The sequence below is a fragment of the Rhipicephalus microplus genome, chromosome 1 (assembly GCF_043290135.1).
Source record: "Rhipicephalus microplus isolate Deutch F79 chromosome 1, USDA_Rmic, whole genome shotgun sequence".
Classification (NCBI taxonomy): domain Eukaryota; kingdom Metazoa; phylum Arthropoda; class Arachnida; order Ixodida; family Ixodidae; genus Rhipicephalus; species Rhipicephalus microplus.
This window is the reverse complement of record NC_134700.1, coordinates 277,601,542-277,726,541: the sequence shown is the minus strand read 5'-3', so window position 1 is coordinate 277,726,541 and position 125,000 is coordinate 277,601,542. Positions and strand designations below refer to the sequence as shown.

Genomic DNA, 125,000 nt, shown 5'->3' with positions numbered 1-125,000 from the left:
AAAACACACGAGAGCAAAGACAAAAAAAAAGTTAGCAACCTTTTTGCTGTCTGCAAGCATATCGACTGCTATTTACAAGTTATACCGAAGCTTCGCAAGGACGTATTGCGAAGTCCAAGTATCAGTCTGAACGTGAGCAGCTTTATCTGAAGACTGCACCAGAGAAGACAAGAGTCATTCCCAAATTTGAACTTGAAATCCAATATTTGACAACTGCGCCTCGTACTATTCCCTACAGTTTTGTCACAAGCCATTGACATCGCTTAATGAAATTGCTGAGATTGAGAGTTGGATTTAAAAAAAAATTGTGGTTGTGGTGATGACGTATATATGCAGGCTACCTCGATGGTTTATGTTGCCACCACACGTCTGTGTGACTTGCAATGAGGGAGTAGATGCGCCGGCTAGTTCCGCCTTGTGCAGGCAAGCAACACTGGTATCGCCTCCATATGTCTTCCTTAAAGGCACAGCTCGTTGCCTTTATCAGTCTTGGTAAAAACAGTCGCAGCAACTTCGTGTTGCGAATGGACGTAGCCGCACCACAGCCATTCTTCCAACAGGAGTAGGGACACGATCAGTACGCACTGCAGAAGAGACTCTGAAAGCCCGGAGTGTTACTTCTCAATCTTGCACCGAATTACAATGAACTAGTCAGCAGGGCGTTGGTCCAGTCCTTCAAGCGTTTTTTGTACCGAAAATAACACCTATAGACTGCATGAAAAAAAAAGTGGTTAGCGCGCAACGTGCCGATCGGATAGTCTTCCAAGGTGGACAGCTAACAGTGCGCAAGCGATGGCCCCCCATTTTTGACTCACCTATAGAAAAATCTTTCTAGAAGTTTGACCAATAAAGTCTTCTCAACTTTGTAGTTGAAACTACATTGTTTAATACGTAGAGAGATGAGCTATGTGGAAAAAGTAGCTCAGGTGAAGCAATTGCCGATCTTGTCTGCCGAGGCGGAGCCTGTCTGTAGAGCAAGATTATCACCACCACCTCACATTATCACAACATCAATGACGCATGCCTGAGCTACAAATTTACGTTCCCGAAGCAGTTCACGCCCAAGTCTCCGAGCCTTAGTGCACGCTTGTTAGAAAGCCAAACAGTTATTGTGTTCAACACATCAGCGAGCACCATGCGCGCATTTTGCATATTTAGTCACCACTTCAATGGTTGCTGCGCTTCTGGTGACCTAACGTCGGTGTGCCTTAATTCACATGACAAGTAATTCCTTCTTAGCCCTCAATAAAGGTTACTTTCGTACAAAAACTGTAATGTCCGTTTAGGCCAAAGAAGAAGCGAATAATTGAGGAGACAACGGATTGGGCGATAAAATTACACTCGCCAAGATAAAATGAGAGTAAACAGGCATTGACGTTTCCGGCCCCGTATGGGTCCCCTGATCACAACGAAGATGTCAGCATTGGCATGCGGCTCTTTATAGGTCTGGTGGCACAGCGTGCGGGTGTATATCTCTGGTAGATTACCATTTGTCCTGTTTATCGGGCGGTTAGCCGACCGAGTGTAAAGTGATTCCAAAAAAAGACAGGCAAATAAATGTATTCCCGTTGCGATAATGTCTGCTGGGTCCCAGTCAATGCTGTGGCCAGTTTCTTTGTGGTGTTCGTCACATCTGGTGATGTGATGTGTCGTACATCGGCACGAGTGGAAATTTCAAACGACGTTTGAAACAACACCAAAATCAACACCAAAATCAACACCAAAAACAACACCAAAAACAACACCAAACAACACCAACGCCACACAACTGCGAATGCCTTAGCGGAACACCACTAAGAATCTGGCCACGGTATTGACTGGGACGCAGAAGATGTTATCGCTACGGAAGGACATTTATCTGCCTGTCTTCTTTTAGAATAATCTTACACTCAGTCGGCTAACCACACGATAAACAGGACAAACGGCAATCTACCAGAGATATACACCCGCACGCTGCGCCACCAGACCTATAAATAGCCGCATGCCCACGCTGACATCTTCATTGTGATCAAGGGACCCGTATGGAGCCCGAAACCTCAATGCCTGTTTACTCTCAATTTACCTTGGCGAGTGTAAGTTTATTGCACAATTATGTTCCCTCGCCAGAAGATGGTTCGTCAAAGGCTTGACTATAGACAACGAATTTCATTGTATGGGCATTGGTAGTTCTAATAATTCGTAATTAATCATTGGATGTCGTGAAGACTAGCTTTTAATATAAGAAAAAAAATGTTTCGCGGAGACGCAAGAAGAGGTTCAGGAAAACAACAAGAAGAAAAAATGTGTCATAAAAAAACCAATCGTTGCATCAGCCGCCACGGTGGAAGAGCCGCTACGGCGCCCGGATGCTGACCCGCACGTCCCGGTTTCAATCCCACGGCCGTGTCGGTCACATTTCGATGGAGATGAAAATACTTTAGGCTCACGTATTTTATGTTTAGTTACGTATTAAAGAACTCTAGGTCGTTGATATTTCCGGTACTTTTAACTACTGCGGGCCTCACAATCATATCATGATTTGGCACGTAAAACCCCCGGCCTTATTAAAAACCGCTGCATCGGTTCCGAGAGCAACGCACAAGGACAAGTCACTTTTTTTTTGACACCATAAAGCCCTCGCTCTAAGCTTAGTTAAGGGTGTCTATAAGGTAGATCTTGCGTCGCAGTTACGACACCATCGTGCCGCCTACATGAAAGAGGTACGATCACGCCAAAGTCCGTTGTTAACTCTTCCCAGGGGTCTGTCTGTAGTGCACCGACAACCTGTCCTAAGCCGTATAAGCGGGCAGCCGAGTTGGCAAAGAAGTCCGGTCAAGTGCTGCCCGGAATAGTCGGAGCACAATGCCTGCTTCGAATCGTCGTCCACCCCGCCGCCGTCGCTCTATCGCCGTAAACGCAAATACCCCTTGCTCATAGGCGACGACCGGCGTGATCGGTGAGCTCTTCCACGGCGAGCAGGAAACGGTTCGACCTTTCTGCCTCGCTCTCAATCCATGCCGTCCTTTTTTTTCACTCTGGGATACGTCTCGGGAGCACGTGCGTATATAAATATATAACTCTCCCTGTCTCCTCTCTCTCTTTCTCTCTATTTATGTATGAGGCATATTTGCATACTGTCGCTGAAAATGCAGGATGCGAATTCCACTGCAAATAAAAAAGTCTTTTTTTTTTATCGTTCTGTCTTGTTGTTCGGTAGGGTTGTAGTGGCAAGAAAAGGCGTAGGCTCATTCATTTTCGCTTACCATTTTTTTTTCGCTACTTGCTTGATTCTAGAAGAAAGTCGCGATTCTGTGAAAGGTCGTTGAAAGCTACCTCCATCGTGATTCCGACGAAGGCACGCGTCTGATGCGCGTGATTTGCTTTCTGGTAACCACCAAAGAAAGAAAGAAAGAAAGAAAGAAAGAAAGAAAGAAAGAAAGAAAGAAAGAAAGAAAGAAAGAAAGAAAGAAAGAAAGAAAGAAAGAAAGAAAGAAAGAAAGAAAGAAAGAAAGAAAGAAAGAAAGAAAGAAAGAAAGAAAGAAAGAAAGAAAGAAAGAAAGAAAGAAAGAAAGAAAGAAAGAAAGAAAGAAACTGTTCTGAAATCATTCTCTAAAAAGATTTCCGTATAGTTATGTGAAAGATTCTCATCCGATCCAACGCAGTCTGTATTCGCCGCCATTTCTATAGTATCAGTGCGGTCCACATATTTCATTTGTGTTGTTTCTTCAGTATGATAGAACTGCTATCTTTGCAGTACGTGAAGCGGGCAGGCACAGAACAGTATTTTATTTAAGAACTGATTATAAAGAACGAATGGCTATCAATTAGTTGGTATCAGCGTATTGCACGCTCGCAAGCGGCAACAATATCTGTGTATACTTATTTTTGTAGCATTAATACCATTGTGTGAAACACGTGTGTGTGTGTGTGTGTGTGTGTGTGTGTGTGTGTGTGTGTGTGTGTGTGTGTGTGTGTGTCACTACAAACGCCTCTACTACTACTACTACTACTACTACTACTACTACTACTACTACTACTACTACTACTACTACTACTACTGCTGCTGCTGCTGCTGCTGCTGCTGCTGCTTCATACCATCACAAGAATCTCCTTTAACCGTCCTTTCCAGCGCAATCACCAGTAAAGAAGTCAAAGACCTTTGGAACTGTGGAATACATACGACAATTAACGCAAATAGAGAGCGACAGAAAGTGATAATCTTCGTTTTACGTGCGAGAAGATATTTTAGAGCGACGCCAACCCTTCCTCTCCGTTTTCACTCTCTCGCCTTCTTATTAGGCTTCTCTATCGCGTTCACTCTCTCCTTTTTCCTCTCGCTTTCCGCCGCGTGATTATCCTCCTTCAAGACGGACGGAAACGGCCCACATTTCTCACCGCGCTGTCCACCCCAAAAGTGCGTTGCGCGTCGCTGCCCCGAACAATGACCCGCTTAAATTTGATTTCAGCGCACTTTACTGTGCACGTTTAAGATACGTACGCTCGGCGAACCAGCGCGTGGCTTGTTGAACGACAGGTCCGGGGCGAGGAGCAGCAGCCGAGTGTGTATGTATAGGTGAGAAGCACCAGCTGTTCCCTTATGGCCGTGGGCCGAGACGAGGCAGGGGCAATTTTGGCAACGCGTTTTAAGGGCAATGACTGGGGGCCCTCATTTTCGAAAATAAGTATTTTGGCTCTACGCGAAAAAAAGAGGAAGAGGAAGGGGGGGGGGGGGGGGCTTAAAGTTAGCGCCTCTGGCCATAGTAAAGCGCAGGCTAGGTGGGTGCCGCAAAAAGAGACGCTCCGACCTGGAGGTGAAATATTATGTACGAAAAACGTTGTTCGGACAGTTGCCGCTGCAGTCTTTTCGTATAAAACCATTTTCCCCCGTTTATGTGAGTGCGTACCTGGAGTTATAAACAGGCTAACCATACGTTTCTAAACATTCAGATGTGAACACTTGGAGCAATACGAAGGAAGCTTTGTCGATGTTTTCGTGGTTGAAAAGAAGAAACGTACGAATTCATGCGAACACAGACGGAGAAGACGCTTATTATAGTTACCGATTAACGCTCCGTATGTAGATCCATAACTTCAGCTTATTATTTCGAGTCTTTGCTTTCGCATCTTTAATCCTTAAACACTCGGATACAGAGCGGTTGGGACGGGTGCCCGGACACCGAGGCATACGAGATGCTCTCGCGCGGTGGCTCCTGGATGGCCCTTTAGTGTCCATTGTATCTGACACCGTTTTTGTAACTGAATCCCGATTTCGTGGATATTCTTTACTTCCAGAGTCCATAAAAATTACGTTACCTGTTCAATAATACGGTCACCTAACTTCTCCTTGGGATATTTAATGGTGCCTCACTCGCAAATTGGAAGTCAGCTTCACAACATTTCACTGCCGAATTCCACCTCTTAATATTTATTTATTTATACAGGTCTGGTCATGTGCCATCTCGACTCTGCTTTTACTGTCAAAAGCCTTAAACATCGATCATATTTTCAAGCCTTAAACATCGATCAAACAAGCCTTAGAAAAAAAACATCTAGAAATATTCTTTAAAAAATTAGGCATTACTCCTAATTCTGAAATCGTTCTTTATCTCGGGGCTTCTTCTCTGGGCCGCAGAAACAGGACCGTCTGAATAGCAGTCTGCGAATCCCTTAGATACACGAGAAGATTTTCTAGTTTGTTTATCCCTAATGGAAGTCTTGTTCTTTGAAATTCAGCTAATAATTTCTAATACAGCTCTGCATCTACTTTCATCGTACGTGACTTTAAGATTGCTAAATTTTATATTCCCTAGATATCTCTTTTATTCATTTTCTTTATTCAAATTTGAAATTCCTTAATATAACAACGGCCAGTTTAATGCCCAATCCCCGGTACTGGGTACGAACCAAACATGGACACAAGCAAGCAAGCAAGCAAGCAAGCAAGCAAGCAAGCAAGCAAGCAAGCAAGCAAGCAAGCAAGCAAGCAAGACACTCGCCATCACCGATATTGAGCGCGCGGAGAGCATATAGTTTTATGCATGTGCGTTCCATCAGCAGCCGCGACAGCACTTTTTCTCCTTAAAAGGATGTTTTAAGATGTCTGATATGTACGTCGTCATCAACAAAACATACGAGTGCGCTTGTTTTGAATTTCGTGAGTGCTTTGGACGTCAACATTAGACCAATATATGACCAATTGAGGATCAATATAAAAGGGGCCGCGCACTTTGGCATGCTGGAAAAAACTGTGTGTAATGTCATTCTCTAGCACTGATTACGTTGCAGTTTTGATACAAAGCTCTCGTGATGAGTGAGTTTTGCCTGTATGATCTTCATTACACAGCTGTATAATCTTCATTATACAGCTTCCAAATATAATGCATCTTGATACATAAATTTGTCGCTGAGCGAATTAGCTCAGTAGTTGTTGATGGTCAATACATTCTTCATGAATCGTATGCCACATCAGTTTTGGATTGGCTTCACATGCGATTGATTAAATTTTCGGTGTAGTAAGCGTTCGGGGGCGGGGCCGTAAGCAGAATTTTTTTCTCGTGAGGGAAGGGGGAGCACCTTTTTTTATTTCGAGAGGGAACCTCCTTGAAATGTTCATTTTTTACTCTTTCATTGCGAAAAAAATTCGACGGGGGGGGGGAGGTGGGAGGGGAGGGGACGGTCTCGCTGTGCCACTCCCTGGCAACGCTATCATTCGGGGACACGATACTGGGCCCTATAGTAAATGTTTCAAGTTAGGCTTGGTGAAAAACTGAGCGAATGTACAACTAGCACGAAGATCTGGACACACGAAACAGGAGTGATAAACTACAGCGCCGCAGTTTGAACCATCTTTTCTTGTGCTTTGTTTTTTCGCGCTGTTTCGGCAGTATTACGAATCAAACTGTCCCAATGCGCAAGTTGTGTTTTAGCGCGATTGTATACAGCCTCATCCTGGTGCTTCTTTAACTCAACAAGCACCATTCCATCCACTCCACTATGACCAGGTTTTATCCTATCATGCAATGAAAACTACTGAAACAGAGGCGTAGTGAATGGTTTCGTGTGATCAATCAAATGATCATCACTATAAAGATAGAGAATCACGCCCTCTATAATTTTTCCTCTCTCTTGCTTCTTCTATTTTTTTTTTGTAAAAGAGGATTCATGTTTATCACGTTTCGCATGATTTTTTTTTCTTTTTGCTTATCCCCGTCTTAGCTTGGTTTCTATATCTGTCGCAGCAATTTGCAAGCCAAGATCCAATTCATGTCCAGAGAGACAGAGAAAGAGGATTTATTTCCAGACTGTTGTTTATTGCTACTGCTCACTCCTTGATTCTCCTATTCTCTTTCGATGCCTATATGCTTCCGAAACACAATCACTGTCAATGGGTCTTGCTGCGCAGGCACATTGGCATCCGTTAAGACGTGCTGAGTCAACAGCTTATATTTTCCTCCAGCAGACACGTGCTTCAACCCCCGTTCCAAATATTTGATCCAATATGTCTTTGTTTACAAGCTGTCAGTCCTGGCCTAATATAGTTACGCGCATCACAACACTTTTTTTATATAAGTCTGACATGACCCTTATATAAACGTAAGCCCATCCCGACGCCCTCAGGGCACTACAGAAATTGCTCGTAAAAATTGCCCCATGCCTTTTTATTCGCACCCACTCATTTCACTCCTATCTACCAGCCAAATTGTCCATTAAGAAATATGCTTGAAGCTGGTATCGTCGCATACTTTTTGATGCTACTCTTATTGGATTTCATTCCTGTTCTCTCGAACGTCAATCCCATTATTAAGCGAGCAAACAAGTGAACGAGGCACGAGACCCGCTGGCACCATGCACAACAGAGAACAAGCTCATGGCTAGCTCTATGGATTTCTTACGCAAGTTTGTTCATAAAAGCATGGAATGAACAGCAGCAAGGCGTGTCCTTTATCTCACATCCAAAGAGCCAAATCTCGAGAGACGCATTTGCCTAGCGTTACTCGTTAGTCAGGCTAACGATTAACAAGATTCGCGCATGTCCCAGCTTGCGCCCACTGACAGTAAAGCTTCCGATGATGATCGGGTTTCCGAGTCATTTGTCAAACGGCAATTTACGATCACTCAAGAAGCTTCATAATATACGAGCTGTTTAAGCCCGCCGTGGTCTGTACAGTGCAAACAAAAATAAAAAAGCAGCTACGTGCTGCGATGAGTTCACTGCGCGTTGCCTGGCAACCAGTTGCGCAGCTTGTGCGCCTGCGAAGCTCGGACTTCGGAAGATAGCAAAAGCGTGCAGATCTCGCTCCTGCGCTAATTGAAACAGTTTCATACAAGGAACTGTGGCTAAGCTCATTGTCACCATGTCACGTGGTGACAGCAGTGCTAAACCACACCGCCTGTACAGACAAAAATTTTATTCACTTATAAATTGCCATTATATACATTTCGTTGGTCGTGGTTCACGGGCAGTGAGCGACTATATGGTGACACTCAGACTGTCCTCACCACAAGCTCGGTGCCATCTTTCCCTCGCCATCATGCATTTTCCGCGACTCGGGCTCTTATCACGCTAAAGGGAATCTGTCACACAGAAGGTGCAGAAAACAGTTTCAGTGGCTCACATAGGGGTCGCCAGGGAGGACTCAAAAACGGCTCTCACACCTCCCAAGCCACAATAACACTTGCCCTCCCTCCACCCATGCCTCACCAGCACTCCCCCACATATTCCACCACGATGCAGTACCGGTACCTGCCGACTCTCATGGTAGCACGTGCGCCATCCCGATCACGGCTCTTATCTCTGCGCAAAAATCTTATTTCCGTGGTTCGCCGCGAGCTAGAACATGTAGGGGCGCATACGCAGGGCCAGGGGCAACGGACGTTACCACACAAATCGAACACCTGCCATCGCTCCAAGATGCCGTTGTAGTTTTCGCGGCTTGTCTATTGGAGTACCAAACCACTCTAGTGGGACACGTAAAAGCGCCTTTTGACGTAGCGCGCACGGCAAGTAAATAATCTTAAATTAGCGACGCAGTACACGACTGTATACCTTAATCGTAAGAGTTCTTAATTTGGCTGTTCCATAGGTATGTTCCTTCTGAGTTTAGTTACTAAACATTAATCGACGCCAGTTTTCTAAATTTGTCATTACATTAATGTCTGTTGTGGGTACTTTAACACGTATAACTCTATTTCGATCAGTTCTTAGTAAGCATGTTCTAGAGAAGTTCTGTCTTCTAGTTCTCCAAAGATATACGGTGAGCTTATCCCACTGTGGGATGAAAGCGTTCTTCGCGCCAAGACTGCGAGCGGCATTGAAGCGTCGCTCGGTCGCAACTCTGCAATGGGACGCGTTCCCGGACAGCCGCCAAAGCCCAGGACGGAAGGAAGGAAGCCGCCGGCACCGAGGCGCGGCGACGACGTCGGAACCACAAAACGTGGTCCGAAGAGACGCAGCCCGCGCACGGTACAGCACGCGTTGTTCGACGGCGCGGCCGTCGCATGCAGCGAAGAGCCACTTCCGGCCACCGCCGGTGTCGAGGAAGCGAGAGGGGCTCACCGAGGCCGTTGGCCAGGGCCCAGAAGACGGAGACGAGACCGGCGCTCCACATGGCCGCACACGGCGCGGGCTTCTGACACGCACGGGTGCGCCTGGCCGCCGCCGCACCGGCCGCGCCACTGCTGCCACGACGTGTGCTGGGTCCTCTCTGGCCGACACCGCGGCTTGTTTGCCCGACGCCCGCAGCAGCACTCTCCACCCTCCTCTTCGGCGGTGCCTGCACCGTCGCGCACTCCGACGGGAAGCGAAGCCAAGTTTGGGACTCGAAGAAAAACACCCCCAAACTCCGGAGTCTGGCGATGGATTCGATATCCCCGGCCTTCTGTTCAAGCTCCCTCTGCACAGAGAGACGTCCACGGGTATACGCTGCGAGTGGAGATGAAGAAACGCGCTAACGAGGCTACCGGAGTCGAGTTGGAGGCGGGGCGAGTCAGACGGAAAGGAGGAAAGGGTAGAGTGCCGAATTTCGCAAGTAGCGTGTAGGGCGTCGCATTTTCTATAGTTTTGCTTCAGCTAGATGGAAGGCGTGAATATCAACGGATGCATGACGATGTGTCTCGGCCAAGAACTTGCGGGTATACGTTACGAGTTTTAGGAAATAGTCTCGTCGGAGCACAATGTTGTTTTTATTTTATTTATTTATTTTATTTTTTGCATAGAAGACCATGAGTGGACCATTGGCTCGACGCGTCTGACGCTTAGGCGGAAAGGGTATATATGTATCGAGTGAAGAGAAGATGACAAGGCTGGAATCGTGCGCAGTCGAGCGTCTGTCGATTATGATGTCCACGTTCGTTCGTCTTTCTTCATTTAGCACGATGCGCATGACAAACCAGCTTCTGGCTTGTCCTGCGCAGATTCGTCTTCTTTCTGGACGCAGCTGCGTCTCCTATCTATACTTTATCATAAGAATGGTGTATTTTTCTTTTCTTTTTTTTCATTTTTCCCCTTCCGTCAAGTTGACTTACGCAACACGCCAGAGGGTTTGTACACAGAATTCTTGGTTTCATAACCAAGAATTCTTCGTCCAATAATGAGAACCAAATTGTGATATAGAATGCCCGCATTCTTGGTATGATAATAGAATGCGTTGCTGGGTAAAATGGTGCATTGTCTGAAAATAGAAGTATATAGAGCGCGACAAGACGGGACAGAAGAGACAAGTAGTCGAAACAGGCCCTCACTTCCAACTGGTATTATTATGAGAAAAATGTGGGAAATATAGAGATCGTACGTCGCAAACGCAGCTGCGCACGCATCGCAATGCTACTAATCCCAAAATCTAATGCATATTGCGACAAAGCAAATAAAATTCACGCTCCCGCAAACACACTGACGTCTGGCTGACGCTATCTGTGCCCTTCTTTTTCATGTATAACGCCTCCAACAGTTCTTGCTATCACGAACAAGAATTCGGGTATTGAATATGACGGAACGCGTCAGTCCGTTCCGTGTTGAATAAAACTATGTCGAATGATAGCAGTACACGAGTATTCAAAACGGGTGGCGGCGAGTGAACCAAAAAATATTTTCGCCTTTCTCATTACGCAGTAAAGCAGCTGCGCCAATTAACCAACCATTAGCCACGCATAGCCAACCAATCTTGACAATGTACGAAAGAATTAAAGGATATCAGTTACAATAATAAAGGGTGCCAAAACATCAAAACCAACCTAGCGGTTAGTCGCGCGAAAAGTTTGCACTAATACGAATGTGCCTCGCGCCGGATAGATGCATGCGTCTTGTTATCTCAGACGGGCTGCTGCTGAGTCGACACGGGCGCGTATATACGGTGTATCATCGGAGCGGGACGCGCCTTATCTCCTTTGGGGAAGAGGGAGGGCGTTCTTCGATGTCGCGCCCGTTGTCAGTGACTGTGGCGGGAGTCGCGCTGCTCGACGTCTCGCATTTCATCTCGCCCGCGACTGCCGACATTCTGCGCAGCCCTGCAGAACGTTGGAGGCGCCGTGCCACTGTCGAATCGCTGCTGAGAGGCCTATGTCACGAGCGTTCGCGCACTAGTTGCTCTATCATGAGTGTGAGATGATAGTTCGGGCAAGAAGGACCATTATTATCATTCCATACGCTTATGCGAGGCCCTCGAAAACCAAGTGTGGGCCGTCCAGCGGGCCAGGCCGTCGCCGAGGACCTCGGAAGATGTTCCTCGAACGATGTGTCCCTGGCAGCCTAGCCCCGGACACAGCAACAACCGTTGGACAAATAAAGTTTATTCAACTCAACGCTTATGCTATATGACTCCAGGTTCTACTGTATTTAGAACTCCCCCCGAGCTTTAAGTGTTGACTAGTCCATGGATGCTGTCAACTACCTCGCCCTTGTACACTGTGCTGTGCGTTTCATGACACGGACGGCACGCAGCATAAATATAAATAACAAGCCTACAGTGGCCTCAATAACTAAAGGGCACTATTGTTCACGTGCAAGGGTGCATGGTCAGAAGTTTCCAGACCAACCTGACTTTAGATTACATGGAATAGCAGGCTCGGGACATTTGGCCATACCTATGCTGCACAGATCTATAGTGATTATATCATACAGAAGGTAATTGGTTGTATAAACTGGTCATCACGTAAAGAAAAACAATTTGGCGAAGATAATGTAGTTTCGGAATTTGTTCGCCAGGCAATTGCGAGCTACCGACTCAAAAGGAAAAAAAGAAAAACAACACAGCATCTATATGGTCATCAGATGAGTAAGGCTTGCACTGGATTTGCCCAATAGAATGGCGCTTCTAAGCAATCAAAGCACACCGAAGAGAAAGATAGAGAATAAGAATAGGAAGGCAGGGAGGTTAACCAGGAATGAGCTTTTTAGGCTACCCTTCATCGGGGAAGGGGAACCCTTTCGGCCCTGGAATTTTTTCATCACACCTACAATTTTTTCAACGTAATATTCCGCTTCTTTACACAGTAAGTAAGTGTTATTCATTGGAAAATTATGCGTGGTTAGCCTAATGTAAAGTTTGGAACCATGTCCTCAAATGAGGACATCAGGGCCCAATGGGTGCAGTGGAGGCAGAAGCGATTCTTAGTGTAACGGTTTATGTTCATCGGAAACACCACTGAAATCAGTCGACGGCTTCTCAAAAGCTTTCCTGCACCATGAAGTTTCTTTAGACGCCTGTTCCTCATCCGACTCATCTGACGCTTCCCGCGTTTCTAGGACGCAGTCATTGCTCCCAGCCTCTTGTTTGTTTGCTTGTTTCCCTGGACTCGTGGCTCACACTCACTCAGGGGGATTGGCCAAGAAAGCGTAGTGCATTTTTTCTGTGAGCATTATAACTATGTGTAAAAAAGAATTTGTATTATAATATGACTGATGTATGGAAAACCACATAAAAAGAGAGCAAACGAAAAAAAAAGTGGAAAAGTCAATTTGAGAAATTTTGAGATTTCAGGTGTTGTGATTAACACTCAGCTGCGTTTACTTCACCTCATCATTGAGATTTTTTTAATATTTTTAGATACTAAATAATAATTATTCAAAAATGAAGTCATCGTCTTCCTCATCTTTACTATCCCCGACGTTTGATAGGTTGCCAGTGTCCAACTGAGCGAACATTTGATCCGCGTATTCAAGCGACACTAATCGGAGCCTACGGGCTCTCGTCGCCGAGTAGAAGAACTGAGGTGTCATTCCAGCACCTGAAAAATAGACAAAAACAGCTGTACGGCCACGAGACGCCACGCCATCACCAGCGAAACGTGGCAACCACCGAGCCCTCATGTACTCAAATGAGGACAGATGCTCTTATGCTCGCGATCACTAAAATACACATTTCCTGAGAATGTCTGCAATGATTATATCTTCTATATAGAGTTAAAAGCATTGTGTTAAATTCTTTATTGTGACATCAATAGCGGCTTACGAGTAAAAAATGTCATAATGCGCACTTAATTAGCCCAGCGTCTCCTTCGTCGTCTTCAATCTTTTTTGTTCATCGCTGCTGCTCTGATGAACGCGACAGTGCGGGAACTGATGTCAATGCCATTGAGGACGCTTTGCGGGTTATACAACTTAGATTTCAGCTTCTCTTTTTTTAATGGCGTCAGAAACACCTTTTTTGGCCCTGTCCTCGCTTGAAGACGCCAGGGCCCAAAGGGCTAAGGAATCAAAGCACACCGAAGAGAAATATAGAGAATAAGAATAGGAAGGCAGGGAGGTTTACCAGGAATGAGCTTTTTAGGCTACCCTTCATAGGGGAAGGAGGGAGGGGAAGGAAAGTTACATTGGAGGAGAGAAATGTCCTCCCCCCCCCCCAAGTATTCCTTAATTCGACGCCTTACAGAAGGAGCTCCGGGATTCATTCAACTGTTCCGACGGTCAATGAACTGGCCCATAACCTTGCGCGAGAAATCACGAGCTGCGTCGGTAAAGGCGGGTCCAGAGGCGGGTTGCCAGTAAGCTACAGGGATTGATCCACTTAGAACTTCTAGCGAAGTTACCTCTCACTACCAACTGTGAAGGCCTCTCCCGCATTCTAAGCTCACTAGACCACAGTCGTCGGCTTTTCGGATGCTGCAGGTGTCGCGTTGTCGAGGGGCTGGAGGAAGACTGAGAGGCGTCACGACATGGTGGGAGTGGTGGAATTTTTTCTGACGGCTTCAGTTTTATCCAGGTCAGCAGCGATGCCCACTTCATTCAATATGTGACTGAGAAACTTCACGCTTTTTTGCTGGATTCACACTGACGTGGATTTACAGTCATTCCTGCGTCCTTGAGGTTCTGAAGCACTGCTGTGAGGGTTGCGTTGTGCGCCACCTGGTTCTTCCCGAAAACGACGACGTCGTCCTGGTATTGGCTGGAAAGGAGAATTATGCTACTTAACCGTGAGCTCTACAGCGGCGCTGCACACACTAACTCCGAGTGGAGGGTCATGAAATCTTCCAGTGGAGGCGAATTACCCATGCAGCACCGCTCCACCAAAGTACAAAGCGGCAGTCTATACAGATGTTGCGGAATATAAGGACAAAGACGCTTTTGTGATTGTGGTGGTGGACAGGCGGGGACGCTTGGTCGCCTCTGGATCGGTCAAAACCCGCTCCTCGGAAACTGCAGAGGAAGCGGCAATAGCGCTAGCTATAACTAATTCGCAGTCGGATTTGATTTTCAGTGATTCAAAGACAGCCATCCGAAATCTGGCGAGGGGTAGAATATCGGCGACCGCCGCACGATTTCTGCATGGGGCCACGGGACGAGAAATTAGAGAAATAGAAATTGTCTGGGTACCAGCACACTCTGGGACTGACCCTGGGAACGAGGCGGCTCACCTGAATGCTCGAGGTTTCGTCAGCCGGGTAGGTGAGCCGCCAGTTCCGGGGAGGTCCGCGAGAGATGGGCTGGTGTCATTTCATGACATAACGAATCATTATGAACTAGAGCGGAGGTTTTATCCGCCCCCGCACAACCGGTTGACTAAGGCGCAGGAATGCGTCTGCATGGAGAAAACTGCAGACGCGATCTTTTCCCAACCCTTACGGGTTGAACAAAATGTACCCGGAGGAGATTAAGCCGCAATGCAAATGGTGTCAGGCTGTGGCAACATATGATCACATACTTTGGGAATGCAGAATAGTGCCGCCGCCTGTGGATATTATGCGTGATCCCTCTCTTGAGCACTGGGAGGCCGTGTTGACCAGCTCAGACCCAGTCGTCCAGTTAAGGGTCGTAAAGTGGGCCACACAGATCGCCGCCAACCTTGGGTTGATGGCCATCTAACACGGAATCATCCTCAGTTGCTTTCTGACGAAATAAAGTTTTACCATCCATCCATCCATCCATCCAGTGGAGGGTTACCGCCCTCGTTTTCGGTGTGCACTGCCGAACTAAAGTGGAATAACTCGTATGGCGCGTTCAAACTTGAGAGTTGAAAAAAGAAAAACGAAAACGCCAGAGCGGCGGAAAACCGCGACCACGCGCGTCAATGTTTTTCACATTCGTTCTGCCCCCTCCCGCCACCGCTGCCGTCGCTACACCTTGACAATTAATTCGATTTTGCCTTCTTTCTGAGAACTAAAGTTCGTATTCTAGTTATTTAGACAAAGTAGTGGAAAGAAGCAGCTTGCATCTTTTCAAAGGTTGTTTCGGGAGATACGCCAGTACAAGCGACACGAGCGAAAGCACCGGCAGCGGCGGCACAATTTGTACACAAAAGCGAGACATGTTCGGGCATGCCAACTCACTGCCGCTGCACCGTCTACTTCCAGAGTTCTCGACTATTAAATCCAAATCAGGCTCTCGATGAACGTGTTTTCGTTGAGGCCATCAAGCTTCGTCGTGCTGCACGGTATAGTTTGCGGTTTGAGCCGATGCGAGCCACCACCGACGTCAGTGCCACCATGCTGAATCTGCGGCCGGCTGGTTAGGTCACGTGGTTTGATCTAGCGCAGCCAAGGCTGTGAAGCGGAAAGCAGATTTGGTTTCGCGTGGCGGGAAAATTGCGCTCGGACCGATTTTTGCGCGCCAGCCGCGCGGCGTGGTTTTCCGGCCGCTTGGGCGGCGAAACGAGTCAGTTTCCGGAGAGTTTCGCCGGTTTCACTCTCTTCGAGGACAAATGTGACCGCGCCTGTAGGATCCTACTGCATTCGCCTAAGAATATTGGAAGGCGAAACTCATATTATTTTTTTTTCTAGGTCGATGCACTGGTCCTCCTCCGGCCCCTCCATAAGCTTTAGGCTCCTAACGTGATTTTGCATTGCATCCGAGATCTAAGGCTATGCCAGCCTTCTGCACGTCACCTGGTTTCGCCTTCCCTCCGTGATCGGCCCACTTTGACCAGGTGGCGACGTCATGTGATGACGTCGTGGTTTGCTATTGGTACGTCATGGTGACGTCACAAACTTTAGTGATCTGTGACGTCTCGATGGCGTCGCATGGTCACGTCATGACAGTGATGGTTTTTCATCACTCGTACTGACGCCGACGCCTCGGGACGCAAAATTTTAAATTTTGCGTCTGATGAGGCGTCTAAGGAATTCACGAGCTGTTCTGTGCTTACGCTCTGTTGATGTCCCGTGGTTCTACAGAGTAGCGAGCGAACAAGGACCATCATAGTAACCAGGGCACTATATGCAAGCTGAATACCTTTTATTCTCAGGCTTTTTTTTCCCTCGATCGTGATACTTATAGATCAAGGTAAACACAGGCTGAAGATCTGTGTGTGTGTACCGAAAATACGACCTCGGGACCAGTCGTTGCTCACCCGCAACCATCTTTCCTCCTTGATGAGCTCCTCCGGGACAGATTCGCCGGCGGAGATGGACTATCGGTGCTATTTGCACGGCACGGCCGCGACAATGACAAATGACCGTCACACCTGCTCCCGTGTACTGGGAACGTCAGCCTTCGCTGCTGTATGAAGGAAGCCGCTGTCGTGTATACTTCGAGAGCGAATTTCTAAGAAAGTGCGTTTCTGCAATGCTTAAATTCCTTGCTCGCGAGATCGCGTGTGCAACCTTTCGCACATGAAGACGATTTTCATCCAGGCCACCGGTGAAAGGCTGTGTATACAAGAATAGACCGAATAATTTTCTTTCGTGGTTTTGCGTTGTACGAAAAGTTCAGAATAACAATCCTACATTGGAAAAATAGGATAAACGGAGGCTATCCCACGCTGGATGACTGTACACTATAGCGCGGACGCGCAACTGATCACCCGACAACGAATTCGCGAAATAGCGACTTGACAGTGATCGGCAGCGTTTTACCCGATTACTGTTTCACTGTGCATGTTGGCGGGACACAACGATGTTCAACCACGAGTGAACAAAAATACAGCCTCATTTTTTACTAAAGCAATCGCGCGAGCGCGTGGTAAATAGCATCGTGCCGCACATGTGGCACGGCGCAGCGGCGAAATGGGGAAATAAAGCGAGATAGTTTGTCTTCTACTGCCTACACTCCCATCACGAATGTGTTCATCTCTGTTTCGCGCTTCCTTTTAGAGGCGAAGCTCCTTAGGGCGTGGGCTGTGCGTCCCCTGTAGCCTGTATGTAGCCACCTCTAGTTTAGTTCTTGCAGTGTTCACTAGATGGCGGTACCGTCCCCTGTATGTAGCCACCTCTAGTTTAGTTCTTGCAGTGTTCACTAGATGGTGGTACCGTCTCCTGTATGTAGCCACCTCTCGTTTAGTTCTTGTAGTGTTTACTAGATGGTGGTACTTGTAGCTGATGATGAAAAGATGCAAGATGTTATAAACTAGAAAGCGGTACTTGTAGTTGATGAAAGACGCGAGATCTTATAAAATAGGAATGATGTCACATATGGCGCGTGTCATTGGTTGAAGGCAATCGTTCGATTTAGTGCGGCGACGTACGCTAGGAGGAGCGTTGTAATAAAATCCGTTCGCTGTTGGCGCGCGCTCGCAGACAGAATCCCGATGTGCGAGCGCGCGAGGCAAGGGACATCGCAAGCCATCCATCGTCTAAGAACAAATAAAAGTTGATTTGTGTATATACACACACAGCGTTTCTCACGTCTTTACATGATGATCGACTGGGCGAATTACACGGAAGATTCACAGTTTACCGATGAATCCCTCCGGAGCTTCGCCCATTCATCATCATTCACCCCGTGAATATGCCGTAATTTTTTTTTTGATATCCATACTTCGCTGGGACGTTTCAGCGAACAACGTTTTCGATAAGAACTGTTACAGCTTCAGACTGCTGCTCTCGCAGCAACTTAACGTGCTAAAAAATAGCGGAAAAAAAAACTGAAACAAAGGGTGCAGGAAATAGAAATAATGGCACCGCTCTCCCCCTTTTAGCGTCACATTTCGCAACTCCTGCACGACAGCGGCTTCCTTTCTACAGCAGCGAAGGCTGGCGTTCTCAGTAAGTCAAATGCGCAGTTCGAGGTGATTCGCCGCGCACTCGCGAGTTCCCTTTCGTAAAAATGACGGCTGTACTCCCGATCATCTGACCTAGTTACTAGGGATCCGGTCGAAGGTTCAACTCACCATTACTTGTTCAATTGCACCTTTTCTTCACTTATCTTACGTCTACTACATAGTCTGTACCTCTGCGATACAAACAGCAATAATGAGCATCTCATGACATCCATTGTTCATACATCGATGCGCTCTAAAGATCATGCATGCTCTGCTGACAGGCGAGGCGCCCATTCATGTGCTAAAATTTGTTTGCTTAGCTATCTTTTTTGTTTATTTTCTTCTAATGCTCCGCAAGATATAATGAGTCCAGATATACCGCAAAGACGGTTTCATAACCTGCATATATGACATTCATGTTATCTTTTGTATGCGTATGTATTTGCTCTATGACCAATGAACTTAGTCATTAGTCAGCGCTCATGTTCGTGACATATTCGTATTCTCAGTGCTCCTTTAACTGTATTTACGTAATTCAGTGCTTAGCGCAGCTCACCTCCGCTACGCTAGTACGTGGAATCTGCCACGCGTGGACTGATTCATCTCTGGTGTACCTCATAATTGCGGTAACTGCACCGTGAATATTGTCAATAAATCTATAGCGTGAGAAATAATCACTTGTCATTGTTGCCTCCATTTAGCGCTACAACAACCCATGAAGTGGCTGGCAAAGCTTTATAGTTTTTTTTTTCACCTTTTCCTTCCCTCTCTCTTTCTTTATTATACTACAAGTATGATCAGCGAAAAAAAAAATTGTCACTGGAACTGCTAACCGAGGCGTGTGTGATGCAAATGACAGTTGCGTCACGCACGCAACGAATGTTCGTCACATAAAATTTTGAAAGTCATTCTATAGGTACGTCAGATTCACAGTAATTACTTCGCTGAAACAGCCTATCAAAAAAGTTCACCACCTTTGATTGATATGTGGGGTTTAACGTCCCAAAACCACTATATGATTATGAGAGACGCCGTAGTGGAGGGCTCCGGAAATTTAGACCACCTGGGGTTCTTTAACGTGTACCCAAATCTGAGCACACGGGCCTACAACATTTCCGCCTCCATCGGAAATGCAGCCGCCGCAGCCGGGATTCGAACCCGCGCCCTGCGGGTCAGCAGCCGAGTACCTTAGCCACTAGACCACCACGGCGGGGCAAGTTCACCACCTTTCAAGAGTGGCTCCGAAAAAGCGCTGCAAGGGCTGCGCGATGCCATGGTCGTAAGAGAACCGGCTTAAATATAGCAGTTCGATATGGCGCGATTGTCTCACAATCTTGCATGCACTACCAGAAGGCCTTTAGGATCACGGTGCACGACGAAACATTCCTTCGCGGCACGTGGACATTGCTCGGGAACGATCTGGTGTCAAACGAAATTTTAGGATCTAGAGAGCCACACTTACTTTCAGGGTCTTTTATGAGCACTGATTCAACTTATCGACGCACACTAACTGCTAAGTGTTTTTTTTTTCCTTCACTGCTTTGGAAGCTGACTGTTGTAGCATTGCCTTACAGTCATCTCGAGTGAAATGTTACTCGGTCTAATGTATCGAAGACTACACGTCCTAAAAACTCTCAAGAGAATAAAAAAATAGTGTTTTTTGCTATATTCGGTAAGTCCTGATCTACGACGTATAAGTCTCTCTTTAAGAATATACCACAACTCTCTTTTGGGTTTCACAGCCCTTCAACAACAGTATAATGATCTTAAAAAGCCCCGCCGCGGTGGTCTAGTGCCTAAGGTACTCGGCTGCTGACCCGCAGGTCGCGGGATCGAATCTCGGCTGCGGAGGCTGCATTTCCGATGGAGGCTGAAATGTTGTAGGCCCGTGTGCTCAGATTTGGGTACACGTTTTAGACCCCCAGGTGATCGAAATTTCCGGAGTCCTCCACTACGGCGTCTCTCATAATCAAATGGTGGTTTTGTGACGTTAAACCTCACAACTCAATCAAGTATAATGATCTTAAAAGGTGAGCAACTTGTCCAGGTTTACGTCGGGACAGGGAAGACCCAGAATATAATCTTATAATGTGGTCCTAAAATGCAGTCTTAGAATACGCAAACACCTTTGATTTCTGCCTTTGCGCATGCGTCATACGCTAACCACCATTTGAATTAGCATACCGGGCGCCTTTGTTGTTGTTGTTTTTTTTTCGAATATAGTCTGCGTACCCAAAGGTGCATTGCGTTGGTTTCGTGAAGACTCGGGTGTGTTTCTCGTGCACTACAGCTTACGGAGTAATAAACCTATTCCAAAATGAGCAGTTTTTGAATAGGATACGCAGGGCTTCGTGTTTGAGTTTGCAGCCACTGCGCGCGCGTCATACGCTAACTTATAGTGTACGCATCTTATATTGCGGAAAAGGTGTGGGTACTCAAGTAACACAAATCCTTCGTAACACATTCCAGCACTCTCTAACGTCTTCGTCGTGCTTACGCCAACCCCACGAAAAAAACACAACCACCGACGGCCTGAGTACTTCACTCTAAAACTCTCTAGTATATCTGTACATGGGTTGCACGTGACGTCATTTCCAGCTAACAAAGTGAGCGGCCGCCATGTTTGTCAACATTGAATCAGGCCAGTCAGGCTGCGCGTGCAGCTGACCGCCGCGTCGGAGCTTGTCGGCGTCATTCGAGCGATATAAGGCGAAAGAAAACGTCGCACGCGCTCTGCCCTTCGTACTTCGAAGAGCTTATCGGACCCACTCGTGTACGTTACGGAGTGAAAATCGAAATGTGCGATGATGGCATCGACCCGTACGAACTGCGCATCGGGATGCTACGCCGAACGTCGACCTGTTGCCTTCCGTGGTGCTTCCATCACAGCGTGTCCTCGTTCTAAGCGAGGTTATTTACGACGCTCTTTTTTCACGTTACGGTCGAAGTAACACTTTCCTTTTCTTAAGACACATGGGCTTCGACAGGATTTACTGCTGATGGTTCAGCACGCTCTGGTTCTGCGTCTGTGGCAGCCTGGCAGGCAGTTCAAGCGATGTTCCATACTCCGTGGACGGCGTGCCCGCTGCGGGTACATCCAGAGTTTTCGTCTGTCGCTATTTAGAGTGGTGAAAACGCGCACATGCTGCGGTATATAGTAGTCCGGTCGAAACGGCCGTCGCCCAGCTGCATTCTCGGTGGCCTGTCAGGGTGCACATCTTCCATTAAGTTCGCGGGTTGTCCTATGAAAGAAGACACGTTCACAATTCGCTCACGTTCACATATGTTGCGTCGTTAGACCTCATATAACACGAGTCGCGGTTATACGAGGGGAAAAGGTCCTCTTTACGTCTCTGAGAGGTTCGGTAGCATTCTGGAGAAGACGCGATCACGTCAGTAAGCGTGGTAAACCTAGACATAACTCGAAAATACCCTTACCTGTGATGAAGTGATGACAGCAGACACAAATGTATTTCTCTTTCTTCAGGTTTTCTCAGTTAATGCGCGCCAGTTAAGCAATACGGACAGCATCCTTGTTCGCGCGCTCTGATTTCTAATAATAGCGGGAAAACTAAACATCATAGCACGTGGCTGTACCTTGCCTTTAGAAGCAGAAGTTCCTTTTCTTGTTCTGCATTCATAAATGACACAAATAGTAATCGTGAAGACGGTAGGGAGACCGAAGACCAGATCTCGCCGCTGCAAAGCTCTCGACTACGCTTCCAGCCAGCTGGATCTGTCGACAAACATGGCGGTTCTCGGTCCTCTCGGTCCCGGATGTGACGTGTACTCGCATATAACCCATGTGCACTCGCATATAAAGCATGATCGACTATGATGCGCGTCTGCCTTACAAATACAAATCGGACAGCTCAGTCGCTAAAACGACCTTCTATGTCATTTACGATAAAGGTCAGACTCATGGAAGTGGTCCCAAACCGATGATGATGTCCGCGAGTGAATACACTCAAAGGGCGTTTCGTACGAGCATAATGTGAAAACTTCAGACATGCACGAAGTCAGTGGGGGGTATACATGCTTGTTTTATGATATGATCCCCTCGATTCAAACGTTCCCGTACACATCTCGCTGGTTTCGTTTTACTGGCATCGTGATTGTACACATACACGTGTTCATTTTTCCATCTTATAGTCATTGTTCTCGACAACTTTTTTTTTCGTGGATATCCGGATGTAACAAAGGGGACGTTCCAACACAACGGAGCACTGTACACGAAGTACAACATGCAGTAATCGACGTGACGTCATCGTCTCTACGCGCGTTGAATGAGTTGCAGCACCGGAGTGCTCCGAGATAATACTTCGCCGACGGTAATACCGGGACTGTCCTTTGTTTGGAGCAGTCTGTAGCCGGTGTGAACCCGGTAGAACTCCTTGAACAGGACTAGACTCCCGGCGATTCGGTCTGTACGACGTAGGCAAAGCAAGCTTTCTCGCTGCACGTTCCACCAACGCGGCAAATGGTAGGTGCCGATACCCGTCTCACCAATTTCGGAGATCACTCTTCTACAGCCATCGTTACTCTTGTTGATGAGTGTAGCCAGCCGAGTTCACAGACCATCTACTCTCCGCTTCATGATTGGAAAGGTTAGCCAGCTTTTCTGGAAAAACCCCACGATGGAACTTGTCGCTAGAATTTTTCTGCCCAACTCGATTCACTTCTTGAACTTGGTTGCACCTGCATTGCCGAATCGAATGTTTGGTAGAACTTGCGTGGTCCATCTTGATACGCATCCACCCGCTGGATTTCAGTCGGAAGAGTTGATGGCGCTCACTTGGTTTTTACGTCAGCTCATCACCGTTTCAATTTAAATTGCTGGCAGAAGTTGTGCGCTTCAGCAAGGTGAACCAGCCAACCAACGAAACTCATGATCTTTGCACTGCCGAGCACACTGAACCTTGTAGCCACACTCGTTTGACGTTTTATTCAACCAGATTTCACACTCAGGAATTGACAGTGAAGCTTCGGCCAACTTGAAAAATAATTCTTGGTCCAAATAGCTGGCGAATAGAGCCAAAATTATGTTTAGATACGACGGCGGTAAATGCCATTTGTACGCGGACGTTTTCAATTTCAGTGAAATGCGGTTTTGAAGAACATATCACTGGCCGAGTTGGTCCTGCATTGTGGATCTCAACCCCAATCTAAATTCGGTATTGCAGAATTTCTCGCTGCAGTCTCATTCACCTTACACTGTAGATTGATTTCTTTTGCTCCGGCTTGTTCACAAATCGAGCCCCCAGCCTTGCCGGTTGAACTCACTAATCAAGTCTGGTTAGACTTCGCTTCCCCATCGATCCTGCTCAGGTTGGTGCTTTCCGAGGAGAACAACTACTTGAATCGTCAGCGGCGCGTGCCTCGAATAAACCGTCTGGCGGGTTCGTAGAGCGTCCTCGCGTCGTACTACAAACAAACGCGACGGCTGGTATACAAAATCAGTCGACGAATAACCTTTGACACTTCGGCTGAGCACACAACACACGGTGAAAACTGTCCAGGACGAATCTCTCTGGCAGTGTTGTCTCACTCTAAACATGGCAGAGCGTAAAATTATGACACACGTTAATGCAAGACAAAACAAGTTGATTTTTTGGCCTCGTGGTGTATAGGCTTGCACGCGAGTAGCCAGCTATCGCGCTTGCTCAAATGAGATATGTGCGCAAAGGCGTCGCTGGTGTAAACACGAGACGTTCTCGCAGAGCGTCGTCGGTGGACCCAACAATGAATAGCATGGTCGCCGGGACAAAGCACGACGCATGATTTAACAGCCGCCTTTGTTCACGGGGATGTCCCACCTCAAGTATGACACTTCCGCGCGAGGAAGGCTACCCGCTGACAGCCACATCTTCTCAACCACTCCATAAAAACCAGTGTTGCGTTGATAAGAAGTTGCGCGGAAACACGTCTACAACCCGAGTCACTGTGGGGCGAAAGTTTTCCCCACTTCACTTTTCGTTTGATCTTCGTGGCGATTATTGTCATTGCGTCCAAGCACAGAACGATTCCACAAAGTCCCTTAGACACAGCCAGCAACCACAGCCCGCTTTTGTGAGTTCAACGAGTCCGTGTCTGCGTAACTGCGCTCGGCGGGATGACACGCGGGATCCCACCACGCCGAAGGAGCGTTCCCACTGCACACACTATAACCTCCAGCACTCTCCGCACTCCCACACACCGGTCCTGTGCCAGCACAGAAGTGTTCAGCCCGATTCACGCGAGATGACCGTGCGGGAGACGACACTGCACGTTCCAGTCGAAGGCCATGCGGTACCTGCGAAGGTAATAATGGTGCTGTTATATGGTGACCTCACTGGGAAAGACTCTCTATGTCTAAACGAACTCTACAGCCTTCTTTTTTATGGCAAAACGTTACAGCTTATACGTTTATTGAGACAAAAGCCTCAGATGCACAATCGAACACGAAAAGTGACCCTCGACATCAGTGTCAACACGAGCTAAGCAAAAAAAAAAAGTCATCTTGCGATGAGGTCCATGTCTTACGTCATCACGACGCCGAATATCAGCAGAATTTGTGACGTCACACTGTCGTCATTATGACGTCTCTACATGACGTCATCACACAACAACGTCATTTGGTCATAGCGGAGCCACACCCTTATCACCTAAGTAAGAAGTGAGGGTTGTGCGAAATCGCCTCATACTTCAACCAAGTTTGCACTGTCCTATTAATACTTTAGGAAAAGGTGTACGGCCACGCACATTTTTTTTTTTTACGATAATGGAAGCGGAAAGCACGTGACACAGTACGCGATACAACTGTTAGGTTTCCTTCTTACTACCAGAAACCTAGAATACAACGGCAAGCCATTATTAAAAAGATATGTCACGGCATCATTTTTATTTTAACACAACAGTGTTTGTTTTATAACGGAGTCAACGAAAACTTCACCGACGCATTTCCCTCACGAGTATGACGTTGTAGGAGGCCTAACTCTCGTCGTATGCCGAATCCTATGACGAAGGGATCTACCATGTCCTTTTTTTTTTCTTCACCCATTGTGAAGCGTCTCGCATGTCTTTTGGAATCGAGCATGAGGAGGAGGAGATCAGCGATGAAACTGTGCCCCTCTCCCCCATCCTCCCAAATAAGAAACCCTGCGCCCACTTATGATGACTACGGTATTGGCGCAGCACCTAGACATAATCACCACAGGCAGAATTATTAATGAACGAAACTTACCGACGAGAAGTTGAGTCAGCCTTCAGCAGCCGGTGTAGTCATGGTCCGCGTCTCGTCGGGCTGTTCGGAGAGTACCGGAGGTTGGCGTCTGCTATCCGGAGCCTGCGTATATTTCGTAACAAGCGGAAGTTGGTCGATGCGGTGTTTCAATGAGTGCTTTTAGGGGTGAAGCTCCTTATAGCGGCACCCGTTCGTCCCCCGTAGTATGTAACAAGTATAACATTTTGACCTCCAAGGTGGTGCCGGTGAGAGACTTCTTCTGTGCGTTGTTGAACAATAAAAAATAGTGCTCAATGTACATGTCAATGGCTGCTAATGGAGAATGAGAGACAGGAGCATTCGGCTTTTAGTTAACGCGCAGGCTGCAATCACCATTAGCAGCCATTGGCATGTACATTGAGCACTATCTGACAAGAAAGGGTTGCTACGTTATACTCGCTGGGTGTAACCTCCTTAGTTTTAGAAAGGTTTAGCGAGCGTTGAGCCGCAGTGCCATGAATACAATGAACTTGTATATACCATGAATGAACTCGAGGTGGTTAAAAATGGGAAGTAGATACGAAGCGCAAGCCGTAAGAAAGTGTGCGTGTGCCACCTCTTGCTTAGTCCTTGGAATGTCCGCTGAATGGCGGTGCTTCTATATGGGGAATATATGATGAAAAGATGCGAGATGGTGGTACTTGGAGTGTTGAATATATGGACGAACGGACACATAGACAGATGCATGGATGGACGCATGAACGGACGCAGGGGCGGCTGCATGGACGAACGCAGGGGCGGACGCACGAACAGACGCACGCACGGACGGGCTGATGGACGCATGGACGGTCACACTGACGGACGCATGGACGGACGGAAGCAAGAAAGAATGGACGGACGAATTCTTCGCCCCACTCTCCATCATTCACTCCGTGGATATGCTGCCATTTTTTTAAACATTGCTGAAGTAGTTAGGCCACGCGATTCAAGGACACTCTAGGAAATAAGTCGCCATATATAAAAGACGTAACCTGACATGAGGGGCATTAGTTGCATAATCATACGAGATATGAGAGATATGCTCGCTCCGAGCTTCAGCGGCAGCTTTTACGTCACATAAATGTTATCTTTACTGTATTTGTCATATATGCTGCGTTATGCTGTTATACGAGCAAATTCGCTGAGAATTTTTCGTTTTCATGCGCTGAAAAGAAACTACCTGATGATACTCAGCCACGCACACCGCTATTTGATCACGGACTTTGCCATTCATCTCCACAAACTTAAATATTGTAAAAAAAGCAATAAACGAGTGTGCGATAAAGCTGGAACAGCGAGTATAGATTTAGCATTGCATTGCATTATACCTGAAACTATCTTCGGTCCTTCTCGGTTACTTCCGAGGGCAGACACATCTATCTATTCGTCTCATTCAAATAACTCACAAGAACTTGCTCTCAACTGAACATCCTACACTTTAAGAACCGAGTTGCAAAAGCCTCAGTTGCCATCTGTGATATTAGCACAGGTGTGACAAGCTGAATTTTCTTATGGTGGTCAAGACCGATTGGCGTCGTGTTTCTTGATTGCGATTGGTATATTTATGCAAGTGTCGATAGCGACCTTAAGTGCCGGTGGAATAGCGGTATAGATGTTTCTTTTTTGTGTGTGAAACCTGAGGGGGATGAGGAGGAATGATAGAATGCTGCAGGCACATCTGGGCTTTGAAAGGATGTCACTAGCAGCTCCGCCCGAGCGCCACCTGTCAAATGCGGTACAGCCTCAAGCTTATCAGTCAACGCTAGTAGCAAGACGCTGAACATTAGCCTAATTATTGATACTCCTTGTACCGGAATGCTAATTATATCTACCGACATACATCACTATTTTAATTCGTTCTATCCATATATCTCTCACTATTCTAATTACATTTACTCACACATTTCTCCGTTCACGCCAACTAAAGTCATCAAAGAACTGCGCATTTCTCATTTACATGCATTCGTTAATCTGTGTCCTTAACGATTCATTTCCACCACCTCTTTTCCTCTCTTCAATGAAAAATGAAAAAAGAAGTGTCTTTAGCAAATATCATGCAGCCCGACAATGAGTTTTCCAAAAGCCACCGAGATTGCAACGACGCACCTGAAGAGGGGCACCATTACTAATACAGAGGCCGCGACTAAGACTCGTTACTTACCGGGGGCTCCAGACGGGGGCAGGCAGCCAGGCTTCCTCCACTGCATCACACACACGTTCTCTTGAGGCTCTCTGAGAGGTTAAGAGAAAGGAGGGGAAAAAAGTAGGAGTGAGCGAGAGAACGCCACAGGTACTCACAGGCTGGAAGAAGCACCGAGACATTGCACTGCTCCTGTGTTCCTTCCTAACTTGTCTCGCTCCATACAGGGCTGGTCTTACGTGATCGTGAATCAGCCCGACGAAAGCCAATTGTTGCCTTCAGTTCAAAAGCATACGCCACATTTTTTTTTCAACTGTTGCATGTTGCTGCTTGTTTTGCCTTGTACGAGTTCCTTAATCACCTGCTAATCTTCTGCCAATTGTTTTCAATTCACTTTTGCTGTAGCTTTTAACTGAGGGTCCCGTTTTCAGCATTTATACACTGGGGCCTTCATCTGTATACAAGTGGTATGTAATCGATGCTTTGTAACTAATCAAAACTGAAATTGAAACAAGATTTCACGCTGACATAGTTTACCACCTAAACTTAATTTCTTACTTGCCACATAAAACAATGTTGGCGCTGACGCATGCTGTGCTGTCAGCCACCTGGCGTTTAGGTGCACACCGCAAAGGACAGCCGATGCGTATCTGCATATATCGTTCATTAGAAGCTTTGTTAATCTATGAGACCAACTTACATGCTTTCTTCAATGCTATCTTTGTTTTCCTCGTCGTTTTGGTGCCATATTTCAGTTATTTTACTCTCATCCTTAGCCGTGGTACAGACTAGGTGTCCACGGAATAGTGAGCCCATCGATGAACACCCACACCGAGCCCAAGGCTTACATTCCTATATCTATTTTCGTAAACAACGATAACGACGCAATTTGTACATGCCTATACTCGCAGTTGTAGTTTGAGCCACATCCCGCAGGATCTACTAACCAACTAACTCATAGATATTTTACGCAAACTCAAATTTAGATAGTAGGTGTCCGGGCTCTAGGCGAAACCAAAGCTCACGACAACTACGCGGCTTGGAAATTTATTTCATCAAACTTAAGATTAGGTGATTAGCGGATATGTAACTATATTTCAGGAGGTCGCAGGTTCTTCGGTGAACACAATGTTTTCGAAGTTCACGCGTGCAAAGCCTCTTCTTTCACAGACTATAAAACGTCGTCGTGGCACTGTCTTGCTAAGCTTTACTTCCGTGGATCATTCCAAGATGTTAGGGTGACCATCCTATAATTTTTATATCTTGGTGTTTTTCCCACTTGTTTTGTGTCTGTCTCAAAACTTGGGGACATGGACATCGTCAAGCCTTGTTGCCTTTCTGCCCGCGGTCCTCAACATTGTTTGTACTAATGTTGAAATAAATTTGATTCGAAATGGGATGCGAGCTTGTATGCGAGCTTGCGTTGCGCGTTCGATTCCTGTCCCGCGTTCCTATACAGGCGAAGCACGACGCTAATTCCGTGGCATGCCGTGAACGCTAAGAGCTCTGCAAGTGGCGAAGACTGAAACGGAGTCTACCGGTACCGGCATTGTGACGCAGCGCACGTCCAGATGTGCACAAACGTAATAGACGCGACATGTCCACCATAATCTCCTGAGCACCTGAGCAACATACAACCCTATCGGTCAAGATCACCCTCAGATAAGCTGCACACCGTTGTGTCGTCTAAATGCAGCAGGCGCTGCCGCTAGCTTTATTGAAAGCGGAATAGATTTACCACAGGCTCTAATTAGATAGTCTCTTGCTCGGAGTAGAAAATTAGCACCTCACCAACGCTTTCAGAAACTCGTTAGGGAACACTACCACTTAACGAGACGATTAGCGACAAAACGTAGTGTCTTTGTACTCGGATAGTCTTTTTTTTGTTTTCTTTTATCTTACTTTTGTTTCTTAGCGCACTACAAGTGCCCCCCCTGCTTTCGGCGCTTGGGAACAATAGAAACAGCGTGCTCTTCAGTTCTTCAAGGTTGATGTACTGCAAGGATCGGATAAATATTGTGAAATGACGATGTGAACGTAATTTACTTGTTTGTTTTCACGAAGGTAACTAATATTATAATATTTGCTGAAATTTTACGTCCCAAAATCACGATATGATTATGAGAGACAACGTAGTGGTGGGCTCCGAAAATTGAAAGCAAATGGGGTGCTTAAACCTGCACCTAAATCTAAACACCTGGACCTACGCTGGTAATTAAATTAAAACATTGACACCACACATCGACGTTTTCGCTCTTCTATACGTTTGCATATTGATCATACCACGTAGCAGACACCTTTATTACGTCGTTGACCTTTCACTCTTCCTAACTCTCTACATGTATAATATCACAGCTGCTCGATTTCCAGAGCGGCTCATGTGCGTCAGCAACGCATTCGCTGGGAACACGTGACCCGACACGGTAAAAAACTGCCGTCAGCCATGATGTCTTGAATATGGCAGTTGTCGTCACGAGCACTGAAACTAAGCGAAATTCATATTGGTTAATACTTGGGAAAAAATACCTCTAGAGATGACCTAGTAATGATCATACGCGTGCGCATCGTTCCCCTTCAGGGAGCAAAGGGCTATGGTTCGTCGCAGCAGCCCTCCTTTCTAATATGTCAATGTGTGGGGCTGACTTTGCGACCCCCCCCCCCCCCCCGTGGGTACGCCTATAGTATTGGTGACTTTCTAACGGGAATCAGTTGTCTTGCATACCAAGACAGCTACTGCGCACACCGCTAAAGGACGCCTTCATCTTCCTCCTCACTGGCCGCTGCTACCGAAAGTTTTCATTGTTCCGAATTTTGGGGAAATGGAGATTCCCTGTTGGAGAGCCCAAGCGATGCGGTAGTCTAACCCACCGCGTTCTTATTCTCGCCGGCCGTTCTCGTTAGGCGTCTCCTCAGCGTTCGCTAGCTGTAATGTCCCTGGAACCTCCTGGAGGCCCCTATACTAAGACTCCGTAATAGAAAGTTTTAGTGCGGGAGGCACCAATTCATTTGCGTACGCACGATATTTGAGTTACTTTGTACTCTGAGCGGCACCCTACAAAGGAACGCAAGGGCTTACGCAGGTAACTGCCTGAGCTCTCCGACCCTAAACGTTTCTCTTTATTAGAGCTTTAGTGCAGGTGCCCCAAGATGCCTGCTTACGCAAGACCTTGAGTTCCTTAGAGCCATTTCTTGTTGCAACTGTCGAACCAAAGAAAGCGAAGAGATGCAGGGACGCAACGGCCGGGGGTCACCGACACCAGAACGCCCTAATGAAATGCACAGCAGGAGGCGTCCTGCTGTGCAGGAGGCGTCCACGTCGGAATCAGGGTGCAATTCATATTTTCCAGTTATCGACTGCGGATAACGCTATCTTGTTCTCCTTTCAAGTTGGGCAGGCATATGCGCTATACTCACGGCGGTCGGCTGCGCAGAACGAGCCTCGCGAGGCTGGCGCCCTGCGCGAGCAGCGGCTGTGCCTCGGGCATCGGCGGCGGCGCCTTGGGCGGCAGCGTGGCAGCGTTGCCGCCGCCAGCGCCACCGGCGGGCCCCACGGGCGACGGGGGAGGCGCGCGCAGCGCAAGTGGCTTTCCGCCCGCGGTGGTCAGGTGGGGTGGCTCACCGGGCTTGGCCAGCTTGTAGCTGCGCTTGTGTAGCTTCGCCTCGAGTCGCGTCTTGTCCCGCTGGTAGTAGACGCCCGCGAAGATGAGCACGTTGAGCACGAGCAGCGAGCAGCCGACGGCGATGGTGACGCTGAGCGCGGTCGAGTACCCGCCGCCGGACAGCGGCTCCCACAGGGGCCTCGCCGTGGACGCCGCCTCGGCGGGCCACGCGCCGCTCTCGTTGCCCTGCGAGCACCGCCCATGACGCCGTCAGGCGTACAGTCACGAACGACAACAGACGGAACGCTGGCATTATCAAATGTTGGGGTTTACGCCCCAAGACCACCATATGAATATGAGGGACGCCGCAGTGAAGAGCTCCGCATATTTCGAGCATCTAGCGTGCACGAGCACTGCAATTTACATAAACGGGCCTCTACCATATATGCCCTCACCGAAATATAGCCGCAGCAGCCTGGATTCGATCCCGTAACCTCCGCGTATGCAGTCGACCGCCATAACCACCAGACCACCGTGGCGAGTAACAGAGAAATCATCTTTTCGAGGTCACTGCAACTAAAAGCAGCTGAAAAGCGCAAAAATGTTCACAACACTACACGCTCAAGCGGAAAGGTTTCTTTCGCAATTCAACACATCACATTCGAGTCGCGCTTCTCCTAACCTCGGGGTGAGTGGTTGCACGACAGTCGAGGCACGACAGTCGTCGCATGCGAGCGAGCCTTGCGCACGCGAAGCAATACGAAGCAATACCTGTCGCGCATTTGTCAACAGCCTTCGCAAACCGTCATGACAACGCGAGCGAATGCCTAAGCTGCGCGTACGTGTTTCTGCTATCCTCGGAAGGATGGAGGACTCCGGGGCGGAGTGGATGCCGGCGCCACGCATGACTTGATCTCTTTTCACTCTCCATTGCGTAGACATGTGCAAATAGCCTTTGAAGCGCATCCTCTTACACCGTTCACTAAAGCAACCATCTCGCATACGCTTTTTTCGCCTTTGCTGGTTTTTCTATGATCTCATTGACTCAAACACACGGATTGAATGAGAGACACCACGCGACACTTCATGCATCGGCAAGCTTCGGTCATTCATATGCAGGAACACGACGGCTTTTCAGCTTCTTCTTCTCGTTTTTTTTAGAGGCGAAGCTCCTTAAGGCGTGGGTCTGTCCATCCTTTGTATGTATGTATGCAAAAGTACGTACCCACCGGTGGCACATACCTGCTCTAGAAGGAAGGAAGGAAAATAGAGGGAAAAGAAAGGCAAGGAGGTTAACCAGCCTATAGGCAGCCGGTTTGCTACCCTGCGCCTGGGAGAGGGATGGTGGAGATGAAAGAGAGCAGAGAGGGTATGTGCCACAAGGGATGCGAGATGGCGGTACTTAGAGTGTTCACCAGATGGACACATGGACGGACAGACAGACTAGCAGACGGACGGACGGATGGACGCACGAACAGACAGACAGGCAGATGGATGTACGAACTCACGGATGGACGCACGGAGAGACGGACGGACGCATGGATGGCCGCGCGGACGGACGGAAACAAGAACGAACGGACGGAAGCACGGACAGGCTGACGGACGCTTCGCCCCACTCATCATCATTCACTCCGTGAATATGCCATGATTTTTTTTTTATGATGTGTTAGCGAATCTGCGCTGCTAGAGTTCTGTCGGGAAATGATTCCAATGACAATAAAATCATAAATAACTTTCAATCCCACTTTCACTTGCTGGTCCAGTTTTAATACATCGCCCTTTGCGTAAAAATTACACCACAGAAAAACAGACCCAGAATACCATAATAGTAAACGTCAGCAACTCTCCTCTAAACACAAGTTCGTGGCCAAGAAGGCTCGTTCGTGAATAGTCGGGATTCTGTCATCTACAGGTCTTCATGTTGGACTCCATGTCACAATTCACGTGGGGAAAGGGTTTCGTGAAGTACGCGACAGCAATACACTCATGTCCTTTTTAATGGCGATTTTAAAGCCTCGGATATCTACGTATCAAGGTCGTGTTTTGAGACACAAAACCGGGCGCACGTTCTTAGAAAGCATTCTAAGAAGGCATGGGGTGCAGCGATAGAAACAGAGCAGTTTAAAAACAGGACAACGGTAGCGCCGCAGCAGTACAAAGAGAAAGGGAGAAAGCTATTGAGACAACAGATGAGTTTTTATGCTGCCGTCTTAATCCATGCTTTTTCGTATATTTAACCACCAAAACGAACAGTGCTATGGTAGAAGCACACGCATAGAAACGGTTGGGTCAGTGCATTCGACGCTTCATCAGACTAAAAAGCCGGACCATGTGTACGCGCTGCAACGCGTCAGCACGTGGTTTGTTGACTCGGCACCAATCCCTCTCCCTATGGGATGAAGGGGCGCACGGCTTCGTGTAGCCTGTCACCCACTTTCTTCATAGAAAGAGGACGTGGCGCCAAGTTTACACGCCACGCGTTGGAAGGCGTACGTGTGGCCAAGCCTTTATAATTCCCGTAACGAGATACAAAATTAAAGGAAACGTTCGTCTTTCAACTCAAGGTGGTATGGTAGAACTACGATGATTTCTTACGTAAAATCATCTATGTCGCTGCGTGGGCTCAGCGCTTCAATCACATCGCTACTGGTACAAGTAGGCTTTCACCTTCACATTCTCAGGAAGTTCTATAGCACCGTCTCCCGTGAATAGTTAGTCGTCCCATAAAACACCACCTCCAAGACACTTGCCTGCGATGCCTGCGGCACGCCGGGCGCTGGTGACAGCGGGGCGGCGCTGCTGCTACTGCTGCTGGTGCTGCTGCTGGGCGCCGTGGAAGAAGACGACGAGGAGGACGCGGGCGCCGTGCCATCCAGGGAGCGCACGTGGCCGTCGTAGCTGAGTGGGTTGTCGTGGTCCTCGAGCAAGTGGTGCGCCTCGGGGGCGCCCGGCCGGTGCAGCTGCGGTATCAGGTGCAGCCACAGCGACAGTCGGTGCGCGTGGTAGTGGTCCTTCACCTTGGGCTTCAACCCTGGGCCAGGCGCGGACAAACAAAAAGGGAGGGGGGTTGTCTATTCAGTACAGATTTCAGCCTTACCGACGCATCTCCAACTACGCAAGTACTAAGACATGGCGTGTATATGTAAGCACACCACCACAAGCGCTTTGTTACGGTGACGAACTGGAACGGCCAGAAGAGGACATTGTCGCCGTGGCTGAAGACGTGTTGCGAACAAACAGGATGACGAAACTATACGATAGCCAGAGACAGGCGTTTGTTAGTTTCCATGGCCTCTTGTGTTCGTCGTGCTCATTTTGCGCAACACGTTTACAGAGTCGCTAAAGCCTAAACCATGCTATCACCAATATGGCACTATAGGATGAATCCCGCATGAGAAGAATAAGCAATTTTTCGTAAGTAAATTATCTCATAGCAATAAGTGAACAGTGAGAAGCATGGCACCACTTGTAAGGGCTATCTTGTGGCAGCGATTGGGGGAGAAACCTTTCTTCAGCCAGCCTTCGCGTTGTACGTGTACCAGTAAGGCTTCCGGAAATACACATTCACCTTCAGTCCTCACTTTCAGATGTACGTGTCTCATAAGCAAAAAAAAAAATTATTTTTTTGCTTGCAGAAGCCTAGACGTCAGACTCTGGCGTTTTGCAGACACGCAGCGCCACCTGTCGAAACAGTTTTGATCAGTGCAAAGCCCGACTGCCTTGCACAGTTTGCTGCGCTACCAGGTGTAACTACAGCGTTCGAAACAACGATTGAGCTAAATATTAGGTGTATTTGCGCATTGAACACTTAGAAAAAGAGCTACGAATTTCTCTCCGCTAGTCAGACGCGTCGCCGGACCGCCTTGACTGCTGGTTAACTCGCCTGAACGACGGCGAAAACAAGAGCAGACGCAATAACTCCGCCCTCTACGAGAAAAGACGCCATTCTGCGCTACTGTTGCGTTGTGATTTGCCAGGGACGTAAATGACTCGATTTACTGATTTCCACAGTGTTTGCAAAGCACAATGGCGAGAGTGCTAAATACAGGCCGTTGCGAACGTGTTTGGTAAGAGAATTACTCGCGTTCTCCACAGCCGTTCGCATAAGTAAGTGTGACAATGTATAAGTCTCCTGCTATTGTTTTGAGTAGCCTTGACGGATAACCATGGTAACCTTTATTATGAAGCTTGACAGACTCTTTGACCGCGGAGCGCGACGTACAACCGTAGACAGGTGACGCCTGGCGGTTCGTGTGTCGCACACGTCGCGACCACCAGTAATCTGAAGTTATCGCCACCATAAAGCACTACGCACGTAGGACTTTGAAGGCTCTAAGTCACAGCTTTTGCTGGGAAATGCGAACACGTGCGTCCTACAGGTATATCGTAAAATGATCGCAACCACAATCAGTTTTTTTTTTTTTTCCATTAGGCTCTGCCATTACCGGAGCTATCTCGGAGCCACCGGTTTTGCCTTTCGTTGAACACTGAGAAAGTGGACACGCATGTATCCCCATTTGCACTATATACAAACGGAATACAACCGTCAACAGAGCATTCCAACATGCGTAATAGACACGCTTGCTGGATTCCGGGCCGACCGGTTGTGCGCTCGCGCGCTCCGCGCGCTTGCGATCTCCGGCGTCAGCGTGGCTCTGGCCGACTGGGCTCGCCCTACGTCACCTCCTGCCGCCGACGACCTTCCACCTCCGACGACAGTGTAGCTCTGACTTACTGGACTTGCTCTACGCCATCTACCGACACCGAAAGGAGCTCTCGCAGGTGTGCCCTGTCCTCGGACTCCAGTGACCGTGCTCCCATCTTTCCTATCTCTTCTATCCCCTCATTTTGTCGTCTCTCGCTCTGGCTTACCACCTCACGTCTCTTCCTCTCTTCTCCTTCTTCGGCTTTCCTACATCTCTACTCCTATCCTTTTTATCCCTCCTCGCCCCCATTCCTCGTGAGCTACTGTGGCGGTGTCGCTCACTGAAGCAGACAATAACGGGGCTCACTTTTCTCTTCCTTTCTCTTTTTAAGAATTTTCAAGAATCAACATGCGTAATAAAACCGTTCAATGCACAGCAAGCGAGAAATCGATAGTGAACGCAACTGCAAAGCGAAAATCACCAGGGCAATTCATGCAGTATAAAGCGAGCTTCGTACCACTGATCGCATAGATGGTTCGTGTATGCACTTCCTCGCTTTCGCATCATGTGTATGCTCAAGTTTAACGCGTTTAGGCATTACAAAACGCACGTCGGAGTGCTTGCCTCAAACACGATGTCATCCGATGCTCGCTTGTATTTAAAATATCCGTTGCAACACGCCGAAATAAATGAAACATCTTTTGCACAGCACCCTCATTTCGTTTCGATGAGCTTCCTGTTTTTATGAAGCGAGGTTGGATTGAAAGAAGAAGCTTGCAAGATCCTTGATTTTCAGGAAACCGCGTATCAAGACCAACGAAAGAGGAGGGTTTATGCACGTTCGCTGGCGGACGGCTCTCTGTGCACTACCCATTTATGGCCGGCGCGGCGATGGGGGCGCTGGTGGCGGCGTTTTTCGCAGCGTCGCCTGGGTAGAGTCTTACGTCCCAGCCACCCAAACGGGCGACATGAATACAGCGGGCTCAACGCATTGGAAGAGAACGGCATGCTGTGACCTCTTTGTCCAGCGCTGATAAGGCGAGAAGCCACGGGTCTTTATATACAATACGCCATTGATAAAAGTTCTCCTCTCACCGATGAGTAGGTACTTCTGGTGCGCCGGCTCGTAAGGTGGCCAAGCGATGCGCTCGAAGCGCCCTTTGGCATGCAGCTCGCTCCCGGTCAGACCGCCGCTGTGGCCCGTGTAGCTGGGGTCCCTGCAGAGTGGCGGTTACCGTGTAGAATATTTAACGCCGCAGTATATGTTACAAAACTACGATCCGTCTTTGAGGCACGCTACTGGGGAACAGTAAAATGGTTTCGGCCACATGGTTTTCTATAGCGCGCACACAGCACACAGTACACAAATGCACCTTTCATCCTGGTTGAATGCGGTAAGCCCGCCCTGAATTGAACTCGTGACCTTGTGCTCATCAGCCAACGTCACAGTGTTAATACAGATTTTGTTTAAAAGGCTTGTTTCCTTCCTCCAAAATCTTTCCAAATTTTCCTTCTTTCCTCGTACCATTGAAGAGTGGAACGATTTGCCTGCAAGCAGTTTACACTCTCCCCATCTTATTTACGCTGAAATTTGAAGTTGTTTTTCTAACTATTCCAACTATTTCCTCTTTTCCCTCCCCACTCTTTCCTTTTGTTGCTTTTGTATAAATATGTACGCTTTCCACTTTTTACTCTCTTTATTGTTGATGTTGTTTTGAAATGCGTATGACAACTGTATTATCTTGCCCCTCCTGCTTTGGCCTCTGGCCAGCAGTATTTGTAAATAAATAAATAAATAAATTTTAGGGAAGATTGATCCAGATTGGTATGCCAAGGAATCTCTTCAAATTAAACTGCCCTCCAAACAGGCTAGGTTACTCGGCCAGAATGCCGATTAACGCCAAGCGAAGGAAGTCATTAGAAAGATAGTTGGCTTTGATACACGGTCGCAAGAAGGAAAGAAGTCATGGTTTGGCGCCAAGGGCGAACCACTGAATGCGATAGCAACGAATTGGAATATCACAGGAAGAACGGCAAGCACCTCGAAACTTGCAGAGCGCCACTCAAACACGAAGGACGCACACGAACACACGCAGCACAAGTGCTAACGAACAATTGTAACTGCTCGAAGCTTGCAGCGCGCTGCTCAAACACAAAGAAAGACGCTCAGTGAATGCCCAGGTACACACAGGGCGATCGCGAACCAGCAATTGTCACATTCGTAGCTTCTTTGTGTTTGAGCTGCACCCAGCAAGTGTTGACTGTGCGCAGCCTAACAATCCTAAATTGATGATATTTTTTAAAAGAGTGGCGCATAGAGTGTGTCCTCCGAAATTGGCTTCTGCAACGAGTCGGAGCTAATCGCGGAGGCCACGTGTATAGCGATCTTCCTGTCACGCGGTGGCGTTCGACGCATCGTACGACATGAGTGTATGACGAACTTGGATGGCATGTCATCACAAGAATATCATAATCGGCTTGTCTTGTACGCCCTCTGCTTCACGTAAATCTATTTCCACGGTGCTCGGAGGCGTTGTTTTAACGTTAGGCCCGTGGAGCCTCCAGTCTGCGTTCCCTGACGCACGGTGGCGTTCAACGCCTTGTTTACTTATGTTTACCCGGCTTTCTGCATTCCAAATGAGCACAGAAATCGGTCACTTTAGCGCGTCTCAAGAGCAGTTCTCTAACTGAAAGAAAACGTAGGGCCGTTAGGGCCGACGAGCCTGAATGCGCACCCTTCGTGCGATTTCGAGGGCGATAATGAACACCTTGTGCTCGGAGAGAGCTTCAAAGCTGCTGTGCCAGTTGTCCGCGATCATAACAGGCGGTGGCGAGCTTTGTGCTGGACGGAGCCCATGCGCTGCGACATCGCTACAAACAGCTCAGTATGTCGACGTCACATACCCGGTTTACAAACGTCGCATAGGTCTATAGCCCTGCTGTGGGCGCAATCAGGTCCATGATGATGATCACGAAGACGAGAAGGATGATGAAGATAATTATTATATGATGCTCATGGAGTTGTTGATTTTTTTTTCACGGCTTAAGGAAGAACGGAATTCAGCAATATGCAAGAGACCACTTAGGATAGAAATTTAGGAGAGAGTATTTCGCGCTGGAATTTCCGAGCACTGCAGTGGAGCCAGGTTGATGATCATAGTGACGACAAAGAGAAGCATCGTGATAATCATTATGCTGCTGATGATGATGATGATAATGATCGTATAGAGATGGTGATAGAAAATTTTTTCACGAAGACAGAAAGTAACAGGCAGGACGTACCCAAACTTGACGAAGTTCGTCCAGAACGAGACGGTGGCCTCGGCAAGCGCCTGCTCTTGCCTGCTATAGTTGCGGCCGAAGTGTCCCAGCGCGGCGACGAGCGGCGCGCCGAACACGAAGGCCAATTCCTCGCCATGCACGCATCCGAGCCGGCTCGGGTAGTCCGACGAGAGCTCGGCCTGGTGCGCGAACACGTACAGGAAGGTGGCAGCGGCGCGGGACAGGAGGCCCGCAGTGCGCACCAGCGGAGCCACCACCAGGGCGTCACCCACGGCCTCGCCCGTGCTGTCCAGGATGTTGAGCGGGTGCTGCACCAGGACGATGAAACGATTGAAGAATGAAGTCTACGCAGGCAAACCTGACTTAGCCTAACGTAAACAAAGTTAGGTACTGCTGATTGGGCGAGTTGGTGCCTCTGATTCATGTATTGCTTAAGCGCAACTCAGGTTGAGCATGAAGGAAATGGACATAGACAAGGATGGTAAAAAATGGGGGACAGGATAAACACTAACCCATTCGCATTTATTTTCCCTTCCTCGCTTACGGTGTTTTTTATTTGTTTATCAAAAATTTCGGCCATGTGGTCCAAGCAGGCAGGATAAAAAAGAAATAGTGCGTACAGAGCACGCCTGTAGTAAAGATTAAGTTATAATATTGAATAAATAGGGTGAATTTATTTGGCAAAACACTACAAAACAAAGAAATAATAATGAAGATTACGATGTCGATTTGGTTATACAATTCCATTCGATTGTAGTAAACGAGATTTCGGCCTCGTATACGCCAGCGCGGTTCTTTATGCTCAAACTGAGTTGTGCTAAGGCAATGCATGAAGTGAGAAAACCTATCCAGTTTCGTCAGTGAGACTTTCCTAGTTCAATGACACACACACGCACACACACACACACACACACACACACACACACACACTGACCTGGAAGGGTTTCGTCCAGTCGGTGTACTCGTTGACGATGGTGAGAAATATCTCCTGCTGGTGGAAGGAGAAGAGGTTGCGCACCAGCGTGCGCAGCAGCCGGTCCCGCCGGTCCGCCTCAATGCCGTACTTCTCCTCCGAGGCGCTCACGAAGAAGTACGACTCGAACCGCGACACGCCCATCATCAGCTCGAGGCGGCGGCCCGACGAGGCGAGCGACTCGGTCAGCTCCAGGGGCTCGGCGCGCAACACGATGCCGTCCACGGTGGGGCCGAACGCGCTCAGGTGGTCGGGCACGGACAGGGGCACACGCAGCAGGTCTCCCACCGGTCGCAGCCGCAGGCACTCGACCAGCCCTTCTTCTTCGGCCACGGGGCAGTCCAGGGCGCGGGCCACGTGACGCGCGTGCGCGTGCGCGTCGCGGGCCAGCGCCCACGGACTGAGCGCCGAGCCGGACATCAGGAGGGCGCGGTGCACCAGCGACTGGGCCATGGGCGCCAGCAGGAGCAGGTGTGCCATAGCGGCGCCCGTGCCGTGGCCAGCGAGCGTCACGTTGGCAGGGTCACCGCCAAACTCGGCGATGTTGTCGCGGATCCAGTGCAGGGCCGCGATCTGGTCCAGCAGGCCGTTGTTGGCCCGCGCGCTGTTCCCCATCGCCGGAAGGAAGCCTGCGAGATAGTTGATGATTAGCTCCAGTCGCGACACACGAGAAAACTACGAGGTTCCTGAAAATACATCTGAGAACATTCAGCGTCCGGTCAACACGTTCTTCTATGTTGGAGATATGAGCTCCCAAGGTTAGCATGCGGTCCAATGCTATCGAAGTAAACGATGTTTTCGCACAACAGGCCATACAGTCTGGTTGACCGCGAGACCGAGCTGGTCATGACATTTTTTAGTAGAAAGTATCACTGCAGATTTCTCTGCTGAAAAATAAGGCATTATTGAGGATCAGAGTGAGGCAAAAGTGCAGGAAAATATTGAGTCATAGAGAGATCAAAGACTCTTTACCAGAGGTTGACGCTGGAGCCAATGTTCTGAAGAGCGGTCTTGCCTTCTTCAAGGCAGTTGCTGCGATAGATGTGCGCAGGACCTCAGCGCTCACTCCCTCCTTACTAAGTCAAATTGTGGACCCGACTTTGCGCCGCCCTCACCCCTTTCTTAGGTTTTCGCAAGCCCACTTGTGGAAACGAAGACTTCAGCCATATCCCTGCCCAACCATTCTTAGATGCGGAGCATCTCTTGCTCGGGTTTATGTCCCGCGGCGTGGGCGTCCACACTGACACTACGCATGCGCAACTCTCCTCCTTCTCTCTCTCCAACAGCTGCGCATTACTCTCTCCACTTTTCTCCTACCACCTGCTTGCGCTTTTCCCGCGTTCTCGCTTCTCCTTTCGCGGTGCATGCGCTCCAGTCTCTTTTTTTCCGTCAAGTGTGAATATAAAGCGGACGCGCATGCGAGCGCTCTTTATATACTGCTGCTACGTGGAAACGTCCCACACTCTTTAGGAGCGTCGCCCCTAAGAAATTCGTAGCGTGCGCGTTAACTAGAAGCGGACTGCGGGTCTCTGTGTCCAATTGTAGTATTTTGTCACTCAGTGCCCGTTAGCAGCGACTGGCATGTTCCAGTAGGAAACACCGGTCCATCGCTGCGCGCTTTGCGCCTCCCTAGGTTTCTCTCCTGCGCAACGCCACGATTAGCGCCAGCGTCAACGCCGCCGCCAGTGTAAGCGTTAGCTCCCGCTGCTTCGCATCTGCACATGGTTCCCTTTAGTGGGAGGCTGTGTAATTATTTTTGATTTAGCGATATTCAGGTAGTTCAGTGTAATTTCTTGTTGCTCTCAACGCTAAGTTGCGTAGCTCCATTTCATAAGAAAAAATCAGCACAGGCGTGGTATCTGCTACATGTTGTGTTGAGCACCGAGTGCCTCTCAAATTAACACCTTGGTAATGCAGCCACTTCACGGTTTTTTTTTTCACACAACTTACAATGTCGTTATGCAACTTTGCATCCATCTCTTAGCGCTCGGTTTGCCCTCAAATAAACCCAAACTTTCAAAACACGTTGAAGTGCACGAATGCCTTGGTCTTCGCCGCGTAAGAAAGCATGAACCACTATACATGTTCCTTCTTTCCAAGAGCGAAGTTAAAACGAGTAATAGAGATATCAGCGTTGTCCAGAACAGAATAAGCTTCTGTTCTCGTTCTATCAGCCACCAAAACGTTTTTTGTAAAAAAAAAATTGCAATTTCAATACAATGTGAATCTCGAGAAAGTTGTTTCTTACATACAGTCGTAACGGGTTTGCGTAATTTCAACTACCTTTCTGGACTGTTTCTTGCTAGCTAATAACGACGCTTACGCGAGACAGCTGGCGCACAGCAACATTTGACACGTCACTCAGCATTAGCTCTACCAACGCTTCGCGCGCTCTTACCGAGGATGCCGAGACGGAAGTTGATGGTGACCACCACCACATTTCCGGCCGAGGCCATAACGGTACCGTCGTACGGGTTGCCGGAGTTCCATTCGTACGACTCGCCGTGGATGAACATCAGCACTGGAAGCCTCACAGCGTCTCGGCCCACTGCACCATCATACAAAAAGAGAAATGAACGGGTTTATAGAAAGGCAAGTGTGTCTACTACTCTATATACGCTACCGAAAGAGAAGAGGAAAGAAAAGGAGTGATTAGTACTAGTAATTAGGAAGAAAACCAAGTGGTCCATAAAACCAAGTGTTAAGGTCGGTTGCTCGTGAAAAGACCCAATGCTGCTCCGTGCGCAGCATTGGGTCTGAGCACACGAAAACAATGCCACCAGGGAATAAAGACGAGAGACGGACAAGCGCATTTAGCCCTACCGCGGTAGTCCAGTGGTTAAGGTTGCTGACCCGCAGGTCGCGGGATCGAATCCCGGCTGCGGCGGCTCCATTTTAGATGAAGGCGAAAATGCTGTAGGCCCGTGCGCTCAGATTTGGGTGCACATTAAAGAACCCCAGTCGGTCGATATTTCCGGAGCCCTCCAGTACAGCGTCTCTCATAATCATACGGTGGTTTTCGGTACGTTAAACCCCACATATCAATCAATTAACAAGCGCCTTTATTTCACGCTGAAAGCTACCGTAAGAATGAACCCACTCACCGAACAAGGCGCTCTACGGAATTTCCTCACCAGGAAGTGGTCCGCTATCGACTTGCTCAATCAAGTCAAATTCACGACGCTTTCACTTGAAATTAAACCTACTTCATCATTAGTACAAACAATGTTGAGAACCACGAACAAAAAGCCAGCAAGGCTTGACGTAGTCCCTGTCCGCCCCCCCCCCCTTTTTTTTTGAGGCAGAGACAAAACAACAAATGGTAAAGGCAGTTTAACATTAAAACATAGAAATTCTAGGTTACTCTCACTCATAACTCAGAAAATACATGATTACACAGACTTATGAATTGTGTTTGCCATCAATACACAAGAAAAAGCTCAAAAGCAAGCAAAGTTAAAACTTAAAAAAAAAAGAAAACGGAAGACTACCACCGGTGAACCTCGTCAGCGCTAGTCGCCATTGGACAGCCGGCTTGCGTAATTATATGTACAGCATCCGGATTGGGCTGAAATTTTCTCTTACGATCTATTCTAGCGCATCCACGGGGTAAGCTACCTAATTCCTACTCCCGTATGCGCTGGACAAGCGCAACAAAACACGTCTACGAGCGCTAACACATACACACCAGCGTCCCTAAAACCCGACAAGACGCGTCGCAAAGAACTAAGGCAAACACCGGCGAACAATACTCGTTGGGATTGGTCGGAGCCCCCGAGGAACGCCGTACGTATACCTTACTTTAATGAGAAGAGCAAAGCGAACAATAAGTCCGCACAGTACCAACAATATCGATGCGTGCAACATCCACGCAGCCTTAAATCCCCGAGGTCCGCGACAAGAAGGTCTCGGAAACACCGCTAACGTCGAGCGTAGCGTTTCGTTCAGCGAGACGTCCGGGGCGCCCGCAATATGCACGAGCGTCTTTGCATTTCTGTCCCCCATCAAAGTGGTGCCACAGTTTGGGGGGGTTCACAGCGAGAGTTAAGGGAACGAAAATGAACCTGCAACCTGGCGTCATTAGCATAACGGAGTTGAGAGCGAGGAGGAATCCTTGTGGAATTATCCTCTTCCTAGTGGACCGTACTGAGATCGAAATGAACCGAAAGTCATAAAAAAGAACTAAAATGAAAAAGAAGAGAGTGAGAGCGTCACTGTCCTGCTTCGCTCTGTAATTCTCTCTCGAGTCTGCGCACTGCAGGTTTATCTTTCTCCCCCCCCCCCCCCCCCCCGTCCATTTCCAAGATTCGTTCCTAGTTAGCGCGACTGCTTCTCGATCAGAGCGAGCCTTTCGGTGACGATGGCTTTTCCTGCATACACTCTGGGGAGCAGTGAAACCCTTCTTGCAGGGGCAGTAAGACTGAAAGAACGTTGGCTTCTAACGCTCCTTTATACTTTTAACTTACTTTTTTTTTTCAAGAGTTCGAGCAACTACGCGACTGTGGATCGAAGTCGAGACCGTAAGACCGAATAGCGACTTAGAAAGACGACAGGGAACGGTAAGATGGCGGCCAGGCTGGGCGTAGACGTCTCGTCTAGTTGCGCAAGCTCTGGTGAGCTACGCTTAAGGCAGATAAACGTCGGCCGTTAACTTTGAGAGCAAAAAAAAAAAAAAAACGTCGATGAGGATGAGAATCTGAGACTATATAGGAAAAGAAATAATGTGTTAAACAGGAAAGCATCAAAGCATTCACGACAACCCACGAAAACCGCCGTGCAGGGAATTAAACTAATGAAAGCGCGGATTGTGTTAGGTTGTGCTAGGCCCAAAGGATCTGACTATTAAAAAAAGTTTGAAGTTTGAAAATAGTTACTAAAGTATACTTGCTCGTCATTCACAGGTGATCAATGAATGAATGAACAGAATAATTTCGGATCATAGATGGAGAACGGCAGGTGTATACAGAAATGGTAGACACGGAACGGTCACCAAGTGTTCCGGGAAATGAATCAGATTCTGCTTCAAAAAGAAGAATGTTTGGTGCAGATGTTCGTGACATTACGCTGTGACTGAGGCCGTGTGTTCTTTTCAAGTGATGTCGCAGATCACACTTGCCGCAAAGTTTTGTCTGCTTGGAAATTGAACCCAGTTTCTGAAGATGTAGCCGGTCGATTTGTTCTTTAGTAAGACACTAGGACATGAGTGTCATAAAAGTTCTGTGTGAAACTAATGAGTAAGCGACTGTGTATGCGTGTTGCTCTTTAAAGGGAAAAAAATTAAGTGAAAGAGGAATGGCTAGTTTTTCCTTCAAGTTAACGATTATATAAGCTATTTTATTGCCGTTGCTTCCGTAATCCTCATTGCTAACCTTGAGTGAAAACACGAAATACCGACTTTAATTAAAACCTGACGGGAAAGAAACTGTAACCTGAAGTAGTTTCCGTTTCTGCGCGGCAGTTCCTTTTCAAGACGTTTCACTTCCCGCTGCAGGCGGTGCTCGTTAGTCGCTTGTGCAATGAACCTCCCCGATTCGACGACGTTCTTTGTGTTCGGCTGCCGGGGTTTAAAATTCTAGATGATATCGAATGTACCGCGGGCGCAATATCTCGCGTGAAGTAGCTTGTTCGACAGTCTTTCGAAAGAATACGTTGGCCTTGCCTTACCTCACGGTGCGGAAAACAGTTAATAGTTTCCTGCTTCGGCCAACGATTAACTAAACTAAGAATCAAAACGCTTTTCCGGTCGTTTTCAGTACGCACAAATATATCTAAAAAAAAACAGGAGATAATGAACGCCGGCGCTATCGCATTATTAGAAAGCAATATCGCGAAAATCACTAGCATAAAAAAACTTGCATATCAGACACACGTTCGGCCTAAATTGGAATACGCTTCATCTATCTGGCACCCCTCACAAGCATACCTCCCCTACGAATTATAATCCATCCATAATCGCGCTGCTCGTTTCATAACGTCAAACTACTCGCGTAAATTTAGCATCACTGAAATCAAACGCACACTTTTCCTTCCATGTCTCCAATCAAGTCGAATCATCTCGCGTCTCTGCTTGCTTCACTCTTTCTATTATCACCCACTTGCCAGGCACCCTCGACTTCAACCCCCGCCCCGAATCTTGCCGCGCCTCAACCACAGCAAACCAATCGCACACATTCAGTGCCACACATCATCGATGAAAGATTCCTTTTTTCCCTCATGCAATAACCCTGTAAAATACCCGACCCGACAGTATTGTTTCGTCCACCAACTGCACGACTTTTCGCGAAAAAAATAACAATGCATCTGATCTAAATAGAAATGAATTCCTAGTTGAACCGTGTTAGTAACTAACTTTTAGTGACCCATGCATTATGATGCTGATTAATTGTGTATATTGCTGTTTTATTTCCAGTCTACGGTAGTTGTTGTTTTTTCTGCTTGCTTATTTTCTTTCTTAGAGATGTTTCCCTCCCCTTTTTCGTCTTTTCTTCCTTTTTTGGCGTTTGTGTGCTTAATAGTCTCTCATATATTGTTTGCCCCCACCTTATGTAACGCCTCCGGGCTCTTAAGGCTTCAATAAATGAAATGAAATGAAAATACATCACAGCGAACAGCTTCGCAAGGTGGTGGATAGTGCGATCGTGTAAACTCATTGCTATACAATCAAAGCCTTCGAGATCGAGCATCCAAATTGCACGCGCTCCCTTATTTCAGAGGTCATACAAATGCGCAGCGTGCTGAGTAAGTCCTCGCGGCCTCACCTGTAAAAACTGCATTCTTTTCGTGTGCCAACTATAGAGGAAACCCAATTTAGCACCATGTGTTAGACTGGCTGCTGATGAACGTATGCTGTGCGCTCGCGCTATATAGCACGAGACTTCACCAAAGAGATTATCGCTTTCGTCGGATAGGCAGCTGTTGTGTACCGGTCTCCTATGCGCTTATAATAATCATGCCAGGCAGAGAGTATCGTAGTATGGAATTTCATGGTGTCAGCCCACTCGCATGACTGCGTGTGAACCGCCTGCTGCGAGAACCATAGGCTCGGTTTAAAAAAACAATGCGACGCTGCGATTCCAGCTCTAAAAATCTGCTCCGGCTTTCGAAACTGGACTAAGAGGCTAACAGATGATGCTCTTAGCAGCGCAACGGGTGGCCTCAAAACAAAACTGTCCGTTTCATAGCGCTTCTGAGCGGCTGACGTCAGCGCTGCTTGCTCCGGAGCCAAGTTGTTTTCGCGCTTGTACTAGTGAAACTTCCGCGCTGAGGCTGTAAGAAATATGATGATGTACCTTCCTGGACAGAGCAACCAAGCAACCAAAATAATGCGTACAGAGTCACTGCTCTTCTAAAAGCACAGAGTGATTATGCTTTAGTCCGGATGTTCGTTCCCTATTTTGCACAAACCTCTTTCGTAGGAAGAATGAGAGAGAGAGAGAGAGAAAAGAAAACGCGCAGTAGCAGGAGAAGTTTAGAAAAGGGAAAGGAAAGCAGCTCAGACGCCTTTTCGTCATCTTTTATATTTTTTTATCTCAAACCTCGGTAGCTTTCCGCACCAACGTCAAAGCCTGCTCCTGCATTGTGAACAAAGGCCGCTTATACTCACGCAACATATGACGTATGGCGCCACGCAGCCGTGAACCAGGTTTGGCGGGCACCCCTGTCGGCAGCCTAAGGCTTATCGGAGAAGACCATCGCTACGTAAATGCAACGCAAGCAAGAGCTGATATAGGTTCGTCTTTGCAGGACGGATATGGGAAAGAGAGAAAGAATCTACAAGCGTCGTTCGAGGCAAATTTGAAGCGTTTTTCAATAGAGTGAATAACAAGAGAGAAAGTCGCAACGGGGCGCGTGCTTTCGATAACGCTGAAATCACACGTCATTTGATGATGCAATGATGTCCTTCAATGAATACAGATTAAACTGAGTGGAGCCTAAAAAAATAAATTAATAAAAATAAAGAACCTATGAAAAAAAAACACGGGCTCATTAGACGACGTTCAAATGGTTCGCTGTGGGCGCCCACAATCGCTCACCCACGCAACGCTAACGTCAGCATCGGCCCCATCTCCCAATACTGCCGTCATGTGACGTCACAGGTTGGCGCTGAAGCCAGAGGACTCCGCGAACTGATTACAGGTTGGCGCTGAAGCCAGAGGACTCCGCGAACTGATTCTCGGGAAAAAAGTCATACACAGCGCTACGCATGAATGCGCGCACAATGTGCGCAACGAAGCCCGTCTTTTTCTTCGCCCTTCTTTCCTCATCCGTCAGGCACGTCCTGCTCGCAGCACTCCCTACGGAGAGATAGCGGAGAAGGCGCTCGGCATAGCTCGCGGTGGAACAAGCGGGCGCGGTTCTTGGCCCCTGCCTTCCTGGAAATAGTTTCGCGACATACACAGGTGTGACGCAAGCGATGCGACTTGAGAGGTGAGAAAGTCGAAAGGGCGAAAGGAATATGATTAGAGGAGGAGGAGGAGGAGGAGGAGGAGGAGGAGGAGGAGGAGGAGGAGGAGGAGGAGGAGGAGAAGAAGAAGAAGAAGAAGAAGAAGAAGAAGAAGAAGAAGAAGAAGAAGAAGAAGAAGAAGAAGAAGAAGAAGAAGAAGAAGAAGAAGAAGAAGAAGAAGAAGAAGAAGAAGAAGAAGCGTTTTAGAGCAATGCCTTGCTATATACGAAATGATGTATTCATTCGTAAACTGTGGGCACAGCTTGGATAGAAATATGTGCACGCGAACATTCTATCGTAATATGAACTCCTGCCAACGAATCGTAGATTACTATGTTATTTGCTTTCACTTATCTTAGTTTGCTACATATTTTTTCATCACTTGCTAATTTCTCTTGTCGGGCAACCACTTTTTTTTGCTACAGAACATTATGAAAATAAGGTGGCCAAAGTGACATAAATCTCAGCCGCGCCACAGCAGGCCCCTTGAAGCGGAGCAGAATAGGGAGGGGGGGGGAGGGGATAAACAACAAGAGGGAAGGCAGGGAGGTTAACCAGGCACATGCCCGGTTTGCTACCCTATGCTGGAGGAATAGGAAGGGGGCATAAAGATGAGAGCAAAATAGGACAGATAATCAAGCCAGGAGGACACTGCACATAGTCCGTGATGAACTGAGGCCAGATTCACAAAGCCCCGCTATGATTCACAATGTTCGCTTCTATTCCTACTCCTTCGCAGTTACATCAAGCTGAAAAATTTTCTTTTGATGCTCCTCGATAACACTAGCTTAATTGAGAATCTCTAGACTGGCCTACGTCACAACCATTATATTTAATGTCCCACCTGTGCATATCAAGACCATTTCCTTTTCTGCCCTCTCGCTCCTGTAGCCTTTCTGTCCTGTATCCCCTTTTCATTACAGCCTGCAGGCGCCTATCGTGACGCCGGCGGAATTCTCTGTATTTAAACGAAGAGCTCTCTCTCTCTCATGTTCCTTAAGAACACAAGAAATATGCACACCCTAATATCTAAGCCTGTTTTCTCTAAATGAAAATGTGAAAACGCTTCATAATTTGATCCTCTACGCGAGAGATAACATAATAATTAGCAGACCCCGAGTCTCGGTCAGATCGGCGCACCTGTTATCAGAGCGTCCAGCCTCGTGAGAGAGTTTTGCAGACGGCAGAGGCGGATTAAGGAGGCCTCGCTAGGTTACGGCGCGATCGATAAGCAGGGAGACTTGCTCCGCGAGTGCTCTGCGTCGCTTAGCAGAAAAGAGGCGCGCGCGTAGTTTTCTTTCATCGGGCTGCGTACGAGGGTCTCGTTGCTCCCAATCGGGAATTCTTGTGTTACGGCTTACTTACTTCCAAGGTGAAACTCGACGCCTTCGAAAGAGAGTAAGAAGACGAAGAAGGGGAGAGGTCGTCGACCCTTTTTCGATTCATTTTCGTCTCCGACCGAAGGGCGTCATAAAGGGACGCGAGGCGACGGTCAAAGACTTCTCTAGCACCGCGCTTCATAAGGAGACGTTCGGCTGGGTGACTGAAGGCGGCACCTCTGACAGGACAGTCCACGTGATTTGTGCGAGCGAGCGCAGCCCAAAACACACACACAAAAAAACACGCGTGTACGTATACAAGCGCAAGCATCTCATCCACTCCCCAGAGCCGCGCCGAAATAGACTAGCTTCTTTCCCCCAGTGCGTGCTCTTCAGCCTCCTCATCCTCTCATCCGCATCCCGCTCTGCGGCGCGAGGGACCAGATTAAGCGCAGCCTCGCCTCGACCCACAGGAGCGGCTTATAGGCGAACGCCTCCACGGCAGAGGGCGCCGCGTGCGCTACCTACGCATCACGTCACCTTCAGCCAGCGCCAAAAGAGCGACGGGCAGCAGCGACTTAGGTGCGGGAGCAGCCAGTCCAAAAAAAAAAAAAAAAAATAGTTGAACTTTTTATCGCTCGTAACGAATTTATGTACCGCTAATTACCGTACACCGGTTTGAGTGTTTTGAGCTTATAATCTTCAGAGACGAATTAGCTTAGCCTCAACGAGAAAAAAATTAAGGGCAATTGAGGAATCATCTTTCCCCTTTGTTTTGAACAAACTGTCTTTGCCTATCCGCCTGTGTTTGGAGCAGCCGCTGCTCAACCATTCGATGCTGCCGTAGATGGGACATTATCTCGGCGAATATGGTCACGGATGTAAATACACGAAAGTTTATAGATTTACATACAGGTGTATAGTTATTCATGGGAGTAGTTACACTAAAACATTATGACGCGTTTGAATAGCACTATGCATCGTCACACTATGCATAGTCTGATTAGCACTATGCATAGCCTGATTAACACTATGCATAGTCGTGATCGCCATAGATTTTCCCACAATATTAACCAGGGAGAACTGTAGCGTAGCGATCGTTCAGCCACCGTGGATTCGCCTATAGCATTCGTGCTTCCTGATTCGAGCACACTTGTGGTTTTGTTTATCATTGTGTTTTGGCTTTTTGTTTGGGATAACAGAATGTCTCGTTTTCACTAACCTCGTGAGATAGACTGAACTGGTCAGCCTAAAAAGACCAGGTGGTGAAGGGGGACAACTGAACGTACCCTGCACTTCGCCTCGCGACAATGCGGCTTCGGGTCACTCGGAGCCACACAGAGCCACCATCCCCACGCTGGCTAAAGCGCCATGCACCGCAGCATTCGCAGACGCCAGATTTATCTGCAGTCTACTATAACGAAACCTTGCGGCGATTGCTGAACGCGCCAGGGGACGAGAGCTGAAGCAGTGCGTACGCCGTGACCTAGCGGGCAGGTAATCGCGTCATAATTGCGCGCAAGCGAGCTCCTCCCTCAGACCTTGGCTCTACCAACTTAGCCTGAAGATCTCTCCTGCATGGGCACGCACGTTCCCTAATCCCTTTGCGTAGTATCTGCTCCCTTCGGGATAATCTGTCTTGGATAAAAGAACGTCTCTGTACTGAGGGCATACGCGCACTGGAGTGGTCCTTCCATCAGTTGACCCCACAGAGAGACCAGTTCGAGGTGTTCTCGTCGGCATCGTTCACAGCGGTCATTTGTTGCGGCTTTGATCGACCAATGAGAGTGACTAAAAAAAAAGCAGGAAGTTCATTATGCAAAAGTTGAGCGAACATTGTCAAGTCAGTTCATTCGAGACGAAATGGAAGAGGCTTCTGCACTGTGCGATGTCGGCGAGCGTTTAAAGAACCCCACATTATTAAAATTATCGGGAGCTCTCCACTATGCGGTGTGCCTCATAATAGTCACCACAGTTTCTACACGTAAAACCTCATAAATTATTAATGAATAACTGCAGCCATCTTTTTCAAGTCACCTTAATCAGCTATTACCTAACCTCATATTTGCTTTTTCTTAATACTAATTACAAAACATGGGCCCTCTTTTAAAGCTTGTAAAACGTGCCAAGAAGTTGTCATGACGTTTCAGTAATGCGTTAATATTTTTCTGGGCTCCAGAGAGAGAGAGAGAGAGAGATAAAGATACAAGGAAAGGCAGGGAGGTTAACCAGACGCACATCCGGTTTGCTACCCAAACCGGATGTGCGTCTGGGCTCCAGCTACGAAAGAAACCCAACACCTGTGAAAAAAATTGGCAGCATATACACGGAGTGAATGATGGGGAGTGGGGCGAACCATTCGTCCGTCCATTCGTTCTTGCTTCCTCCGTCCATGCGTCCACTCACTCGTCCGTGCATGCGCCTGTTCGTGCGTCCGTCCCTGCGTTCGTTCATGCATCCGCCCCTGCGTCCGTTCATGCGTCCATCCATGCATCTGTCTGTGTGTCCGTTCGTCCATCTATTCAAAACTCCAAGTACCACCATCTCGCATCTTTTCATCATATATTCCCCACATAGAAGCAGTGCTATCCAGCGGACATACCAAGAACTAAACGAGAGGTGGCACACGCACACTTTCTTACGGCTTGCGCTTCGGGTCTACTTCCCACCTTTAACCACCTCATTGTATATACGAGTTCACTGTATTCATGGCACTGCGGCCCAACGCTCGCTAAACCTTTCTAAAACCAAGGAAGTCACGCCCAGCGAGCATAACGTAGCAACCCTTTCTTGTCAGATAGTGCTCAATGTACATGCCGAAGGCTGCATGCTAATGGGGATCGCAGCGTGCACGTTAACTAAAAGCCGAATGCTCTTGTCTCTTATTCCTCATTAGCAGTCATTGGCATGTATATTGAGCACTATTTTTTATCGTTCAACAACGCACAGACGAAATTTCTCACCGGCATCACCTTGGAGGTCAAAATGTTATACTTGTTACATACTACAACGGCTACGAGGGACGAAGGGGTGTTGCTATAAGGAGCTTCGCCCGTAAAATTTATTCAATTACCCCCCAACATGTCTGAATAGCCGCGCTGTCCACAGCGTTTTCGAAGACCGCGTGTAGACTGACAAGCCACAAAAGAAAGAACAACAGCAGTGTTTTCAAATTTTTATAAGCTTTTTCTCATATTTACAAATGTATGGCGTCCATCGCCACGTTCACGGTGGAAATGGGCACCTGGCGCGTTTCTAAATGATAAGAAATGGGCAGGTGCGGATGGCGGATGCAACCACCATGGCCTCTCCACTGTCGCTTTTCTTCTTTTTTTTCTGGGGGGCGGGAGGGGGCACGTGTCGGTTTCATTCGCTAAAAAACGACTGACACGTGCGTCTATAAGACCACAAAAATTTCATCACATAGTACCCAACTTTGGCGTTTGTCAGGCCCCATTTTCCAAAAAAAAAAAACGAAAGAGCAAACCAGTCACTAAACTGCAGCGAAACTGTCTTTAAAAAATGATTATACCTATTTGATATATCTACACGAACAGACAGACAGACAGATAGATATGATTGATTGATTGATTGATTGATTTGTGGGGTTTAACGTCCCAAAACCACTATTTGATTATGAGAGACGCCGTAGTGGAGGGCTCCGGAAATTTCGACCACCTGGGGTTCTTGTGCACTCAAATCTGAGCACACGGGCCTACAACATTTCCGCCTCCATCGGAAATGCAGCCGCCGCAGCCGGGAATCGAACCCGCGACCTGCGGGTCAGCAGCCGAGTACCTTAGCCACTAGACCACCGCGGCGGGGCATAGATAGATAGATAGATAGATAGATAGATAGATAGATAGATAGATAGATAGATAGATAGATAGATAGATAGATAGATAGATAGATAGATAGATAGATAGATAGATAGATAGATAGATAGATAGATAGATAGATAGATAGATAGATAGATAGATAGATAGATAGATAGATAGATAGATAGATAGATAGATAGATAGATAGATAGATAGATAGATAGATAGATAGATAGATAGATAGATAGATAGATAGATAGATAGATAGATAGATAGATAGATAGATAGATAGATAGATAGATAGATAGATAGATAGATAGATAGATAGATAGATAGATAGATAGATAGATAGATAGATAGATAGATAGATAGATAGATAGATAGATAGATAGATAGATAGATAGATAGATAGATAGATAGATAGATAGATAGATAGATAGATAGATAGATAGATAGATAGATAGATAGATAGATAGATAGATAGATAGATAGATAGATAGATAGATAACGGGTCATAAACACAGGGCAATACCATGCTTTATAACAACGTTGATGAACAGTAAGTTCCCCTAAATATTGTACATGATACCATACTTGACCAGTTTTCATAAAACCGAAACCATTTTGTTAAAATCAAAAAATGTATTAGATCTTATTTATGTCATTGAAGGTATCATAGACGTGATCTCAAAGAAAGTTGTGGGACCATGCGTTATTAGGAGCACATTTTTCCCAGAGGCTGCTCAGGGCGTCGTAGCCCCCTCGAAACGGCGAGCTGTGTACGGAGTTAGCCTGCGAGAATTCCTGATGGCAATCGACTCCTTCCTCATCGGCGGTGAGGTGGAATAGGTGATTAGAGAAGATATTTATTTCTCAACACACGAGGCATACTGATCAATTCGAGGAGCGAATTCGGCAAGTTTTGGCCCACATAAATATGTGCCGAAGTGTGTCGAAAAACACCTCCAACCGTTTACAAAATATTACAGAATAACGATGGCACTTACGCGAAGTTTTACCAATGCATTACAATTCTCCTACTCAGAACGCAACTCACGGTAACCTGGTTACATATTTGAAGAGGTCACGCACAGGCAGACAGGGCCGTATGTTCAAATCTAACTCCGTACACAGCTCGCCGTTTCGCCATATTTAGCAAAATAAACCTATATACGAGCTGAAGGCTCCCGAGAGGTCAGCATGCAGCGCCTCAGTGCCTGCTCCCTGCACACTGCGCGCCCACCTCTGTCCAGGTTCTTTATGGTTTCTTCACACTCAGAGACAGTGTGGGTGGCGGCGGACGCGTAAACAACGTGACGTACGTACGTCTAAACCGTTCGTCCGTGAGCAGTTCAATTTTACCGATGTTTCGAGAGTGCGATGAAGTTGAGCATCGGCACTGAAGTCGCAAACAACTCCGACCCCCGTGACCCGGCCCACGTTGTGTACAACTTCGCCAGAGCTTGTAAGTTACCGCACTGCGTAATACATTCGCCCGTCCCGCTAACGTATACTTGCAGGACCAAGCCGGATTCGTTCAGCTTCAATGTGAGAGTTTATATTCATCTAACCTTTTCTTTCTGTTCCTCGTGGATGTTATCAGGTATACAACACTAATGGCTCTCATACATGACAACGTAAGAGAAAACATAAAGTGCCCATTCGTTTGTTTGTTTCTTGTGACTGAAATGTATACACTATAGAGAGAAAAGAGCGAATGCAAGCTTAATACGGAAAAGCGTGCGCAAACATACACAAACGCGGACATCCGAACGACCATAGGTGTGCGCTTGGGGGGTGCCCCCTCCCCCCTAACCACCTAAGAATGATGGGAGTGAAATCTGTCTCATGCTTTGACTTATTATGCAGGAAGACTCTGCGATGAATACCCTCCTTAGCCCCCTGACAGAGATCCCTGAGCACGCATATGGGAACGACCAATCGTGCAGCATGCACAATAGCAAAAGCACATCATATTGACAATGAGGAGAGTGCGGCTCGGGCTCACAACAGGAGCAAGTTGTTTTCTGTTTCATACAATATTGTTTCACTTACCTTATAAGTTCATAATATGTGTCAGAACTCAGTTTCTAAGCTTTATATTAGTTTGACTACTACGGTTCATTAACAAGTAGAACATCAAAAAAAGACTTTAACCATCCGTTTGTCTCTGAACTCATTCCGTGCGACCACATTATGATCGCAATAAAGTCTTCGCACTGCGTACTACGTCACGCTTATCCACTATAGCAGCACCCACCGCGGCCTCCGAAATTCAGGCGCCGGCGCCCCCACTCTCCGAGTCTGCCAGGCGCGCGTAACCACGCATACATTGGCGAACGTCAAAACTGCGCGATAAGAAAGTACAGTTAGCTGACGCCGACTACTGCGTTGCGCGGGTACTTTCAACCTTACAATGTTGGGCGAGTGCGAGTACGACCAACAGCGGCAGTGATCTGTATAGTTTCGTCTTTCCTTACTGAATGGCAACGATGAAGATGAGTGTTACGAAGTACCCTCCGAGTTGATGGCGACGTGTGACGGACAGGCATAGAAAATCGGCTTGTTTCGTTCATTTACATGTCTTCGCGTTAAAGTACAGAGTTGAGCAGTTGCAAAATATTAAATACCAGCTTGTATACGAGGTCCGTTATAAAACAAGGCACAAGAAAAAAAAAACGCGTTGAAACGGCGTGCGTTAGGAGCGACCTAGACGTTAACCTCATTACGTACAGTGAGGGCACATGAAGGGGCGGGTGCACGCGACGAAAATTACTACTGCATGGAAAGTGCTGCCTCTCATACGAGACAAACTTTACAGACGCGCGAAGCCTTCGGACGCGTACGCGAAACGCACGCATGCACGAACGAACGAACGCACGCGAGGAAGTGCGCTTGTTTATAAATAGCTTCGCTCTTCTCGGTACCCTTCCGAGTCGGCAACCACAAACTGCTCAACGTTCGCGCCATCGTTCTGGTAAGTGACAGGGTGCTCTCCGGTTTACGGGCGCAGCAAAAGGTTGCTTGCTAGCACGACGTCTCTCCGAGGACTTTTAAACCAGCGGAAACGAGTCTTTTTTTGAAACTAAAAAAAAAACAAAAACAAAAGCACGGACGCAGTTTGGGAAGGCGAGACACTCGCCGCCGTGTTCTTCCTCTTCGCATGAACGTGCCTGCGAGTGCGATTTGCGTTTCCTGGCACTGCAGAACGTGGCGAGGTTTAAACCTGCCGACTGCTAATTTGTCTGGTCTATACATAGAGGGCTAAGATGCCTGCTTCCGGGAGCAGTTCTTTTTCATACTGATACGGCATATTAGGGCGCGAGAGAGAAGAGAGGAAAGAGCAGGCGTAAGCTATTCGGTCATTCCAGCGACGCAGGCGGCGCCATGTAGCCGTGCTCCGAAGCTGTCACACGGTGATAAAACTGCGACGCAGTTCGGTCTCTCAGTAGTCATGAACAAATGAACGCGTCTTCACGCTCTGCGACGCTGACGTAAACGCTCGTGACATCACCGTCTCGTCCGCCATTTCTACCTTCCGGTGCGCCGCCTATAGTCGCTGGAATGATCGAATACATGGTGGCTCTCGTTTGCGAAAAAAGGTATATATATATATATATATATATATATATATATATATATATATATATATATATATATATATATATATATATATATATATATATATATATATATATATGTGTGTGTGTGTGTGTGTGTGTGTGTGTGTGTGTGTGTGTGTGTGTGTGGGTGTGTGTGTGTGTGGTACAGTGAAATAAATTGTAAAGAAAAGGATATAGCCTGTCGCACAATCCAAAAACACTTTAAACATTTGAAGACTACCACGAAAGGGAAGAATATCAGGAAGGGAGGATCGAGGGGGAGAGTCTAGAAGGCAACGACAGGTGCAGCTTTTTTGCGTGGCCGCCGTTCTGTGTATTTGAGATTGTTCGCGTCTGCTGAAAAAAGAAAAAGAGAAAAAAAAACAAGCAACAGCAACTCTATTCTATAGGGATACCATTGCTAGTAACATTTTTCTACAGCACGGTTTTTCGGTTGTTACCAAAGCGAAGAAAGTATCAACGTCTTGTGAGAACTTGTCCTAAATACGTGCGTTTTAAACGCATTTTATTTCTTTGGACGTTCTCGTTGGATGGAAGTGACGGTTACTTCTAATAACTCGCACTGCACGAAGGCATTACAGCGTCAGTTAAGCATGAGATTACGGTACGTACTCTGAAATTAATAAAATGAAACTAACACATTTTGACAAGGAAAAATTTTTCGGCAAGTAAGGAACTTTCCTTTAAAAAAAATATGTATAGATTTTTTTGAGGCGTCCTGCTACAAACGGTTTGCTGTCGTTTTCACTTCTTAACCCTCCCGCTACCTTGCGGAATTACGCTGAACTGACTTGCACAAGTCATGGCCTCCGCGCCACCACGCGATCTCAGAGACTATGCATTAGTGCTCCGATATTACTACAAAATAATGACGCAAATTTTATAAATATAAATAGACAATGCGCTCCTACTCCTCAGCTGGCATAGTGTGGAGTGAAGCTGTATTCACCGCAACGGATTTAACTGAAGGGTCCCATCATCGCCGAACAAGCAATGGCTGCTGTGTGTGCGAGGCTTCTTACCAGACGATAGTTATAGCGCGAGAACGAAACGACGACACAGAGACAAGAAGCGTCGTTTTGTTCTCGCGCTATAACTATCGTCATGCCATACCAACTAGTCCAAGCTGCCACACTTCTTACCAGACGTTCAGACCGAAGGCTCTGACGAGTGGACGACCCAGCCAGTGCTTGGACATTTTCCACCGTGTCTCTTTGGCAGTCTATGAGCTTAGGAACTGCAGTATTGGCTTTGTACGCTCTCTGGTTAATAAATTCCGCGTCATGAGATGTCGCCATTACATTGCCGTGTCTCCTTGTAACGTGGCATCCTGTAAGCGTTACTACACTTGAAGAGAAGCCGAACCTCGCTACGCTTTCCATTAGCGTTATCCTCACGTTTCGGTGTGTACTCAAATGCGTTGACACTCTGCCAGTAGATCCCAGCACGGCTAGACAAACGACATGCGATCATTCAAGAAACAAAGTTGTCCTCGATGATTTCCCGTCTGAGCACGCGGCGCCAAATGGTTAGTTTCTTTGGTGATTAATGCAGTGCACGACATCAAACGCTTTCAGCAATCCTTGCCGGCGTGTTAAGCGATCATTCAGGATTGCAAGTGGGATTTTTGCGGGGACCTTCGTTTTGAGTGATCACGCAGTTTTTCTTCCAAGTAAACGTACTCTCCGACTTATCCAACCGTTTTAACATAAGAAATAATTATGAAATTCGTAATTGCCGGGTCGAAACGGCGTACGGAAATGACAGAGGCAGTATACGTGATGACTGCCGCGCCTCCCTTCGTACTTTTCATTCCTCAGTTGAAAACATCACCTACGGAGGCGAGCTAGATTAAGAAAATTCTGCTTGAATATAGTACGTTCTAATTTCTATTCCGAACTCTGTGCAATGGTCAAGTGGGTGGCCGACCAAGAAACTCATGGTCACAATGAACGACAAAAAAAAAAGACGAGTTGAGTTGGCGGTCTAAAATTTCTTTCATGCAGATAAAAAAGGTACTTATCACCACATCGTATCTAGGTAACTCTTTCCTTAGTTTTTTTTCGCGAGACAGACAGACAATGACAGGCCCCACTAACGGGGACCTGTCATAACCGCTGGCCAAGCCCACGTAGAGGATAGAACGCCATGACGCTCCGCCCTCTCCCGGGCCTTCTGCATAGCCTGGATTCGCTTTCGGAGTATACCGTGCTTTTTATGGCCTTCTCTCATTTGGCCTCGCTCGAAAGTGCTTTATTCTAGCGTGTACCAAAATTCTGTGACGTGTTTCCGTCACAAAAATACGTCAGAAAAATGAACGCCATCAGCTGGCAAAGAGAAAATCTACGAAAAAAAAGTTTGGTCTACAGGTATTAAACCCAACCCCTCACAGTCCGCGACAGTGTATGAACAGTATTTAAACCACTATGCCACCATCAAATACACGAAGAGAGCTACACCAAACACATTTTATTTCACACTTTTACAGTGCTCTAGGTTCGCGGAGAGGTGCCGCCATCTGGACGTGGTAGAATGAAGTACGCAAGGCTCCGGAAATCAGCTCAGGGCAACATGTCGTCGCAACAACCATCCCATTTGGTGCATTTCCAGCAGTACAAGTGTAATTATTTGCGCTACAGTTTATTTGTGTTGACCAATACCTGTAGAACAAGCATTCGGACTCTCGAAAGCATCCAGGCTATGGCTCTGCGAGTCTGTCTGGGGCTACCGCGATGTTCATCAACAGCTGAGACAATCGAGGTCGCTAATGACTACCCGCTAAAGACGCATATCATAATGGAAGTGCTCAGAGCACACGTGAGGCATCTTACTCGTGCCCCTGCCCATCATCTTGCTTCACTGCCAGAAGACCGACCTCGTGCCTCATTTTGCCAGACAGTCTTGTAATATCGCACACGCATTCCTACGGGATATACAACTCCATCCAGAATTTCAACTTCCCCATGGAGTATGACTTATGCACATGTTGAACTCACGGTTCCAGGAATAGGGTCAAAAACATGGCTCTTGTCTCCAGCGCTAAAGCAGCTTTCTCTTCTCTTGTTATATAAGAAGTACAGTGAGCATACTCATCTATATACTGACGCTCCAACTAAAGTGGATGGGTCTGCAGGGTCGGTGATTTTTCCTGCAACAGCGACAACGGTGAAGTTTCGGTTATCCCACCAGACATCATCGACAGCTGCGGAACTTGCTGCTCTACGTAGCGCAGTTAAAATCATTAAACACCAAGAAGCCAAGAAATGGAGCGTGTTCACGGACTCTAAGGCAGCACTACAGTGTTTGATGTTGCATTAAGTCGGGGACCTCATGAACAACTAGTGCTGGAAATTAGAAAGCTGCGTCACCACCTCTTCGACGAAGGACACAGAATCACGTTTCATTGGCTTCCAAGTCACTGCAGCATATTGGGCAACGAACATGCCGATGCAGCTGCTCGATCAGCACACGAAGATGGTGAAGAAGAATTTATACCATTTTCAAGGACTAATGCTGCAATGACAATCCGAAAAATCGCTAATGCAGAATTAAAATCCATGTGGAACGCCGAGTGCTTACGGCACACGCGACTGCATAGACTGGACACGTCTCGTCGACTCCGGCCTCCGTCTGGACTCTCTCGACTCGAGACAACGGTGCTTTGCCGACTATGGCTTGGTGTCGCCTTCACCAAAGCTTTCGCCTTCCGAATCGGCATGGAAGACAGTGTTGCTTGCGGTCATTGAGACAGTGATGAAAGTATAGAGCACGTTCTCTGTCACTGCCCTCGTTACAGCGTGCAAAGACGGCAACTAGCTGCTGCGTTAGCTCGCCTTGACGACAGACCTTTGTCTGAACAATCAGTGCTGGAAAGACGACATGATTTGTGTGCTCACAGAAAATCATTCCCCCTTCACCTAGTGCAGGGTAGCAAACCGGATGGTCCATTTTCTGGTTAACCTCCCTGCCTTTCCCTCATCTTATTCTCTCTCTCTCTCTCTCTCTCTCTGTCTTGTCAACGCTTCAACACACAGCGAAGTAGTGGCTTTAGCCCAAGTCTCACTGATAGCATCCATCCATATTAAATAATATCTCTCCAACGTTCTCTCGGACCGCGTTTTTCGCTCACCCTGCGAGAATTAAACGCCAAGATTGAGAAGGCGCTGTATGCTAGAGGACAAAAACGACGAGCGTGGCGTTTCTCTTAGCGTTTCACGGCGCTTTCAAAGAGTTCATACCGAGTACCAGCGTTTATAATGGGCTTATTGATCTTTGCGTTGAAGTCACCACGTGAAATGTCAAGGTATACGTCGACAACTTTAGCTATACCGCAAGGGTTAAATCATGATCATGGGCATTAGTCGTCGGAGCCACGTGCCAGTAGTCATCAACGTGGGTGCACCCCCATCAAGCGGTGTTATATCTGCCGAACAGGAATACGCATTCTACAAGCTCTGAAATACAGGCGCGATCTAAGCAATCAACTCCTTCTGTGAAAACATGTTTCACTTTCGTGTTATGCCGATTCCTAGCACAGAGGTATGAGCCGTCCTTCTATTTTTTTTTTTAAGGACAACGCATCGCATTTCGCTGTTGCTTAGTTTTTTTGTTTAACATGAAACCATCGAGTCCGCGATAAGACACAAAAAGGAAATTGCAAATTCAACCACGTATAATGTTCCCCGAAATGTGACCGTTGGAACATCCAGTATGGCGGCAGTGTTTTTCTCGCGTAATTTCACACCCCGAAGGAGTATACTATACTATTCAGACAACATTTCGCAACAATAAACTCGAACGTTCTCCAAATCACCTACATTAGCGACGCCTACAAACCGGCTATAAATACGAGGTTCTCCACTCTTTGATTGCAGTATACTCTGCGAGGTTCAAAAGCAAAGAAAAACGTTAGATGTGCTCGATTATCGCGGATATGCAGCTTATAACGATTTAGGCGCGCATATACAAACCACCGTACATAGATGCTTTTATTTTTTTTACTTTCATCTCCTGAAGAAACTCATCACACAAGAGTGAAAGCGGAACGTTATGAACGTCACGGCCGACTCAACTATTTATAGTCTCCCCAAGGTGCTCCTTCCTCCCTCGAAGTGCGCGCTCGCAACGAGGGCAACTACACGGGTGCGCTTCATACTCGGCTTACTGTCTTGCCACACGAACCAAGAACGAGCGTTCCCGTTTTTTTTTTTTTTTTTTGAGATATTTGCGTCGGGACGAAGCAGCTGCGCAAATGGCGCTATACTCCGGAAAAACGAAACGAGGGCTCGAGCAGCGATTCGAACTCGATTTGGGATTACGAAGACTCGATGTTTCCTATTATTATTATTATTATTATTATTATTATTATTATTATTATTATTATTATTATTATTATTATTATTATTATTATTATTATTATTGTTGTTGTTGTTGTTGTTGGGCTACTACGCTGCAAAACGTGATTACGAAGGATTCCATAGTGGGCGATGCCGCATATTTAGATTACCTGTATTTTTGTTTTTGTTTTTTAATGTCCAGCATTGCTTAGCGAACTTCGGCGACTTTGAGCGTATCTATCTATCTAGCCGCTTTCGTTTGAGGGCTCTCGTGGTCAGCCCCTTAACTTGGCGCGAACCAAAATAAACACGGGAGGGTAAGATGGTTTGACGAATATGACGCGCTGGTCAAGACATGAATAATGTCCCATTCCCGTCACGTGCGTCGTCAAACACTTCCCGCCAGACAGTGGCACATACCCACGGGCGGGTATGTGCCGCTGGTATGTGGGTATGTGCCGCAGGTGATTGACACTTATAACGTAGTATCTACCCAGGAACGACGAGAACACACATGGGCAATTTCAACGCGTGAGCGTTAAGCACACACGACAACGGTGGCGTCGACCCAACGAAGGCATATAATAAATGTCAGTGTGAAGAAAAACCTGGCATAGGCAGCGCTGACCTTCCAACGAATAATGAATTTTAGTGTTCCAGCAGGGATCGAACCCAAGCATTCTGAGTGGCAGTCAAGCATTCTGCCACAGAGCTACGCCAGGTATCGGAACTTCGTTTCAGATAGACGCTAATCTTCGTGAAATGTCTATAGTGGTTCACGCTCAACATCCCTCCGCGTGCTTCGCATAACGTCGATTCCCATGTACGTGGGATCTGCCACATCTTTTTTTTAATGCACCTAAATCCCAGTACTCAAGCCTCCAGCATGTCAGCTCCGTCTAAATGCGACCACAGCGACCGGGATTCCATCCCGCGACCTTCGGCATAGTGTGACACAGAGCAGAAAAACACTAAATTTGGGATCTTCTTGAAAACCGTCGTCGAAACCTCAGATTAATATTATTTCATAGCATTTGCCATTCGGCAACAGGGACCATCGGGCAATTGTATTTTCAACCACCCAACTATGTTTCTCAGAGGCCCCGCCGCGGTGGTCTAGTGGCTAAAGTACTCGGCTGCTGACCCGGAGGTCGCGGGTTCGAATCCCGGCTGCGGCGGCTGCATTTCCGATGGAGGCGGAAACGTTGTAGGCCCGTGTGCTCAGATTTGGGTGCACGTTAAAGAACCCCAGGTGGTCGAAATTTCCGGAGCCCTCCACTACGGCGTCTCTCATAATCATATGGTGGTTTTGGGACGTTAAACCCCACATATCTCTCTCTCTCTCTCTCTCTCTCTCTCTCTCTCTATATATATATATATATATATATATATATATATATATATATATATATATATATATATATATATATATATATATATATATGTTTCTCAGAGACGCGATCATCACTTAAATATACGCGAGATCCCTTTTGGGGGGTGACGCTTTTCGCTACTCTTTCATTGTCCGCACTATAAGAGAATGGAACACTCTGCCACCGGAAATAGTCTCTATTGATTCAAGTGATGATTTTTTTTCCATGCTTTATGAATGTTTTTTATGTGTTTGATCATATGTACTGTACCCTCCCTGCTGTAATGCCTTATGGCGAAGCAGGTACTTAATAAATAAATAAAATAAAGGGCAGACCAAGACGCATTCCGGTGACTGAAGGCCCGCCAAGGTGGTCTAGTGGTTATGGCACTCGGCTGCTGACCCGAAAGTCGCTAGATCGAATTCCGGCTGCGGAGGCTGCATGCGAAAATGTTCGTGGCCTGTGTGCTTGGATATACGTGCACGTTAAAGAACCCCCCCCCCCCCTACTGGTCGAAATTTCCGGAGTCCTCCACAGTGGCGTCTCTCATAACCATATCGCGGTCTTGCGGCGTTAAACTCCAGATAAGCAACGACTGAAACTGAGCGCATACCGGACGATATTGTCACGTGGTCGTGACGTTGACGACGGCAGCAGTCAAAGTGTCACGGGCGAAACTATTTATTTCGACGAACTCGTGCCAAGGAAACGAAAACTTAAACTACGGCAATACGCACTCGACACATGATAGTGGTGAAGAGAGCATGGGCTGTCGATAAACTGTCAAGCAGTGAAGCGCGTCAGAATCTGTACATGTGTCATCTAAGGTTCCAGCGTTAACCTTAACGGGCGCGTTAAGTTCCAGAACAAAATCTTACGTTCGCATCGTGCGCGTAATCTCATCGACAGGTTCCAAGATAATATAGACGGTTGCCAGTCATTCGAACGCATTTTGCGCAAGACAACAGTTACAGGTGTCATCGGACGGTAACATGAAAATAGAAGGAAACGAGTATGTGTGGAAATATATACCCTTGCAATGCGAATAGGCTTCCAGAGCAACGTCAAGAGCGGCGCCACTGCTTTTATCGTGGCTGTGAACATCCACGGCACTCCTTTCAATCAATCAATCACTTTTTATTATTACGAAGACAGGATTGTTAAGGAGACAAGAGCCCCAAAGTAATAAATTGCACCGGGGCCATCGGTGATGGTTACAATAAATAAAACAAGGATTAGCAGCAGCTTGAAAAGTAAAAACATAACTAGCGATACAATACTAAAAATAAAACCAAGAAGGCATAGAATCCAAGTGTACAAAATATGGTCAGTGCTATATGCAGCCAAACATTTCTGGTACAACTAATAAAAAGAGCCCGTCATAATTTTAACAAGTATTTCTAATGAGTTCTTGAATGAAGTTTAAGAAATTTTACATTTGAGTGATGAGGGTAAAGCATTCTATAATGAGATGACACAAGAATTTGACCATGATTTACCGTACTTAGTATAAACTTTAGGCAACAGAAATTTATTGCTAGTCGCAAACGCGGTCGTGTTAGAGTTAGTTAAAAGCTCGGAATTAATGAAAGAGGCATAAAGTTAGTTTGTTAATTGTTTATGCAGAATCATAGTTAGATTGAACCCAATTAAGTTGTTAAGATTTTGGGAGGGGGAAGGGGGGCCTGCGGCCTTGTCAAGCTGGCATCACGCCAGCTTTTTCTGCAGGTCTCCTGCATCATGTATCCTTGATGCGAAATAAAGTGATTATTATTATTATTATTATTATTATTATTATTATTATTATTATTATTATTATTATTATTATTATTATTATTATTATTATTATTATTATTATTATTATTATTATTATTATTATTATTATTATTATTATTATTATTATTATTATTATTATTATTATTATTATTATTATTATAAACTCCACATATCAATCAAAGCAACCCCGCTTCTGCGCACACGCCGAATTCTCGGATTGCATCTGCGGTGCGTCGCAATGTAACTCTTCGCTGACTCTAGCAGTGCTTCGGGCATAATGAGCAGCGCATGCGCGCACGTGTCCTTGCCGCCGCCGCCACAGAGTTTCTAAATATTCACCGGAGGGAACTCTGGCGCTAGGGTCTATGGGAACTTTGTCTATGGGAACTAGCTAGTGCCTATGGGAACTATGGGAACTCTGGCGCTAGTGTCTATGGAAACTGTCTATGGGAACTAGCTAGTGTCTATGGGAACTATGGGAACGCTGGTGCTAGTGTGTATGAGAACTTTGTCTATGGGAACTAGCTAGTGTCTATGGGAACTATGGGAACTCTGGCACTAGTGTCTATGGGAACTTTGTCTATGGGAACTAGCTAGTGTCTATGGGAACTCTGGAAACTCTGGCACTAGTGTCTATGAGAACTTTGTCTATGGGAACTAGCTAGTGTCAATGGGAACTATGGGAAAGCTGGCGCTAGTGCCTGTGAGAACTTTGTCTATGGGAACTAGCTAGTGTCGATGGGAACTCTGGCGCTAGTGCCTATAGGAACTTTGTCTATGGGAATTAGCTAGTGTATATGGGAACTATGGGAACGCTGGCACTAGTGTCAATGGGAGCGCTTGAGCGAGCATTGGAATGATGGGTAGTACACGGATTTGTCTAATCTTCGTACTTCGGGCTCCGTGAGTGTTCGTGTGGCTTGGAGCTGTTTTCTCACGAAACAAAACCCTTGCTGTTAAACGCAGCCGCTTATACGCAGGTTGGTGCGAATAGATGTAAAGATGTTCGATAAACAGCTTGCCCCATTGTCGTCCCTGCTCCAAGCCGACTTTAATCACATACCAGCATATTGTTGTTGTGCAAACGAACCTATCCCTCCTCACCCTCTCACTGTTCATGTAAGAACGTCGTCGTGTATACAGTCACTTGTGCCAAAGAAACGAGAAGAGAGGCGTCTACAGTAGATACGCAAATAACCGGTAATGCGTATCTATGAACATTTCAAGCGGACTCGTTTGGTGGATTCCGTGCTTAACGGTTGTGTCGTCCGCGATCTCCGACGCCGGCGTAGCTCTCGCTGATCCGACATGCCGCCGAAGCTGGAGACGCGCCGTAGACGCCACCAGGAGCGGCCGCGTTTCGCAAGCGCTCCGACAAAACTCCCGTTTCTGACTGCTTAAGTCATTCAATGGCAACTTGAACAAATGTGAAGCTTTCTACGGAATCAACCACATCATCTGCAGTGATTTCAAGTGAGTGCTTCGCATTTCGCGTCCACCAAGATCGACTCTTTAGCAGCGTTCGACTACCTCGGTGGGCCTACCGGCTAGGCCTACCAACAAGGTCATCCACGAAGCAGAGAAAGAGGAGCTTCCCTCCGCCGAAGCTCTCGACGATGATGAAGCCAGCTGGCGTCAAGTGTATGCCAGGACCAGAGAGCCCGCTTCATCCCCAAAGGAATCGACGCCTGCCATCAACACTTCGAAAGAACAGTCACATAAAGCTCTCCCATCGGCTTATCGCAGTGACCCGAGACCCCCTCCACTTCCACCGGACGACTACAAAATAGTCCTACGATTACGTGGAGGCTTCCGCTGTGCCGACACTCCACTTCCCAAGCTCATACATGCCGTCCTAAAAGCGGCAGCGCTCACAAGCTCACTACATGACCAATACCGCATCAACTCTGTAAGCAACATCCTTCTCATAAGCACACCGGACTCGGAACGCACCGAAGCATACCACCGTATCGAATCCATCAAGATGGACGAGCGCAGCTTTGAAGTGGTCCCTCACATTACCGATCCATCGAATACCCGCCGAGGGGTCATCCGTAATATTCCTACGGAACACACACCTGAAACCATCTTGTTAAGTCTATTGGACTATGACAGACTAGGCCTCATCCTGACCGGACGCCTCAATGGCTCCACAACGTCCATCTTGGTCACCTTCAGAGGTACGCGCGTGCCTTTCTACATAATCTATCAGGGTGACATCACCAGATGCGTACTTTATCGTTGTAAAACGGAAGCCTGTAATCTCTGCCGCAAACTTGGCCACAGACCAGACGTATGCTCAGGCGCCCCTCAGTCTTTATGTCCAATGTGTAGCATTCCGAACCCACTCCTTGATCACGAATGTGCACCTAAGTGTGTGGTGTGCAACAGTGACCACCCCACCGGCTCGCCCCAGTGCCCACAGCTCTACGATCCCAAACCAAAGCACGCACCCTCAACTTTCCAGCAAGATGCAGCTCCATTCCTCGACCCAAGCCCATCTTTCAAGAACGCCCCTACAGGACGCTCACCCAGTATCACAAGACAACAAAGCCGAAAAAGCTGCAGCCGATGGCGAAGCCGCAACAAAGGTATTCATCAAGACCCCAGCCCCCAGATTGGCCCAGGACACGAGGTGAGCTGGGCGGATGTAGCCTCCCCTGAAAGCTCCATTCAAAAGCAGCTCAAACTATTGCAGGATGAGACGTCTAAATTGAGGGCAGAAAATGCAAAACCACGCCTAGAGCTTCAGTCCTTTAAACAACCATCTACATCCCCACACTTCCCCGCCTCATCTCTCACCACCACCAGCTCCTCCCTCAACCACTCCAATGGCTAGTGGCCCCGCTGAACCACCTGCGCTAAAACAAAATGTCTCGACTCCCACATTGTCATTCGAAGAGCGAGTTGACCAAGTCTAAGCGAAACTAGTGAAGGTTCACAAAGTTAAAGAATAAGTAACCAAACTCGAATAAAAACAAGACAATTTTATTACCTTCTCCACAGCCTCCTTCCAGAAACTACATGAATCCGTAGCCTCAATACAACAAGCCACGTTACCAATGCAATGAATCTTAGATACAGTAACGCAGTGGGTCGACACGATCCACGCTATCCATCCAGAGCCTGTCCAACCTAAGCCAAATTAACCTAGCGAAAACGGCTCCTCGTAACCGCACTCAACTTTGCGTATGGCAATGGAACTGCAGGGGGTTTCGCCGAAAAAAGGCAAACCTCCTGCAGTACATCAAATCACGAATTACCCCTCCCCCAATCATCGCGTTACAAGAAACAAATGGTGTAGTGCCGCTGCCAGGTTATACAACGCATCAAAACCCGGCTGATACCAAACCAATCACTGCTGTCTTAACTCAGAAGCACCTTACAGTTACCTATTCAAAATTTGCTGACATCGACATTGAGCACGACGTTTTCCAAGTGCTACCTGATAAACTTAACTCGCCATTCTTATACATTCTCGACGTATATAGTACACCACAAGAGAAAAGCCACCGCTTCGATTCCCTATTCGCCTGAGCTACATCCTCGGCAGGCAAACACACCCTCCTCATAGTGGAGGATTTCAACGCCTCCCGCAAAGCGTGGGGTTACACCGCATCTACACCGAAAGGAAAAGCCCTCTGGTCCCATATTCGGGCACATCGTTTTACCCTACACAACGACCCGGAGGAGCCTACTCGTTTGTGGAACAGTGTGAACAAAGATACATCCCCCGATCTTACCCTCACTCACAATGCTTCCACAATGGTTTGGACTAACACTCAAACTAATCCTGCCAGTGGTCATTACATTATTAGCATCACTTTACAACTAAAACACAGACCTATTGCACCCAAACCACTGATGCTCACAGAATGGGACAAATTTAGAGAGACCCGCAACAGCACCGCTCCCTCACGTATTGCAGACCTTACTGAGTGGACTCAACAGATTCAAAAGAATGTTGAAATTCCCACGAAAACTCTACCTCCCAACACCCCGATAACTACTCTCGACTCCAAGCTTCTCCATATGTAGGAAGCAAACCAGTCACTTCTGCAACAGAGGAAACACCAGTGCCACAACAGGAAACTGCGCATAAGGATAGCGAACATAGACCAACAAATCGAGCGATACGCGGCTCAATTGGAGGCACAACAAGGGGTCAGCTTTGTGAAGGAATGCATGACCACCTCAGTAATAAACTAACGTGTCAACTTCTTAGACATCTGCTAGACCCCGTTACTTCTCGCGCACGAGACTGCCCCGCTGTCACTAAACTGTTACACGAGCACAGTGACCATTTAGGACAGCTCTTTGACAGCCTACGCACGTTGCATTTACCTCAATTACGAAAGGATTCTATACCATCTTACACTGGTAAACCTCACTGAGTCATTAGGTGCGCCGATGACGGAGGCGGAAGTTAGGCACGCCCTCGCAACACTCCGTACCACGTCGGCTTTAGGCCCAGACCGCGTTAACAACAAATTACTTAGAAATCTTGACCCTATTTCTATAAAAGCTTTGACTAAGTACTTTAACGACTTTTTTAACACGGGCAGCCTTCTACTTTCGTGGAGAGATGCCAGAGTCGTATTTATACCTAAACCGAACAAAGCTCTCTTAGTAGAAAATCTGAGGCCCATTTCCTTAACATCATGTCTCGGAAAAACTATGGAGCATGTTGTGCTTGCACGCCTCCAAAGACACGTGGAGGATAATGAACTACTGCCTCCAAAAATAATTGGCTTTAGGGCCTCACTTTCTGCGCAAGATGCGACGCTTCGCCTTCAACACGACATCATAACTCCTAACCAGAGCGAGGATACTCAGGTGATCCTTGGTCTGGGCATACATAGAGCATTCAATAGCGTAGCCCACTCAGCTATATATGCTGGCCTCAACCGCATTTTTGTGACCCTAAAATGTACTTTTACATCAGTAGCTTCCTTACAGACCACACAGCTACATTAACAATAGGTCCAGAACATTCCTCACCCTATACACTAGGCAGCTTCGGAACACCTCAAGGGTCAGTGCCTTTCCAATCCTTTTTAACCTGGCTATGCTACCTATACCCAACGCTCTTCAACGTATCCCTGACTTGAACTTCTCCATCTATGCCGATGATATCACCTTATGGGTGAAGGTAGGCTCAGATGGACACATTCAATGCAACCTACAAACAGCTGTAGATATAATAACAGCACTGACATCTCAGATGAATCTCTATTGTACCCTAAGTAAATCAGAGTTACTCCGTCTACCAACTCATCGTCGGAACAAACACGTTCCAATGATCGAAGTTCACGTAAATGGGTGCCTCATTCCAAGAGTATTACGCATTCGTGTGCTAGGTTTATTTATCCAAAACAAGCGACTCAATACGCACACACTCGAAGCTTTGCGCAATACCATTGAAAACACCCTAGGAATGATAGGAAGAATCTCGGGGGAAAAATGGAGGGCTCCGAGAGTCAGAGCTACTTCGTGTATTACAAGCTTTCGTGATTAGTAAAATCACATATACTCTCCCTTACGTTCACCTTAAATTAGCAGAGGATAAATTGGTCAACACCCTCCTCCGCAGAGTTTACAAATACGCGCTAGGCATGTAATCAATACCTCTAACACACGACTCCACCAGACAGGAGTCATAAATAGCCTATGTGAAATCCATGAAGCCCATTTAACAGCTCAATACGCAAGGCTCGCGACCACTAGCGCAGGTCACCACATTTTACTGTCTATCCGAATTAACTTCACCTCACTCACCAATATTAAATACTACATTCCCCATCACATACGCAATCACTCATACAGCCCCTTCCCCAAAACATGCATCCAACATATCATACTAAGCGCCGAATCCAAAGAGCAAAACCTCTTTAGAAAAAAATTGCACGGAGCCAATGACGTGCTCTATGTCGATGCGGCAGAATACCCATCCTCCTCATCCTATGCCCTCTCAGCTGCCGATTATAACGGCAAGGTGCTCACAACGGCATCCATCACTGTCAACTCTCCGGAGGAGGCAGAGGAGGCTGCCATCGCTTTAGGTCTATCCATCCCCAATATCACTATGATTGTGACTCCAAAACTGCCATACGTAACTTTAATGGAAGTCGCATTTCATCAACTGCCCTTTCAATTCTTAAGAAACATCCTCCCACGCAAGACGTTGCTCTCATATGGACGCCCGCGCATGCGGGGTTGAGTGTCAATGAGGCGACTCATACTTGTGCTCGAGGAATGACTGGCCGAGCGCGGGCTTCTGATGGCGCCTTAGACTACGCGGCCTTTTTCAGCGCGAGAGATTGTCTTTTGACCTTCAACGATATAACAAATCACTACCGCCTACAGCGCACTATAGACCTCCCTTACATCATGGAGCTTCGCGCTACCATGAAATACTATGGCGCCAGTTACAGACGCGTGCGTTTCCTACCCAATCTTACCGCCATCTTATGCACCCTGCGATATACCCCTCCCCTTTGTGCATTTTCTGCCAACAAAGAGCTAACCTAGACCATATCATTCGGGGGTGTACTCGAAACCCACCACCCAATTCTCTACACATTAATAGTAAGGATCAGTAGGAAGCTTCTATGAGCAGCTCGACGTCCGAGGTCCAGGACCAGATCTTGGATTGAGCCAATAGGGTAGCGGAGACCTATGCTGGGTAGGCTCCTCTGACACTCCACCACCGCACCTTTCCCTCTTGGGATAAATAAAGTTTTTCTCCTCCTCCTCGCCAATCGGACGACCGTCCGTGATCTCCCGACGTTGTTTAGCTCTCGCTGATCAGTGCCCCGCCCTTGGACTCCTTCAACCGTGTCCCCCATCTTTCCGATCTCTTCTTTCTGTCGCTCCTGTGTGGCGAGTGCTCTCTTTTCTTTATCTTCCTACTGTCCTTTTTGACCCCTTTCTCTAATCCCCTACAAGCACCCTAGCCATGTCTAGAGATAAAAAAAAGAAGAAGAAGAGCCTGGAACTTGTGCAACACACCCAGGCTGGGAGGCCACATTCGGCAAATGGAAATTAGCTTATTTTTGTTTTCTTCAAGAACCACACATAAAATGTTTTAACCCAACAACTTTTTTTTTCTGAGACAAGCGATGAATGTTGATGCTATACGTGAAGCTTCCCTAAAGCCAGATTCACACACCTTGGGACAACGAAACTGAAATATTGCGAATTTCAGCCCTTGCGGCTGAAATGACTCACAAGCTTTTTTGCTCCGGAGCTTTGTAGCGCTAGGTTTAAAGAGTATACTGACGTGGACAAGTGTTACGTTGGCAACGCGTCCGGCAAACCCACCATATTGTGTCGGCGTACGCAGCACACGCACTATGGTAAACGCCTTGAATACGTCCAAGTTCGTTGTTTTCATTGTTGGTACACGAATTGCAACACTCTTTTCTGTTTCATTACCAGCGAAGCTGTTGAAGCCACACGTAATAACTTCGGTGTGTAAAGTATGCACAAACAACCATCACCATTATGGTCCGGCACACGCTTTTTTCATTCTCTTTACATATGAACTGGTTTACGCTTCGGTAACTAGTGTTCCGTTGCGCAAAACTCAACACGTGGTTATGCGCCCCTAGAATCGGCCAAGCCCCTCAGTACAGCTGTTGTGAGCGTTGAACCAAAGCTCTGCTTGGCGAAGGAGAGGCCATGAGACACGTAAAAGATAGACAGATAGGAAGAAAAATAAAGGGATATTAAAAAATAAAAAAATAATTAAGAGAGAAAAATGGATAGAGAGGGAGAGAGGAAGAAACTGATAGAGTAAAAGAGAAAGAGAAAGAAAATGAGAAGGTTGCACTGTCGCACAAGAACTGAAACAGTAAAGCTGGACCATTCTGAAGTCCAAAAAGGAAAGCCAATTATCTAGAAACAGCCTAAGAGCAACTATAGCTACAGCCCAGCAACGACCTAGAGACAACCTAGAAAATAACATAAGAGCCCAGCAGCTACCTATCGTTGCTTATAGCTAAAGCCTATCAGCAAACTACAATCAACCAAATTAATCTTCACAATCTTCCAGCTTCGTTGTTCCAAGCCTCGCGCGACTTAGTGCGAGCGTCGCCACCTTCTAGCAGTCTTTTCCAGTGATGTTTATTCGCACGCTTTCCCACTTCAACAAACAACTTTCTTATTTCATTTTATATCTCGCAATTCTCTAAAGTCCACAAAAGATCTTATTGATATGATGGACAGCCTTGACTGACATGCGCTGTCCGATTGCACGATCGTGAGCCTAAATTCGACCGCGCCTTTCTCACGCTCTCTCTCTCTCTCTCTCTCTCTCTCTCTCTCTCTCTCTCTCTCTCTCTCTCTCTCTCTCTCTCTCTCTCTCTCTCTCTCTCTCTCTCTCTTCTCTCTCTCTCTCTTTCTCTCTCTCTATATATATATCTATCTATCTCTCTCTATCTATCTATCTATCTCTTTCTCTTTCTTTCTCTCTCTTTCTCTCTCTTTCTGTCTCTTTCTCTCTCTCTTTCTCTCTCTCTTTCTCTCTCTTTCTCTCTCTCTTTCTCTCTCTCTCTCTATCTATCTCTCTTTCTCTCTCTCTTTCTCTCTCTCTCTTTCTCTCTCTCTATCTATCTATCTATCTATCTCTCTCTTTCTTTCTTTCTCTCTCTCTCTCTCTCTATCTATCTATCTATCTATCTATCTCTCTCTCTTTCCTTTACTCGCACTCTACAGTGCTCAAAATGATTACAGCCACTGTCGGGCAGATTTAAAGGATTACCGAGATGTTTCATCGCATTAGCAAGACGAAGTCACGATATTACGGTGTACGTCATTAACTTGGAATCGGAATAAGCATCCGCACTCCCCGCCTCTCTATAGTCCCCAATTACGTACCAGCCTCGAAGCGAAAGAGCCATCGATCGAACAAGACGCGTGTCGCGTGCCGCCCACATCCAGTCTTTTGTAAAAGACGCGTCGCCCGCTTTTTTTCGCGAGAGAGGCATATCGGAACATTCTCCCCCGCACGTGCTGCTGGTAAAAAGAAAATGTAATACAACCAGCGGCTTTTCAGCGACCTCACTATGGCTGAAATCGTGAGCGCGTTTAATTTCGCGTAAATGCTAATTAAAAAAAAACACTGCCACTTCCTTGTCACTTTTTCTAGCATGACGCACGCGAATAAAGCGCATTTTCGAAATCGCACAACGCTGCCAATATTTCCGCTCCCCTGCCCCCCCCCCCCTTTTTTTAAAGACGATAGTCTTTCTTGGACACCTTCGACGCAAAAATTTTGGTCTGTCTGTCCATTTGTCTGTTTGTCCACCCTTAACGGTATCGGCTATTTTAAACGGCACCAGCCGAAACGGTCGACCCCATCCGCAGCGCCCACCAATGATGCTCAAGATTCGGCGTTCATACTTGTGCGATTGTGAATTAAAACGCAATTATTTTATTGAAGGATTGGGCAAATTCATGCAAAAAAAGAAACAACGTTGCTCGTAGTGAAGGCGGTGCAGCAAAGGTTATCGGTACACTTGACATTTAAAATTAGGGGACTCTAAAGCTTCGCCTTCAGGAGTTGAACGCAATAGCGATGTCTTGTTGCTAGTGCTTACTTCAAACACTTAGTGCATGAAACCTTTTCAAGCTTGCTATGTACCCAATGCCTGGCTCCCCGCCACGGTGGCCTAGTGGCTAAGGTGTACTCGGCTGCTGAGCCGTAGGTCGCGGGATCGAATCCCTGCTGCAGCGGCTGCATTTCCGATGGAGGCGGAAATGTTGTAGGCCCGTGTGCTCAGATTTGGGTGCACGTGAAAGAACCCCAGGTGGTCGAAATTTCCGGAGCCCTCCACTACGGCGTCTCTCATAATCATATGGTGGTTTTGGAACGTAAAACCCCACATATCAATAAAAAAAAGTTGTTAACAATTTGAAGCACATGGTTCTGCACTACGGGAGAGGATAAAGCCGTTCCGTGGGTCTCACACGTGAGGACGCAAAACAAACAATCAACAATGCCCTCGAAAGCAACCCCATTGTCACAGAACGAGCGCTAAACAAGAGCGCGCCGCCAAATCCTTGCGACAACGGGCGGCAGAAACGCCGCGAGGTAAAAAAGAAAAAAAAAGAAAGCAAACATCCAGGGCTCCCGGGCGCGCGCTCTCCCCGCAGAAGCACGGCTTCGCAGACGATCCTCCTCACCCCACATCGGCGGCCCAGCAAGACCGCGATTTTTCTAGAACGAAGGAGGCGGGGTCAGACCGAGTGAATCATTCTCGGGAGAGGGCAGTCGAACCGTCTCGTGCCTCTCCCCAGCCTTCGCTGCGTATCGCGCCGACGAAATGACGAGAAACATCTGGAAAGTCGCGCGCAAGGTATTTAATCGAGCGGCCGAGACGAGAAAGCAGGAGGAGACGGAAAGTTAGCGCCGGAGCGCGTAGGGATTCCGCCGTGGAGTCGGCGAAGGTTCTGCCCGTAGTGACAGAACAGGAGGAGACGGAAGTGAGCGCCAGAGTGCGTAGAGAGTCCGCCGTGTAGTCGGCGAAGTTTTTGGTCCGTAGGGACGGCTCGAGCTACAGGCAAGAGCGTGGGTTTACCGCTATCGAGCGAAGACGCGGGCAACAGCTGCGTGTGGGAAGCCGACGGATTTCTGGCGAAGAAGTGAAGTTTGAAGAGTGGCCAATTGAAGACGGGAGGTTGCCTGGAAGAGAAACTTCAGAGCTGCGGAACGACAACAACGCTGGACTTTGAGTGAGTGATTCTCGGAAGAGTATCATTCAGACTTTTGTTCCAAGGACTTTGGACTGAATAGGTTTCTATCTCTTTAGTCCTTAAGTGTCTTGGTTGTTCAATGCATGCGACTGCATTGTAGCTCGTATTGTTGTCCGTGTCCGTTGTTTCAAGTGTGGCTGAGTGTATTGTGTAGTACGTTGATTGATTGGTTTGATTGGTGACATATTGTATGCAAATATTGTGGAGTGTGCATTTTTGTGTACTGCTTTCGATCTGCCATTATTGAGAATATAATTCTTTTGTTTATCAACTCTCGGCTCTGACTTGTTCTTTGGGCCGCAGCCGGCGTCCGCTGGCGCACCAATAAGGACCACTTCTAAATTGTCCACGCTTTCGTGGTGCGGTTCGGGGGGCCGATACTTCGGCTCTTGGAATTAGCCCGGCGATCGCCTCCCTAATAAACGGGACATGTGTGGCAATTAATCTGGCGTCCGCGACAGGACCTTTTGGTGCACAGTGTGTCCAAAGTAGCAGGAAAGAGCCTCGAGTTGTTGATAGTGCTATCGGAACGATTTTGTGTGTTGTTCAGTGTTCTCGTTAACGAGTGCAGGGGAGTGCTCCGATAGACTGATCTAGGCAGATACTTTTTGCACGCGGCAAGGTTTTATTTGCGAGACACCATGGATCTCGAAAAGTTAGTTGCTCTTGGTGAAAAGATGGGTCTTTCTGGCGCCGAACTACGGAAGTGGGTCACCCAGAGGGAAAAAGAAGAAAAAGCAGCCGAGCTGGAAAAAGAGAGGTTGGCGGTCGAAAGAGCCAAAGCGGAAAAAGAAGCTGAGTTGGAGAGAGAGAAGTTGGCAGCCGAAAGGGCGAGAGAAGAAAGAGAAGCGAGGGAGCGACAGCTGAAGGAAGAAAGAGAGGCAAAGGAGCGACAGCTGAAAGAAGAAAGAGAGGAAAGGGAGCGGCAGCGGCAGCACGAGATGGAACTCGAGCGGCTCCGTTTGCAACAGCGAAGCGAAGCTCCCGTCCAAGCTAGAGTTGAAAGCAGCGAACGGGAAGATCACGGCTTCCGCTTGAACCCAAGCAAGCTGCTCGTAGCGTTTGATGAAAGGAAGGACGACCTAGACGCGTACCTCCACAGATTTGAGACGATTGCGAGGAGCCAGAATTGGCCGGAACAGCAATGGGCAACTGCTTTGAGTACTTGCTTGAGTGGTGAAGCGCCCAGTGTGTACGGTAGGCTGACGCCGACCGATGCAGCCAACTATGCAAGGGTGAAAGCTGCTTTGTTGAAGCGATTTAGATTCACTGTGGAAGGATTCCGGGACAGATTTCGGACAGGAAAGCCAGCTGATGGTGAGACGGCTACGCAGTATGCCGCCCGACTTTGCCATTATTTCGACCGATGGATTGAACTTTCAGGGACAGCGCAGGAGTACGATGAGCTTAGAGAGCTGCTAATTAGAGAACAATTTCTTGCTAGTTGCCACCCGAGCCTGTCGCTTTATCTGAAAGAGAGGAAGGCTGAGTCATTTGAAGGAATGCTTGAATTAGCTGATCAATTCTTGGAAGCGCAAGGTGGCACTAATTTGGCCAAGGTAAAGAAGGAGTGTCCCGACGATTCGAAGAAATTGGCTCCCGAAGAAAAGAAGCGTGCACCAGAGAGCATGCAGCGATGTTTTCTGTGTAACCGAGTGGGTCATCGCGCGAAAAACTGTCGAACGATCTTTACGAGCCCTACGGCAGTCAAATGTTTCAAATGTGGTCAGACTGGGCACAAAGCAGACGCTTGTCGTAACGGAGTGAGTCAAACTCACCAGGTATCCTGTGTGCAAGTGGCACCGAAATCCGATAATAATGCCGTCACCGACGGATTCGTAGAATTGAAAAATGGGGAGAAAATTCCTATTGTGGGTGCTGTAATGTCAAAACAGCCAACCGGTGTTACGAAAGGAATGCCAACGCTGCCTGGAAAGATTGCAGGCAAGAAGATTACGGTTCTAAGAGACACCGGTAGCTCCACGGTTATCGTGAGGAGAAATTTGGTACGGGAAAGAGAGTTGACAGGCAGAACGAAACCGGTTTGCCTAATTGACCGTACGGTCCGGATGCTTCCCGAAGCAGAAATTGAGGTTGAAACCCCGTACTTCAGCGGGAAGGTTACTGCGTTATGCATGACGACCCCCCTGTATGACCTTGTCATCGGAAACATCGACGGGGCGCGAGGGCCAAGTGATCCAGAATGTTTGGGAGAAGACCCGAAGATAGAGCCCTCGCCAACACAGCGGCCGCGAGATACAGTGGAGGAGCATCCCGTGACGGGTCTCACTAGAGCCCAAGGAGAAGCTGCGGCGCAAGAGACAGCGAAGGAGAAGACGATCGTGTCGAATAAGTTCACAGGCCGAGCAACCGGACTTAAGTCGGCACGACCTCAACCGACCGACAGTGTAAAGGAGACGGAGTTGGCCAGCCGGGAAAAATGTAGATGCATTATCAAGCGGGTAAATAAACAGACAGGACCCGTCGAATGTAATGACGCGTTAACGGTGTCGGAAGAGACAACGATGGCTGAGACGACGCCTCAGATATCGTCGTTGGAAAGGGCTCGCCGAAAAAGAACGTGGAAGCACAAGAAGAGATCGAGCGAGCACCGCAAAAAGGGGCGCAAGCGCTGTTCGAAGTACTCAAGATAGGTGCTGAGGTGGAATCAGAATGTGTTCGGCAGGGCTGAGTGACATATGTTGTGTTAAGGTTCTTGTTATCCTGTGTCTCAAGTGTATGTCGAGTGAGTCAGTGTTCTGTGCGATGGTGTGATGTATAGTGTTGTATAATTGTTGGATAGACAGAACTTTGTACGGTTGTATTGTTTAGAATGTGTGATGAAGTGTTGTAGGCATGTACCTGTGGCTATATTTCATGTGCTGTGGAATTGAACTACAATGTACGATTGTATTGAGTGATATATTGTGAATGTGAAGTGTCATGAGCGACGGATTGTGTTACAGTCTGTGAGAATGTGTGGTGACTGTTCGCGCTCGTTTGTGTGGTTTTGAATATTATGAGATAATATTCTTAAAGTGGGGGGCAGTGTCACAGAACGAGCGCTAAACAAGAGCGCGCCGCCAAATCCTTGCGACAACGGGCGGCAGAAACGCCGCGAGGTAAAAAAGAAAAAAAAGAAAGCAAACATCCAGGGCTCCCGGGCGCGCGCTCTCCCCGCAGAAGCACGGCTTCGCAGACGATCCTCCTCACCCCACATCGGCGGCCCAGCAAGACCGCGATTTTTCTAGAACGAAGGAGGCGGGGTCAGACCGAGTGAATCATTCTCGGGAGAGGGCAGTCGAACCGTCTCGTGCCTCTCCCCAGCCTTCGCTGCGTATCGCGCCGACGAAATGACGAGAAACATCTGGAAAGTCGCGCGCAAGGTATTTAATCGAGCGGCCGAGACGAGAAAGCAGGAGGAGACGGAAAGTTAGCGCCGGAGCGCGTAGGGATTCCGCCGTGGAGTCGGCGAAGGTTCTGCCCGTAGTGACAGAACAGGAGGAGACGGAAGTGAGCGCCAGAGTGCGTAGAGAGTCCGCCGTGTAGTCGGCGAAGTTTTTGGTCCGTAGGGACGGCTCGAGCTACAGGCAAGAGCGTGGGTTTACCGCTATCGAGCGAAGACGCGGGCAACAGCTGCGTGTGGGAAGCCGACGGATTTCTGGCGAAGAAGTGAAGTTTGAAGAGTGGCCAATTGAAGACGGGAGGTTTCCTGGAAGAGAAACTTCAGAGCTGCGGAACGACAACAACGCTGGACTTTGAGTGAGTGATTCTCGGAAGAGTATCATTCAGACTTTTGTTCCAAGGACTTTGGACTGAATAGGTTTCTATCTCTTTAGTCCTTAAGTGTCTTGGTTGTTCAATGCATGCGACTGCATTGTAGCTCGTATTGTTGTCCGTGTCCGTTGTTTCAAGTGTGGCTGAGTGTATTGTGTAGTACGTTGATTGATTGGTTTGATTGGTGACATATTGTATGCAACTATTGTGGAGTGTGCATTTTTGTGTACTGCTTTCGATCTGCCATTATTGAGAATATAATTCTTTTGTTTATCAACTCTCGGCTCTGACTTGTTCTTTGGGCCGCAGCCGGCGTCCGCTGGCGCACCAATAAGGACCACTTCTAAATTGTCCACGCTTTCGTGGTGCGGTTCGGGGGGCCGATACTTCGGCTCTTGGAATTAGCCCGGCGATCGCCTCCCTAATAAACGGGACATGTGTGGCACCCATTCAATTGCGTTCGCACATTTGCATGACGTCAAGCACTTCAGCTAAGTGATCTTCCCATAACGGCACATGCTGAGGTCGCAGGTTTTCGGTGGAACATCCTAAACTGCCTGCCATAATTTGACACAGATTTCGACATCACTCTGACAGAAATTCAGTACGTTAAGTGGGGACGACGAACTTTTAACCACTACCACCACCACCCAGGAACGCGTGCGCTTTAAATGTACTTACGGTTACAACGCGAACCATCCATGAAGCATGGCTCTTCCGCACAAGTGAATTTTTCTATTCTTTCTTCCTTTCTTTCCTGTCTTTATTTTCTTTTTTTATTTTTTTCTCTTCTTTCTCTTCAGAAATGCCGCCGCTTAACTGTTTCCTTCCTGTATTCCAGAAACAAGACCATGATCCAAATGCTTAGCAACGCACTACTTCCGACTCGCTCGCTGGATTTCGTGCCGACCGGTTGTGCGCCCGCGCGCTCCGCGCGCTTGCGACCTTCGGCGTCACCGTAGCTCTGGCCGACTGGGCTCGCCCTACGTCACCTCCTGCCGCCGACGGCTCTCGACGACAGTGAAGCTCTGACTTACTGGACCTGCTCTACGCCATCTACAGACGCTGACAACATCTCTCGCAAGTGTACCCCGTCCTCGGACTCCAGTGACCGTGCTTCCATCTTTCCTGTCTCTCCTATCCCCTCAGTTTGTTGTTGCTTCTTCTTCCTTTTTTCTACACCTCTACTTCTACCCTTTGTATCCCTCCTCACCCCCATCCCTTGTGAGCCCTGTGGCGGTGTCGCTCACTGAAGCAGACAATAACGGGGCTCACTTTTCTCTTCCTTTCTCTTTCTTAAGAACCACTCGCACTACTTCCATCACTTCAGGCACAAGCGCAAGTCATTCTTTGACGTTCAGGCAACAGTGAAATTCGGCAACGTAAAACGACAAGCCCCCTCGATAACCTCTATGAATGTCTCTGACTGCCAAAAAAATAAACGTAAAATCGAAACAGCATCAATCATTGCGAAACGGCGCATATAGACGCGCGTGTGACCGGGGCACCTTCGTGGTGCCGCATTTCATGGCGCTCGGGGCTCCACTTTTTTAAATACGAAGCGCCTTAGGTTCAGACGACAACCGTTGTTGTTGAGGCTCGCCGTAGCTTCTAGTTGAAGCGCGGGTGCGAAACGTCAGTGCACAATAGCGTCTAGAGAGTGTATATAGCACGACTGGGGTTTTAAAAAAAAAGAACAAAACGAAACGTCGCAAGATCATTCAAACACCAACATTTAACCACCCATCAATCAATGCTTATGACATAACGAAAGCTTAACAAGAACAAAATAAAAGGCTGTTAACCAGAACATAATGGAAGACCACAATTCACGACCGTATGCACCCTGCTTCGCCCCATCATCAGCACTCACTTCGTGGATCCACAGCAATTCTTTTTTTTTTCGGTCATGTCTAGAACGTCAGCGATACTTGCTATAGTAAATACAAGGTTCGCCTGGTGTACTCAGATTTGGGTGCACGTTAAAGAACCCCAGGTGGTCAAAATTTCCGGAGCCCTCCACTACGGCGTCTCTCATAATCAAATGGTGGTTTTGGGACATTAAACCCCACAAATTAATTAATAATAAGGTTCGCCTGAATGAACAAAGCTAGGTATGCGCACACGGACGAAAAGTGAAGTCGCCTTTCACTCACGTCAGAGTTTGCACGGCAACATATATTTTCTTCCGCGATAAATCTCCCACGTGATATTACATCACCGAGAAAGGCATCTCTCTTTTTATTTTTTTCCAACCGAAAGAGCAAAGAGATACGTTTTGTGTCGGGACGTTCCACGCTCACCGAACCCTCAAGGTTTCCAACAGCACCACCGATTGCGTGAAGAACGACGATACGTCGACTTGACAGTTCAGCGAGCCGAAGCATCAGCGGCGCCTGCCATGCCTGCCTGCAGTGGCCGATGCTATACGTGTAGGGGACTGTCGCGCATGTAATCAGTGTCAGGAGGGCGCGTGGTAAGAACAAAGCAGGGAGGCTCTACCACCCTTTCAGAGAGTTACGGGGATAAAGGGAAGCAAGCGCCCGTCTTATCCCAGCAGGCGTCATTCGCTTAGCCGAGCGTCGTCGGCAAGAGACAGCGTTCATCCAAGCGAAGAGGCACGTGGGAGGAGGTGCTGGCCATCTGGCGTCGGCGTTAACTGCGCGTTTGGCGTGTCTTTTTTTTTCCCCCTTTCTTGTTCTCGTTCTTCAGTCCTGCACCCTTCTGTCGACGGGACGCCTGGCCCGGGTAGCACCGCGTTCGACCAACCTTGCTGTCTTCGTGTCCTCGGCGCGCTTATTACTTTTTATCCTGGTACGCGCGCTCGGCCATATTGAGTCTCCCCGGCGCATGCCTTCAGCGACGACACGTGTGCATTGTGTTCTCGCAGCTTGTGGTGCACACCGGCCGACGCCTCCGGATACAGCCTTGCTCTTTCTTGTCCGGCTGCTGTGGCGGGCACATCGCGGACAACTGAGCTTGTCCTTCGGAGGCATCCAATCCGAGGTTGGGAAAGAGCATTACTTTTTTTGCTCGATCTTGCTACGAAGATCTATGGGAGCGATGCATTGTGTGGTTTTGTTCTCTTCTTCTTCACGGAAGAGTAAAACCAAAACAAGAAGAAAATAAAAAACGATTCCATCGCTACAGAATCTCATTATTTCAACTTCTTGCTATTTCTTTCATCTCTTACATCTCGTGCATGCTGGTACAGGGAATATTCGTCGATGCCGTTGTTAGGCACCAGAGGCTCAGCAAACTTTGATGTTCATATTGAAGGTTCTTGAAATACTTTTTTGCTGGTTTTCTTCTTTATTTGTTTACTGTTTACTCTTTGGCAGCTTCAGAAGCATGTGTTTCTTTGAGTGGTCGTAAATGTTGTCGTACCACCCGAAATGCGAGCCATGCATATGGTAGTCAAGTGCTTGTTACTTACCAACAGTGCATATTTGATAGTAGAAAAAACAGATTTTATACACCACTTATATGCTTATTTCCCCCTTGTATTGTTTCGTCTAGTATTTCCATTTATTACGCGCCGTAAAATACACATTCGTTCAAACGCCATTTTTTAAATGAAAAGAACGTTTACACGGTTGCTTTGTCGCAGTACACGACGGCCTTACAGAAAAGCCTACAAACAATTGTAACTAAGGGCAACAGGAAGGAGGGAATGATTGAGGAAACATAAAAGTAGTATGAAGCTGTGCTAGTAAAAGCTATTCATAATTTTTCAAACTATTTCTTTTGCAACATACGCTGAGTTGTTCTCCGCCTAAGCGCTGCACAAATAGAGTTCTTTCTTCACCTGATACCCTCTCCCTTTACTTTCTGATAGGCCACACTGTGCGCTGATAAACACGCTTAGTCTGCGCAGAGCTCGGATGCGTCAGCTAGCGCTCGCGAACAATGTTCCACCCAATGTGCAGAAGCACTCAACGTGCCACGTTTCTATATGTACTGAATGGAAATGCTAATCACAAAGGAGCACTCATTTCGATCTTTCAAATGTACACAATATAAATTTTGAAGGAGAACGTTGAGTATGTCAGGAGCAAACCTCATTTCTGGGTTCACGTTGCACAACAATATCGCGTTACTCTAGCAGACACCTAGAACATCGCAAGCTGCTTAACGCACGCTTTCCGACGTCAACGACAATTGCGACAGCCCAGTCGTCATGGGAGCGCACTCGCGCAATCGATACGTCAAAGAGACGCCTTCTCAGCCTGATTATCTGCATTGACCTCGGGACATCGGGTTTGCGGGAATAATAAATACATCATACGGTGCGCCATCATTTGCATTTGCACCGTCAGTCGTGAGCACGGGTAATTGCGTCTATATAGGGATCGCCGACACTTCTGTTTGCGCAATACAACGAATATATCGACCCGACGTCCTGCGCAGAAAGAACGAATACGACGAGCTGCAAGGCGCTGGTATTTGGAATGATTGCGGAATTAATTGATTGATTGATTGATTGATTGATTGATTGATTGATTGATTGATTGATTGATTGATTGATTGATTGATTGAGTGAGTGAGTGAGTGAGTGAGTGAGTTGGTGAGTGGGTGGGTGGCTGGGTGAGTGGGTGAGTGAGTGAGTGTGTGAGTGGGTAGGTGAGTGGCTGAGTGTGTGGGTGAGTGGCTGAGTGTGTGGGTGAGTGGCTGAGTGTGTGGGTGAGTGTGTGAGTGAGTGAGTGTGTGAGCTAGTGAGTGGGTGAGTGTGTGAGTGGGTGAGCAAGTGGGTGAGTGAGTGAGTGTGTGATTGTGTGAGTGAGTGGTTGAGTGGGTGAGTGTGTGGGTGAATGAGTGTGTGAGCGAGTGAGTGAGTGTGTGATTTAGTGGGTGAGTGAGTGAGTGAGTGTGTGGGTGAGTGAGTGAGTGGGTGAGCGAGTGGGTGAGCGAGTATGAGTGAGTGAGTTAGCGAGCGAGTGAGTGAGCGCACACACAGAGATTAACGAGTGTACCAATGGCTCAGGGAGCAAACGGGTTGTTCCACCGAAACTGCAGGTAAACGGGCGCGCTAGTGAGCGAGCGACCAAGCAAGCGAGCAAGCACGAGAGTGAAGACGCGTGGAAGAAAGGGCCGGCGAAACAGCCAGTTTTCATACTGCTGGCGCTGGCGTTTCCATTCGGGATAAAGTGACGACGATAACCGCGCGAGAAAGCGGCACCAGGGGGCGGGACGTACGTAATGTCCGAGCGCACGCCAGTAAACGTCGTTTCGCGATCAAAGTCGGTCACGCGATCCCAAAGACCCCGGCAGCGGTAGAGCACCCTCGGCACCTTTCGCTTTGATTAAGTGTGCGGGTTCGTGTGTACAGGCAGCTCGTTCAAACTCAGCACTACGGGAGGTTGAAGCAACGGCGTTCCCTGAGCTGCTGCAGCCGCCCAGGAATCGCCTCCATTTACCGGCAGAAGTGGTAGAACAAAGACGAGTGCGGTCGCCTCGCGAAATAACCGAGCTCTCTTCGTATATTATTTGGGACGAAACATGCGACCTCACTTACGGCGTCTTATCAGGCATTGGCACGCCGCTCCGCCTGAAGTATCCGAAGAGATTCCTCGCTTTTACGATTGACTTTCATCCACGAAAGCGGTGAAATGTCAATTTAGGAGAAAAAAATATCGTATAAGCAGGCAGACGCCACTTCTCTTACGTTGTATATACACCTCCAAATCTCTACACCACTTGTACTCCTATGGAGAGCATAGGATAGTGCGTTGGGGCTATAAATTTTGCAGGCACAGGATGCATGTGCTAAGAGTACTACACGGTAGAAAACACAGACGGGAAAAAGACAAGGACTGGACTGCGCTTGTCCTTGTCTTTTTCCCGTTGGTGTTTTCTACCGCGTAGTACTCTTAGATCATGTATCACCAACTGGCCCAATCTTCCACCTTCGTTGGATGCAACCAGCTGATGCAAGAGAGTTAGAAAGTGGAGATCACTGAAAGACGGGCCCGTTCGACCAGTGGTCACCAGGTGGGTCGACTATGGTGAAGGCGACATTGTCGTTGTTTTTTTTTTTTTATGAGTACGGCGGACCAGTAAGGAGGATGCATTAGTTTGTTTGTGAAATGTACAAGTATGCTGCCTTCGTAGTAAGCTAGTCGAGTGCTTCAGTGGATTCTCTTCAAAAGAAAAACGACATCGCAAAATACAATCAAACGAATTTGACGCTGCTGACTACGTACCAAACGTGGCGTCTCTCATAATCATATGATGCTTTTGAGACGTTAAACCCCACATATAAAATCATACAAACCAAACGTGTCAATTTAATGTTACAATCATATCACTGATAGGAGGGAGGTTGAGTTCGGTGAAAAGTTGACGGACTTATAGATTGATTGTGAGGCGAGCCATTCTGATACCGATATCTCGTCAATGAATTCCGTAGCTGAATAACGAACAAACAAGACAGTCGAAATACGTAGACGGATATGCAGGGAAAGTGAAATAAATAATGGGTCAGCTCTTTCTGCGTAAGCAGGTTCGCTATATTTGGGAACCTGGTCGAATATTAGCTGTGAGGCCGTATCTCTATAAGCACAGTGAAGTAAAAAAAATGCGCAGCAAGATTGCGCAGAGAAAAGTGGTGAACTAATTTATTATTATTATTATTATTATTATTATTATTATTATTATTATTATTATTATTATTATTATTATTATTATTATTATTATTATTATTATTATTATTATTATTATTATTATTATTATTATTATTATTATTATTTGCATACACATACACACAAGGATACAGAGGAAAGAGGGAGAGAGCAAGCTGGCAACTGCCACCTGGAGGGGCACAACGCCTGTTCACTTTTTCGGGGGAGAGGGGGGGGAGAGAAGAAACAGAGGAAACAAAGATTACAGGTGAGAAAGAGGAAAGAAGATGAGGAAGAGAAAAAATGACGAAGACTTCGACGAAATTGAGTAAAAAAACATATATAAAAAACACTGTTTGCGGAAAGGAGACGGCGTAATAGCCACATCTGCGCGGTACTGCACTGCCTCCTGCTCTACTCCACCATCTCCCCCCCCCCCCTCCTCAAATATTCTACTCCACTTTACTATAACGCATTGTAATGAACTTTACTGCGCTGTGCTGTACTGTAGTGCGTTGTGCTGTTCTGAGCTGTGCTATGCTGTGCATTTCCGTACTTCGGTGTTACCAGTTTTGGGGCGTAAAAATAATACTGCACCGCACTGTAGCCCCAGTAGTATGCCCGAACTCGAACCCGCAACCTCGCGCTGAGAAGCCCAACGCATGCAGCACCCGAGACATCGCGTACAGTGCACGTTCTCGGGCACGTGTTACATTACCGGTAATGCAATGAGGTAAGCAGACGTGTTGTAGTGCTTAATGCGAGAAGCAGCACGTATACTACGTTACAAGGTGCCAACATACGCGGCACGTTGAATCGTTTTGACGTGGAGCGTAGGACGATGCAATGTAAGAGTGCGGTAATGAGGCACGTGCCTTTTCCTTTTTTTTTTTTCTTTGCCGCAACCAGGCTTTATTATATGAGTATGCCTGGCCGCACTATACTGGTAACGGGAGCTACGTTTCTTGGGAGCCCACGCTCCCTCGCAATTAAGGAGAAACAGGAGCCGAAATCACCCTCTATGCTGTATAACGGCGTGAGACTGGACGGCTTCGCCCACGCTCACCTACGAGGCCCCCTCCCCCCCCAAACAAAAACGCATCCTCCGCTTACACAATATGATACCTTTATTCACTCGCTCTACGCTTATGTATGTCTGCTCCCACGCTATTTTTCTTCGGGAATCGCATTAGAATAACCACACGTACGTACGCTAATCTTACATATACCGCAGCTGCTTCTTAGGCAGACATCACTCTTTTTTTTTTAAATTGTAGCGCTTCGTGTACAAAGATTATCGGTAATTACATAGCGTACCATCGTCGAGGGACTTGCACTAATGAACCTCGGTCTGGTTAGTATGTATCGCGTTAATATGGGTAACCTGGGGAAATTTATACTGGTTAAGGAGATTGAACAGCGCAAAGCACGGTAAAGACAGATGTCTTCTGTCTTGTCCTCTTCTCTACAGTCACATGTCCTTCGAGCTGTTCAAGATTATGAACTATAGCTTATACCAGTTGATGCTGTTGTAATATTTTTTCGAGGAATTGAACCAGTTCACTTTGTTGTTGTTCTTGCTCTTGTCGTTGTTGTCGTCGTCGTCGTCGTCGTCGTCGTCGTCATCGTCGTCATCGTCGTCATCGTCGTCATCGTCGTCGTTGTCGTTGTTGTTGTTGTTGTTGTCGTTGTTGTTGTTTTAGCGGCCCATATTTACGTATGGAATGCTGCATGGAGAGTATACCATCTTACTTATTTGACACCTGCGTTCATGCGAGCCTACTCTACTTTTTGTCTACATCTTTTCGTATTTTTTCTGTCATTTTAGTAACTGGTTCATGATTGCGGGAAAGACAAATCTGAAAGAGCATACGTGTATACATACATACATACATATATATATATATATATATATATATATATCTTTAAAGCCAATTTTCAATTCCCCGAAGGAAACGAAGTTCTGTAAAACGGACAGAAACGCTGGCGCACGCAGCACCAATGTGTAAAATTTCATCTTAACAACGTTTATCCGATTACTCCCGAGCTTAGAATTAACGTCTTCCGCAAAAGTTCTATCATAGCTTCACCTGCCACGTTTTCTTAACCAATACTGACGAACCGTTTGCCACCCGAGAAAGAATGAAACAGTGCTGCATCGGCCAATTTCTATAACATGTCGACGATTCAATAACCTGCGTGAAAACGGGACCAAGCGTAAGGAATGCGGTGGTTAGGCTTACACCAAATGCCGACAAACCTGTCGGCGCTGTTATTAAATTTACGGAAATCAAGATGAGAAACAAGTTCTTGCAGATCGACGCCCTGCACAATTTTGAGTGCACATTCTTCTTAGTTCCCTGGCATAGAAAATGAGATTTAGTTGACCGGATTCCACTTGGCGAGAACAATGCAGAGTGGAAAAATGACAAAGAACTGCCAGCGTTTGCGCCTGGACCGCATTCTTAATGTCTTCAATGATATACGCATGGCAACCGCTTGAATTACAGCAACAGGTTTAAATTTAAAATAACAAGGTATAAGTATACAAGATTGGCTCCAACGTAGCCTACCTTGCCATATTCTGCCAAGTATGAATAAAGAAATATACAAGGTGCACGTCTGTAATGACAGATAACATGTATATACATGTGTAACGAACGTTTATTACATATTGAAATGTCTTTACTATCACGACAACATACGTACGGTTGGCGCCAAAAGTTTACAGACGACTAGGTCTGGAAACATTTTGATGTTTCTAGCGATTTGTAACTGTATTCGACCTAACTACAGAGTACGTCCTGATAGCGCGCTTTAGAAGAAACCAAAAATCTCAATTAAATGCCGAGTGCCCAGATCTTTTGTGTGTCATGGCCCTCAACTTTCAATGCAGACTGTAAGTCCGCAAGAAATCGTCAACGGATCACAGTGTCATTGCAAGTGGTCAAATATGATGCGTTTATATATGGTAACAAACACCATAAATATAAACAGCCAATAAGCATGAACTACCGCGTTTTAACAAAACAATGTTACGTTAACAAAACAATGCATTTTTTAAGTGAGACACTATAGCCGTCGCCCCTTGAGTGCGCGAACGACCAAGAGCAGCTTATCAACACGTTCTGCATCGAGCAATCGCTCGGCCAGTGCGTCTAGCATGCAGAAACAGCGTTGCCACATTCTTCGTGCCGTGCTACTATACTCGACAGACAACACAGTACGTGCTGCTGCGAAGTGGCATAAACGACGCGTAGGTGATCGCGGAGGCCATACGTCCAACTAAGCGGGCACGACGCGTCAAACCGTCCCCCGTGGATGGCGAGACCCGTGAGACTGTCTGCGACGTGTCTAGCCGCCCGTGCATTCTTTGCTCAAAAGATCGTTCTTTATTTATCACTGCGGCGCAGTACTTGACGGTGCGCCCTCCCGAACGAGTCGTTCGTGTGTAGATGCGAAGGGAGGTCCGCGGTTTTCAACGTTTTGTGTATAGACACCACCAGGGCGAAGGAGAGGGGGGACTCTTCAAACACATGAGGCGTGAGCTAGACGTGCAGCATTGAATTTTAGCGGCCGAACATTCAATCTCGGAGCTGCCAGGTCTCACCTTCTTTTTTTGCTATTTATTCTCTTGCGCGCGTGGTCTATTTTTCTTTCTTTGCATCTTTTTTTTTTCTTATAACTTATAGCGCGAAGGAGGGCCTTATGTTTCAATTCTGATTACCCTATATATTCTGAATATATATATTCTGATATATTCTGATATATATTCTGAATATTATTTATCTTCTGGTAACCTCCCTGCCTTCTTTCAGTGCATTTATCTCTCTCTCTCTCTTGACTTACTCTACCTGTCGTCCGAAATTTGTGCCGTCGTCACGTAACGCAAGCCTCGGCTAAGATCACGTAGACAATTCATCCACGAGATATTCGCGAGATTTCTTGAAATACATCTCCTCTTACATATCTTGTGCTCCGTAAGTCTATCGAAAGCTCACAAAATAGCAACCATGTTCATTCTTTGTTACAAAACGTTACGTAAAACGTGTTGACACATTTAGGTGATGTACGTCGCAAAAAGAATGAATCAACAAGCCTAATTAGGTACCTTCAAGTAGTCAAAAATTTCATCGGTTCACTAACTCATGCTAATGCCATTGAAAAATAGCAAACGAGAATTATAGTCGAAGTATATCAGTAAATTACGCGTCTTATTGCGGAGGACGCTTGGTAAGACAGACAATATCAGAGAGGAAGCGTTGCTCAGCGTAATCTTTTATAACGTGCGCTTGTGCCTGCTGCGGCAAGCAGTGAGCAACGAAACTGAAATAAGCTGTGGATGATTGAATAGGTGGTTGATCTATATCTTGCATACAATATCGCCTAAGAGAACACATACAAAACATTGTGGGGTACAGGGACGCGGGCACCTGTCGATTTACTGCAATGGCTGTGGTTTCTCCCGCACGTTTTCATCAACAACTGACGTTTATTTTTTGAACTACCTTCCTCCCAAGTCCGTACGACGCATGCGCAGACAACAAACCAAAAACACCCGGCAAGCTAATCTGAGTAAATCACCTTTGTGCTAAAAACAGCCATTCTTTCCTGGTTAGATAAACTGGGGCTGCACTAACACATTTGTCAGGATCCAGTTTCCAGATATTAAATGCCTCAATAATCTCCCGTTCACGCTGCGTCTTAGCCTTACCAAAAATTGTAGCCTTATCGAAGAGAGGCGTACAAGCTGTCGCTTGTGTCGCCCCCACCGTCAGTGGTGCGATACCATGCGTCACGTGGTGCAAGTTAGCCCGTATAGACTTAAGCAGGATCCTTAAAGAAACTTCGCTTGCCAGTGCGCTTCCGCTTGTGGAATTCTGCGTGCGTCACTGTGTCGCAGTCTTCGTCAAGCGTGCTCAAAAATACAGTTTCCTGAATCTGACACCAAACTTTATATCGTGACTAAACGATAAGTGTCTTACCACCACGCCAAGTCAGAGGTTTCTGAATTCGAGTTACGAATTCAAGTTACCTGGTTCGATACGGAGGTTTCTAAATTCTAATTAGCCCCACCATGGTGGTCTAGTTGCTAAGGTACTCGGCTGCTGACCCACAGGTCACGGTATCGAATTCCGGCTGCGGCGGCTGCATTTCCGATGGAGGCGGAAACGCTGTACGCCCGTGTGCTCGGATTTGGGTGCACGTTAAAGAACCCCGGGTGGTCAAAATTTCCTGAGCCCTCCACTACGGCGTCTCTCATAATCAGATCGTGGTTTTGGGAAGTTAAACCCCACATATAAATCAATCAATCAATCAATCGCGACTAAACGATAAGTATCTTACTACCACGCGAAATCAGAGGTTTCTGAATTCGAAAAACGAATTTAAGTTACGTGGTTTGATACGGAGGCTTATAAATTGGAGTTACAAACATTTACTCACTTTTTGAGAAATCGATCAACCCGCCGGGGTTTTCATTGAATTTCCTTCAGTTTCTTATAGCATGGTAAGGTTACACTGCGTAGAGTAAGCGTCTAGTTTAGTTACCCGGCAATATATAGAATCGAACACCACAAACCTCTTCCGCTCATCGCAGGCCAGTAACGCCTCTCTCGCTGCAACAATAAACTATACGGAAAACGATTCGGACTGCACGTCGAGATCCATAGATGGTGGGTCGGTGATAAAGGCACTAACAAAGCGGCCGAAACGAAACAAAGCGAATTTAAAAATGGCGGGGAGTTTCGTATCTACCGTAGAGCGTCAAGCCGTCTCATGCTGTGCGCAGAATCATGGATCATTCGTTCGTAACTCCCTTGGAGCACACACGCGCGCACACGGCTCAAATTACGCGGCGCTGAAACGTTGCAGTCCACTATTTGGAGCTCGGAGGAGGCCTTAATCGATTTCGAAACCCCGCCGAGAAAAAGAGAGAGCGAAGAAGAAGAGGAAAAGGGAATAGAAAGAGAGGCCTGCTGACTGATATGGAGTGGGCGGCACGGGCCGTTCTTCGCGTTGGGCCGCTTTGCGGAAAATGACTGCTTCGCAGCACAGCCAGTCCCTGCGGCCGCCTGGGTTCCTCACTTTCCGTCTCTCTCTCTTTTTTTTTTTCTTTCGCGACGGATTTCTGACAGCCACACCTGCATTATCGCTCACTTCGGCCTCCTCGGCGTGGCTATTTCGCTGAGCCGCCCGTGGGCCCTTGCAGCAAGTGCGGCTATATCAGAACTAAGAGCTCTCTACACGCGCGCTAACTCACAGGCCTCTCAATCGCCTCTCTACTCGAAGCGGATAAAAATGTGGAGATGAGGGAGTTGTGAGGAAAAAGACGTCCAGACTGAACGTTTTTTTTTTTTTTTTTTTTTTCCCAACCTTGCAGGCTTCCCGACTTGCTCGCCAGAGTGCGCGAGAGGCGCGCGAGAACTTCGCGGGAAACGGCTCCCCGTTTGGCCTTTTTGCTCGACTGTGTGGCGGCTTTTAGACATGCTCCGTCGCCTTTTACGTCATTTTTTTTCTTTGCTAACCTGTCAGAGTTTCCTCGATTTCCTGGTTTTTTCATAGTTCGTTCGCGTTGGTTAGACAGCGCTGTTATAATCCGCTTTCAGGACGGCTGTTTCTATTGTTCGGTTCTTTGTCGTTCGTGTTTGTTTGTTTTTGTCTCTTCAGTTTGCTAGCCCGCTTGTTTCGGAGGAATTAGCAAAAGTTGGTCACAACCACGACTGTTGAAGACAATGACGTTGGCACAAGAAAACGAACAGTCAGATTCAAGCTCTAAAAAAAAGGCACAAACTTTTTTTTTTCACTCTCGTTCGCTATAACGAATGAATCATATGCCATTCATTCATTTATTCGTTCATTCCATCGATCATTTGCTGGTCTCGGTCTTCGTACGGTCGGTGATATACTCGTAATTCACAATAATCAGCGTACAGTATACAAGAAAGAAATTAGTGTCCAATTATACTCTAATAAACAAAAAAAGCAACTGTAAATGGAACCTGACAGGCACGAAAGAAGTCGCAGGTGACGCTACGCATGAGTTTAACGAACGGCCACGGGTCAATAGCAGCGAGAGAGCACGCGAACTTCTCATCGACTCTGGCAACAATGTGTCTCACGCGCGACCTTCGAGTGTGGCGACAATCGCACAGCTTGCCGCATCTGATTAAAAGCATTGTGCAAAAAAAAGAAAACGCTACACACGGGTACATAACTTGAGATAATATAAATTCTTCCGGAGCACAAGTTTAACAACTGCGTTCCTCCCAGAGGGCGCGCGTGTAGTTGTCGCTACCTTTAAAGATATAGAGACATCAGATCTATTGTGCTTTTTCCCGCCACCTTCCGAAATTAGGAAATATTGCGGTACATATATGACGCGCATCCTTTGCGGTACATATATGATGAGCATCGTATTATGGTACATATATGAGGAGCATCGTAAGGACGGTGGAAAACGATCGGAACGAGTGACTTTATGAAATAAACAAAGGCACGCAAGTAAAATGCACTAGCACGGTCACTACCACGGTGCCACGTTGAATATGTCCACGATAGTCGGACATGCTGACCAGCACTGTGGTCAAGCTGCAGATGTTCGGTACAGCCCTTGAGATAACACACGTGTAAACATCACTACGTACTATCAGCGTCAAATAAAACCCGCACAGCGCCGAGCCTTTGCGATAGTGTAGTGCGTGCTGTTCAGTTATCACCATTGACAGGCGCGCGCCCATCCTGTTCAGCAGATTCGCGCATAGCCCCGCCGCGGTGGTCTAGTGGCTAAGGTACTCGGCTGCTGACCCGCAGGGCGCGGGTTCAAATCCCGGCTGCGGCGGCTGCATTTCCGATGGAGGCGGAAATGTTGTAGGCCCGTGTGCTCAGATTTGGGTGCACGTTAAAGAACCCCAGGTGGTCTAAATTTCCGGAGTCCTCCACTACGGCGTCTCTCATAATCATATAGTGGTTTTGGGACGTTAAACCCCACATATCAATCAATCAATCAGATTCGCGCAGACGTACGTGCCTGTTCGAAGTGATAAGTGGACGGCATGCACTATAAAATCTCGAAGGCATGTCGCTGTGCGGGTTTCATTTGACGCTAATAGCACCTTGAATTTGGTATCTACGACGTGAGCATGCAAAACATAATAATAATAATAATAATAATAATAATAATAATAATAATAATAATAATAATAATAATAATAATAATATACCATGCTGTTGTTCTGACCCAAGCGATCGGCGTCGCTCTCACAAGTCGCCGCCTCAATGGTTCTCTAATATTCCATGCAAACTGTACTTCGAATATTTGCCTGATCGGCGGACGACGTTCGCAAGAAATGCTGGCATGGTTACATTACTCTTGATCTGCACGTCTATTAACGCGATAGCCCTAAATAGCTCGTTTCTCAGAAACTCCCGCGTCGGTGTCGTTCGTGGGGAGCGAAATATCATCTTATGCGTGACCGAAAAATCAAGAACGATGCAAATAAAATAAATTATCAAAAAAAAACCATTGGGTGAGAGTGCGGATTGATCCAGGGTCGCTTCCAAAGCAAGCGGGTGTTCGACTGCAGAGCAATGGCCCCGCCGCGGTGGTCTAGTGGCAAAGGTACTCGGCTGCTGACCCGCAGGTCGCGGGTTTGATTCCCGGCTGCGGCGGCTGCATTTCCGATGGAGGCGGAAATGTTGTAGGCCCGTGTGCTCAGATTTGGGCGCACGTTAAAGAACCCCAGGTGGTCGAAATTTCCGGAGCCCTTCACTACGGCGTCTCTCATAATCATATGGTGGTTTTGGGACGTTAAAACCCCACAAATTAATCAATCAATCAACTACCGAGCAACGCGTCTGCTTGTGAATACAATGGAAAGAACTTCCTCTGCTTGTAAATGCAGAGAACGTAACATTAATGCTTCACAAACACACGCGCTTTGTATGCATGCTTCACAACACAAGTAAAATATTGCAGTAATAATGCATGGTACCAGCACCCATTCCCATCGGTCGTCAGAACATGTGACCATCATAATGACTCAGTGGTTTAAAGCCAGTCACACACTACGAAAGGCACACACGCTATAGACTGCACCTGTTCCCTTACGGTTTCGTAGTGGGTTCATGGAAAGTTCGAAAAGGTTTTACGCACTAAGTGTTTGAAGTACGCACTGATTTGATTGATAAGTGGGGTTTAACCTCCCAAGAAGTACGCACTAAGAACGGAATATTGCTATCGTGGTCAACTCTTTATTAAAAGCGAAGCTTCAGGATCACCTAATCTTTATTATACCACGTGAATGCATCATAGCTTCTCCTCGACGAAAGCGCTCATTAAGGGTCAAGCCCAACGACCTATTATTACGTCATTTCTGCAAGTGCACCAACACTCACATATTATCAACCTGGGAAAAAAACTGCGTTGTTTCATCATTAGCATTTTTCCCAATTCCTTTTCTTCACTTTTTATTCGTTTCATTTTTCGGGTAAACCGAGGAGAATGCTCCCTATCAAGAATATTACACGATGACGCACCTCCAAAAGATCGATTGCCCCACAAGACCCCTTATAAAACCGAACGATAATAAATGTTTTTTTTTTAATATTGTTTGGGAGAGATCCCAGTGCGCTATTTGATTCTTGTCCCACCGCGCTTCATATAGCGTACCTGCACCTGTCATCTCTCATTTTACCAGCAAAAGCAATCACCTTACAGCTCCACTCGACTCGACGATTGGACTGCCGTCTACAAAGTGTGCGGACTAGGCTTGGTTATTAACGATCTTCACAACCCGTAGGCCTACAATACACAATGGATGGCGCAAAGACATTTTCCTGCCGTTGTGCAAAATGAATAGCCAGTAAGATCAGCTTTGTTTTTTGTGTACCATACATCTTTCTGTACTCTTGTTATCCTTTCTCACCGTTCCTCCTAACGTATGTATGTATGTAGATACTATCTATCTATCTATACATCTATACATCTAGACAGACAGACAGACAGACAGACAGACAGACAGACAGACAGACAGACAGACAGACAGACAGACAGACAGACAGACAGACAGACAGACAGACAGACAGACAGACAGACAGACAGACAGACAGACAGACAGACAGACAGACAGACAGACAGACAGACAGACAGACAGACAGACAGACAGACAGACAGACAGACAGACAGATAGATAGATAGATAGATAGATAGATAGATAGATAGATAGATAGATAGATAGATAGATAGATAGATAGATAGATAGATAGATAGATAGATAGATAGATAGATAGATAGATAGATAGATAGATAGATAGATAGATAGATAGATAGATAGATAGATAGATAGATAGATAGATAGATAGATAGATAGATAGATAGATAGATAGATAGATAGATAGATAGATAGATAGATAGATAGATAGATAGATAGATAGATAGATAGATAGATAGATAGATAGATAGATAGATAGATAGATAGATAGATAGATAGATAGATAGATAGATAGATAGATAGATAGATAGATAGATAGATAGATAGATAGATAGATAGATAGATAGATAGATAGATAGATAGATAGATAGATAGATAGATAGATAGATAGATAGATAGATAGATAGATAGATAGATAGATAGATAGAGGTCTTATTGCACATTATAGCATGAACTGTGACGTATTGTGTATATAGCCAGCACACATCGTATCTGGTGCACATTACCGCGAACGTATGTGCACAGAACGTGATGCAGTCCACTCTCTAACACAGCGTCATGTCTCGCTTTTACCAGTTACGCACACAACACGTATACCTCGAAAATCCTAATCGAGTCAGTACACAACAAGAGCCCCACGCAAACATCGTGTATCGCGACACAATCAACGTCGTTCGTGTATGGCAAGTTTTCCACCGAAGATCATAAAAATAAGAAATATTAACCCACCCTTACTGCAGTTTGTTTTCGACACAGGACACACGGCGCTGCTGGCGAGAAAACGATATCGTCGAGCTAACAAATAAAAAATGAATGAAACCAAAGAAGAAAAAAAAACGTATCGGTCGTTTTTCATCCGTTCGCCGCTTCCTGTTGCGAAAACAAAGTGCGAGAAAATTGTGCCGCCCTCCTCGAACCGTGCAATCGAGCCATCGCGGAAGACGTAATTTCCGCGACAGCTCACATTTCGCAAATATCGCGAGTGGCCAGTGACAGCTCGTAGAGCCACAGTGCGACGATACTGCGGAGAAAATGAGTAAGCTACGACACGGCAAGAACTGACACCGACGAGCAACGAGTCTGCCCGCTTTCATCAGCGCAGAATATGGCGGCACAAATAAGCAAGCATTTAAAAGCACGCGCATTATCGCAGCATCAATATAAAAGCCGGAATAACTATCGAATACAAAAAAAATACCGATGACGTGTAACAAATTCGCACAAAATCACCGCCACTCGCAGTTATTCGATTCGAAAGATTATGCAACAAATATTATTGTTGATTGAAATGTGGGGTTTAATGTCCCATAACCAGCATATGATTATGAGAGACGCCGTAGTGGAGGGCTCCGGAAATTTCGACCACGTGGGGTTCTTTGACGGGCACCCAAATCTGAGCACACGGGCCTACAGCGTTTTAGCCTCCGTCGAAAATGCAGCCGCCGCAGCCGGGATTCGATCCCGCGACCTGCGGGTAAGCAGCCGAGTAGCTTAGCCACTAGACCACCGCGGCGGGGTATACGTTATTGTTCTAGTGCAGTTATTTATTTAACGTACTGTTTACCATCAGGTCTTCACTGGGGTGACTTAAAGGTAAAAAAAATTATTACATATTGATAGTACAATAGTATAAGACATACATACATACATACATACATACATACATACATACATACATACATACATACATACATACATACATACATACATACATACATACATACATACATACATACATACATACATACATACATACATACATACATACATACATACATACATACATACTCAATCCCCATTTTAAAATAAAACTGAAGTGTGTATGTGTTTGTTGTTGTGCCGGCATACCTTGGCGGCCATCCATGGCAGTCGTCGTTCTACGCAAACATAAGCTGGGCGCGACCACGAAGCAACATCTCCATGCGACGTGAGCAATAAGGCTCCGCGTGCGTGCGGTGCCGCCTGTTCGGCATCATGCCGAACTCGTCAGACGGAACTTGCCCCGTCCGGCTGCGACAGGAACTGACGGGGAGCCATCGACTCCAACGCAGGATCACCAGAGCCGTCAATAACTCCATACGTCGTCACACGTCGACACTGGGTATTGACCCTCAATTGGATGCCCGGGCGTGGCCATCATTGTGTGCCAGCCAGTGAAGCTGGATCGGTTGACTTTTGCCGCCACGTGGGGAGAAGAATGTGGGGGTGGGCCACACCGTTGACATTTAATCGGGCGCACCGAAGAGCACCCTGCCTATATTCTTCGAGAGTTGAGACCGTCAACATGTAGATACTTTGTATGAAGTATTTTTTCTGTCTTCAACTCACGGGCGACCCAACACTCCCGTGAGGCGGTGTCGAGGCAAGCCCTTGACGCCCCCTCATTTATTTATATTTATTTATACTTATACCTACAGCACCCTCTGGACATTGTTGTAGGGGGGTTTACAAATTCAAACTACATTTAAATCAGGGGGGACAAGTTGAAATTGCACGGCACACAAGAAAATAAAAACAAATCAAAAATACCTAAATCACAGCATACAATATCATTGTGTGACCACATACCCCTTTAAAAGGGAAGGAAACACTGTGGAAGGGGCGGTCACAATGTTTTTTTGGAAGACTGTTCCATTCGTGTATAGTTTTAGGAAAAAAAGTATTTGCATGCGTTGATGTTCGGCACATATATTCACACACTTTCAAAGGATGATCCCGTCGTGATGAGATGTATGTTGGTGGTCTGATGTATTTGTTTTTATCGATCCCAGTTTTGTCGTTTATTAGGTTGTAGAAAAGACATAGCCTGATATATTTACGCCTTGAGGAGGGTAACGGCCAACCAAGTGAACTAACAATTTCGCTAGAATTTCTGGTGAAGTAATCACCCGTCACAAACCGGGCGGCACGTTTCTGAATGCGCTCCAATGTATCAATATTTAACTTTGCGGCCGGGTCCCAGGCAGTGCAAGCATATTCTAAAATTGGGCGTACGTTTGACACCTAAAGAACTTGTTTAAGAACAGAGGGGCGGTTATGAATTTGCGGCGTAGGAAGTTCAGCACGTGACTGGCTTTAACTAATACCATGCGAACATGATCATTCCACGATGGTGTGCTGTTGATGACAACGCCAAGATACTGGTATTCATTTACCGTGGATAATGGTATCCTTTCCATGAAGTAATTTGTGATAAAAGGTTGCTTTTTTTTCTTGGTAAACCTAACGACAAAGCACTTTGACACGTTAAGCTGCATTCTCCACGTACTGCACCATGCACCGTGGGAGGCCCGGCCACCTAAACCTGCTGGTTTCTGATCATAAAGTGTATTCCTCCACCTTCTCTTCAACTCATCCTCATGACTGCTACAAACAGGAAAGCCACGCGTGTCCGTATACACTGGCCACGCAACGCCAGTCGTAGCAGTTGTGAAATCGGTGGGATATTGCGACAGCCCGTTTACTAAAGCAGTTGCGGAAGCGGCGGGATGTCACGACACCTCATTCCGTATGTGCGTGTCTGCCTGCGTGTTCTCTGTCTGTCCGTTTTTCGCTCTTTCTTTCATTCTCCTCGTTAATTTGCCTGTACGTCCACCTCTCTCTTGCTTTCTTTCTCACTATCTCTCTTCTTGACGTGCTTCACCAATGACCATGGCAGTGCGAGTGGTTTCTCTAATGCGACAGTATGCGCGGCCGTCCGGGACTATATTGATGGAACTAATAGGTTGACTAATTAACCAGTTTCATTATCCTAACATGTCCACATATCGGTAATCTTTCTGTTATACCTCCATCATTCCAAAATCTGAACAGTAAATTTTAAAACCACTCAATTCTTGGCCAATCACCCCACAGTGGGTATGCGCCACTAACAATAGAACAACAACAACAACAACAACAACAACAACAACAACAACAACAACAACAGTGCGAGACAAGCCGCTATTGCCGCTTAAATGAGTCGTTGCGGCGCTGCACCATTGTTTCGGTGGCACAAAAGAAAAAGAAGAGGAATCTCGTCCCGACGCGCCCTTACAGGCACTCGCACGAAGCGAATGCTGCACATACGACTGCAGGTGCAGCGCGCGTGTGCAGCCGACCGAGCACCGCCCGGCTCGTTTCGCCTCTCCGAGTTAACGCCTCGCCCGAGCCGAAGTCCGGCTCTCGAGTGCGCGCGATGCCATTAAAGATTAAACGCGCGCACGTGTCTTTGGTTTCGTGTGAAACTCGACCGAAACAAAAAAAAGAAAGAAAGAAAGAAAGACGGCCAGAACAGTGCGAAAAGTTCGAATCGATGTCGCTTTCGCGGCTCCCTGGTAAAAGAAAGAAAAAATGCAACGTAGAAGGATTGGAAATTAAGAGAGACGTGTAGAAAGAATAATGCAGCATTTTTTTTTTTTGCTTCTGAGAATTGGTCGTGGCGTCGTGAGAAATTTCACGGTGGAATTGCCCGCTAAAATACGCGAATAGCCGTGCTTTCAAGAACAAAAAAAGGGGGGGGGGACACAGTGAACTTAGAAACAGTTCGAACTTTGAAAGTAAGTCGGTTGAGAGCTAGTGCCTTAATACTGTAACGCCTGAGAGAGCATGAAAATTGAGCTAAGGTAAAAGCGGGAGGGGACTTGGGCCGATCATTACAACGAGTGCAGTCTTCCGTATCTTTTTCTTCTTTTTTTCAGTACGATTATCTTATATTGCTGCCCTGACCTTCCGCGGCAACCCAATGACTGTGTCATTCGAGGTGGTGGATTCTCATTTTGATAAAGTTGTAATTGAATAATTAATTATTATGTGACCTTTAACGCACCGAAACTGCGATATGATTACGAGTGCGCTATCTAGTCAGAAACTTCGGATTAACTTAGTTACTTGTGGTCCTTCAATGCGCGCTTCAATATAAGTACCTGGGTGTTTGTTACACTTCACCGCAGTGTAGAGGCAGCCTCTGATTACGGGAATCGAGCCCGCGTTTTTTGAACTTCACAACTCAACACCTCAACTATTACTTTAGCCGACCGCGTAACTAACCCAATTTCTCGCTCTACAATTACTTATGGTCTGAGCATTAACTACCGCGACGTATACAAGCTGACTATTCTGTCGCACACGAAAACGTTCCCGAAAACGGAAATCTATGGGAACCACTTACTAACACGAGCGAATTCTTTCATGTCCCGCAATGCGTACAACAGCTAGAGCAGGAAAGTTTACGAGACATATGAACACCTCCAGATATCCCACAACCCCGCATGCCAGACCGAATATATAGCGTACACATATACTAAAGGGGCAAAGAAGGGCGCCCAGTGTTCGGTTAGGACACGTTAGGTTAGAACTCACGCGCATAGAGCGGCCACCTCTAACGCAAACCAACAACCGTTTTCTTCTCTTTTTTTTTTGGGGGGGGGGGGGGAGCGACATTTGATTAGAGCGGGGAAACTGTGGCGTATAGGCATGAATACAAAAAAAACGCACCCGGTGAATATACGATGCGATTAGGGACGGTATATATACAACATCGATCCAAGCGCCGGCAAGACACGCGCTTATTAGCTGCCTAATGGGAATTCATTGAGGCCATACGGGACCAGGGCAAAAGGTCAGTTGAATCCCACGTGCCCGGAGTCTCGCTATTGCTAAAGCATAGGCAAGTAAACCTTGCAGACTCATCGAATCTCCTTCGTTCAAACCAGTGTGGTGCCTTTTTTTTTATATTCTTTCTCTGTCTTCTAAGAGGTATCACCGTCCTCTTTTTGAACCCGAGCCTTCTGCATAGTACACAGCGATGCATCAGCTCTGAAATACAGTGAAAGTGACTTCCACTGCTTGGAATGGAGTGACAATAACATTCATGTTATACCTGTGTACAGGCTTCACAGTTCAACACGTAATACCGCCGTAATATTGCGCGGTACAAGGGTACATTGCCATCGGTCGTCAGAACATGTGATTATCTTAACAATTTCGTGGTTTAAAGCCGGCCATCCGTAGCAAAAGTCCCTCACGTAACTGCACATATTCTCTTAAGGCCACGTAGTGGGTGCATATCAGGTTCGAAAATATTTCACGCGCTTAAGTGCTCGTGGCTTAAAGCATGCTACCCATTGCAGAGAATGCAGTCATATGCGAAAGCTCCACTGACACAAGTCACTTTACACTTCGTTGATAGTTTGTAGTGATCCCAAATGTAAATGTGTCTATTGACGTCATACAATAAAAACTATGCACTAAGCGGTAGAAGTACGCACTGGGACAGCGCATCGCCATCGCGTTCAACATCTAAAGGCAAAACTAAATCAACCCACAATTTCTGTTATGGTTACTACTTCGGCGCGACATCTACATTGTCGGGTCCTTTATTAATAATATCAGAAGTCTTACAAGCCAGAACCACAATATCACTGCGATGTACGCCGTAGTGAAGGTATCCGGAAATTCCGACCACCTAGTTGTCTTTAACAATCCGTGACATCGCGGAATGGTACATGGGCCTCCATTGTTTCGCCTACGTCGAAGTGCGGCCGCCGGGATCAAAACCGCGACCTTCGGGTCGGGCCGGCCGCCGAACACCAGAGCCACCGGAACCTCCGGGGCAGACATGACGGGTCCTATGGGTTGCTCGAGTGTGTCTTATATCGTAATCGAAATCTGTCGCAACGCTTTGTTCTTTTAGATGCGAAGCAGTTCTTTGACTATAACCTGTGTAACGCTGTTCCGTACGTCCACACAAAAAAAAAACCCTCGCCGCAGGTATTGGAGTAGTGCCAAGTAGGTCAAGTTGCAGATGCGCGTTGCCGTCACTCTTTCCATCACACGCAGCAGCTGACGGCTCCTCCACCAGCTCACAATACACTTCTCTCTCACTTCACTCTCTCACCGCCCGCAACGCTCGACCGCACATCGAGTAGAAACATTAGACAGGTTTAGTTGCGTGTCCGCAGCAGCGGTACGGCGGCCTGCCTTTGCAAATGGCTAAAAGGCTGCGTTCGTACGTCTCTTGCGTACGCGCGACTACGTAAATCTGTCTGCTCTATCGGCTCGTTTATCTGCGATGAAGCTTACACGAAACCCAACTCGCCTTCCGTCTCTTTGCGTTTCAAATAAACGTTTACTAGACTAAACGCTACACCGAATGTCGCTTCAACCCGTTCTTCCAGCACCCTCGTCGACACCCGTTTCAACCGGGTCAACGCCGTGCGCACCACTGCTGATTTCCATTCCCTCAGTGGAGAAGGGTCCATAAGTTTTGTTTGCTATAAGTCAGGGACACGCACGCTATACATCAAGATTAACGCGTCGCTAGCACCTGTTGTGATCCAAAAGACGCTTCAGCTTCGACAATGAAGCTCGCATCGTTCGACAAGTTCCATTGTCGGCGCGTTCGCTCAGGGCGGCTGACGCCTCCCTCGTGTTCCCGCTGTCTATCACACGGTTGGTATAACATTCATCTTGTTCGGGAGCTCTTACAGGGTTGTGTGATTCGTTCGCGGGGCTGAGTTTGACGCCATCAATGAGTACGCTGCCACCAAATGGAGAATATAGGATTGTCTCTTATAAGAGGCACTAAAGAGAAATACTTAATCTGCTTACATTGATAAACAGTACTGTGAGAACTCTTAATGTCGTTTATTGCCCCATCGTAGCTTTATTAATAGAGAATAAAACGAAGTTCGAGGTATTATTTTCAATTTTCCCGCCCAAATTTCCCTGCGTGACATCATGGGTTTCGAACTGCAGTGATCGAATTTCGGCGCCATCGGCTCTATAAAATTTTCTTAAACTTGGTATGTTAAGTATCTGGCCACCTGAGAGGACGTAGCACTTAAGTGTTACCGATAACTAACTACGTTGTCCCTAGCAGGCACCATCAAAATAAGTGAAGTCACGGCAAATGGTTCGGGAGTTTCAAGGCGGTGTCGCCACCCACATTTTCTTTTTGCGCGTTTTATCGCTTAGTAAACGTCTTCCCACCGCAAGCGGGTTTTTACCTGTAATAGAATTTACTATTACGAAAGGAACGCTTTATAGAGTCCCTCAAAAGAGGGAAAACAACTACTTGGTTTTGATCGATAAAGAGTACTCCGAAAATTCTAATGCCGCAAGTTTCGCTATCATAAGTCCGCTATTAGAGGAGAAAATGAAGCTGGTAGTCTCATTTTAAAATTTCGTGCCAAAATATCCGCAGCAAGATGGCGAGTTAGGCCAGTTGATTGACGTTCGTTCCGAAAATTTTCGTTAAACGCACCTAGGAAAAAAAAAACATCATGTCCTCTTTACTTCATCTTGTCTGTGCTTTGCGGCGCGCGCAACGAAAATTGTCCAAACGAATATCTCCGCACGTGACGTAACTATATTCAAAAAGCATTTTTCGCCATTTCGCGACGTCGGCTGGACGCAATTTTTCTGGAACTTCGTGTTTAGGTATATGTACCCCACAAATGATAACGTAGTCAATTTTGACCGATTAGAAACTACATATGTGACCCGGTAGAGTCCTTCAAAATCTACGGCGTTCAGTGTGTGACTCTCAAGATGGCGCCTCCACCCGCATTTGTTTTTCACGCGTTTTATCGCGGTAAGAGTGGCGTTTTCAGGATTGTGGAATCGAATGTTTACTAATACTAAAAAAAATGTGTCCCTTTAAAAGGAGTGACACGTGCAAAATTGGGGCTCACAAAGAGAGAGTCAAATTACTCATTTTATTTTATTTTTTTTCTTAGAATTAATTAAACTATGAGCTGTAGTATTTAGACACGAACGGAACAAATTCGACCATCGACACGCACGCTATAAGCCTGTTCGCAAAGTTTCACCAATCTTTGCCGAGCACAACATATCGACAGCACGAACATTGAACGAAAGACAAGCGAAAACACTGCGTCCGCGTCCCCGCGCTCGTCCATTGTTCTTTGATATTGCTTGATTGATACGTGGGGTTTAACGTCCCAAAACCACCATATGATTATGAGAGACGCCGTAGTGGAGGGCTCCGAAAATTTCGACCACCTGGGGTTCTTTAGCGTGCACCCAAATCTGAGCACACGGGCCTACAACATTTTCGCCTCCATCGGAAATGCAGCCGCCGCAGCCGGGATTCGATCCCGCGACCTGCGGGTCAGCAGGCGAGTATTTTAGCCACTAGGCCACCAAGGCGGGGTCTTTTCTCGCACTCTCAAGATCTCCTTCAATAGAGTACACCAACCAGCCCAAACCTTCACGGTTGATTTGTGAAGCACGTGGCCCCATTCTTCGACAGCTGAGGACATGTACAACACCAGCTCACCATTGCACTGCAAACGAGGGGCCAGGATTCACACGTTTTCTCCGAGTCTCCGATAAGCGGCGCCCGTGAACAGTGCAAATCTTCAGTAGCGGTGATTCCCGATGTCTGGCACGTGACCCAATATACCTCTCCTCTGTGGCCCTTTAGGATCGCACCCGTACAAGTTCTATCCACGCTCGTCCCAAAGTACGTCGCGTCCAGAAAGCGCCTGCCGATCCACTGCCCGAAGACGAAACCTGGGCGAAGCGTTATAGCTCTTTACCTGAAGAACAGAGAGTGCTGATACGCATTCCGTGTGTTCCACTAGGTTGCGTAATAAGTCACACGGCCGCGCGCGAGTCATTAAGCGTGAGGTGCGTCGTCCGAAGCGGGAAATGTCCGACCCACCGCCTCTGCCGCCGGCCATTCCGCGTTCTTAGCAAACACCATTTAGCACAAAGCGCGCCTTGTTCTCTCGGAGCAGCGGAGATCTTATTCGCTTCCGACTGGCATTTTTTGCTTGTTTGCCTTTTTTTTTGCATACGAAGTTTATTGTCGCGCACTCTTCGTAGTCATGTGCTGCGGCCAGCCGAACAAAGGTGACTGGAAGCGCAGAACTGATGTCAAGTCATTAAGAAATGTGAGGTGCGGTTTGTTAAAGGAAAATAGAAAGAGTAAATAAGGGATAGATAGAATAAAAAAATAAATAAGGAGGTATAAAAGGAAGGACAAAAGGAATGAAGAAGAAGTAAACACAGGGGAATAACAAGAAAAAGGTTTGAATGAATGAATGAATGAATGAATGAATGAATGAATGAATGAATGAATGAATGAATGAATGAATGAATGAATGAACCAATCAATCAAGACGGCAGTATGAAAAACGGAAAAAAAGGATAAAGAAGAATGAACAACAAAAGCAAAGAAGTGATAGAGCTGCAAAGAAGGAACAAATAAAATAAATAAAGGCGCGTAAGTAAAACGCGGAAAGAAAGAAGCAAGAAAGGAAGCAAAGACAGACCAAAATTTATTATTGGCAAGAATAAATAACCAATAAAACAAGAGATGAGACAGCGAATTACGCCAGAAAAAAAAGAAAATAAAAGCAGGAAATTCACGAGGGAAGAGATTGAAAGAATAACAGCAAGGTGGCGACACTGCAGAATCAGAACGCACGAAGAGGTTTAAGCACTCGGAAAAAAAAAATACCGGCCTTGTTTTTCTTCGCCCCGAATCAGCGTGCGTTCGAAAATTTTCGTACGTGCCTTGTCTCGCATCTGTAACCGAAGAACAAACACATAAATCCCCCCAACACCACATCTCTTCACGTCCCGGCCGACCGATCATTCTTTAACGGGATTCTCCATTAATGGGGCAGGAATGCCGCAGCTCGGTGTGCTGCCATGACTAGAAGAGATTAATCGTATTAGCCGCCTCACTCGAGTGCCGAGTGAAGAACGAATAAACGTATGCGCATAGCGTGGGAAAGATAGAAATGGAGCTGGAAACAAACAAAGAGAAACCCCAAAGAGATTGACAATTGCGTAGATATTAGAAGGCGTAAAACGAAGCGGTATATATGCAGTCAAAGCCGAGGATAGAAAATGGGGTATATAGAGAGAAACAGATAGGTGCCAGGGGAGAGGGTTGCGGCGCAACGATGGATTGGAAGCATTCAATAACTGCCAGTCTTCGCTCGACTTTTTTCACTATAAAAACCCTTCGTGTTCTAGCGATGCCGATTAAACGAGTGAATAATTCACGCCCCACGAAGCGCCGATAATATCACTCGTATTAATGGAGACCAACTTTTCTTCGAAGTTGATTCGCTATAATAGCTCGTGATCGAGAGACTATTCATTTTCGTCGCCACCGCTTAAGTGCGCCTTTGAAAAGATGCTTATTCTCGTCACCAACATCGTCGTGACAATTGGTTCCCTATTGGTGACTCGGTGGCATGCTACCTACCATCGCTGTTGACGATAATAATAATAATAATAATAATATTAATAATAATAATAAAGGGGTTTACGAGCCTAAAACACTATATGATCATGAGGGGCGCCGCAATGGAGGGCTCCCGGTCCTCCGGCACTTCGCCTCTACCGAGACACGACAACTGCAGCGGGTATCGAACCCGGGACCTCTTGAATAGCTGCAATGTACCGTAACCACTGCTGGACCACGGCGAGCTATCGTCATTGTTGCGCCTTGTTGTTACGTTAAGACGAATGCCTCAGGTGTCTCGTCAAACGCGAAAACTAACCGTCGACGTCAACGCGAGTGCACAAACATCACAATGTGATGACGTCGTCATTACGTGAGGGTTCACCAACATTTGTGATGTCACACTACGGCCAAAGGGGGGGGGGGGGGGGTGATCACAGAGGCAGTGTAAAAAACCGCCAGACCTGCTCGAAACGCGCAGCCGAGTCGCAGCGAAAGCTGGAAAACCCACGCTACTGCAGAAAGCTTTTCGGAGCTATACGCGGGGGACGATCAGCATGTCGACTGAAACAACAACAACAAAAAGATGGCTTTCGCTGTTGAGTTTGGCCGTGTACTGGGCAGTATTATCCTATTACATATATCGTCCATAGCTCGCGCCGCAAAACAGAAAAAAAGCGTGATCGTACAGAAGAGGAGCCGCGAAATAGAACGAAGGCCGAACTAATTTTCCCTGTCCCTCCCGTTTAAAGTATGGGCCATTCCTGTTCACCTCGAGGGACAAGCTTTATCGGCGGCTCAAAATTGATCCGAAGGCGGCGTGCGGGCCACGAGACGACGGCGAGGGTTCGGGCTAAAAGGGGGCGAGAGTACGGGTCTCGGCGGACACGGCTCTGAACTCCCGCGAAATTCTGCGCGCGAGTGAGATGCGATGTACGGGGGCGTTTTTTCCGACGGAAGTTTTGCCTCGATCGCTATATATGGCGCGTCGTAGAGGAAGCGAGAAGGGACGAAGGGGGCGTAGAATTCACTTCCTCGGGTGCATCCCACTCTTTCCGGGACACCACTGTCGCGATGGTGTGCCGGAGTTTCCGTGACACCACTGTCGCGATGGTGTGCCGGAGTTTCCGTGACACGCGTCACAAATGCAAAACGCGCGCGGGGGGGAAGATCGGAAGAGATCTTTCGAAGTCGCGAGTGCGTGCCGCACGCGGGAGGATCAAGTCTTCTTTTGTTTTTGTTGTTTTTCTTTTTAGAATTTCCGGAAGATACACGGCGCAAGGCGAGAGGTATTTACGAGGAGAAACTTTGGCTGAGTTTCATTCCCGCGTTGTATCTTCCGCATATATCAGCCTAATGGGCTAACCGCGTTTCTCAATGCGGGATGCGACGCGAGCATCGAGTAATCCCGCCGTATTCGAACGAGCTTAGAGTGCGTATAGATCGCGCTTAAGCCAAGGAGTGCAAACGCGACTTCTCCTGATAACAAAAAAAATGGGGGGGGGGGGGGGGCGGTAGCAAGAAAAGCGTTGGAGCTGTAGGATGGGGCCGCGCTGTTATGCTAAAGTGTCATATACATAGAGTACAGCAAGGGAGGTCGAATATGAGCGTGCATGGGTAAGTCCTCGAACGAAAAGTGTATAATGTGAACGCGATAAGAACGCCCAATACCAAAGTAAAGAATGGCACACTGTCGAAACAAACGACCGATTTTAAGTAACCCTTAATGACCTTTTTCATAGATATCTTCGTTTTCCGTTGAAGGCATATAGTGTAACACGTGCTCTTATCCTTGGTGAGACCAATAACCAAGTAGCGACATGATTTATTTATTTATTGACTTAATTGTTTAATTGTTTATCTGTTTGTTTATTTGTTTGTTTAATTGTTTATTTGTTTGTTTAATTGTTTATTTATTTCTTCGTTTGTTTGCTTGTTTGTTTGTTTGTTTGTTTGTTTGTTTGTTTGTTTGTTTGTTTGTTTGTTTGTTTGTTTGTTTGTTTGTTTGTTTGTTTGTTTGTTTGTTTGTTTGTTTGTTTGGAGTGTTAAAGGTGAGACATGAATAACCAGCATGATCAAGGACTGGCTCTTTGAAGTTATTGATTTCCATGATACTTGTGTAAACGCCCTTCCTTGCCCTCACATGAAGTTTGTTATTTCCCTCTTTAAAAATTCAGTCCTGAGAAGAGCTCTGCCCCGTCGCGGTGGTCTAGTGGCTAAGGTACTCGGCTGCTGACCCGCAGGTCGCGGGTTCAAATCCCGGCTGCGGCAGCTGCGTTTCCGATGGAGGCGGAAATGTTGTAGGCCCGTGTGCTGAGATTTGGGCGCACGTTAAAGAACCCCAGATGGTCGAAGTTTTCAGAACCCTCCACTACGGCGTCTCTCATGATCATATGTTGGTTTTGGGACGTTAAACCCTACATATCAATCAATCAATGAGAAGAGCTCTGCATTGCATCTACGTTCCTTGCACATAATATACTCACGCTCTCCCTTTTGTTCCAATCATCAACACCTCACTGTTTGTGCGTGTGAGTGTGCATGTCATGTACTCGATATATTACGATGCCGCCCTCATCAGTCAAGTATTATTGCCATGCTGCTCAATGCATCGGCGTCGTCATCTGTCTTTATTGCATTTTTTTTTAGTTGCAACTACACGAAAATGCAGCTCCGTTCAAAAAAAAAAAAAACGTACGACCGAGAGTAGCCACCATGATTTGATGCCGGACACCGAGAATCACATACATGCGGCACTCTGAAGTTACGAAAAGCCATACGATCTGTCGTGCTAAAAAAAAAAAAAAACTCAAGCCACTCGGGTGCCACATTTGCCCCGGGTTCCCAATAAAATAACGCCCAAACAGTTGCATTCAAGCTCGGACTTTGAGCCGTAAATCTCCGACATAAAAATTGAGCCCATAAATGAACATCATCACCAGCCTGTCTACGACCACTGTATAGGGCAACGGTGTTCCTCAAATCAACCCACTCCTACGCTTGCTGCGGTCGCGTTATAGCAACAAACTTCTTAGTCTCACGTGTCCACGTAAACCACAGCCACCACCTCGCGCACTTGGCTTCTTTTGAAACCCAGCCGGTGTACTTTTGATGACGAGCAATTATTTGGCCTTCGCGCTGCATGACCTGCTTATGCCCGTTTCTTCTTCTCGATTTCGGCTATAAGCTGTATTTTATACGCGTGTGCTTTATGACTCAAATGAACTCGGCCTGTTACGTATAAGTGTTATATTCCTCATGTAAATCGTGCATATATGCGGGAAGACAGATGAAGAAAAGTACAAAAAGAAAACAAGAATTTTACGCACAGTCATCAAAGCACTGTATTTCGTTAAGTATGTGGAACGTCGAGATATTTCTACTTGTTCTCATCAAAAGTGACCGCTAATAAGTGGTCGCAGCGTCTTAGATCACATGGTAGGCGTCTGGCGCGAATCTCTAGCGCTCTTTCACGCTTAGCGTAAAAGTTAATTGCGCAAGGCCGACGGCACACGAGCTGTTCGCGACGCATTTAGACCCTTACAACACCCACTAAGTGAACCATTTCGAGAATGAATGCCGTCTTTGTCACCGTGTCTTCGACGCTGTCACCGTTTACGACGAGGCCGTAATTTACTGGGGCATTGCGAACAACAGCCGCTTCTCGTCGAAGCGCAAACGAAAAGCTCACCGCAGACAGGAAGCGCGCCAGGGAAAGCCCTCCTTCCTTCCATTCCGTCGAACAAAAAAAGAAAGGACAGAAAAGGGAGCATCCTCATCTCGGCAACCCATCGATTGGGTTCGAGAGAAATAAAAGAAAAAAAGAGAAAGGAAAGACGCCGTCGACAATTATACGAGCCCCCCACCACTCTGGAGTCGTATTGCCACGCATTCGATTAGTAGTGGCTTCTATTTCGAACACACTTCAGGGCACCCCCCCCCCCCCCTCCCGTTCTTCCTTCCTTTCAGCGTGTATTTCTTTTTAATCAGCGCCCGAAGAACGAGCGACTTGTGCGGCTCATGCAAATGAGGCGCGGAAAGGCCGTAGCTCGAGTGAAGAAGCTTCTTCGTCGCCGTCGTTTATACGCTTCCCGTGCCAGGACGCCGCCTGAACCCGGTCGCGCACGTCAGGATCCGACGGAATAAAAAAAGCATCCACCCTTTACCCCCCCCCCCCCTCCTTCCGCTCTTGCGCTTCACCGCCTATACGCTTTGTTTGTTCAGTTCAGCTCTTTTCCCGCATTGTTCTTCTTCAGCAGCAGAGCAATCGCGGTATACCAGGGCCGACTTCAGAAGCGCAGTTAAACTTGCGATGGAAGGGGGAGGAGGGGGGGGGGACCATGCAGTCGATACGCGCGGAAAGAACTCCCGCGAAACGGAGATGGTATACACCAGCCTGCTAGCGAAATCTCGCGACGCTGTAACAGCCAAGAATGGTTGGTCGCATGGCAAGAAGCCAGTGGTGCCGACCCGACCAAGTCCGGGCTGTGTTCTCTACGTTCCTTCGTCTCGCGCTCTGTCTTTCCGATTTATATTCCGTTTGAAGGTGCTTTGCTCTTGTAACAGCTTTCAAAATATCGCCCTTACCGATTCCTCGCTGGCGGAATCGGATTCCTTTTTTTCTTTTTCATTTTCGCTCGCTTTTCTTTAACGCAAACTATAAAATCTCTCGCTGCGTGCTCTTCTTTCCATCCGATACCTGCGTCAATCGCAAGATGCCTTGAGGGAAGTCGTCGTCAGTTCGCGCTTTATTTTTACATCGCGATAAGGAAGGATAAAGAAAAAGAAAAGAAGAATGGGGTACTCTTGCATTGATTTGTCTCCCCGATTTCTGAACGACGTCAACCGAAAAAAGAAAAAAGAAACGGAAGCCATGCCAGGCCTTACGCAGAGGGCAATCAGCACTATAGGGGGATGCTTGATTCCTTAAGGTCTTTTCTTGTATTGCACGTTCTCAGACTCCTCTCCGTCGCAGCCCGGTGCAATCTTTCTAATCTTTTAGCGTGGAGTAGCGAAGCGAGCGAAAATACTGCTTAAACTGATTGTTCTTTTTTCTCTACTGTCATACCCATTCTCCGACTTCGTCTCACTGAAAAAAAAAGTACCACTGCCATTTGTGTTGTCAACCAAGGCAACTTACTCGGGTAATTATAAAACGTGCGGCTACGTTGAGAGCCGCAGCTCTATTTTTTTTTAAAGCAAATGCTCTGACAACCACAGAAGTTGTCGTTCAATTATCAACGGGGTCCTTACGTGCTAATCCTTCATGCATGCTTGTCCTACAAAAACCAACAATGTATAATAATCATTTGCAAGAAACAATGGTACTTATATGCTCAGAGCCACTAGGTGGTAGCGTGGTCATCCAGTCTTGGCAAGCTTGTTGTATGAAGTAGTCTCGAAACATTACAGTGATCTAACAAGCTAAAACATTAATATTAATTTGCATAAAATTAACATGATTTTTATTAGAATATGGATCACATATCGTCATCGCCATGTTGGTAACGAGTACAGTGAAACACATTATGTAGAGTCCCTGCACTTTGATAATTGTAAAGCGCTAGCAGTCAGACCCATTCCGAGGCCACGGTCCGCTACAACGTGCATTTATCAGACACGAGCGGAACTGAAATACAGATGCACAAAAGCACACGCACACAAACGCGCAAAGACAATTGTGGTAAAGTAAAAAAGTAAGGCAAAGGTAAAGTCAGAAGGGCACCACCATTAATGGCATCACGTAAAATGGCACGACACAAGCCAAATGGCGGGCTCCGACTGTTCGATATCAGGAGGGCCTTCACTAGGACAACGAGCCTCTATCCTGTCAAAAAAGGGCAGAGGTCGGTAATTGGCGAATTCGTACGAGGAAAACGCGACTACGTAACAATAATCACGACGTGTTTCCACTGTACATCCCTTCCCGAAGGAGCAGGCAGGCGTTGTGCCCCTATAGGTGGCAGTTGTCAGCCTATTCCTCCTCCATTTCCTCTGTATTCGTATTTTTTTATGTACACAAACCGCTGAATACCAGAAAAGTTGAAAGAACGTCGTCACGTCGCGGCAACAGCCTCTCAAATCTCGCATCTTCGCACAATGCACTCCTGTGAGATATAACGTGTGACATCTCACACCTATCTCCATTTCGCTCCGTGAACTTCCACAGTGTCCAGCAAGAATCGCCCTGCCTTTACCGTTTTACCTGGGATACGTACATAAAACCACCGCATAGCAGAACGCTCTAGCTGCAACTTAAGACGGTGTTTTAGTTTTTCGCGACTGATCTAGCGACTCCTTTTGTACGAGCTCTCTTCCTCTGCGGGTGCGCGAATCTGCCCATCACCTCGACGGTGCGCGCCACCGACGCGCAGCAGAGAGAGGATCGCCAGGAAGAAAGGAGACATAGCTGTCGCGCAGAGCAAGCATGCGGGTTCAAACGCGCACGCACACACACAACGTATACAAGACTGACCGATGGCGGGCGTGTAGATGTTGAGGTAGAGGCAGTCCTCGCTGTGCCGCTGCAGGTGCGGCAGCAGGCGGCGCAGGTACTCGAGCCTTCCCAGGGGCATGCGCTTGACGGCCTCGCTCTCGGAGCCGATGTCGGGCAGCCGCTGCGGGCAGACGGGCGCCAGCCGGTCGGCCATGCGGACGCCGCTCCAGTGGGCCGGCGACACGGGGGGCATGAATCGCATGGCCCCCGTCGGAGGCGCCGCATACGGCACGCCCAGGAACACCTCGACGGGCTGCAGTTGCTGCTGGCGCGAGGACTGCTGGCCCTGCGCGCCGGGCGGCACGGGCGTCTCGATGTAGCCCTTGAGCGCGCCGTACTTGGTCGTCACCGTGCGCGAGCTGAGGCGCGTGAACTCGGCCGCGGCGGCCAGCGCGAGCAGGAGCACACACAAGGCGGCCGGCCGCCAGCCACCCGCCGCCGCCGTCTTCATGGCGTGCGGAACACGAAGACGAGACTTGCGATGCCGCCCGCCATCTCGATTGTCGTCGCAGACGACGGTCCTCGCCGCAACCTGGGAACCATGGCCGCTTGCTGCTGCTCGCAGCTTCCGCGCTCGTCGCTTGCTGCCGCTACCAGCCGGCGCCAGGAGGCGCCCGACCCGCGAGATTCTTTTCTGAATTTCTTTTCTCCCAGGAGGTAGCAGCGCGCCTGCGCGGTCCATCGAGCGGTCTCGGTCAGAGCCGCCGGCGCGCACGCCCACGGTCGGAGCCGCGGCTGCCGCTGCTGCCGCCGTCGGTGTTTTCACAACACACGAGGAGGGCGCTGCTGCTTCTGGGAGGAGACGTCTTCACCGAGGATAGTGGAATCCCCGACTCGGTCGGGGATGGACGGGGCGAGCGGATGGGGAGAAAAAAAAAATGACGACGAAGATAACCAGGTGCACGCCGGAAGCTGCAGCCTACGACGACCCGCCGCATTTGTCGTGCTAGGTCTTTGTCACTTCGTGTCTTTGGGATCCCCTGTCACCGATCGAAACAGTTCGAGAAAAAAACTTCGCCGTCAGTAACGTAACTCATTACCTATCTCACCTAAAACTCTTCATTCTCAATTGCTTTCCTTGTTCATTACAAGTGCCAACTGTCATGTTCATAATGGTGAGATAAAGAATAATAGGAAAATAAATGAACTAAGACGAAGAATTGCAGCAGACTTTCAAAATCAATTAAGATGCAATTTAGTTCAGTCGTTACTTTTCTTTTTCATAGGCTGAAAGACGCAGCCCTGTTTGCGATCAACTTCTCCCTTTGCTAGAATTGGCCTGACCCAGAAAGAGGGGGCGGAATTTAGACGATAATAACGAGCCTGGAGACAGGTGCGACACTAATTGAAAGCCTCGGAAACCTTATACACTCAACGCTGCATATACTCACCGCACAAAACTAAATGCACCGCACCTCCGTCGTCGTCTCAATTTGCTTTTCCCTCCCGAGTCATGCTAATTCTAGAAAACGTTACGTAGCGCTAACTCGCCCAAACCATTACGACCAAACTCGTGTACGTGACCAGACACTTGCAGTAACGACGCTCAAATGAGTGAACGCTCTTCAGCATTACCAATAAGCTGGACGCTGTTACTCAGCAAAGTCCCCGTTGCTAGATGCCTGCGCGGCTATTAGAAGCCCTCCAATCTTTCCATTGGCTCTGCGCCGATTAAGCTGACTGTACAGACCACGACTGTGTTGTAGCCAATGGCGCAACGATAAATCCGTTGCAGGAAAAACGTTCTGTAAGAACGTCGGAAAGAGACGAGGCTGAGACAAGAAAAATTGCTTGTTTCCCGTGTATTTCGCAATCGGCGCTAGGGCTGTCAGTAGCACACGTGCAACACTATTTCTGGATTGCGGAAAGGCGTCTTTTTATACGACTGCGCTCAAGGTGCCCGATAATGATTTTTCTGATGGCGGAAAAAAGGTGAATAATGTTCACCGGTCGAATGAAACACTTTAAATAGCAAATCCCAGCGCCGACAGAATTGAGGGCCGCGTATTTCGAAATCAACGAAGAGAAAAAAAAACATTATTATTATTAAATTCTTTACTAACATTTTTGTACAAATAAATGCTGCTGTGGGCAACAAGAATCCATTCTAACTTCGTGAATGCATCATTTGTTCCTCCTTTCCTGTATTTCTCCTCTCTTGCTCATTACGCCACATGCCAGCAAGGCCTTTAATACTGATTTGAAGGTACTCGTGGACTGATCGCAGCTCCAGCGCACTCATCCCGCTCGAGTGACTTTCTGAGTGTCAAGTGATGCCGAATACCGAAAAGATGAAAGCGCGTTTTATTCAGAGCTCTGTTCTGCAAGGGGAAAATATTAAAAAGCCCCAACGAAGGCTGTTACTGCAAGCGCCATTGAAAGCAGTACCGGGTATTTCATTCCCATCCCTCACACTGATTACTTGGAAACGTACAGCCACGGTGAGGTTTGCGTAGAGTACGCCAGCAGCTGGTTTTCGCTCTGCGAAGCGACGCCTTGAGGCAGTCTCGGGCTTTTACGTGCTCAGCCTGGCTACTAGGCCACACGTTCTCCTGACACACCACGTCAGAGCCCGAAAATACCTCAAAATGTCGCTCCACAGAGCAAAAGAACGGCTGCTCGCGTGCTCTGAACAGACGTGACCGCGGCTGTACATTGCCAGAAAAAGATTTGTATTGTGCGTGCGCAAGTATGTGCCTTAAATGTGCAGTACTGCTTATGTAACTGCGGCCTGCCAAACAGTGCACCCCATAACGCAGCGCGTTATAAAATAGCACACCAGGTGTGTCTGCATTACTTACATTCAAAGAAAGAAAGTAGGTTGGTGCTATTAAGGTGTGTTACTAGGTCTGTTTTTTTTTATTTTGGAGTAGCCATAAAGTGTCAAAAATAGATGCAAGTCCGAAACAGCAAGACGATAGTTATAGCGCGAGAACAAAACGACGACACAGAGACAAGAAGGACACGAAAGACACGAGACATTAGTGCTCGTGTCTTTCGTGTCCTTCTTGTCTCTGTGTCGTCGTTTTAATCTCGCGCTATAACTATCGTCATGCCATACCAACTAGCCCAAGCTGCCACACTCCGAAACAGCAAGCCATGAAATTGTAACTCTTTCCTCCACGTCGGCCCTCTTCTCAGCCATGTTTCACTGATCCATGCACTCTTCAGTATTAATGAAAGTACGCCACTGTATAATGTCTGTCGTAAAAGAACGACTATTCGTGTGATTTGACGAAATGTTTCATTACCAAGTCTTGTGTCAATGTCCGTGTGTACTGCAGCGCTGTAGTTATGTCTGCACGGCATTTTTTTATTTCTTTTCTTTCGCGGCGCGCGTTAAACCACCACGAAGTGCTATCTGCCAGAAATACAGTCTTCCAGTGTCCCGCTAGCCGTTACCATTGCCCCGATGCCGTCTATTAGCGAGCAACTCGTTCGCGTGGATGCGTGCGCGAAGGCCACGAAGTAAGATAGACAGCAGCGTCGACTCGCCTATCTCGCAATTCATCAGGCGCGTCCAAACTAATGTCCTGACGGCACGACGTGCCTAGCTTTCCCCAGCTCACCTCTTTGGCAATACGCGCTCCCTTTCTCTCCCTAAGTCTCTTAACTCTCTCGCACTTTCTTCGTCTATCTGATTTATTTCTCAGCGATTCGTTACCGTTAAACGTGAGCCTGCATTCGTATAACGACTAAAACGCGAGAAAGAAAGACGTCACGTGGGCTAATCGGAGCATGCCGACACAGTGAACGCCGATGCGAATCGTCAAATTGTGTCAGCCCCTTATCTGGCAGTCCGAGAAAAGCGCCGACCTCTGGTGTCATTGCGCACGTCGCTCGAAATACCGCATGTACCGCACAATGCGCCTGTTGGTCGAGGTTATTGCTCGATCAACTGACTAGTTATCACTAACTTTTATTTAACCCTATCTTTATGGTTCTACAGGAAACGTGGACCAGCTGCACATCGATCCGACTGCCGCCCGTCGGCGCTTCCACGGCGAGTATCCTGTTTGTTAATCTATTGCAGTATTACATTGTGGAACGACGCAGAAAACATAAGGACACTGGCAAGAGAGACGATACATCGTCTATCTTTCCAGTGACCTTGTGCTTTTGGAGCCTTTCCATGATGTAGTGATGCCTACAACTTAAAGCAGGCTTTGTGCAATACTCAATAGTACTGTGACAAAGCCAAACAACCGTCAGCACTGTCATTTCAGAATTGTCAACTCACAGCTATAAACCCGACAACCGTCAGCTCAAAAGCTAGCACATGTGACGTTACTTTGAAATGAATCTATAAATGGCCTGCATCTTGAAGTGAACGCCACTTTTTCGTACGTAGTTCTTGACCGACTGAGTAAAAGTGTTTTGTTCGTTACCCTAAAGCACACTTCCATTTTAACACAATTGTACTGAGGCAAAAACGGCTTTACAATTGTGCGTGCGTATGTTCATTGAAACTAGTCGTGTTAATTACCTTAATTTGAATATTGTATCTTGAGTGCGCATAAACCAAACATAGTCAAATATACTGGACCTTTTCCAAACTATGGATACTAAGTGACATGAGACACCTAAGTATGGCTTCATTAACCCGTTCGAATCGCTGGATGAGGCAAACCTAACAGCAACAATAATGTATCTGTCAATAATACCACTACACTGGGAGAGCTCAGTACGGGCAAAGCTAGAATCACGTCTACACTACTGTGATTCATAAGTTCGTGACGCAAATTATTACGTAAAGGAAGAGGAGTAGCCGGAGCCATGAATAGGCGCCAATCTCTCCTTGGACACATCTAATGAAAAAAAAATGTCGCTTTTAATGATGCCTTCTGGTGTGTTCGAAAGTTACCACGAGGTGGAGTGCCCCTGGCTGACATGTAAGTGTCGGCTCCCAGTTAACGTGATTTCGGCCATCCTCTTGACAATTAGCGCAAAGCTTGTGTACTTTTGTGAACGGCCCTCCAGCGCTCTTCGCGAGCATATCACCGTTTTCACAGTGAGGACATTTTTCGAGACTTTATCTGGATTTGACCAGTCGACGTGGTGCGTCGGCTGCTGAGTATGACCGCGCCTAGGCTTAGCTCGAGTACGACGCTAGACCTGGCCACGACCACGGCTTTCACGCGGCAGAGCCGGGTCCGTGTTCGACGAAACCAGGCGCATTGCCCAAGACAATTACAGAGGGCGGAATGTACGCTACACAAGACAATCTTCCCGACTGCATTACCGTCCATGGTAATTGTAGACGGCCGGACCAGGTGAAGAACGTGACGCCTGCGTTTGGCGCAAAAAGTCAAGACGCGACAGAGAAAAACGGACGCTACAATCAAACCACCTCGACGTTTCATATGGTTGTAGTCGGCTCTCAGAATTCTGAAAGAGCACCCCAGGGTTTTTTGTCCGTCCCAAGGGAGGAATGAACGTTTGCAGAATGGACCACTTCGCACTCTCCAAGTATCTGATTATGGCCGCAGCTCTCACGGACAAAAAGGCAGAGCAAGACTCCGTTTATTTTGACAAGGTACAAAACATAATTAAATCCGAAGCAGCTCTTTGACTCATGTGTGTAACGCCGTGCGTGAGCACGTCCACACGAACGCGCCGTAGGCGTTGGAGCGGTGCCAATTAGGTCACGCCGCGACTGGCACGTTGACGTCATGCTTCCCTCGTACGCTTTCGCAGGTGCGCGCTGAAGCAACACCGACTAAATTCCAAGGCCGAAAGGCTGCCACAGTGACGTCAGAGGTTGGAGGCCCAGTTACGCCGCGAACGCTGCGGAAAGCCGGTGTTTCGTTCGCGTTTTAGGAGAACAAACGCTCCCGCTCTCGCAGCTGCTGCGGCTTGATTGGGCCGAATAAAAGATGTGGAGAAAAAAAAGTCTTACTGAGCATGCTCAGTTGGGTAACTGGGCCTCCAACCTCTGACGTCACTGCGGCAGCCTTTCGGCCTTGGAATTTAGTCGGTGTTGGCTGAAGTCACTCTCTCGCTCTCTCTCTCACCCACAGCACGCTCGCCGCAGCGCCCGCAGCTGCCGGCTCCTCCGCCTGCTCACAACACACTTTGCTCTCGCTTCACCTTCTTCACCACCCGCGACGATCGGCCGCACGTCGAGTGGAAACTCTTTCGGCTAGTTTATCTGCGGTGAAACTTGGACGAAACCCAACCCGTCTCCCATGTCTTTGAGTTTCAAACAAACGTTTACTCTAGTAAACTTTACACCGAGTTTCGCTTCAAACCATTCTTCTAGCACGCGCGTCGACGGCTGTTTGAACCGGGTCAATGCCATGTGCACCACTACTGCTTCGCAACCCATCAGGGTTCCCTTCGTAAAGATGGTCCATAATTTTGTCATTTTTATTCCCATGACAACTAATGCCAAGGCTTATGCCACCAGCTTTGGAACCTTCGAGGTATCTGCCTATGTAGCGCCACCAGAGAATACTTGCAAAGGGGTGCTTAGTAACATAGACCCTGAGACCAAACTCAACGAGGCAATTGTGAACAGCCCTAATCCAACAGCGATTGGCATGAATCAAGAACACGCGAGCCTTGATCGTAATATTTGAAGGTTCACACGTACCAAGGCACGTTGTGTGCGGATCAGAGTAGCTGGAATGCTTTGCTTTACAGAAGGCAGGCGGATATATGCTACGCTTGCGACCAAGTGGGGCATCGAGCCGACGTCAGTCACGAGAGCAAAGGAAGGAACATTACAGATGCTATCCAAGAGACGCACCGTTGAACCCCCATGTGCAAACTTTGCGGAGGAGCTCACATCACGGGCAGACGTTCATGCAGAAAAAGATACCACGTTCCGTATATGTATTGAGAAAACGCTAAAGAGGCAGACACTCCAAATCGCGGGCTGACCAAGTGGAGGGTGCTGGGGTGCTCTCTTTCCAGGGGACGCTACAGTTCCAGGGCGCGTTACTGCTCTAGAGACGCTTCCTGCTCCCGAGGGCGCTCTCGTCTACGACGCGGCCCCGCTGGATCTGCTGGGAGTCGATCCAGGAGCCGTTCTCAGTCCAAGGTCAAGCTGAGCACGGCGGTCAAGGTGCGCGGTGGTAGCAGCAGCAGCGGGGACAACACCAGCGTAACGAAACCCGAGCCCCAGTCCTCGACCCCGGCTAGAGGTATGGCAGAACCAGAGAGCAACGAATGCGAAAAGCACATCCTTGTCCTACAGCACGAAAACGGAGAATTAAAGCATAAACTAGAACAATTTATGGCCCTAATGACCAAGAGAGTAGCGACCTACGAGACAGCACTGCACAAACCCCAACACCTTATCCGCGACCCCCCGCGATCGTAAGCACACAAAGAAGCACACTCAAGCGCAGGGCACCCATGTCGGACGAAGGCAAGAATTTCTTTAGCGACTGCATGTCCGACATAAGCGAGGCCCCCTCCAACGTCTCACCTGTTGAGGATAACTCTAGGAGTCGACGCTGCAAGAGTCGTCCTAACACATTGAGTACCATCAGCACCGTGCTAAGACAGCTATACAACAGGCGATCGCTCTGATTGACACTGGGCTGGATCGCTTAAAAAGGCCAGTTGCACGCACGAAAACCTCCGAACAAGAACCAGCTTCTGCAGCAGCAGCATTTATGTTCTCTCCGAGACCGGTGATTTCGCCACACGAACCCACTGAACCGCACAAATCTTATAAGGATTGTGTCAGTGGGGTCGCTTCACTCACACAATCACATCATGGATAGTTCACCACAGCTTTTCAAATTTTGGCAGTGGAAATTTAATTCATTCGCCGAGAAGAACAGTCAGCACAACTCATCAGATCATGCAAAAAAGTCCCATGTTATTTTTGTACAATAAAGTGGGTACACTGAATCTCTACAGAACCTAAGTACGGGGTAACCAGGACGACCATGTGTCCCGACTTCAAACGTGTTAGTGTTATAGCTACTCTTGCCCGAAAAAAAAACATTAGCTTTGTTGAGAAGACCACCCCCGCATACAAGCCAAGCCTGGAATCACAGCTGGTTGAAATCACCCCCGGTCGCGTAAGCAAAACCAACATTTCTTATTCTTTTAAACGTCTACAGTGCATCGAGGAACAGACTTCGAAACTTCAGCAACCTCTTTTCGGTGGCTACAAAGCAGGCCAAAAATAGGTCTCTGATGATCACAAGAGACTATAATGCCCATAATTATTCATGGGGTTACTCAAAAATATTGCCAAAGGAAAAATAACTTGCCGAGTGTGCGGATACGCCTGGCCTCGTCACGGACTCTAGGTTTCTGACACGCAAGGTAAATTCTGTCCAGCGTGGTGCCACCCCAAATTTATCCTTCCGACGCAACGTAGAGGGGTCGTGGTACAACCTACAGGAGGACCTGCGTAGCCACCACTTTATCAAGAAAAACAACATACACCTTTTCAACCCCCGCTCAGAAAATACACTTACGTCAACTGAGATATGTTTCACCAGATCAGGAACAATGAAGACAGGCCCTGAGAAACATTCGATGACCTCGTGGGTAGTCTGAAAGAGGCAGTTAACAATAAAACCAAATAAATCACCGCGGAATTCGATGTACCAGGAATTAACTCTAGACTAGCAAATCTCCTGGAGGCCAAGAACGCACTTGATGAAAGATGGAAGAAACAAAAGCTGAACAGTCAGCTTTGGATAGACCATTCGAAGGTTGCAGGGATCGTTCATACCGTGCGGGACCTCAACGGACGGTCGGCAACCGGCCCAGACGGATTTTGAAACAAGCTTCTTAGAAACCTTGACAACGCAGTGATAGAAGTCCTTACAGAAAAAAAATCAAGTGTTGTCTCATGATAATGTCCCCGAGGGGTGAAGAACGGCCAAGGTCGTATTCATACCCAAACCAGGAAAGCCCCTGGGATCAGAAAATTAGCACCCTATATCACTTACATCATGCCTTGGGGAATAGGCTGAACAGGTTATTCATAATCGAATTAGCGGACACATTGAAGACGAAGGTCTCTTTCACCAATATGTGGTGGGCTTCCGGAAATCTCTGTTCACACAAGCCGCTATGCTCTTCGTCAAGAGGGCCGTAATCGATAACACGTCTCTGAACATCAAAGAGATAATAGAAAGGCATTTGACGCACTCAGCATGAGCACATTTTGAATGAAGTTTTTAAGTTGAGCCTCGGAGAAAAATTTCACAACTTTGCCAAGTTTCTTGTTTTTTTTTTGGTTGGTCGTAAAGGTACAATCAGTATTGGCCCAATCAAAAACAACGAATACACACTGGGCAAAGTTGGCACACCGCAAGGACCAGTGTAGTCCCCGCGTTTATTCAACATTGCAATGCACAACCTGTCCCAGTGGCTCGCCGACGTCCCTGGCATTGCCCATGCAATATACGCGGACGACATCCCCATATGGTCCGCGGAGGGCGCTCTTGGGAAGCTGGAGGGCAATCTACAACGAGCACTCGTCGTCGCGGAAGATTTTCAGATTAGCAGGGGGATGAAGCTGTTCCCTGATAAGTCATAACTCCTCCTCCGCAGGGCCGAAGATTGACGGACAGCCTATAAGCCTGCGATCCGGAAGTGGGAAACCAATACGCATCTGTGATTCAATCAAGGTTCTGGGCATGACAATTGGAAAGTACAGCTATACCAACACCGGGGCCCTCTGACGTCTCGAGAAGAGCGCTCACAGCTTCAGCAGGGCCTTCTACAGAGTTACCAACAAGAGAGAGGGGCTGAAGGAAGATAATCTCATGAAAACCTTCCATGCGTTCCTCCTCATCCACATTATTTATGCCTTTCCTAAAATTTACCAAGAATGAAGTTGATAAGATCAACTCCCTTGTCAGGACGACGCTGAAACGGCTCTTAAATCTTCCGAAAAGCACCAACACGGAGCGGCTCTTAGAGCTCGGAGTGTGTAACACAGCAACAAAGTTCTTTCAAGCTCAATAAACAGCGCAACTATGTCCATTGCCGCTT

The 125,000-nt window shown here is 47.3% G+C and overlaps 2 protein-coding genes across 3 annotated transcripts in view; both read right to left on the bottom strand.

The window, feature by feature from the left end:
* Nucleotides 1–9,915, bottom strand: part of Reck (Reversion-inducing-cysteine-rich protein with kazal motifs) — a 55,341-nt gene extending 45,426 nt beyond the window's left edge. The window contains exon 1 of the mRNA XM_037417380.2: nucleotides 9,536–9,915. Within this exon, the coding sequence (XP_037273277.2) occupies nucleotides 9,536–9,587 (52 nt within the window). The 5' untranslated portion in view covers nucleotides 9,588–9,915. The remainder of the gene's footprint in view (nucleotides 1–9,535) is intronic.
* Nucleotides 9,916–24,264: 14,349 nt separating this feature from the next.
* Nucleotides 24,265–115,658, bottom strand: LOC119165183 (neuroligin-4, Y-linked). Of its 2 annotated transcripts, none has more exons than XM_075895584.1 (10): nucleotides 115,005–115,658; nucleotides 42,665–42,814; nucleotides 40,228–40,895; nucleotides 39,294–39,601; nucleotides 37,107–37,228; nucleotides 34,116–34,396; nucleotides 31,181–31,611; nucleotides 27,788–27,858; nucleotides 25,609–25,710; nucleotides 24,265–24,678 (listed from the first exon to the last, which is right to left on the bottom strand). In XM_075895584.1, the coding sequence occupies exons 1-9, from the start codon at nucleotides 115,474–115,476 to the stop codon at nucleotides 25,700–25,702; spliced, it is 2,514 nt and encodes an 837-aa protein (XP_075751699.1). In that variant the 5' UTR covers nucleotides 115,477–115,658; the 3' UTR covers nucleotides 24,265–24,678; nucleotides 25,609–25,699. The 2 variants fall into 2 exon arrangements, with proteins under 2 accessions (XP_075751699.1, XP_075751694.1); XM_075895579.1 differs by having other exon boundaries at nucleotides 31,386–31,611; nucleotides 115,005–115,616.
* Between the last annotated feature and the right edge of the window lie 9,342 nt (nucleotides 115,659–125,000).

What these genes read in the sequence shown, in the direction of transcription:
- LOC119165183 (XM_075895584.1), bottom strand. Translation starts at nt 115,476, where the DNA reads ATGAAGACGGCGGCGGCGGGTGGCTGGCGGCCGGCCGCCTTGTGTGTG. An exon ending in CTTCCGTCTCGGCATCCTCG is followed by an intron (nt 40,896 to 42,664) that starts GTAAGAGCGCGC and finishes ACTATCTCGCAG; the next exon opens with GCTTCCTTCCGGCGATGGGG. An exon ending in GTTCTGCGCAGCCGACCGCC is followed by an intron (nt 27,859 to 31,180) that starts GTGAGTATAGCG and finishes TTAACCTCTCAG; the next exon opens with AGAGCCTCAAGAGAACGTGT.